The sequence below is a fragment of the Erpetoichthys calabaricus genome, chromosome 8 (assembly GCF_900747795.2).
Source record: "Erpetoichthys calabaricus chromosome 8, fErpCal1.3, whole genome shotgun sequence".
NCBI classification, from domain to species: Eukaryota; Metazoa; Chordata; class Cladistia; order Polypteriformes; family Polypteridae; genus Erpetoichthys; species Erpetoichthys calabaricus.
Genome location: NC_041401.2, coordinates 193,602,805 through 193,746,983, shown reverse-complemented (window position 1 = coordinate 193,746,983; position 144,179 = coordinate 193,602,805). Strand labels below are relative to the sequence as shown.

The window sequence follows — 144,179 nt, the reverse complement described above, 5'->3', positions numbered from 1 at the left end:
ACTGGTCCAGTGTGGTGCTGAGGTGTCACCCGCTGCGCTCGGGTACCAGTCTGGGTGGTTCGTCATGCGGGAGGGGTGCAGCAATGCGATGTATCAGCGCTTGCACCCACCCTCTAATGTGCTTGCTTTTCACCTTTACTCATTCACTCACTTCTACTCCCCACTCTTGACTTTACCTTTCCATCTGATCGTAACACATGAAACCCAACCAGCATTAAAATAACATCCTGAAATAAGATAAGATCCATCCATCCATCCATCATCCAACCCGCTGAATCCGAACAGAGGGTCACGGGGGTCTGCTGGAGCCAATCCCAGCCAACACAGGGCACAAGGCAGGAACCAATCCCGGGCAGGGTGCCAACCCACCGCAGGACACACACAAACACACCCACACACCAAGCACACACTAGGGCCAATTAAATGCTCTATTTATTATTGTCACCCTTCTTAGAGGTTCTCCCACCTCAGCAGATGACTTCTGAAGCCACGTTAAAGTGACCATTAAGTTCTTGGTCACCTCTCTGATCAAGGCACTTCTTGCCTGGTAACTCACTTTGGCCAGATGACCAACACTGGGAAGAGTCCTGTTGGTTCCAAACGTCAACCATTTCTTAATTCTTGGAGCCACTGTGCTTCCTGGAAACACTCAAAGCTTTACAAATGGTTTTATCTTCTTGCCCTGATCTATGCCTGACCACAATTTGATCATGGAGGTCCTACAGAGAGTTCCAAAGGCTTTATGGCTTGGCCTTTGATGTGACATGCTGTGTGAATTGTGGGACCTTCTATCCACAGGTCCATGTGTGCCTTTCTAGACGATGTTCATTCAGCTCAGTTTCCCACAGGTGGATCTCCATCAAGTTCTAGAAACATCTCAAGGAGAATTAAAGCAAACAGGATGAGCCTGAACATAATTTGGACTGCCACAGCAAGGGATCCGAATACAGCTGGGAATGAGAGATTTCAATTTTTGTTTTTTAATAAACTATGGGGGCTCTGGCCCCTGCTCACTTCGCTCACCAACCCCCATGTGGGCACTATACCCGCTAGTCATTTCCAATGTAGAATTACCAATCCACCTAACCTGCATGTCTTTGGACTGTAGGAGGAAACCGGAGCGCCCAGAGGAAACCCACGCAGACAACATGCAAACTCCACGCAGGGAGGACCCAGGAAGTGAACCCAGGTCTCCCAACTGCGAGGCAGCAGCGCTACCCACTGCGCCACCGTGCCGAATGAAGATGACTCTTCATAATTAGCACGTGCCACGGTCCCTAAACTTGCGGTGAGTCGCCGTGACTTGCAATGGCTTTCAAAATTTCACCCATCTTATTTAAAAGCAATCGCGCTTTTCGCAAAACACATACAGTGTGCATCACTCCCGCACTTTTGTGCTTACAAAACGCGTCGTACTCGGACACGGACTTTTTGCTGTAATCGAACATTCTGTATTTATGGAGACGGGCCCGTTCGGAGTCCTTTCAACCATAATTTCATCCTCATTGCTCCAGATCGTCGCTCTTTCCATCTTTGGATGTGCTGCTCCTGTTATGAGGTTCAACAGGCGGCGATGACCTTAGAGCTACTTGCGGTGGATTCTGGAAACATTCAGTATACTCCACTTTACGTTCTCAGACGTCCAGGGCCGTGTTAAGCCCTTCTGAGGTCCGAAGCACTTTAAAGATTTTGGTGTCCCCATGTATGTGAGCTGAACTCAGTATCAATGGACGACAGGACGGGACGGGACTGGACGGGACAGCCGAAGTGACCAAAACGAGAACGATCACGTGGGCTTCGGTGGACCGTGTGGCAGTTACCAGATTCTAATTTTGTTATATTCCCAAGATTAATTTGTATCATTAACCTCTATTATTATTATTATTATTATTATTACTTTATATTTATGTATGTATTTTTTAATTTAATGTTTAGTCTTTTTTTGTATAACCTGCTTCATCTGCTCCATTTGCAGTTTTGCACCATATGGTACATGGTAAATCCACTGCAATGGAAAATTTCTATGGTGCCCCCCTTCCCTTGATGCCCTAAACACGTGCATAGTTTGCTTAATGGTTAATCCAGCCTTGGATTCTTCCCATCCGCTTCGCACACTCTGTCAATGCGTTTACGTGCGCTTCAATAACCCGATTAGTCACAGAAACACGATTACTAAAATGCCTCCTAAACCCTTATTCTTATTAGAAAAATCGGGTTACTGGCCTCTGAGAAACCTGATTAACAGAGATTGATTTCCCCGCGAATAATTCGATTATGGGGCCGTGTAAAGCCTCAACCGGGTGACTGTTAAGGATTGTGTGGTCTGCGCATGTCCGTTGCATTCTTTGCTTTGCGCTCGCTTTCAGCTGCCATGGCTAGAAACGTCCACAAAATACAAATACTCGGGCGATCGCTTTATTCCTTCTCCTGGCTGAAATCCTCTAACGCGACATTTCAGAAATCATTACATTTACGCTGATGAGCTGAACGTACAGTAAAAAAAGAAATAAAACACACCCACGTTATTATTATTATTTCGGCAGCATCGAGCGTAAGGCAAGAAGCACATGAACCGGTAGCCGCCCTTTACAGGTCTGAAGCGCACAGCGAAGCAGAGAAGAGTTTGCTGCGTGCAAACCGGGGGTCCCCAAACCGGTAACAGAAACCTATAAATAAGTAAATCGTAAATCAGACTAAACACATTTACTAAACAGAAGAAAATGATCACACGCGTCATACTTATGTTCGAATTCACGGCGGTTGATGGTGGCGGTTAACTGTTTTTTGCGCATAGTTTAATGAGCGCTTTGTCAAAGTTAATCTAGAAGATTACTAAACGTGGACTATTATGAAACCAGGTTTCTGCTTTAACTGGGTTATTCACCTGAACCCGATTTTGTGTGCGAATGTAAAAGCTCACTGAATGACAACTTTGAAGTCCTCAGCTCAACCGCGTTCTTTCAGCAGCAGTTGAAGCGGGCTGACCCCGCGGGTCTGCGTCTGTGATGTCAGCGACCTGTCTCCGATTTAAAAATGCAGTTAGGTTGATAGTAACAAGCCAGAGGCCGTATCTTAATATTAGCATTATAGTAACATACATAATCGTAAAAAAAAGAAAGTTTTTCCAAAAAAAATAAGAAGGAGGGAGAGAAAACGCCTGTAAAAGGCAGCTGCACTCACCTGGAAGTAGAATACGCAAGTAGCAATGAGCCTTTATAATGCCAGGGTTGCTCCCTGGACTGCTTAGAAGTCTCAAGCACTAAAGAGTTCCAAAATACGGAGAAGTGCAGCATGCAATACCTATGCCACAAGTGAGGTAATGCCCACAACCTCACAATGCCTTTGACTCACATAACCTTCCCACAACCCTAGTCTTAACCATAGTGTAACGGGCCCTAATGTTAACCATAGTCTCATGCGATGGTGTTACGTGACTGATGTTCTGATGTTGGCGCATTATATGACTGACCTCATAGGTACTGTGGTCTGCAATTTCACTCTGTTGGAAAAATGCGTAGCCCCTGACACTTCCAATAGTGCCCACTAGAGGGGGATATCACCGTAAAACCCAGGCTGGTAATAAGGGCAAACACCACATCGTTTTAAAATAATAAGGTTTATTTAGAGATGGGTCCAACTGCAGACCTCTGCACAGGGCTGGATTAACAATTAAGCAAAATAAGCAAATGATTAGGACATCAAGGGAAGGGGGGCACCACAGAAATTTTCCATTGCTCGATTTACCATGGACCATACGGTGCAAAACTGCAAAATAAACATTATTTTCCATCTTACTGTAAGTTTGGTTTCATGTTGAAAAATACAAATTTATTTTGAGATTTATTATTGTTTATATTTTGAGTTAGATTTATATGGGGCACCAAAATCTTTTAAGTGTTTAGGGCCTCTAAAGGTTTTAATCTGGCCCCGCCTCCACAGCACTGTGATTCAGGGACTCTGTTGAACAGCCAATTGGATTGCAGGTTTTTGGCACATGAGTCAGATAACCCTCCCCCAACCCTAATCTTAACCGCAGGCGTTATCACTGACATGTAATTTAAAGTGACAGCCTCCTCAATGGAGTGGAGCTCTATAGAGTTTACTGTTTATTTCACAAGACGTTCTGTAAACACAGCCAGATCTGTAGAGCACACAAAACATAAAGGAGTTGCTAGCAAGGACCATCCACAGCAATCACGTCCCAACACAACAGACCAAAATGGCCAAAAAGCTCTGAGGTTAGGGATCTGCACTGGCAATTGGAAGGTTGCTAGTTTGAATCCTGTAAATGCCAATAGGGACTCTGCTCTGTTGGGCCCTTAACCTGCAATTGCTGAGCGCTTTGAGTAGTGAGAAAAGCACTATATAAATGCAAAGAATTATTATTATTATTAACTATACTAAGAAACACTCACCATATTCTGAGGACCTTTTTGTGCGTCTACAGGCTTTATAAATGAGGCCCCAGGTGCAAGATTTAAATGAGATCTCTGAGACGGCAGCACTAACCGCTGCGTCGCCATAAAGCACAAACAGCAAAGCAGAAACTCTTAATTAAGCTCCAAATTCAGTATTTGTTTTATAAGTTTTAGGTATATAAGTAGGTTGTGGAGGTCTTAATAACACAACGTATAACATGTACGCTGAATTGAATTCCCAATTTATGATTTGTTTTTGCACAGTGGTAGCGCTGCTGCCTCGCAGTTAGGAGACCCGGGTTCGCTTCCCGGGTCCTCCCTGCGTGGAGTTTGCATGTTCTCCCCGTGTCTGCGTGGGTTTCCTCCGGGTGCTTCGGTTTCCTCCCACAGTCCAAAGACATGCAGGTTAGGTGGATTGGCGTTTCTAAATTGGCCCTAGTGTGTGCTTGGTGTGTGGGTGTGTTTGTGTGTGTCCTGCGGTGGGTTGGCGCCCTGCCCAGGATTGGTTCCTGCCTTGTGCCCTGTGTTGGCTGGGATTGGCTCCAGCAGACCCCCGTGACCCTGTGTTCGGATTCAGCGGGTTGGAAAATGGATGGATGGATGATTTGTTTTAAACATTTCATAAAAGTATGAAGATTGCTGAGGCCATAATAACATGCAAGTGTGAAGGTATAAATATGCTGCAGTGCTGAAGGTTCAAAATAACAAAAGACCCCCCTGTTAGATTATTGCCAGGTATTCCTCAGCTATGTGTATTATGCAGTCCATCATATCACTTCTTAATTGCCCGTGTGCCAAGAAATCAAAGGAAAATGAGTAACTCATGCTGGAAACTTCAGGAAGCCTGTATATGCTGGGAAATATGTGTATTATGGTTGGGGGGGGGGGGGGGGGGTCTGCACCTGCTGCACAAAAGGGTAATCAATTATAATAAACGCAATACTAAAAATGACTGCTGAGGGTCCCGTTATAAAGATTGTGAGTAAAAAAGAGAGGCCGGTTAAATGAATGGCTGGAGAGATGAGTGTAGAAGTGTGAGCGTATTGTTCTGAAGGTATAAAATATAATAAGCCAAATATCTGTGTGAACCGTCTAACGTACCTAAGACATCTGCACGGCATTGGCCGTGATTGTTGTTAACACTCTTAAGTAACACACACAGTGGATTGAGAAAGTCTTCAGAGCCCCGACACTTTCTGCACACTTCATTGTGTTGGAGATTTCATTTGAAATGAATCCATTTACCATTCTTGTCTGTCAATTTACACATAACATCCCATAATGACAAAGTGACAACATGTGTTCAGAAAGGTTTTCAAATATATTAAAAATCAAAAACTGAAATCTCTGCTTTCTAGAATTATTCAGATCCTTCATCCAGCAGTTTATAGAAGCCCCTCTGGCAGCAATTCCAGCATTGAGTCTTCTTAAGTAAGTCTCTACAAGCTTTGCACACCTGGATTTGGGCACTTGATTTATATTCACTTATTTGGCTGATGCCTTTATCCAAAGTGACTTACAACATACAATTGGTTACATTTCTGTTCTTATTCCATTTAGAGCACTGGCAGGTGAAGTGACTTGTTCAGGGTCACACAGTGTCAATGGCCAGATTTGAACCTGCATCCTTAGGGTTTGAAGTCCAAATCCTAAACCACCACACTACTAAAATATCTATCTATCTATCTATTTGTCATTTAAGGCCGGTGGTACATTTGAGTAAAACTCTAATCTCTGTAAATGGCCCGCGGGTCACCCAGACTGCAGACACACACCGTGGACTCAGAAAGTCTTCAGACCCTTCACTTTCTGCACACTTTGCTGTGTTGCGGGTTGAATTTTAAACGGGTAATATTGACATTTTGTCCATCATTCTACACTCCGTATCCCATCAAGACAAAGTGTCTTCAGAAAGGTCTGTAAATGTATTAAAGATCCAAAGCTGAAATCTCTCATTCCTAGATGAGCCCATCTCAGCTGGAATAGGGCACAAGGCAGACAGGGTGCCAGTCTATTGCAGAGCAGACACACTCACACACACACAAGGTAGGGTCAATATTGCACCTAACCTACATGTCTTTGGCCTGTGGGAGGAAACCCATGCAGACATGGGGAGAACATGCAAACTCCATGCTGAGAGGATATTCATTATCATTCTAATTTAAATTGAATTTGTTTTCCTTTGCATGTGACATGTTGTGAAGCGCTTTGAGTTTCTTTCTTTTCATGAAGATGTGCTGCAGAGACATATTGTACAAATGTTGCTGTTGCCCTAGCCGTCTGCTTCAGGTCACCATTGCGCCCCAGTTTGAAGTGGTGTCCACTTTGGAGCAGGTATTCTTTAAGGACCTCTCTGTATTTGTCTGCTTTCATCTGCCCCTCAATTCTGACCCTGACCCTTATAGTTTGATATTGCCACCACCATAGAGATGGCATTAGGCAGGTGATGAGCAGTGCCTGGTCAACACCAGACATGGTGCTTGGAAGTTCTGCCTAAAGAGTTGATCTTCTTCCTTGTGCTCTCACAGTCTTTTAAATGCCGTTTACTCAAGGTGGCTCCCATCTAGCCACTCTACAACAAACACCTGATTGATGAAGGTGGCCATCCTTCCAACAGGTTCCACCATCTTACTTCTGCTTCAGTGACCACTTGGGTTCTCAGCCACCACCCCCCCCGACTAAGGCCCCTCTTGCCTGGTTGCTCCGCTTGGCTGGATGGCCAACTCCAGCAAGAGTCCTGGTGGTTCTCCAAACGTCTCCAACTGTTGAGGCCATTCTGTTCTTGAGGACTCTCAAAGCTCTACAGATGGCTTGATCCTCTTTCCTGATTTATATTTCCCCACCATTTGATCACAGAGGTCTGCTGAGACATTTGCTGGACTTTATCACTTGGTTGTTTGTTCTGATGTGAACTATGAATTGTGAGACCTTCTATACGCTGATCCACGTGTTCCTTTCTAAAGAGTGTCCGCTTCATTTCAATGGCCACAAGTGGACTCCAATGGCATTCTAGAAACTTCTCAAGAAGAATAAAAACAGGCAGGAGGCACCTGAGGACAATTTGGAGGGTCACAGCAAAGGGTCTGAAGACTTTCTGAGTCCACAGTGTGTGTCTGCAGTCTGGGTGACCCGCGGGCCATTTACAGAGATTAGAGTTTTACTCAAATGTACCACCGGCCTTAAATGACAAATAGATAGATAGATAGATGAAAGGCACTATGTAATAGACAGACACAGACAGACACACAGATAGATAGATAGATAGATAGATAGATAGATAGATAGATAGATAGATAGATAGATAGATAGATAGATAGATAGATAGATAGATAGATAGATAGATAGATGAAAGGCACTATATAATAGACAGATAGATAGATAGATGAAAGGCACTATATAATAGACAGATAGATAGATAGATAGATAGATAGATAGATAGATAGATAGATAGATAGATAGATAGATAGATAGATGAAAGGCACTATATAACAGACAGACAGATAGATAGATAGATAGATAGATAGATAGATAGATAGATAGATAGATAGATAGATAGATAGATAGATAGATAGATGAAAGGCACTATATAACAGACAGACAGATAGATAGATAGATAGATAGATAGATAGATAGATAGATAGATAGATAGATGAAAGGCACTATATAATAGACAGACAGACAGATAGATAGATAGATAGATAGATAGATAGATAGATAGATAGATAGATAGATAGATAGATAGATAGATAGATAGATAGATACTGTAGATAGATAGATAGATAGATAGATAGATAGATAGATAGATAGATAGATAGATAGATAGATAGATAGATAGATAGATAGATAGATGAAAGGCACTATATAATAGATAGATAGATAGATAGATAGATAGATAGATAGATAGATAGATAGATAGATAGATAGATAGATAGATAGATGAAAGGCACTATATAATAGACAGACAGACAGACAGACAGACAGACAGACAGACAGACAGACAGACAGATAGATAGATAGATAGATAGATAGATAGATAGATAGATAGATAGATAGATAGATAGATAGATGAAAAGCACTATATAATAGACAGACAGACAGATAGACAGACAGATAGATAGATAGATAGATAGATAGATAGATAGATAGATAGATAGATAGATAGATAGATAGATGAAAGGCACTATATAATAGACAGACAGACAGATAGACAGACAGATAGATAGATAGAGTTTTGAGTTATACTCAAATGTACCATTGGCCTTAAATGGCAGTGCAGTTTCGCACTGTTGAGCTGGTCTTTCAGTAAGGAGGTGTGCCAGGCATGGGCACTGACTGGTACTGGGCATGAACAGAGCTCAACAAGGACCTACATCTTAACTACTTAGTTACTCCTTGGCTCTGCAGCCCATCAAGGACACTGGCCTCCTGTTTTGCACTTTTGTACCAAGTGGTTTTAACAAAGTGGGGTTGTAAATGCCAGCCTGAGGGCAGCTCATTTGATTTCTCCTCCTGTGGAGGAGAGAAAACCAAAAACTTCAGTTAGCAGGGCAATTAGAACAGTCAAAGTCAGACATGGCCCAGTCCTGGACACCTTGACTACCTGGCCGCCCACCCCTTTTGCTGGGTTATCCACTCTGATGCCAGAATCTTTCCATCCATTGATCCCAGTGCACCCAATGTCTCAGACGTCATTTTCTTGGCAGAAGAACAGCTTGGACGTAGAGCTGTGGCACTGAGTGGTTGTGGCACAGCAGGATGTAGAGAAGAGAAACAGAACAGAGCAGGATTAGTAACACTTTATAATTATGGTTGCACTTATATTTTTGTACAAATAACTAACAAAGACACAGCAGTAACAGCTAACCAGTATTTCAGTCTTAAGAAGCGAGTCTTCAGCTTGATTTAAAACTTCAGAAATAGAGAGACATGAGAGACGTGAAAGGCACTATATAACAGAAAAACATATAGTTACGGCGGTATTTGCTAAGCTCCAGTAACACGCATTAAATTGAGTCTCGTTAAAGCGCACGCCGACTCTCGCCAGCAGGTGGCAGCACATGCCCGTCTATTACCCGCCTGGTTTCGCCGTCGGCTTGACGCGCTCCGTTCATTTTGAAAAATAAAATGAAAACGTAAACCCAATATTTGTACTCCTCCAGTGGTGAGGAAGATTGGGCAGAATGTGTCAGAATAATGGCGACGACTGAGAAAAGAGGAAAAGTTTGAATAATCATCTCCGCGTTTTCCGATTTGTGTATCCAACGACGGGCACCTTGGTTCCCAGTTTGTACTTTCTTCCGAGATTTTAGTTGATGTGCTTCTCGTTTTGTTGTATGAAGTGGCAAGTAATGTTCAGGACACGAATGGCCTGCCGTCTCCTCCGGCCTCCCCTCCCGATGAGTTCCATGTTGTCCCTGATGTGTGCTGTTCGCCCCCCAATCAGATAACAGAAAAAGGGGACTGAGAAAACAAACGGAGGGATGGATGTTTGTATAATCCAAAATCAGATGTGGGCTGTGAAACAACAATGCATTTTTAAAAACTACTGGATAATAAATGGATTTATTTTTAAACACGCGTTAAGGTTTCTCCATCAGCCCTGTCTTTTTCATGCCCAGAAGGCTGTCTTGTCGATACCTGCCATTAGCCTTCCAGGTTGAAGTTTTTTAATTCCGCAGGCGCTTTCCTTTGGAAGGCAGGGTGACAGCGACAGTGACAGGAGTGTCCTGCCCTCGGCCTCTTTTCTAATCCGCAGTTTTCTTTTCACAGTTCATGAGATGCCATTGTCATCTCTAATTACGGCGTTTCGCGGGGCTCGTGTTAAGCGCTGTGCTGCCACTACAATCAATTTTCTTAATGAATCCTACTGTTCGGAGTCTCAGGAATATGACTTTTATGGCGGTAATTATAATGAATTAGAAATAACAGACACGGCACAATTGCTTCGACAATCTGTACACAAGGTCTTCGGTCTTTTAATGATATTCCTCACAGGAGTCATAAGACCCAATTTACAAAAGATGCTCGCCGCTGCAGACCCTCCCGGTGACACAAAGAGCCCGCTAATTTATGGCTCCACTTACACTGTGATTTACTAACCAATTGCTGTGCCCAATTTAATTTGCCTTGGCACGAAATGTCTGCACCCCGCGCTATTGATCTAATCGGCTAAGGGGCTGGCTAAGATACAACAATATTCGTCGTTACCAAAATTCACTTGGGGTCTTTCGCGTTTATGGAGGCTCAAAACTGCTGCCTCACGGACCCTGCATCCTGGGTTCAAACTGGACTCTGGAGTCTGCACGTTCTCCCCCTGTCACGGGCGGGTCGAAAATGTACAAGAGAGGAGAAGTGGCAATGCTAAATCAGCCCGGGGGTGTGACTGGGCTAATGGCAGACTGCAGGCATTCCTGCCAGGGGTGAGCCCTGCTTTGTGCCAGTGCTGCTGGGTAAGGCTCTGCCACCCCAGGAGCCTCAACGGGATTAGCTGGGATTCAGAATATTGAGTTATGTTACGTTAATATTGGTCAATCTATCTGAAGGAAAAACACTAAAAATGTTGAAATTATCTGTTATATAGCATCTTTGTTATTCAACGATATATAAAAGAAAGGCCCAATAAATACATTGTATTCTATAGTGCCTTTCGTGTCCATCTATCTGTTATATAGTGTCTTCTTAATCTCACTTGCTCTGTATTTATTATATAGTACCTTTTTATCTATCTATCTATCTATCTATCTATCTATCTATCTATCTATCTATCTATCTATCGTATTATATAGTGCCTTTCATATCTATCTATCTATCTATCTATCTATCTATCTATCTATCTATCTATCTATCTATCGTGTTATATAGTGCTTTTCATTATCTATCTATCTATCTATCTATCTATCTATCTATCTATCTATCTATCTATCTATCTATCTATCTATTATATAGTGCCTTCCACATCTATCTATCTATCTATCTATCTATCTATCTATCTATCTATCTATCTATCTATCTATCTATCTATTATATAGTGCCTTCCACATCTATCTATCTATCTATCTATCTATCTATCTATCTATCTATCTATCTATCTATCTAATTTTTAGAATTACTATATAGTGTCTTTCACATCTGTTATATAGTGTCCTCTTTCTCACTTACTCAATATTTATTATAGAGCGCCTTTTTTATCTTTCTCTCTATGTTATAGTGCTTTTCATATACAGTATATTATATAGTGCCTTTCTTTTTTATCTAACTTCTGGTGCTTTCATATCTTTTACGTAGTACCTTTCATACAGTATATGTGTATTTGTCTATATTATAGTGCCTTTTACATTTATTTAGTCACCTAAATATTGCCTTTCACATCTTTCTATCTACTCTGTTATATGGTGTCTTCTCTCTCTCTTTCTCCCACTATTTATTATATAGCACCTTTCATATCTATCAGCCACATAATGCGTTTCATGTCTCCTGTGTTTGTCTTAGCTATCGTATAGTGCCTTTCATATCCAACGCTTCATTTTTCTGTCTTATAGAGACATTAATGCCTATGTAGATATCTGTCTTTTTCCTTGTCTTATACTGCCTTTAATCTCTATATACTGTATTTCTGCATTGATCTGTTCTATAGTGCCATTCATTATCTATCTCTGTATTTCTCTCTTATTGTGTTTTTCATGTCTGTCTGGAATCTTGTCGATTGCTTTGTCTTATAGTGCCTTATATTTATATCTATTGTATATATATTTGTCTGTTATATAGTGCTTTTCATATATGTCTCTATATGTATTTCTCTGTCTTATAGTGCTAGTTATGTCTATATAGCCACCTATTTCTTTGTCTTATAATGCATTTAATATATATATGATATAGTGCCTTTCATATATATCTGTATGTGTATTTTTTTGTATTATAGTGATTTTAATACCCCCTCTCTCCAGCTAGCTATCTCTTACATAGTGCCTTACAGATCTATTCTATAGTGCCTTTCAAGTCTGCTTCTGTAATTCCATCTCTTATAGTCCATCCATCCATTTTCCAACCCGCTGAATCCGAACACAGGGTCACGGGGGTCCGCTGGAGCCAATCCCAGCCAACACAGGGCACAAGGCAGGAACCAATCCTGGGCAGGGTGCCAACCCACCGCAGGGCACACAGACCCACACACCAAACACACAATAGGGACAATTTAGGATCGCCAATGCACCTAACCTGCATGTCTTTGGACTGTGGGAGGAAACCGGAGCGCCCGGAGGAAACCCAGGCAGACACGGGGAGAACATGCAAACTCCACGCAGGGAGGACCCGGGAAGCGAACCCAGATGAGTCTCCTAACTGCGAGGCAGCAGCGCTACCACTGCGCCACCGTGCTGCCCATCTCTTATAGTGCATTTCATATTTATCTCTGTATGTATTTCTCTGTCTTATAGTGCCTTTCATGTTCCTTACAGCTCTACTCTACAGTACCTTTCAAATCTATAGCTCTGCCTTTCTGTCTCTTATAGCGCCTTTCATTCCTATCAATTTATCATTTATATAGCACCCTTCATTTTTATTTTTCATTTCAGATTTGCTGTGTTTTCAAAGTACAGTCATAGGTGCCTTTTACTCTCAAGTAATATGCTGTGCTTTTCACAAAAAGCTAACTTTCTAACTTTCTACTCCTCGACACTTTTTATTTTATATTTCCTACATTACAAACACACACACATTTTCATTCCATGTCTTGTGAAAGTCATTTCTTGAGTAGTGGCGTAGCTGGGGTGTGTGGGGAGTGGGTTGGGGGTTAAGGGGGGACATCTGTCCCCGGGCGCAGCATCCAGGGGGCGCCGAATTGATGTTCCCCATTGCATTTTGGCAAACAGGTGGGGGCGCGAAATCTTAAGTTGTCCCCGGGCGCTACGCCTCTGTTCTTGAGGGTCTGAGTCTCAGGGTCCATGGCGTCACAGCTTGTCCTGCCTGCTAGTAGGAGGTCAGCAGGACGACAGCGTAGTCTTCTCCCTGTGCTTGGACCCCACTTATCTTTTCTTTTTCACGGAGCTGCCCCTCTTTTCGCTGTTGACCCTTTTTTTTTTATTTCTCCAGACACTGCCGTTTCCTCCCACATCCCACTGACGATCACATTACGTTTGTTTTTGTGGTTTGACTGAGTGTGAATCTCTGTGTGTGAGTGGACCCCACGACGGGTGGGCATCCTGTCCGGAGTTGGGTCTATCCTGATAAGCACTGCTGTCGGGATGAGCTCCAGCTCACCACGACTCTGCAATGAAGAGCCGTTCTGAAAGGAGATGGATGGATGAACGGACACGTCCTGCCTTGCGTCTCGTGCTGCCAGAATCGGCTTTGAGTCCGTAAAATCATTATCAGAAAAAAAAACCCAGCTGTGCCAAATCCATGATGGAATATATTCAAACTGTCGATGTGATGCACTTCGTACACATTCATAGCAAAATGGAGCAGAATGCTCTTCTGAGACACACGAAAATATCTCCGAGTGAATTTCCACATTTCTGTCCAGATTCCTCCAAGTCCCCAGAGGGACGTCTTCAGTCACCAGCGCGTAGACATTTCCATGACGACATTCTACCTTCTGTCCTAAAGAGCCTCAAATTCTACCCGGCCTTTATAAACTTTCTGCACACACGCAGACGCCATAAAAGATGTCCTCTTAAGATTCAGTGTGAGCAGGCCCGGCCTTAGGCATAGGCGAAGTAGGCGACCGCCTAGGGCCCCGGCGTCTGGGGGGCCCCGGATCGACTCCTTGGTCTAATTTTCACGCATTTCGCAGAGCTTCCAGGGGGGCCCTGGACCCCCCTTTCGCCTAGGGCCCCATAATACCTAAGACCGGGCCTGGTGTGAGCGGAGAAAAGAAGTGAAAGAAACACGCACGCGCGGACGTGGGCTCGCGCTGGGGAAAACAAGTCACGTAAAGACGGGCGCGGGCTCGTACACTGGCGTCTGCGAAGAAGAGCCGTTAACGCACGCGCAAGCGCGCGCACAGTACAGGCGCGTCCCCGCACACCTCCCGTTAATTAGCCTGTTTACTCGTCAGCCCTCCGAGTCTACCCGGACTCCGGTCCAAACCCCGGCAGCTTTGGCGCTCTCTAATTCCCAAAGTGCCTTATTAAAGCTCACGTTGTTCTGCTGGCACAGAGGCTCCAGGCACTTGATAGGTTATTTTTCTTTTTTGGTGGGGGGGTTTTCCTGCAGCTTCACACATTTTGCTTTGTGCTCCTAGATCTCCGTGCCCCCCTCCACCCCACCCATTGAGCTGAGCTCTCTTCTTCTTTTGTGTCGCTTACCTGTGAGTGACTGAGAGCAGCATGTGAAGTTGTGGCTTTGCACTTTTACTCCGACATCTGCTTTGCATTAAGATGCAGGCTAAAAAAAATCCAGGCGGCTAAATCCTCACATTTGCTATTAATGTGCATATTCATTATCGGATATTCTTTCAAACAGATTCTGTTATAAAAATATTAAATAGGAGTAATTATTGCATTCTGATTCAATAAACGATCGTCTTGAATTAATAAACAAATAAACAGCTGTTACTTTACCATCCATTGATTTTCACAGTAAAGTCGCCAGTTTAAATGAACTCAAAGTATCCTAATGAGCCTATAAAGTACATACAGTACTGTGTATGGGGAGAGACCACGTCTAAATACACTTAAGAGTGTTCATTTAACACACTTTGGGCGGCACGGTGGCATAGTGGTAGCGCTGCTGCCTCGCAGTTAGGTTCACTTCCCGGGTCCTCCCTGCATGGAGTTTGCATGTTCTCCCCGTGTCTGCGTGGGTTTCCTCCGGGTGCTCCGGAAGACATGCAGGTTAGGTGCATTGGTGGTCCTAAATTGTCGCTTGGTGTGTGTGTGTGTGTGCCCTACAGTGGGCTCGGGCACTGCCCGGGATTTATTCCTGCCTTGTGTCCTGTGTTGGCTGGGATTGGCTCCAGCAGACCCCCATGACACTGTGTTAGGATATAGCGGGTTGGATAATGGATGGATGGGTGATGGATGGATGGAGGGTTTCACTTTTTTTATATAATTAAACAGTCATATGATTGGCTCTGACTGTTTGCAAGCTTTAAACAGATAAAAAAACTTACTTAAATACATATACAAAGGGATCATCACGCTGGTCAACAACAATTTTGTCCCAAGGATCGTGATGGCCATTCTAAGCAAACTGTGTAGTTCAAAGTGGGCATTGCCCAATCTGCTGGGCTCTATAGTGGCACACCAGGCCTGGGTAGGCAAAAGATTTAATTCAATAACAGGTTTCAATAAAGGATCATGGGATTCTTATTCTCATTATCCGTCCATTTGTCTGAGCCCAAGGCACAATCATGAGGGGCATACAGTCAGGTCCATAAATATTTGAACAGAGACAACTTGTTTCTAATTTTGGTTCTGTACATTACCACAATGAATTTGAAATGAAACAACTCAGATGCAGTTGAAGTGCAGACTTTCAGCTTTAATTCAGTGGGGTGAACAAAACGATTGCATAAAAATGTGAGGCAACTAAAGCATTTTTATAACACAATCCCTTCTTCATTTCAGGGGCTCAAAAGTAATTGGACAATTGACTCTTTGGCTATTTCATGGGCAGGTGTGTTCAAGTCCGTCGTTATGTCCTTATCAATTAAGCAGATAAAAGGCCTGGAGTTGATTTGAGGTGTGGTGCTTGCATGTGGAAGATTTTGCTGTGAACAGACAACATGTGGTCAAAGGAGCTCTCCATGCAGGTGACAGAAGCCATCCTTAAGCTGCGAAAACAGACAAAACCCATCCAAGAAATTACTACAATATTACGAGTGGCAAAATCTACAGTTTGGTCCATCCTGAGAAAGAAATCAAGCACTGGTGAACTCAGCAACGCAAAAAGACCTGGACGTCCACGGAAGAGGATGATCGCAGAATCATTTCCATGGTGAAGAGAAACCCCTTCACAACAGCCAACCAAGTGAACAACACTCTCCAGGGGGTAGGCGGGCGTATCGATATCCAAGTCTACCAGAAAGAGAAGACTGCATGACAGTAAATCCAGAGGGTGCACTGCAAGGTGCAAGCCACTCATAAGCCTCAAGAGTAGAAAGGCTAGATTGGACTTTGCTAAAGAACATCTGAAAAAGCCAGCACAGTTCTGGAGAAACATTCTTTGGACAGATGAAACCAAGATCAACCTCTACCAGAATGATGGCAAGAAAAAAGTATGGAGAAGGCGTGGAACAGCTCATTATCCAAAGCATAGCACATCATCTGTAAAACATGGTGGAGGGAGGCAGTGTGATGGCTGCCAGTGGCACTGGGACACTAGTGTTTATTGATGATGTGACACAGGACAGAAGCAGCCGAATGAATTCTGAGGTGTTCAGAGACATACTGTCTGCTCAAATCCAGCTAATTCATGATACAGATGGACAATGACCCAAAACATACAGCCAAAGCAACCCAGGAGTTTATTAAAGCAAAGAAGTGGAAAATTCTTGAATGGCCAAGTCAGTCACCTGATCTTAACCCAACTGAGCAGGCATTTCACTTGTTGAAGACTAAACTTCAGACAGAAAGGCCCACAAACAAACAGCAACTGCAAGCCGCTGCAGTAAAGGCCTGGCAGAGCATTAAAAAGGAGGAAACCCAACATCTGGTGATGTCCAGGAGTTCAAGACTTCAGGCTGTCATTGCCAGCAAAGGGTTTTCAACCAACTATTAGAAATGAACATTTGATTTCCAGTTATTTCAATTGTCCAATTACTTTTGAGCCCCTGAAATGAAGAAGGGATTGTGTTCCCAAAATGCTTTAGTTGCCTCACATTTTTATGTAATCGTTTTGTTCACCCCACTGAATTAAAGCTGAAAGTCTGCACTTCAACTGCATCGGAGTTGTTTCATTTAAAATTCATTGTGATAATGTACTGAACCAAAATGAGAAAAAAGTTGTGTCTGTCCAAATATTTATGGACCTAACTGTAGCAGGCAGGAAACTACAGCGGTCAGGATGCCAGCCTATCACAAGGGCTAGTCATTCACTGCTGCCACAAAGGGCAGACTAACATCATCCATTTTTGCTATGGTTGTAGCACAAGTCCTTGGCCACTGCTTCATACCAGCTTCCTCTTGGGCATCTCTTCAGAATGGCACCACCACACCTCATCTGACACAATGACCAATCGCAAAGCAAGTGACATCCCAGAGATGACACCATGAAGCTCAAACAAAGAGCAACAGCTCAGCTCTTACGGTCAGTGATGCATTACATCTGCCATAAGGAAGTTAGATGACGAGCTGAGTGCGGATGATTCTCTCTTACTATAAATTATTCAACTACAATAAAGTGGACTGAGTGGTTTCCTCTCATTTGTAGCTTCCCTCCGACCTAATGGTGTTCTAATAAACTCAAACCGACAGCCTTCATTTTCATCTCGCACCTCCCCGTAGTGAGCATCGGGCCATTCCAGAGACTCTCTGGACAGGACAAGGGTGGGAAATGTAAAGACGTGTCGAGTGAGGGGCGCAGGGGGGCGATCACAACAAGGCGAATGGAGGCAGAGCAGTAAAGAAGACAGTAACCAGCAGAGAGGACACCAGGTTACCACTAAAGTGGATCAACATCTCCAAGAGGGTCTGATGTTAGGATTCTATCTTCTTTTTGTTTGGCAGGGGTTTTTCATTTTTTTGTGACTTTCATAATGCAGTGACATTCATGTGACTCTGGTGACTCTTCCTATGAAGTCAGTAGACGGATTGGGAGGGCATGGGGGGTCATGAGGTCGCTGGAAAGGGGTGTGTGGCGCTCCCGATATCTTTGCAAAAGGATGACGGTCCAAGTCTTTAGAGTTTTGTCATGTGACATGGACGCTTTCCAGTGACCTGAGATGAAGACTGGACTCCTTCAGTGCTGTGTCCCTTCAGAGAATCCTTGGGTCTCACTGGTTTGACTTTATGTTGCTCATGGAGTTCTGAATGAGGCACATTACTTGCATTGTGAGGGAGCGTCAGTTATGGCACTACGGCCATGTGGCGTGAGTCCCAGAGGATGATCCGGGACTTGTTGAGGACCCAAGTGGCTGGACCAGGCCAAGGGGGGGTCATTTCTGAAGGGTGGGACTGGACCGCATGTCTGCCTGTGGGGTTGCCAACCGGGATCCCGAACTATTTCAACATGTGGTGGGTGTTGCAACATGCTGTACCAGTGCAGGCTCCCCGACCTGACCTGACTTTCATAGTTCAACACAAGATCACCCAATCAACGGGCTGATTAACAAGGTAGGCCCAGTTATGGGACGCCTTCTGGACCCGCTGGAGGTAGTGGTGGAATGAAGGCAAAAACTGATGGCCATTATGAACAATTCTGCACATCCCCTCTCTGACACACCAACATGGAGGACTTTTAGACGACGTGTGATTGAGCAGAAATGCTTGAAGAAACTCCTGGGGCTCCTTTATACCAACGGCAATACCAATGTATAGTGCCACCCTGGGACTGGTCTTTACGTCTTTGGCCAAGTCAGATGAACGTCTTCTTTTTAATAATTCTGGTGTGCACTTGAGGGGGGAGTTGTTGTATGTTATAATATTTATTGATTGATGTATTTATCCATCCATCCATTGTCCAACCCGCTGAATCCGAACACAGGGTCACGGGGGTCTGCTGGAGCCAATCCCAGCTAACACAGGGCACAAGGCAGGAAACAATCCTGTGCAGGGTGCCAACCCACCGCAGATTGATGTATTTAGCCTCTGTAAAAAGCTATCTATCTATCTATCTATCTATCTATCTATCTATCTATCTATCTATCTATCTATCTATCTATCTATCTATCTATCTATCTATCTATCTATCTATCATATAGTGCCTTTCATTTACATTTATTTATTTTTCACAGTTAAAGGCAGGCAGTTATCAGATGACTGTTATCAGCCCGGTTGTCTTCTTGGTGATTCCCCCTCCATTGTTGGTGTCCTGTACTTGACGCATGTCTATAATGTATTAACGTGTGCCAAGTGAGCACTGATGTTGTTTTTTATTTATTTATTTATTGATTGATAAGTCTGGACTGTGGACCAAACAAGTGCGACTTTGATTTCCTTTCCTTTCTTTTCTTTTCTTTTTTGGATCCCATTCCAGGTTTGCTCTCCTTGGTCCTGAAGGAGCCGACGCTGAACAAGTGAGCCCCCCGTCCAGAGCCCCGCTGCCTGCCGTCAATAATGACTTTGGCTCAGCCTTATAACAACTGCTCTGATATACGGCGCTGTAGTAAAGCTGGGGACGGCCTTGTAAAGTGTAGTATATCACAATTTTCGACGGGTCACCACAGGACAGCTTGTTAACGCTGCCTGAGTGTGTGACAGACAGCCCTGTGCTTTTGGGGTAAATTATAGAGCACGGGTCATAATATTTTATTGTGGTACAATTCTAATCTATTAAAGTAAAATAATAATTTATTACTGTACCCTTCATGTGTCATACAGCATGCAACAGTGCATGTACTACTTTAATAATAGTCTTTAATATTACTGTTTGCCTTTTATGACAGGAATTTTAAAACGTCCCTTGTGGTGGTCTGAGCCAGGTAGCCACTGATTGTCCCGTCCTGCACATGTCATGTCTTTTTGTTTAAGTAGCAGTGTTGATATTTTTAAAATTCATGAAATAGTTGATAGACAATATATAATATTATAAATCAAAGTAATCAATGTAGACCTTGGCATATTCAACATTTAATGTTTGCACTGCGCCATCTATTGGAATGTATTGTAATGCAAGTAGTAATAACATGCATTGTGCTTTTCATTCCAACAGATGGTGCATCCAATGCGACAGTCATTGCAACCAGATGGACATGCAGATACACAGACACACAGACACACGCATACACACACTTGTCCTTTTTTCAAGCTGGACTAGCTGTGCTACCCATCTAAAACAGGTTGTGGTTGACATCTAATAAGTCCGTCTGCTGAACGTATTAACCCTTGCAGTGCATCATCTATTGGATGTATTTTTTTAATTCAAGTTGTAATAAATGCCCTGCATTTTTCGTTCCAACAGATGGTACCTCACAAACATTAGCATGGCTTTTTACGAATCCCATACCAAATGGTATATAATGGACACATTGGAATCAGATGGACACACGGTCAGTTGTTCTTTTTTTAAGGTGGACTACTGGTTGAAATCTAACATGTGGATTTCTGTCCATCTAGCAGTTAATCTCTGTGAATAATGTGAATTTCCCCTTGGGATTAATAAAGTATCTATCTATCTATCTATCTATCTATCTATCTATCTATCTATCTATCTATCTATCTATCTATCTATCTATCTATCTATCTATCTATCTATCTATCTATCTATCTATCTATCTATCTATCTATCTCTTTTGGAACGTATTCAGTGCTAATGTCTCCAGGGCATCATTTATTAGAATGTATTTTGCAACGAATGAAGTAATGAAATGCTTTGCAGTTTTCATTCCATCAGATGGCACATCACAAACATTGGCACTGTTTGTATGAATCCCATGCCAAATGGCATATAATGGAGACATAGCAACCAGACAGACACACAGACACTTTATTAAGGTGGACAATGACAGCTTTACTTTGTGTCACGCGCGCATGCCAAGGTGACAGTTTAAAGGTTCTGGTGATGCAGTTTCTCCATCGCTCCAGGGGATGGCGCTGTGTGATAATGCCTTCTCTTTTCTCCGAGTGATTATAAACTTTTTCCTCACATTATCCCCAGAATTACAGCAAAAGGGACTTTGGTGGCTGCCGCTCTGTGTGGTCAGTCATCTGTCTTTCAGGGTCAGTTTGTAGTCAGGTGCACACATAATGAACTGCAGCTAACGCCTGTGAATCGCGGGGGTTAGGGGTACAGAAACCTCATGATGGTGAAAATCCGTGAATATGTTTTGGGCCCATGATTCTTATATGTTCTAAGTTTATAGCACTGAATAAGAAGCAAGAAAATTGCGAGAAACGTGAGATGGAAGGATCGCTGCAAAGCGCCTATTTCAGCAGTTCTTCTTACAAAATTAAACTTATTGTAAAAAAATTTTTGTGTGTATTTATGGTAGTAGACAACAAAAATGATTAATCGTACAGAAATCTCAGAAATGACAAAGCACAAATAGATCATCAGTAAACGTTTGCACTCTCACAGCAACCGGCAAAGCTGCCCAATGACACGGCACTCCTGGGGGTTGCTGGGATTTGTAGTCCATTCAAGAAGCGGGGCTACAGTGCCATCTGCAGTTTTCTGCAATCAGTCTCAAAACTGACGAAATATAATAATATTTATTAGAGTGTCGGTGACAAACCTGGAACAGGCGGATTTGGGAATTGTAGACCTGTGAATCATAAGGGCCGCCCCGCACATACTGTAACGAGCTCAAGGTCCGGACCTCGGAGGGACACACTCCTCAGGTGGCAGCGGCGGGCGGTCAGAGGAGACGGGAGTACCTGGAGGAGCCGGCTTATAATACCGTATTTATGCGTGTACCATGCGCACATTTTTTCCCAAAAATTAGGATTAGAAAATCAGGTGCGCATCATACACGAGGAAATTTATTTCTGTAATGTTTACTTCTTCTGCTTGGGCTCTCTCGCTCGCTCGCTCGCTCTTGTTTTTGAATCAGTTTGGTGTCGATCATTCAGCATGGATAGTAACAAGCGTTTATGCTCCTTCACGGTGGGAGAGAAACTAAAAGTGATTTTGGAAGCAGAGAAGATAGGAAATTGGGCAGCAGGTCGCAAGTACGGTGTTCCAGAGGCATGTGTTCGAGATTGGCGACGGAAGAAAGAAAAACTTTCGTCATGCAACAAAAACAGAAGGGCATTTCACGGAAAACGTGCCCTAAACGCTTCCTATACAATCACAACGCGTGTCGTACACGGGGCAAAACGGTTTTTGCGATTTTCTCTGTAAAAATTAGGGTGCGCGTCTTACACGAGGGCGCGTGGTACACGAGTAAAACATGAGTAAAAACTGCATGATAACGTTCAGTGAACACACTTGACTTCTAGTTTTCAGACTCTTTCTGTGTACGTTTATCGTTTGTTTGCTCAGAGGTTGATGCGCTTGTTGTTTCCTGAGCAGATCCTCTTTTCTTCACCCTAGCGGCCCGCTTCTCCTCTTCTTCCGTCGGCATCTTTTCACGTTAAAGCTGGCTAAGTCCGTGTTTGTGTTGCAATTACTTAGTACGTTTTCCTTAATTTTTCACTTAAGCTGGCACTCAAGTCTTCAATCTGCCTCATGAATGATATGAAGAGGTAGAGTAAGTGACGGTGAGTTGCATGGCCGCTGCCGAGAGTTGATTCTACAATATAATAAAAATAAAAAGAGGAGTAACCTTGGAGCTCAATCATCACCTCGAAAGTGGATAGTAGACGTCACGTAGTATATGTGTACCAAGTTTCAGGTGAATAAGTAAAATGGTTTGAGAGCTACAGGTGATTTAAAATCCTGGACAGACAAATGAACAGCCACGGTAGCGTATTTTATATAATACCAGTAATGGCGCACTGCTATAACGATAACGTACAGTGAATCCACTTGACTTGATCGTTCCTAGTTTTCCTTCTCTTTCTCTGTACGTTTATCGTTTGTTTCCTCAGAGGTTGATGCGCTTGCTGTTTCCTGAGCAGCTCTTCATTTCTCCACCCTAGCGGCCAACTTCTTCTCTTCTTCTGCCGGCATCTTTTCACGTTAAAGCTGGCTAAGTCCGTGTTTGTATTGCAATTACTTAGTACGTTTTCCTTAATTTTTCACTTAAGCTGTCACCTAAGTCTTCAATCTGCCTCAAGAATGATATGAAGAGGTAGAGGAAGTGACAGCGAAAGTGGTAGGGAATGAGAACGGCGCCCGAAACATGCGCCGCCCTGCTGGCCGCTGCTGAGAGTTGATTCAATATAATAAAATAAAATAAAAAGAAGAATAACCTTGGAGGTCAATCATCACCCCGATAGTAGACGTCACGTAGTATTTGTGTACCAAATTTCAGCTCAATTGGCCAAACGGTTTGCGAGCGACAGGTGATTTAAAATCCTGGACAGACAAACGGACAGCCACGGTAGCATGTCATATATAAAGATATAGTGTATGACGTTAGGGGTCTCCGTCACCCCTTTAAACAGACAGACGCACAGGACACGGGCTAAAAGCTCCAAGAAGTATTTGAACCCTTTTCTTCTTTGAATTGTGCCTTCAAGCACCGCAGCCACAGTTAACAGGAAATTAAATCTCAAATTCTCTCCTCCACACCTCCCACTCCTCCCGACTCCGACTCGCTTGCTGGGTCTTCCGCAGTCCTTTCTATAATTCTTGACCCAGAAGTGCTTCTACTCTTCCGTCCATGTGACTTTCCAGCACTTCTGGGTCAGACGGAGAATTAAAGTTCTTTAATCAGCCCGGAAGTACTTCAGGGCTTCTGATGTCATAATCCATTAGTACTTCCGGGCTAGGTGAGAATTTGTTCTCCCACCGTCTTCCCACAGCGTCCCCTGGTGGCACCCATGGTACCCAGCAGTGCTGTGCTGCTGAACTCCAAGTCCCATAGTGGGGCACCGGCGCAGTCCAGGGAAGCTGCCATCTAGTGTCTTGGGGGAGGCAGTGTCCTAAAAAAGCTGCCGACCCCTATCCTTCCACCTCAGGGGCGTCCCGGCCATGTCCTACAATGGGTATATGGGGGGGCAGCACTTAGTAGAGCACTTCGATTGATCAGATGTGTCTAAAGCCCGTCGGCTCAGAGGTGTTGATTGGACCCTGCATTTGGGTCGGCTCACCTCTGACCCCGAGTGAGGCAATGCTGGGTGGCGTGCGTGAAGGGACAAAGTGACAAGCAGCTGAAGATGCCAACGGTCCTTTTTAAGGACCACTGGGCAGCACTTGGCGTTAAGAGGCCAATTCCACTTCTCTGTCTTTCTGGCCCCGCTGGGTCGTTACGATGTAATGACGCTCGTGGTCACTGGTCTGTGCCCTCCAGACACAACCCTAATGGAGTTGATGTTCAGGCAGGTTTTACTTAGGAAGGTGGGGTCCTTAGCGATTCGTCTTTTACTGTAGAGGCCACTGGAACTCGCCGGGATTCACGGCGGTTTAAAACGAGTCATAATGTGGACGTCAGAAGGAAAAAAAAGAGAGAAGCGGATGGCTGGTGAAAGATCAGAAGCCAGCAGAAGGAAACGCGGTGGACGCTGTGATGGATGACTGGGGACTTTGCCCTACCGGGAGGCCTGGAGAAGCAGGGCACTGGGAGAGGGGCAATTCCTTCCCCAGGATTAAAGAGGGCAGCCATCCAGGATTTGGTGGGAGCCACGGAACTGGAAGACTCAACCCTGTGGGGATCTGTGGCCACCGCCATGGGGGTGCCTGAAGGACTAAGGAGCCACACCAGGAAATGCTGCAGGAAGATAATCAGGGAGCAGATCCGGGTGAACTCTAAAAGGGGCCACCTCACTCCATTCAGGGAGCCGGAGTCGGGTGGAAGAGGACGGAGCTTGTAGGAGAGGAGTGGAATGGAGGCGGTGAGAGAGAAGGACTGTGAGCTGTTATTGTGGTGGCTTGTGCAGGAAACGAAACTAAACCGTGTGTGTTGTGGACATCTGGTGTCATGTCTGTCTGTGTCCAGACATCTTTCACAGCGCCGATAAAGCGGCTCCTATGCTGGGAAACTTGCATACGACTTCGATATCTGACGGCCAGTTTGTGGGTTACTCGAGGATACTGGGGGGTTGACGGAACGGAGGGAACCACTGAGGCATCAAAGCTTCCTGGAGATGATGTTGACTGATTAAGCTCCTCGTGGTCACCTCCATCCATGTTCTACCGCCCAGATGCCAAAGATGGCAAAGATACCCAGATGTTTTTTTTCCCCACCAATTCTTCCAGAAGGTTACCGCACTGTATGTCCTGGGGGTCTCCTCCCAGCTGGACATCTCCTAAACATCTCAGCAGGGAGACGTCAAGAAGAACATCCTGATCTGAAGCCCCAAACCACCTCAGGGGGCTCTGTCTTGCCTGCGCCCCTCACCGGATCTCCAAGGGAGAGACGCCCTCTGAAGGAAGCTTGATGGGCCACAGATGTCACCATCTCTCCATCTCATGTTGAATCGACGACACAAGAAAGTGTGCAGAAGGTGAGGTGGGCTCTGAAGGTTCTCCCAAAATCCCCTGAACTTGGCGCATCCACACAAATCTCAAGTCGCGGTTCGTGTGGGCAGAGCCATCACTTCTCAGGACGACGTTTTTTGGGTCAGTCTGCCCTCACTGGGTGTCTCTGATCACGTTGGCTCGGCGAACGTGTAAAATCCCAGAGGAGAGCAGCCTGACGCCTGTCGTCCATTCGCAGCTTTGCTCCGTTTTCTCCATCATATTTTTCACTTGAAGAAGCTCGGCTTTATCAGCTCGCCGACAGACGTTCCTTCGGTGCAACGCGGATGGCGTGTCGAGGCCCTTAATGAGCTTGTCGCACTCTTGTTCTCGCCATTGATTCTGTGCTCCAGCGGAATCAACAACAATAAAGTCGAGTTGAGAAAGTAGCAGACGGCCGCCTCACAATTTTCAATCCATACTTCAGCGCTCCCAAGCCGATAATGTGCTCGGCATTGTGGGTAATTAACAGGCTTGTAGAGAGCAGTGTGTGTGCGTGGGGGGGGGGGGGGCAGATGTGGATGGGCACAACGCCTTCCAGATGCAGAGCTTCAGTGAAGTGAAAAAAAAAACAACAAGAGACGACGGCGCCCCCCGCAGGTCAGCTGGCTTAAATGTACCTGAGCGACCTGTCAAGAACAAGATAAAGATTTGGGGCTGCCAAGACAAGCCAAGTAGGCAAATGGTGGTCTTTCCAGACCCCCATACTGATGGAAAGAGGGTGACTTATATGCCCGGATGACAGGAAGGGGCGGGTCCAGAGGAACCAGAACAGGAAGTGATGTCAGCTGGTATGCAGAAGGTCAAAAGAGGGAAAGCATTGGATGACAGTGAGGTCTGATGGGTAATGTCAGTTATTTGAGCCCTGAAGCTGATGTGTCACCGTACTCAAGGGGTATGTGCAGGTAACAGACAGACACCGAGGGGCTCATCGAAGTCTAATACTGACTACCTGCTATGGACACCGAGGGGCACCCCCCCACACACCCCACCATTGGTCCCCAAATGGACTTTGACCACAGGACACCTTCAGAGGTCAGGGTTAGCGTAGCAATGCACTGCTACACAAGTCTCAAAAATAATATTTAGTTTCACTTCCTTGTATCCCACCCCATTCTTATCTCTCGTTAGAAATATCTTACTAAAAAGTGTCTATCCTTGACTTTAATAAATATTTTTAAAAACTTAAAAAAGGTTTAAAAAACTCCTCTCTAAAACACATAAACAAATAGGGGTTCAAAAAGAATGCCCCCTAGTGCTGGTCATTATAACTGCAGAAAAAAAAACAACTTTTATATAAAAAAATCCATCCATCCATCCATTTTCCAGCCCACTGAATCCGAACACAGGGTCACGGGGGTCTGCTGGAGCCAATCCCAGCCAACACAGGGCACAAGGCAGGAAGCAATCCCGGGCAGGGTGCCAACCCACTGCAGGACACACACAAACACACCCAAACACCAAGCACACATTAGGGACAATTTTAGAATCGCCAATCCACCTAACCTGCATGTCTTTGGACTGTGGGAGAAAACCCACGCAGACACGGGGAGAACATGCAGACTCCACACAGGGAGGACCCGGGAAGCAAACCTTAGGTCTCCCAACTGCAAGGCAGCAGCGCTACCCATTGCGCCACTGTGCTGCCTATAAAAAAAAGGAATTACATAAATATTTGTTTGTAAAGTTTAAAATAAGAAACTAAAAATGGACATTCTAGGGTTAAAAGTTCTTATACAGGTAATATCATATACTGTAAAGATAAAAAACAGTAATAAACAAATCAATTATCCACTATAAATACTCTTTATTATTCATTAAAAATCATGTTAAAATTGTGTCAAAAGTTCTGTTTTTCTTCAATAAAAATTCAGGTGTACAGTCAGGGGTTCAAATAGACTGCCCCCTACTGACCCAATTTAAAATTGCCCTAAAAACAGATAAATATACAATCAAAAGTGACATTAAAATTAGACCTAAAAAATGGAATATTAATAATAAATTAGAGTCAAGAATTGAACATGATTTTTACTTAACACACTTTTGAATAAGAAGTTGAAAGAAGGTAAATATGAAGGTTAAGATTAGGGACCTGAAAGCTATTTTTTAACATCAGGACCCCATAAACAGTTTTGAAGATGAGGGCCGCGTTGCTGTGACTTTTGGCTTAGGCCTTAGCAGCTCTGAGACCGCCGTCTGCGCTGGCCACCTGCCCGCCTCACCTTTGTATGGACGCCTGGGCGCTTTTTCCTTCAGGCTGGCACCGCTGCTCATTGGTTCTCGCTTGTCCTTCCATTTCTTTGACTATTGGGTGATTATCTTGATTTTGGATTTAGTAAAGGTCTGTTTTGAGTTTCTTGGTTCTGTTTTGAAGTTTCATTAATGCCTGTTTGGGTTATTTTTAAGTTCTCATGATCTCCTTCCATTATATATTGTCCTTCCGTTATTTTATATTTTTGGATTTTTTTATTTTGGGGGGTTTCTTTTTGGAAACTTTTAAACTTTGTATGGTTCTCTATGTACCTGTCTAGGTTATTGTAGCTTCCCATTGAGCTCATCCATTATTCTTACTCCATCCATTATTTCCATTTGCAGATGTTAATCGTATTTTCTTTTGGTCACTTTTAGACTTATTTAGTGTCTAAAGGGGGCGGCACGGTGGTGCAGTGGTTAGCGCTGCTGCCTCGCAGTTAGGAGACCTGTCTGGGTTCGCTTCCCGGGTCCTCCCTGCGTGGAGTTTGCATGTTCTCCCCGTGTCTGCGTGGGTTTCCTCCGGGTGCTCCGGTTTCCTCCCACAGTCCAAAGACATGCTGGTTAGGTGTATTGGCGATCCTAAATTGTCCCTGGTGTGTGCTTGGTGTGTGTGTGCTGGCGCCCTGCCCAGAGTTTGTTTTCTGCCTTGCGCCCTGTGTTGCCTGGGATTGGCTCCAGCAGACCCCTGAGACCCTGTATTTAGGATATAGCGGGTTGGATGGATAGCTTTTGGTTATTTATAGTTTTTTTTAGTACTGTCCATCCATTATTGTTTATCGTTCCATTATTTACCTTAACTCTGATTTTTTTTTCTAATACCTGTTTATCTTATACTGTTACTGTCTGGCACTCACACCACGAGGAGGTAGAAAGCCTTTGTAGGTCTCCTAACCAAAATCTCTGTTGTTCTACTGTTGTCTAATTAGGTTTGGGTTTAGGGTCTGTTATTTATTAGGATTAGATTTTGGGATTAGGATTAGGATTAGGGTAGGGGATTAAAGCCTTACAGCTGCATGGGCACTGGTACACTGACCCTTCATTTAAATAATAAATATAATATGGTTATAAAAGATCATCTAGGACCAACACTCAAACATTATCTACTGTATCTCTCATTCAGACCATTTATGTTGTGGTATATGGACGGCCATTCATCCCGGCCAATACTCCCAGGCTGCCAGATGGAGCCCTCCCTGCAGCATGGAGGTGCCCCGAATGCCAGCAGGGAATCATGGACAATGGAGTCTTTATTCACAGCCCTGCTGGATACCATGGGGGCCGCCAGAGGACGCCACAGGGAGGCTCAAGGAATATTTTCCCTACAGCCCGGAAGTACGTCCCAGTCACGAGGACAGAAGAAATGACGTACTTCCTGGTTGGAGAAAAAAGGAGTTTTCATCTGACCCGGAAGTGTTGCAAAGTCACATGGACAGAGAAAGAGAAAACACTTCCGGGTCAAAGGACTATAAAAGGACTGTGGGAGATCCCAGCAGTGAGCCCAGTTGGGAGGAAAGGTGACTGAGCTGCTGGGAGGTGTGGAGGATTATTGTTATTGTGATTATTGGATTATTGATTTATTATTGGATAGTGGAGTGTAGGTGCTTTATGCACACTATTATTATGGGTTCTATTCAATAAGGGCGCGCACAAAAAGGCGACCTTCAAAAAGGTGACCTCAATTGAGCGCGGCAAATAAAGGCGTAAGTAGATAATTTAGTTGAAATGGCTCTGGAATATGTGAAGAGCAACAAAGGTGCAGATCTACTCGTAGTCGAAGGCTATACATTCAGAATTTTGAAAACAACGAAATATGTTCAGTCATTGCTGTCAAGATAAGTAATTGTTAAACACTTCCTTATATGAAAGTTGATGTTAACTTCTTGTAATTGAGGGATGATCCCTAACTCGCCCTTGAGACATGGTGGTTGTAAGAAAGATGGCTGACCTGTAAATGAAACACTAGAGTATTTCATTAGTAAAGACTTTATTTAAATAAATCTTTCTGTGTTACTTTCAACTGTATTAAAGTCAAATATAGAGAGCTTTAGAAATAGTTCGTTAGAAGTTCATGCATTAATTAATTGGATGTTTTTATATTCTTGCTTTCACCTTCTTATACGTTCAATCATTGCCTTTATCTAATAAATTTTCTGTAATAATTTTGTTGCGTTTGCCTTTATTCGCTGCGCCCAATTGACGTCACCCTTTTGAAGCGCTCCTTTATTTACGCGCGCCTTTATTCGGCGCTCAATTGACGTCACCGTTTTGAAGATCGCCTTTTTGTGCGCGCCCTTATTGACGGATACCATTATTATAATAGATAACAATTATTGTACTTTTATCTGGTGCCTGGCGTCTAATCTGAGGGTTCAAGGGGACAACAGCGCCCCCCATCTGTCACAACGTATTGAGTTCCTCTATTAATTCCTTTTCTTTCCTAAGTCGTGACGTCCCAATATTTCTCATGCGCTAAACCGAACACAACAGGTTTATGATTTTCTTGACTAAATATAGTGGGGGTCTCCATTAACCTCAAATGTTGTATAAACCGAGCCCGAAGAGAGTTCTTTGCTTCTCCAATATATAATAAGCCACATCCAGAACACTGGATGGCATAAATACAATTCCGTGATTGTGGAGTAAAAAGTCAGAAATACGGGCAGTCTCGTCTTGCACTTCTGGTTACAAATGATTTTCTTTCAATATTGTAAGTAAAGGGGCAACTCGGGCACATCTATCAGCCTTTTTCTTAAAGTACAAAGGCAAAAGATGGCACCCCAGTGAAGAACCGTTTTTGCCCGCTGCCAGCGGCTCCTCAGAGTTGGCATCGTGTCTGCCCGCTCCGCCAAGCCCAACGTCACAAATCAGACGACGTGAGCGCGTAGCCCCGCCCCCTGCTCGGTTTCCATTTGGTAAGAATGACAGCTGCCGGGGTTCGGGACTCCGTCGCTGTCTCACGAAGATCAGACAAAAGAAAAGAACGGAGACGTGACGGCAGGCAGCCTTGTCACTTTATATTATTCAATTTCTGTTAAAGGGAAGAAAAAAAAAAGAAAAGGTTGTTCACCGGGCACGGCTGCCAGTCAAGCGCGTTTGCCGCTGAGATCCTCACTTGGCGTCGACTCCTCTCGTCAGGTAGAAACTTGGAGTTGCCGTCTTTTTCCTCCCGTGCTGTCTGAGGTGCAGATGTTTCGGAAAAGCTGTGAAAAACACCCTGGCACTTCCTGGTGGGCAGATAATCGTCCTGCCACGTCTGATGAACGTCTTCGTCTGCTGCAGTGCCTATGCAGGTATGGCGGTGGCACTCGCTACCCGCCACAGACTTGCCGGTGACCTGCTCTCGCCTTCCGCCTCGGTGATAAACTGTAAGGAAATGCCCACTTGGGTCACATTCCACAGTGCCCAGAGGGTCAGGTGTGGGCAGTTGTATAGCGCCTTTCAACAGTGATCAAGATCTGAAGGTACTCCAGCTCTGATGTCATTGATGCACAGAAGGGGAGGGCGACTGGCACAGGTGGCACAGAGAGTCACAGGCAGGGTCTCACCTGGCATTCTCATGGCTGTATATATAGCGCCTTTCCATATTGAACGTTATCCCAAAATCATTTATAAGTTTTTAACTATTAGACTCCCGGCAGGTTCAGTGACTAATTTAGAGTTACACAAGAATGCCGTGATGGGAGTGAAACCCTCGTCGTTTTGGTTTTATATGGCGCCTTTCTATTCTGCACACCATTGTGTTCACATTCAGTGCTCTCGTTCAACAGTCGGGCCGAGTTTTTAACAATGGAAGGTTAAAGGCCTGCTTGGTGCCAGAATTTAGCGTGTCGGGATCAACGTGATTTACATGGGCAGACGTGGCATCTGCCCACGGGAGTCGAGTACTGCCCACATCTGGGCATCTAATATGGCATCTTTGGCAACAGGGAACAGAGACAGGGCTGTGATGGAGGATTGAGGCTAAGTGAATATCACCCTCAGTGGGCTGTGTGGCATCAGTGGTAACTGTGCAGGGGTACAGTGGGCTCTTCATTGGCACAGAGATGTTCTGTCGCTTGGCACCATTTTAATAGCCAGAAAGTCTGAAGGGGTCTGAACCGTTTCTGACATTTTGTTGTGTTGCTGCCTGGTGCCAAAATCATTTAAATTCTTTTTTTTCCCCTCATCAAGCACACAAAATCCAGGAATGACAAAACAAAATCAGGATTTGGGGGGATTTTGGTAAACTTCTTAAAAATAAACAACTGAAATATCCCACTGACACCATAAGGCAGACCCTTTACTCCGTTCTTCCTGCTTTGACGTGACACACCCTGATTTGGGGGGTTTCTGCCATTCCTCGCTGTGGATCCTCTCAGGTCCTGTCAGGTTAGATGGAGACCACCGGTGGACATGAGTGCTCTGGGCTCTCCAGAGATGTTTGATTAAACTCAAGTCCTGGCTCTGGTTGGGCCCCTCGAGGAGACATTCCTGGAGTCCTGCATTGATCTGAACGCCATCGAGCATCTATGGGAAAAAACATGAAGTCTGGAGAAGGTCCTCATCAGACCTGGACGCAGACACATTTGGTGGTCCATTACAGTGCTGAGATGCGAGGAAATGAAAAGCCATTGTCCTCTGTGTCCCTGCATGCCTTGGATGTGCCATCGAGTAAAGCAAAGCAAGTGTGGCAAGATATCAAGTGTGGCTTATTCTACCAAATGGCCTGGACACATCTGCTGAGACCCCTAGACCCCTACTCAGCCTCACTGCTTTCTTGAATTCATATCACACACGCGTCTTCAATTGTGCAATCAGTCATTCAGATGATTTGAAAGGAGAAAAGTCATCACTCTGCTATTTGGGGTCACTGTGTGTCCCACACTGAACGCGGACCATAGAAAGACAAGGAGAGAGCCGTCTGAGGAGATCAGAGAGAAAATGACAGACCAGCATGTGAAAGTTAAAGGCTAGAAGACCACTTGCAAGGAGCTTGATGTTCCTGTGACCACAATGGAAAACATTATGAAGAAGCTAAAGGACTGCAGGCCCTAAGAGGAAAATCGACCCCAGGATGGACAGAAGAAGAGTGAGAATGGCAGACAGAAAGCCAAAGACAACTTCTGAAGAGAGATGAGCTTAACTCCAAGATCAGGGCCCACCAGTGTCTGATCGCACCACCCAGTGGGCTTAATGGAAGAAGACCAGGAGGACTCCACATAAACAAAGCCGGACTGGGATTTGCTAAACACATCACAGTGCTACTGGGAGAATGTGCTTTGGACAGAGGAGACCAAACTGGGGCTTTCTGACAAGTCCCATCAGCTCGATGTCCGCAGACAAAGAAATGAAGCCTTCAGAGAAAAGACCACCAGACCTGCTGTGAAACATGGAGGAGGCTCAGTGACATTTTGAGGGCCGTTTTGCTGTGCTTGACACACGGGAGGGACAATGAAGTCTCAAGACTGTCAAGACATTCTGCCCAATGTCAGAAGGTTCAGGTCTCGGTCGCAGGTCGCGGACACTCCAACAGGATAAGGAGCCAAAACACACAGTGAAAAGCACCCAAGAATGGCGAAGAACAAAACCTTGGACTGTTCTGAAATGGCCTGATGATTTGAAACCCACCAAACGCCCATGGAAAGAAGTGAACCATGCAGATTGGAGAAGACCCCTTCAGACCTTGCTCATGGACAGGTGGGCCGAACAACCTGTGGATGGGTGCAGAAAGCCCATGGAGACCACCAGGATTCGCTTGTGTGCCGTGATTGCAGACTCTAAAGGTTGTGCAACCAAACGTGAGGTGAAGGGTCCCATCGTTGTGGTCCATGCCGTGTTATTATTTGCAATGTTCTGTTTTATCAAAACTCTGAAGCAAAGTCTGACTTGTGTTAAATATGCCATAAACAGCTCTGGGTGCTGATGACTTTGGTCAGTTTCGAGTTATTTCAGAGACCACTGTAGGGGGTCTTCTTTTTTCATGGAGGGGTATCAACAAATGTAGCCCCTTTAATGATTCATATCCTGCACAAACAAACGCACAAAGGGGGCCTTCTGCACGCCTTTCACTTTGTGTGCAGCTCAGCGCTTGTCCGATGTGGTGGGCCGATGTTTGCTGAGAGTGGCGGTGCCCGCCGTGACCTTTACGACCCTTTCAGTGCCGGGCGCTCTGCTCTGAGAAGAGGACTGAAGCCTCTTCTGGGATTGGTTCCTGCCTTGTGCCCTGTGTTGGCTGGGATTGGCTCCAGCAGACCCCCGTGACCGTGTGTTCGGTTTCAGCAGGTTGGAAAATGGATGGATGGATTATTATTATTATTATTAGGTTTGGGTTTGGTGTCACATCGCAGGGTCCACTGCTGCTTCTGACAGATGATGGTCTCTCATTATCCTCAAGTACCTCTCTGAGGGCACCAGGGGTATTATGGCGCCCACCTTTCCCTCTCCATTTGACCACACCACTCACTCACGGGACTCTCAGGGCTCCTCCACCAGAATCAATAAGCCGTGTTGTGATTTTTGGTTTTATTTGACCGCCCCCCCCACACCCCCCCATCAGGTGCAGAGATATTTTCGTAACGGATTTTCACACTCAGTTCCCAGATGGCTGATATTTACTCAACCTTTGTTTCCTAAAGTGTTGCTGCTAAGTTGCAGGACTCGCTTCCTGCTATTCTTGGAGTGCTGAGGAAAAGGAAATCCAAGTTGGGGGGGTAGGGGGGCAAAGGATCAGATCATCTAGCCGGACAGGAAGTGGGGGGAAGGGGAGTGGCGCTGATTAAAAGAACACACTTCCTGTCGTTTCCTGCTTTCGCACTGCAGATCAGTGAGGAAGAGCCGTCATCCGGTCTTGAGTCACGCATGGCACGTTACCAACTCCAAAGGGCTCCCTCTGGAATGGACAGGCGCCCGCCTCCGTAGTGAGGATTTTTCCCGTGAACTCTCTGCGTTACTCCACGACTTCAGCATTTGTGTTGCAGTCGATGTATGGTGGGGGGGTTGGCGAGATGACCAACACAATAAACCTGGAAAGCTTCAGCCACCGCCATAACTCGAGGTTTGAGGTCTGTACGGGTATCACGTCGAGTCACGTCATGCCATCCAGGTGCTCTGTGGCAGCATAGGGTGGCACGAAATAAGAACAGCAGGGTAACATATATACCAAAAAACCCACCGGCCACTTTATTAGGTTCACCTCTTCAACTGCTCGTGAATGCAAATATCGAATCAGCCAATCACGTGACAGCATTTCAGCCTGTAGACCTCGTCAAGACCACCTGCTGAAGTTCAAACCAAGCATCAGAATGGGAAAGAAGAAAGGGGACTGAAGTGACTCTGAACGTGGCATGGCTGCTGGTGCCAGACGGGCTGCTCTGAGCATTTCAGAATCTGCTGATCTACTGGGGTTTTCACGCACAGACATCTCTAGGGTTTACAGAGAAGGGTCCAAAAAAAGTGAAAACATCTAGTGAGCGGCGGTCCTCCGGGCGAAAAAAGGCCTTGTTGATGTTAGAGGTCTGAGGAGAATGGCCAGACTGGTGTGAGCTGAAAGAAAGGCAACAGGAACTCAAATAAGCACTCGTTACCACCGAGGTGGGCAGAAGAGCAGCTCTGAACTTACAACACGTCAAACCCTGAAGCAGGTGGGCTACAGCAGCAGGAGACCCCACCAGGTGACACTCCTGTCAGCTAAGAACAGGCGACTGAGGCTACAATTCACATGTGCTCATCAAACGTGGACAACAGAAGACTGGAAAAAAACGTCACCTAGTGTGACAAGTCTCGAGTTCTGCTGTGACATTCGGATGGTGGGGTCAGAGTTTGGCATCAAACACATGAAAGCAGAGATCCATCTTGCCTTGGATCAACAGTTCAGGCTGCTGCTGGTGGTGGTGTGATAGTGTGGTGGGTATTTTCTTGGCACACTTTGGGCCCTTTAACACCAACTGAGCATCGTTTAAATGCCAGTTTACCTGAGTACTGTTGCTGACCATGTCCATCCCTTTATGACCGCAGTGTCCCCATCTTCTGATGGCTCCTTCCAGCAGGGTAACGCGTCATGTCACAAAGCTCGGATCATCTCAGACTGGTTTCTTGAACACGACAAGGAGGTCACTGGACTCAAATGGCCTCCACAGTCAGCAGATCTCAATCCAACAGAGCACCTTTGGGATGTGGTGGGACGGGAGATTGGCATCATGGATGAGCGGCAGCAACGGTGTGTGCAGAAACGGCGTGACGCTGTCATGTGAATATGACCACAATCCTGGAGGAATGTTTCCAGCACCTTGTTGAATAGATAGATAGATAGAATGAAAGGCGCTATATACTAGATAGATAGATAGATAGAATGAAAGGCCCTATATACTAGATAGATAGATAATGAAAGGCACTATATACTAGATAGATAGATAGATAGATAGATAGATAGATAGATAGATAGATAGATAGATAGATAGATAGATATGAAAGGCACTATATACTAGATAGATAGATAGATAGATAGATAGAGTGAAAGGCACTATAAACTAGATAGATAGATAGATAGATAGATAGATAGATAGATAGATAGATAGATGTGTGAAAGGCACTATATACTAGATAGATAGATAGATATGTGAAAGGCACTATATACTAGATAGATAGATAGATAGAGTGAAAGGCACTATAAACTAGATAGATAGATAGATAGATAGATAGATAGATAGATAGATGTGTGAAAGGCACTATATACTAGATAGATAGATAGATGTGTGAAAGGCACTATATACTAGATAGATAGATAGATAGAGTGAAAGGCACTATATACTAGATAGATAGATAGATAGATAGATAGGTAGATAGATAGATAGATAGATAGATAGATAGATAGATAGATAGATAGATGTGTGAAAGGCACTATATACTAGATAGATAGATAGATAGATAGATAGATAGATAGATAGATAGATAGATAGATAGATGTGTGAAAGGCACTATATACTAGATAGATAGATAGATAGATAGATAGATAGATAGATAGATACTTTATTAATCCCAATGGGAAATTCAAATACTCCAACAGCAGCATACTGATAAAAACAATATTAATTATAATTAAATATTAATTTAGCACTGCTGAGCAAGAAATTTAAATAAATAGGAGAGCTGCCATCTGTCATAAATTAATGTTGTTCTTTGCGCTGGATGACAGCTCTTATCATGGAGAATCCATCTTGTGGGATTATAAACTATTTTCAGAATATTTGGACAAAGTTTAAATGTTATTTTGATTGTTATCATCTTTTCTTTATGTGACATGCAGTTACAGTCATATGGAAAAGTTTTGGACCCCCCCCTGAGCCTGCATAATAACTGACTCTCCTTTCAACAATAAAGATACCAGTGGTATGTCTTTCATTTCCTAGGAACATCTGAGTACTGCGGTGTTTTCCGAACAAAGATTTTTAGTGACGCAGTATTTAGTTGTATGAAATTAAATCAAATGTGAAAAACTGGCTGTGCACAAATGTGGGTCCCCTTGTCATTGTGCTGATTTGAATGCCTGTCACTGCTCAATGCTAATTGGTTGATGAGCTCGTTACGCCTTGAACTTCATAGACAGGTGTGTCCACTCATGAGATATAAAGGTATTTAAGGTGGTCAATTACAAGTTGTGCTTCCTTCCCTTTGACTCTCCTCTGAAGAGTGACAGCATGGGATCCTCAAAGCAACTCTCCAAAGATCTGAAAACAAAGATTGTTGAGTCTCCTGGTTTAGGGGAAGGCTACAAAAAGCCATCTCAGAGGTTTAAACTGTCAGTTTCTGTAACTGTAAGGAATGGAATCAGGAAATGGAAGGCCACAGGCACAGTTGCTGTTAAACCCAGCAGGTCTGGCAGGCCAAGACAAATACAGGAGAGGCATATGAACAGGATTGTGAGAATGGTGACAGACAACACACAGATCACCTCAAGACCTGCAAGAACATCTGGCTGCAGATGGTGTATCTGTACATCGTTCTACAATTCAGCACATCTGTATGGCAGGGTGATGAGAGAGAAGCCCTTTCTGCACTCACGCCACAAACACAGTCGCTTGTTGTATGCCAATGCTCATTTAGACAAGTCAGATTAATTTTGGAACAAAGTGCATTGGACTGATGAGACAAAAATGGAGTTATTTGGTCAGAACAAAAAGCGCTTTGCATGGCGGAAGAAGAACCAAGAAAAACACCTGCTACCTCCTGTCACATTTGGTGGAGGTCCCATTATGCTGTGGGGCTGTGTGGCCAGTTCAGGGACTGGGGCCCTTGTTAAAGTCGAGGGTCGGATGAATTCAACCCAATAGCAACAAATTCTTCAGGATAATGTTCAAGCATCAGTCAGAAAGGTGAAGTTACGCAGGGGTTGGATATTCCAACAAGACAATGACCCAAAACACAGTTGGAAATCTACAAAGGCATTCATGCAGAGGGAGAAGTACAATGTTCTGGAATGGCCGTCACAGTCCCCTGACTTGAATATCACTGAAAATCTATGGGATGACTTGAAGCAGGCTGTCCATCAAATTGAACTGAACTGGAGAGATTTTGTATGAAGAATGGTGAACAAGACCTCCATCCAGAATCAGACACTCATCAAAGACTATAGGAGGACAGCGTCTAGAGGACAACAGGAGGCTCAACTAAGTATTGATGTCATATCTCTGTTGCGGTGCTCACATTTATACACCTGTCTAATTTTGTTATGATGCATATTTCATATTTTCTGTTAATCCAATAATCTTAATGTCTCTGCTGAAATCCTATTGTCTCCATAAGGAATGTTAGATATTAAAAGGAAGTTGCTACTTTGAAAGCTCAGAATTAAGAGGGGTTCCCAAACTTTTTCATATAACTGTATACAGTTACTATACAGAGAAATATGTCGAGAGTAATAAAAGTTCTTCTTCTTCTTCTTTCAGATGCTCCCATTAGGGGTCGCCACAGCGGATCATCTTCTTCCATATCTTCCTGTCCTCGTCATCTTGCTCTGTCACCTCTGTCACCTGCATGTCCTCCCTCACCACATCCATAAACCTCCTCTTCTTTGTCCTTCCTCTTCTCCTCTTCCTTGGCAGCTCTATCCCTATCACCCTTCTCCCATTATACCCCTCATCTCTCCCCTGCACATCTCCAGACCAACACAATCTCGCCTCTCTGACTTTGTCTCCAAACCGTCCAACCTGAGCTAGAGAGTAATAAATTAAAACTGTGACAGTAATAACTAATTTAGAGATGACAACAACTAACAATAAAGGCCACTGAAGTACCAGATGTCTTGTACATGAATAAGCTACTATGAGCAGATCTGGAGATTAGGGGGCAGCACAGAGTTTGGAGTCTCGACCACCAAGCAGTAGTAGGTGTTGCAGACCCTGGCAGAGTGGTACTGTACCTTCTGCCAGATGGAGGTGGGAGAAGGAGACTGTAGGAGAGGTCCATCACAATGCTGTAAGCTTAATAAAGATGTCCTGGGTGGTGAGTAGAGGGGGTCCTGATGACCCTATCTGTCCCAGGACCTTGTGGTATAAAGAGAAGCTGCCATTCCCAAACCAGATGGTGATGCAGCTGGTCATAGCACTCCCCATGGTGCCATCTGCTGTAGAATATGGCGAGAACATCGCCAAAATAAGTGGAGATGTTGCTGTACATTTTTTGGCTATGGAGGTGGTGTTAATTTTCCAAGTGAGGTCAGCTGTCGGGTGCACACCAAGGAATTCAATGCTCTCGAACAATTCCATCGTGAAGCCCTCGATGTACAGTGGGGTGTGGGCAGTATGCGTCTTTGTGAAGTCAACAATCATCCCGTTCATCTTGTCCATGTTAAGAGACAGATTGTTGCACTCGCATCAGCCCACCAGTTGTCGTAACTCCATTCTGTAAGATGGTGAGATCCTCCACTGTTGTGTCATCAGTAAACTTAATGATGGTGATAGAGCCGTACACAACCATACTGTCGTGGGTCAGCAGAGTGTACAGAAGTGGGCCAAGTACACAGCCCTGGGGGGCCACCAGTGCTCAGCGTGATGGTTCTGGAGATGGTGTTACCAATGTGGACTGTCTAGGGTCCAAGTCCAGGATCCAATTGCATACGCAAGTGTTTTATAGCAGAGTCTGCTTCCCTATGAGCTCCAGAGGGATTTTCAGTACTGATCTGAAGTTTATGAAGAGCATTCTAGAATAAATGTCTCTTTTGTCCAGATGAGACAGGGACAGATGAATAGAAGAGGCTATAGTGTGGCATCTTCAGTGGAATGGATCAGACGATAGCCAAACTGGGAAGGGTCATGTGATGTGGGAAGCCTGGAGTTTGAGGTGGCCCAAGACGAGGCTCTTGAAGAACTTCATAATGACTGGTGTTGAGTGCTGTAAGGCGAGAGTCAGTGAGACAAGAGACAGGAGACTTCATTTGGCACAGGCGTAATGGTGCTGGTGGTTTTGAAACACTTGGGGATCACCGCATTGCCACAGGGAAATGTTGAAGATGTCTGTGAAGATCAACTGGTTCACACATTTCCTGAGTCCTGAGCAAGGTATGTGGTCTGGCCCAGCAGCTTTGTGTGGTTTTACATTCACATCTGGTGTGGACAAACCAACCAAGTAGTTGCTCCACCTGAGAAGGAGTGGACTTCCTCACAGGTATGTCGTTTGGGGCATCAAAATCATTTAGAACATCTGGAAGGGGCGCATCACCACTGTAGATAGGTGTTACAGTCTGTGGTGGCCTGGATTATCACCATGGAGCAGAAGGAAAAGAGAGCAACTGTACGTTAGATCTCCAGGAAACATGAAAAGTGCCAAAGGAAGACACAGAAGAAGGTTGGCAGATGCCAGCTGTAAAGTTAAAAGACCTGAAGGATGAAGGTGCAAACGCAATGAGCAGAGGTGAGTGCAAGTATCTCGAAGGCCTCAAGAAGAGCTGAAGGCCTGAATGGGGAATGATGGCAGATCAAAGTCCTCTAAGCGTGGCCTAAGCGTCATGTTAACCCTAACTTGAAATCTTTTTATTTGTATATCTATCTATCATGACTTCAGGTCTGCCTATCTTATATAGTGCCTTTCATTTCTTTTTTAAGTAGTCCATTTTACATCAGTCTTATGTAGTGGTTTAATCTATCTATCTATCTATCTATCTATCTATCTATCTATCTATCTATCTATCTATCTATCTATCTATCTATCTATCTATCTATCTATCTATCTATCTGTTATCCTGCTGACTACACTAAAATATCTATCTATCCTGCCGACTACACTAAAATATCTATCTATCTATCTATCTATCTATCTATCTATCTATCTATCTATCTATCTATCTATCTATCTATCTATCTATCTATCTATCTATCATGCCTTCAGGTCTGTCATCTTATATAGTGCCTTTCATTTCTTTTTTAAGTAGTCCATTTTACATCAGTCTTATGTAGTGGTTTAATCTATCTATCTATCTATCTATCTATCTATCTATCTATCTATCTATCTATCTATCTATCTATCTATCTATCTATCTATCTATTATCCTGCCGACTACACTAAAATATCTATCTATCTGTTATCCTGCCGACTACACTAAAATATCTATCTATCTATCTATCTGTTATCCTGCCGACTACACTAAAATATCTATCTATCTATACTGCCGACTACACTAAAATATCTATCTATCTATCTATCTATCTATCTATCTATCTATCTATCTATCTATCTATCTATCTATCTATCTATCTATCTATCTATCTGTTATCCTGCCGACTACACTAAAATATCTATCTATCTATCTATCTATCTATCTATCTATCTATCTATCTATCTATCTATCTATCTATCTATCTATCTATCTATCTATCTGTTATCCTGCCGACTACACTAAAATATCTATCTATCTATCTATCTGTTATCCTGCCGACTACACTAAAATATCTATCTATCTATACTGCCGACTACACTAAAATATCTATCTATCTATCTATCTATCTATCTATCTATCTATCTATCTATCTATCTATCTATCTATCTATCTGTTATCCTGCCGACTACACTAAAATATCTATCTATCTATCTATCTATCTATCTATCTATCTATCTATCTATCTATCTATCTATCTATCTATCTATCTGTTATCCTGCCGACTACACTAAAATATCTATCTATCTATCTATCTATCTATCTATCTATCTATCTATCTATCTATCTATCTATCTATCTATCTATCTATCTATCTATCTGTTATCCTGCCGACTACACTAAAATATTTATCTATCTATCTATCTATCTATCTATCTATCTATCTATCTATCTATCTATCTATCTATCTATCTATCTATCTGTCATGCCTTCAGGTCTGTCATCTTATATAGTGCCTTTCATTTCTACCTTCTGCAGTACATTTTATCTTTTTATTTGTATATTTATGTACATTACCTTCAGATCTATCTTATATAGTGCCTTTCACTTGTTATTTTTAATGACTTTTGTGTCTTTCTTATACTTTTCTATCTCAGAGTTATATTAACTCCAACCTCAACCCCAACTTTAAATCAGTCTTTTAATTTGTATATTTTTCTATCATGCCTTCACATGTATCTCATATAGTGCCTTTCACGTCTGTTGTGTCTCTCTTGTACTTTTCTATCACATGGCACCTTTTCAAATTATCCAAGCGTCACATTAAGCCTAACCTTATTTATCTATCTGTCATGCCTTCAGGTCTGTCTATCTCATATAGTGCCCTTCATGTCTGTTGTGTCTCTCTTGTACTTTTCTATCATATAGCGCCTTTTCTAACTATCCAGGCATCACATCACTGAGTGTTCATAGTGTCTCCCCTCACAGATGCAATTCAAAAATACGAAAGTCCCGAAAGTGAACAGATTCTACCATTTATTACACATATTACATTCTTAAATAAAAATGCTCCACGGAACAGTTCTTGCATAGATATCTTACAATACCAATTTAAAAAAGAATTATGAAACAGACCAGTAACAAAAATAAATTTTCTTCTTCCTTAATAAAGAACATTACCGTACTAACATCATATAATACAAATAATAATATTTTAAACACTTTGTACAGCAAAAAAAAATGCACCAAAATAAAATAAAGTAAAAAAATGTGTACAAAAGGAACAAAAGGAAATAAAAAAAAAACAAAGCAAAAAAAACAAACCAAACCAACGAAGCCCAGGAGAAGCTGAAGTGCCAGTAAGACTCAGTCAGCGACTGAGGAGTTCCATGTTCGAATAACAAGGTGCAATCATCGTCGAGAATTAAAACGGCTCTACTTCTCCTCTACTTCTCCTCACAACACAACAATTTGTTTACCTGGGATACTGCAAGGAGATTCAAAAGAAGAAAGACGTATGGAGTCAAGAAGTGTAAAAAGGCTTGGAAAAGCACCAAGGTTGGAACCCAAGGTAAAATCCTGAAGAGTTCTCTTTGTTTTTCTTTCTTTATCTTAAAGGGTTTCCCATGGGGTCAGCCGAATTGTATCTGCCATTTTGTTTTTTATTTTTTAGCGTTACAAACGCAGGTCTACTTCAAAAGATTGAAACACACAACTCATTTACGGTCGTCTGCTCCATTAAGTTCTTATCAAAAAAGTGCAGCGATTTGAAGCTAAACTCTCGAGTCCCTCCTTTGAAGAAGGAGACCGGAACCAAAAACGCGGCACCTGGCATCAGCTCGGGTATCTTTCAGGGTTTAATTACTTACAAAATAATCCAACGCACCCTTAAAGAATGGGAAGTCCTCGTGGAGACTGAAAGCTCTCGTCTCACAGTGAAGACGGGGTCCCTCTCACCGGTACGCTGTGTTTGAAGGGTTCTCATTACCATGTCTGTTATAAGAGATCAGAAAGTGCACAAACAAAAGTGATTTTTGGTGAGGACGTCAAGGTGTGACAAGTCCAGAAGAGCTAAGAATGCTTGCCGGGTTCTGATAAAATCGCTTTTGAATTGACAGGTCCCAGGGAAACAGCATTTTCGCGCGTAGATCCCCGCAAGAACTCTGCAGCATTTCTGTCCCTACGGTTCACCTTGGGCATTTTATATTACAATTTTTTTTCCCCCCAATTTCCCAGAATGATTGGGAACCTTATAGCCACATAGTGGCTGGTCCTTAGACCATAAGAGGTATGTGAAACAAGGCAACCGAAAATAAAAGAAAAGAAAAGACAATAAGTGGATTCGTGCGGTGAAAATTGACATTGATGTTTGAAACATGCGGGCAGTAGTCCGACGATCTCTGCCCGGAACCAAACATAATAAGCAAGAAGTTTTGTCAAGAACTGCTTTCTTTAAAATGACTAAAGAAAAGTGTAGAAAGGAAAGAAAAAAAGGCCTGTTAAGATGTACAATGTCATTCAATTTTAAAGCACTCCCATGATTCAAAGCTTGCATTTCGCTCACCCCGGTGGGACACTGAAGATAATACAGCAGGCATCATACTACAGTGCGATTTTGGATAAACCCACTTATCTGAAGTGTGAGTGCGTCCGGTTCGAAGAAGAACCAACGGTGAAAGTGAGGCAAGGTGGAATGGAGAACTCCGCAGTTAATACACTTGCACATGTAATATGTGTAAATACAGCATATATTCCTTTACAAAGTGCAGACCAATTGGAATCAAGCAGCATGCCACCCTCCTGCACTTCTAAAAATGATCTGAGTTGCTTTCAACGGTCTCTTTAAAACGAGTGCTCTAGGCTTCAAGAAGGTTCTTTATCCTGCCTACTACGCCAAATGCAGGGCACTGATCTCGCTCACTTGCAAAGGCTGCAATGATCACCCTCGAACGTGACCCGAATTCCTTCCAACAGTCCATTAAAAATGCTTCCAACAGTACATTAAAAATGATCATTCTAGGCTTTAAGAACAATCCGTATCCTGCCTACTACGCCAAATGCAGGGCACTGATCTCGCTCACTTGCAAAGGCTGCAATGATCACCCTAGAACGTGACCCGAATTCCTTCCAACAGTCCATTAAAAATGACCATTCTAGGCGTCAAGAAGGTTCTTTATCCTGCCTACTACGCCAAATGCAGGGCACTGATCTCGCTCACTTGCAAAGGCTGCAGTCACAGAAGGGCTGATGGCTTTGGATTACCAGGACTGCAATGTTTTCTGGCTTATCTTAAATCCTTCCGGAAATTTCTAGGAAAATCAATGGCTCTGACATGGCAGAGATTTCATTTAAGGGGGGGACATGTCAGATGGAAAGACCATTGAGAGTGCAAGCATGGGTGTCTTTGTTAAGACACTTCAATAGGTTGGTGGAATGTAATTCTTAAGTAGCACCTAGGAATCTTCCCTTTATTTTTATTCACTGGGCTCCTAGAGGAAAAACTAAGAGTCCTCCTGGTTGGTTGTGGGCGCCATCTGTTGGAATGAAAAATGCAATGCACTGTATTAGTACTTAGCCTTAGAAAGGGCGAGCCGAGGAGTGAGCTTGTCATGGATGACGTCTGAATGGTGGACTGCAGTTCTAGTTGATCTTAGCTGATGTTTCCATGCCCTGATCGTAATGCTAAGACTGGACTGGGTTAGTCTGCACATATAAATATATGCGAGTACACGTAAATATGTGGAGTATATGCAGATGAAAATAAGGCAGAGTGAAAATCCAAGCCATGCTAAATCTTTTGCGGGCACCTGCTCAAAAATGGAGGGTCCATTTCATTTTGAGGGGCGGTGTAGCCTGACGGCGAGCGCCTATCTACTTTCCTCTTCCAACAGCCAATGCCAACAATGCCCTGCCAGGCTGCAAGAAAAAAAAAACAAATGAAGCAGATGGGATTTAGGGCAAGACAGAAAGCCAGTATGGCTGGTACCCTGGCGGGCCACCGGGGCTCTTGCTGCTGCTCGTTTCCAAAAGGTTGGACATTCCTTTACAGTCAGAACATGTTATGTGGACACCTGACACAGACGGATCTAAGCATAACTACTAATCTAGCGGCACATGGAGAGCATACTAAGTATGGACTGAAACTGTTATACAAGTGTGATTAAAACGGGATTGTCCCTTCATCACAGGAAGTGTGGATCGGAGGAGACACAGCACCCTGCCGCATTACTGTGACGTAAGGTTTGGGGCAAACAGCCACTCTTTAGAACTACAGCTACTACATGTTATTTTGTACATGAGATTGTGTTCACTAGTCAAAGGTAAACGATGCGCCTCTGTCACCACGTATGCCAACGGGTAACCACAAAGAGTGAATCGTGCAACCAAGTCTGCATGTCGAGACCGTCGCCTGTGAGCGATCAGAGCGCCCCACTCCTCTCGTCTCGAAACTACAAACGGCTCAGTTTATCTGTAAATAATCGAGTCCGCATATTACACTTAGAAACTTTAGTTTGACAATTCGAGTTATAGAAGTAAAGGGAAACGAAAGGTCACAAAAATATATCAATCATTATGAATACGTGAAGTCGTGTGCCTTCGAGCATCAAATCCCTCCTTTGTAGATAGATAGATAGATAGATAGATAGATAGATAGATAGATAGATAGATAGATAGATAGATAGATAGATAGATAGCACTATATGATAGATAGATAGATAGATAGATAGATAGATAGATAGATAGATAGATAGATAGATAGATAGATAGCACTATATAATAGATAGATAGACAGATAGCACTATATAATAGATAGATAGATAGATAGATAGATAGATAGATAGATAGATAGATAGATAGATAGATAGAGTGAAAGGCGCTATATAATAGATAGATAGATAGATAGATAGCACTATATAATAGATAGATAGACAGATAGCACTATATAATAGATAGATAGATAGATAGATAGATAGATAGATAGAGTGAAAGGTGCTATATAATAGATAGATAGATAGCACTATATAATAGATAGATAGATAGATAGATAGAGTGAAAGGCGCTATATAATAGATAGATAGATAGATAGATAGATAGCACTATATAATAGATAGATAGAGTGAAAGGCGCTATATATTAGATAGATAGATAGATAGCACTATATAATAGATAGATAGATAGATAGATAGATAGATAGCACTATATAATAGATAGATAGATAGATAGAGTGAAAGGCGCTATATAATAGATAGATAGATAGATAGCACTATATAATAGATAGATAGATAGATAGATAGATAGAGTGAAAGGCGCTATATAATAGATAGATAGATAGATAGATAGATAGATAGATAGATAGATAGATAGATAGCACTATATAATAGATAGAGTGAAAGGCGCTATATAATAGATAGATAGATAGATAGCACTATATAATAGATAGATAGATAGATAGATAGATAGATAGATAGCACTATATAATAGATAGATAGATAGATAGATAGATAGAGTGAAAGGCGCTATATAATAGAGTGAAAGGCGCTATATAATAGATAGATAGATAGATAGATAGCACTATATAATAGATAGATAGATGGATAGAGTGAAAGGCGCTATATAATAGATAGATAGATAGATAGATAGATAGATAGATAGATAGATAGATAGATAGATAGATAGATAGATAGATAGATAGATAGATAGATAGATTGATGTCGGAGGCTAACTTTAAAGCCGATTGGTTCAACAGCTTTGATGAACGACTGAAACCCGATGACGTCTGACCAATAAGCGACTCTGCTGATGGGTGAACACGGACTGCGGAATATTTAATGAACATGTCGGGTGGTTTCTACTTTAGCAGAATAATCGATAACGCATGTTGTTACATCATTTTGTGAGCCAGTTAACCAGAGGCAGACACTCGACATGATTTGCAGTCGTAAGCCTTCACCTCAAGTCTTGGCGAGTCGAGGACAGTTATGGCGCAGGCCCGTGACCCACAAGTTGTGTAGTGCAACTTCCCCAGCTACGATTCGACCTGCCGTGACAAAATCAAACAGGATGTCGTCAATTGTGAGCGGCGCCCAGCGTGTGTGAGAGTTAGCAGCCAACAGCACAACGCGTAAGAAATTTTTGTCACAGCACCGCCAAACTATAAAAGACAAGCCGAGACTGCAGCTGAACTCCTTTGTTAATTCAAAATGCGTTGAACTCTTGATACTTTGTAAATTTGAAACTTTGCCGAGAAGTCGCAAGGAAGTTGCGTAATTTTTGCCTTGAAGGCAACGAGATCTGGCAACTACAGTCGTGAAGTGTGACGCGCTCCCCGAGTCAGTGTTGTGTAGCGTGACACCAGCCTAACCAGTTAATGACTTGAATTCTGAATCTATAAAACTTAGCAGATAATTAACCAAAAACACATTTTTTATTATTGTCCGTGACTAAAGTCGATGACACACAGGAGACTACCCATTTTCAAGTAATCGTGTTTTGAATTCTAAATCGTGTCAAATCAAGAACACTTTTATGTATCGCTCACGTGTTTTAGTAAATGTGGTAACTAGTCCGTGGCGGAGCTCCAATCTCATCTGAAGTCGGTCAGTTTAAATGTCGCTGCTACCGGAAGGGGCTTCGCAGGACCCGGATGTGACCTTTAGTGGTTTTCTCCATGTTGGGTCCCGTGTGATTCCTTCCATGTATTTGTCCAAATCAAACCAGTTAAATGCTCCTGAGACCCACGTTGTCTGACACCGTGAAACAGGAATCTAGAAAGACTCCTTCGACGACAGTTATTTTAGGGATTTGGTGCTCGCATTTTCCGGCACTTTCCTGGTTTAATTTGTCGGCGATTCATTTATTTCCGGACTCCTAGTTGATGTTTTGTTAATTCCTTCTTTGTGTTATCGCGGTGACCTTTTTCTCGTCTCGTAAATATTCCAAGATATTTTTTTTTTTTTCCGGAATCGACTGAATTATTTGCACAACGAGAGGTTGGGCGCTGGGTGACGTGACGCTCTCAGTCAAACGGCGACTCTTGTTTGGGGAGGTCGAGAGATGGTTGCACGATCCCATTTTTTTAACACGTGTTTCCCTAAGAAGAAAACTTTTGTACTGAATGACATTTTGTCACATTTTTCTGTATTTCCATAAAAAAAAAAAAAAAATAAAAATAAATAAAAATAATAATAAAAACCTCAGAGAATGATCTTTTTTCTTTTTTTTAGGGAATCCATTACAGCGGATTTGTCACTCAGTAATCCAAAGGGTACATTCCCTCGTTTCTTTTCCTTCTTTCCTTTCACGAAATAAAAGCGTCACTGAGCACTTGTCCCGTTTTTTTTTTTTTTAATCCTTCTTTTTGTCTTTTTAAGAAAAGAAAAGCAAGTCCACCATTGAAAAAGTCAGTGCCGATGAGCGGTACGAAACAAGGTGAGCACTTCCCGGAAACAAAGCCGTCTGGTCCTCTCGCGAGTGCTTGCTCTGGCGATTTGGCCGCGTTTATTTTTTTTTTTTTGAAACATTCCATCATCTTTTTGTTTTTTTTGTTTTTTTCCCGAAAGTCCAGGCATTAACGGCAGAACATCGAAAGGCTGAGTAATGAAGAGCAGAACGCGTTCCAGCATGGCAGCTGACAGTGGGAAGGTTGAGGGAGGGGAAGGAACGCGTTTTTCGAACGAAAGAGAAGGTCGGTCCCAAAAGTTCGAAACAAGCATTTCAAGTTTTCGAGAAATGAGGCCTAATCGAGAAGGTCAAGCCGTTAAGAGGTACGCACGGTTATATGTTTTTTTACACTGTTTTAGGAAACGTGGCTTCCCTTCCCTTTTAAGCCGTCATAAAGCCTTTTCGTTGTTTTCGGTTTCTTTACAGTCTTTGCTAGCAGCTACCGTATTTGCTAGTGTATAAACACGCACATACGTACACAGACACGCACAAATGAAGCCAATGTTTTCCAAAAAAAAGGTGTCGCTGTGTACAGTATGGCGTCTCGAAGGTGACTGGTGTCACCGTGAAGCGTGGTGCCTTTAAGGTCCCCCATCTTGGACTGACACCTCCAGTACTAAAGGTGACACAGGGTGCCACTGCCGTCCCTCCACTCTGTCTGATGCAATGTGGACGCTGATATTTGGCCACCACTTTTTCAATTTTTACAGTTTTGGCTTGCTAGAGTTTTTTTTTTTGTCTTTGTGGTCTTTGCCTTACAGCATAAAGAAGCTCAAATCAGTCCAAAGGTGAATGCAAACGACGGGGCGAGTCCGGGTCCTTCAGCAAGCGGAGCTACAAAAAAAATCCTTCTCATGGAGGTCTGGTTTTGACAGCTGAGAAGTCGGGTGACAGCGGGGGGTCACCTCCGCGCTGGGTTGGCAGTGTCGGGTTCGCATCCCCCCCCACTCCGTCCCCGCCCCACCCACCCACAAGAGTTCGGTACAGTAAGGCATCACCACCCGTCTGGTGTTTTAGCTAGGAGACGATGGATTGCGTAAAGGATTGTGCGCTTGCTTTGCTCGCTCTTCTCTCTTCTTCTCGTTTGTTTTGTAAATTAATTTTTGTAGATATTTATACAGATTTTGTCGGTTTCCCCCTTTCTCTCCTTGCCATCTGCACTGTCAAGGCAGGACATTCTGATTGTATTCTGTGCTCTTCAATGGGCTTTCCTGGAATTCCACCCAGGTCCACGCAGAGCTGTCCGCCACACCCTCTCTCCACCCGGGACCCCTTCTTCAGATGTGTCTCTTCATGTGAAGGGCGAGGTGGTCCGACCGCGAGAAACACCTGCAGGAAGACAGAGAGAGACAGAGAGAGAACGATCAAAACGAGTTCCAGACAGCACCACCACGTGGTGACATTTAGGGACAGGCGTTAGGGTTCCATTCTTTCAAACTACCTGTGATGCCCAGGTTGCCCACAGCTGGCACACTCCCCTTGAACCAATATGTAAACCAAGATGGACCAGGCAATGAGGACACACACAGACACACACAGGTGGCGCAGTGGTAGTGCTGCTGCTTTGCAGTAAGGAGACTGTGGAAGATTGTGGGTTCGCTTCCCGGTTCCTCCCTGTGTGGATAGCGCTTTGAGTACTGAGAAAAGCGCTATATAAATGTAATGAATTATTATTAATTACACACAGAGAGCAAGGGATGGTGCACATGTGTGCACTGTTCATAAATACGTCAATCAGTAATCCATAATGAACCCATAAAATGGAAACAAATCAAGAAATAAAGCAAAAATGAAATTCTAAAACACAGTCGGGATCTCCCCAGAAAACCATCCTGAGCCATAGGGCAGCCATTCACCTAAGGATGGTGGCAGGGACTCGAGGCAGACTGAAAGGAGTCGGTGCTTGCTGGCGGATGTCTCACCTTGCTGAGGAAGACCTTAAAGGTGAGCAGTTGAGACGTCTACTGACGAGCGGTGCCATCCTTCACTCCATCATCATACCTAGGCATTCAACAGGGAACACCATGAGCCCTACTCCCTTCTCCCACCGCCATCCTCTGGCATACAGTGGGCGTCGCTCGGAGCAGGTTGGTCACTCCTGCTCCACTCAGTGTTTCACTGGGAGCAACACTACCCTGTGGGTGCCATCTGCTTGTTCCACCCTGGGCCACCTCCTGATCACTTGATTCCACGCCACGGCCCTGGCTCTCCATGGTCCAGCCTTTTCTTTCCTTTATCATTTGAACCACTGGCTCTTTCTTTCTCATCTTCTTTTTCTCGTTCTCTCTAGTTTTTCATTTCTCGTTCAATTCTTTTTTTGTTTTCTCAGTCTTCCTACTCTGGCTCCTCTTTATACTCCCATGGGTGTGGCGTGTTATTTAGTTATTGACAAACCACAGAGTGCCGAAGTGGAACAGATGACCTAATGAAGTAATCTGCTCGCCTGCACACCGAACACGGCACAGCCACCCCCACGGAATCTGCCACCGCCACACGTCCTCACACGGCCCTTTGACATTCATTCGACTTACCACTATGACCCAGAAAGAATTTTTTGGCTGGAGAGCGTCCCCTTTTAGAAAGATTGCAGCCATGTAGAGTTCAGCAGGTCCCACATTACATAATCCTATTATGGTTAGCCCACCTGGGCTGAAGGGCCTTCCTGACCAGTGGCGTAGTTAGGGGTGGGTGGAGGGGGGCAGTCTGACCCGGGTGGGACATTTTTGGGGGCGGCATTATTGGCTAAAAGGCTCAGTACAATTCGGGTTTGGAAAAATGTCACTCATGAATGAATAAAGTCAAATTCTCTGATTTTAATCCACAAAGGCTTCAAAAATAATTTTCTGTGATGGCATCAGACACTGCAGATGAAATTTATGAGGAAATAACAAAAATAAACACAAACATTACATCGATAATAATTTCTAGGAAGATAAACAACTCATTTACAATTTATAATTTTGTTTTGTTATCAATCGATAGATAGATAGATAGATAGATAGATAGATAGATAGATAGATAGATAGATAGATAGATAGATAGATAGATAGATAGATAGATAGATATGAAAGGCACTATATGATAGATAGATAGATAGATAGATAGATAGATAGATGTGAAAGGCACTATATAACAGATAGATAGATAGATAGATAGATAGATAGATAGATAGATAGATAGATAGATAGATAGATAGATAGATAGATAGATAGATAGATAGATAGATAGATAGATAGATAGAAGTGAAAGGCACATTTATAATTTCGTGATCAATCCCAATGCGTTCTTGCTCTGCACACCTATCACTTGTACACTACACTGGTGTTCATTTTTGCGGTGTAATTATATTAAACTAATAATTCCAACACGGCTTATCAGTGCGTCTATACTATATTCTTGTTTAGTTGATGCTTATAAATAATTATATGTTAAAAATGATTGCTGTTTCTCTATATATGAATAAATCTATGCAAAATTGATGTGAATTTTTCTCTATACGTCATTTTAATCTTCTATTTAAATAGGTTAACACATTCAGATATATCGGAGGGCCGCCCGCCCCGAGCGCCACCAACTCGAGCTACGCCGCTGTTCCTAACGTGAGTGAATGCCTGAAGCCGATAAAGATGGCTGGCTTAACTCTTTTGAGACGGGTGTCGACTTCTAACGACATACAGGAGTGTCTACACGCAGCTGCTGGCCGCCACACGAACGCATTCTGCACTGCGATCAGCTGATACTCGTATGTCACACTTTTGTTTTCGATCTCCAGATCACCTGAATCAAAGTCAGAGTCTGTTTCAGCTATAATGCTCAAAATGTTGTCTATGGAGTATCTTGTTTCACACGTTTGCTTTGCTGTCTCGCCAGATTTGCCTTTAGTTCTGCTGGCAGGCGCCTGCGTGAAGTCGGCTCTGGTGGATGGCAGCTGCTCTGCTGTGCATTTCTGTCAGCCACTGAAAAAATATTCAGCTTTCAAAGAGTGAATTAGCTGAGAGGATGGCCTTCAGTGAAGACACCAGTGCAGCTCAAGGACCACCAACCAGAGAAAACAGTTTTAGCAAGAAGGCTCTTCATCCTGCCTTGTGCTCATTGCTGCCAGGTTTGGCATCCATTCCGTGCCACCCTGAACTAGAGGAGTGTGTTAGAAGATGGTGCCTGTGGGCTTTGATTAGGGAACAATAAAACAAAAAAACAAACACCTAAGTGTGAATCCAAAGCCTGTAGCGGTGGAGGGTCCAAAAAGAGACAGAGAAGTGTGGCTCCCCACCCGTCTAGCAGTCTGGACTGTCATGGCAGTCTCTCCAGTCGCACTTCATTAAGGAAGACAAGAGACTGACAGGTGGAGCGATGGCGCAGATGGCGACACCAGTTAGTGCCAGGGGCCTTGACACCAGCTGGCACTTGAAAATGCAATCAGACAGCCGGTTGGACACATGAGACTCACTCAGCCATCATTAGGCGCCGGGCCCGTCCCCCTTAAGTCCCTTACTTGGTAACGTGCAGAGTGTCAGCACTTGATTAGGCACGATTAATGGTGGGTGGGCGGTTCAGCTATGTCTGCTGTATTAACAGCCTCGGGCTCTACTGTAACGCACCGCAGGACCCCCTCTGTACTGTACGCGCCGCACCAACAGCTGCCTCGGCTGTCTTTGCAATTTTAATGCACTTCAGCTCGGCAGCTTTTAAGACAACATTTGGGGGATACGCATCACAACACAGTGGCCTTCATTATGCAAAGCCTTCAAATCAAAACGTGGACGGTACGTCAATAATAAAAAAAAACAAACACGAGGAAGGGTGTCTTCATAATGGCCATCTAGCAAGGAAACAGGTGGCGCCTGCGGCTTCGGCAAATTCAAAGATGAAGCCTGGCACTGAGCCAGATGAAGGGAATGGGCCCGACCACGTACCCCGTTCGGAAAATGAAAGTGTCCAATGATGTCGGCAAGCGAATCCTCTTGGACCCTCCATTTGTGTCCTTCTTGGGCTCCAGCCTTTGGGGCCGCACCCGAGACACATTTGACCTTGCAAGCTTTCTTCTCTTATCACTTACAAATATGGCTGTCGTTATCAATTTATGCAGCTTCTTAATCTATTTGCTCCACTTTTAGGGCTTACCCCAGCAGCATTAGGGGCACGGCTGGAGCCCACCCTGGATGGGATGCTGCTAGCCCATTAAACATGTCCACCCAAGGCTTACAGTACATTGACAAAGTCTTACTTGCATGTATCCCCCCCATATATCAGCCTTCTTACTTCTGTGCAGAGTTACAGGGGCTGAAGCGCATCCTGGCAGCGTCAGGTACAAGGCAGGAATGAGCAACGGAAAGGATGCCAGTCCACCAAATTTGTAGAAACAATCGCCGAGCCCACTTAGTCCTGTTCAGAGTTACAGGGGCTGCACCAATCTATCTATCTATCTATCTATCTATCTATCTATCTATCTATCTATCTATCTATCTATCTATCTATCTATCTATCATATAGTGCCTTTCACATCTATCTATCTATCTATCTATCTATCTATCTATCTATCTATCTATCTATCTATCGATAGATAGATAGATGTGAAAGGCACTATATGATATAGATGTGAAAGGCACTATATGATTGATAGATAGATAGATAGATAGATAGATAGATAGATAGATAGATAGATAGATAGATAGTAGGAAATGCATTATTAGATAGATAGATAGATAGATAGATAGATAGATAGATAGATAGATAGATAGATGTGAAAGGCACTATATGATAGATAGATAGATAGATAGATAGATAGATAGATAGATAGATAGATAGATAGATAGATAGATAGAAATGCATTATCTATCTATTTATCTATCTGTCTATTCAGATGAGATGTAAAGAGTAGCGGGCAGCCCGATGTCCAGGCTAAATTGCCAACCACAGCCTGGTCATACTGGCCCTGTAATCATCCCCTATCTTTAATTGTCTTTCTTTCTCACCGCTCCATCACCCAGCAGCTCATGTGTGGTGAGCAGACTGGTACAAAAATGGCTGCCGTCCCATCATGCAGGTGGGTGCTACACATTAGTGATGGCTGAAGTGGCTCCCCACTCACTTATTTGACTGATGCCTTTATCCAAAGTGACCTACAACATCTGAGATACCATTGCTGACATTTCTTTAGTTTTTCCAGTTGGAGCACAGACAGGTAACGTGATTTGGGTCACTTGGTGTCAGTAGTGGGATTTGTACCCGCAATGTTAAGGTTTAAGTCCAAAGCCTTACCATGACACCACTATCATCAGGCTTTGGTGTACTGCATAGAGAACAGCACTGAGTAATTCCAAAGTACTTCTGCTTGACCAAATTACCCGGAGGCCCACTGTCTCCTTTCTGTTCCACCTCCACTCTCCTCCAAGCAAAAGCGGCTGCTTTTCAATATGAAGCCTGATGTACTTCCGCTACTACTCCACCGGGAAGCCCTTCTGGGTCTGATGAAAGCTCTCCACCGCTCCCACCAGCTTCCCCATAGCGGTGCCCGAGAACTGCAGCAGGGCTGCCTAGCAAGACTACAACTCCCATGCAGAGGGCACTGCCACCTGGTGCACTGGGGGGAACACAAAGCCTTGGAAGGCAGTTGCCTTCTGTCCTTCCCTCATACTGGCCTCCTGCCCGGGAAAGTTACCACTAAACAACCCTGGTGGGATGCCCATCCATCCATCCATCCATGTCCTTCCTTTATCATGGCTTCCTGGCCAGTTAAGGAACCATCCACCGCAGCCGGGGTGCCAGTCAACCAGTGTCTATGATAGCCGACTAACACAGCTAGTACTGGACATATTTACTGAACTGCTTTCTGAAGGTCTCGCTCCCCTTTCAGATGAGCCACACCTGCACCAGAGACCACAATGTGCTCCTGATCTTTGGGATGGCAGTTTAACAGAAAGTGAGCTGACCGCTTGTTGCCATTCTCGTGCCCGTCAGGTTCAATGGCGCCAGAGAGCTGCTGTGCCCGGCCTGTGGGGGCCTCCCTCCTTCCTCGGTTTTCTTCTCCTTGCTTGACTTTGACAAACGTCATCCCAATGTAGGTCAGCTCTATTGATTCTACACGTATCTTTTTTGATTTTTTCTTTTCTCTCCCATTTTTAATTTTTTTTTGCCATTTCTTCTTTCTTTGTCGGTGCAGCTGACGGGTCTGCTCTTTCAATGATCGGCCAGTCGCCCGCGTTATTTACCATTTAGGAATGAAATTTTTATCAGAGGCAGAAATGAAAACTGAGAAAAGTAAAAAAAGGTGGAAAAGAAACGTCAAAGAGACTGAAGGAGTGAAGAGCAGCGGAGGCTCAACGGCTCGGTGGGGGCACACAGCTTTGGGCTCCTGGAAATTTTAGAAAGCGGGAGAAAGAAACGAAAAGAAAGAACTGAGAAAAACAAAAAGGAGAAAGAAAATCTAATTAAAAAAAAAAAAAGATATTACAACTGAGGAAAAAAAAAGGAACAAATAAACAGAGCATTTTAACAAAATAAAAATGTTAAATAGAAAGAAACCAAACAATAAAATTGATAAAAACACCTAACAAAAAAATTAAGAAAATAGAAAAAAATAAATAGATACTTATGAGTACGTACGGTATGTGCAGTTCTAACCACTTGTGGCAAGGGGCCAAGGGTGGCACCCAGCTGGGATGCCCAGAAGGACCAGAGGAGGGATTACGCCTCCTCCAGACCACAAGGGGGCGACCGCCCTGGTGGCTTTGGGGACCACAGGAACTGAGCTTAGAAGCTCAACCCCTATAGGGGCCCGTGGTCACCGCCAGGGGGTGCCCCAATGCCTGAGGAGCCCTGGACCTCAGCACTTCTACCACACCCGGAAGTGCTGGGGGGAAGAAGACCAGGGACACCCGGAGTGCTTCCAGGTGCGCAGCTGGTACTTACACCACACTGGGGAGTGTCGGCGGAAGCTAAACGGGAGGCACCTGGAGCACATCCGGGTGATTATAAAAGGGGCCGCCTCCCTCCATTCGAGGGCTGGAGTCGGGTGGAAGAGGACGGAGCTCGTAGGAGAGGAGTGGAGGTGGACCTGAAAAGAGAGAAGAGGCATTACTGTGAAGGCCTGGACATTGGGGTGATTGGTGCTGCGGCATTGGGTTGTGTGTGTGTTTCATTTGTAAATATTGTGTAAATAAACGTGTTGTGGTTCTTAAACGATGTCTACCTGTCTGTGTCCCACACTTTACACTTAGTAAACACTCACACTTTGATAACTGGTGGCAGAATTGGCACTCCAGCCCCAATAATAGATAGATAGATAGATAGATAGATAGATAGATAGATAGATAGATAGATAGATAGATAGATAGATAGATAGATAGATAGATAGATAGATAGATATTTTATTAATCCCAAGGGGAAATTCTTTGAACCTCACCCACCCTATGTCATGCCATCTGAACTACTGTGGTGGGGCACAGAGGTGTCACCCGTCCCAGGGCTGCACTGGGGTCCTAATCTGGGGTCCTGAGGTGGTTTGTCAAGTGGTGGGTGCGGCGATGCGCAGTGTCAGCGTGGGCTCCTAACCCCTCTCTCCTCTCTTTGTTAGTCTTCTTATACATCGTTCTTATTACAGGTCTGTCTGCACCTTCTCAGCAGACGTACAATTAGTAGAATTCATGTCACGTGGATATTTGTGCCTTTTGCTGTAACCCTGCAATTACCTTTGGGGTTATTGAAGTTTTTCCTCTTTCTCTCTAAAAACCCACTAAATGCACACACACACACACACACACACACACACACACACACACAAAAAGCTGAAGAAATGAAAGACAAACAATAAAAAGGGAAAAACTGGAAAAGTGTTTAGAACATGGGGGGGAAAAAAAGAGAACTGAGAGAACACGACAAAGGCCATCAGGCTAGTGGGGAAAAATGAAACTGAGAATAAAAAACTGAAAGCAGGAGCTCAAAGACAATAAAACTGAGAAATAAATAACCACATAAACTGAAAATCCATCCATCCATGTTCCAACCTGCTGAATCCGAATACAGGGTCACGGGGGTCTGCTGGAGCCAATGCCAGCCAACACAGGGCACAAGGCAGGAACCAATCCTGGGCAGGGTGCCAACCCACCGCAGGACACACACAAACACACCCACACACCAAGCTAACAGAAAAAAAGTAGGAAAACAGGAAAGAAAAAACAAAACAGGGACAGATTATTTAAAAATGCATTAAAAAATAAGGCCCTAAAAACCCAATAAAAAACAAAAAACGATGAAAAAACAAACAATTAAAAAGGGGAAATTGGAAAGGAAAAGTAATTAAAATTAACAGATAAAATAAATACCCAGTAACAGAAGGGCGTCCCACCCAGGCACGTCGCTCCTGAGGACGTTGGGATCGGCTGAGGCTCCCTGTAGAACTGAGCTGAGAGGCTCAACGGATGAAGAAAAAGTAAAATTACGGAAGCCGAGAGAGGACGTGCAATATCGTTATTATTTTAAATTGTCTCCTCGAGATAACAGACTAATTTTATCAAGATCTTGATAAAATGAACTTTGTTTTCTCGAGATAACGGAATAATTTTTATCGCCATCTCAAGAAAACGAAACGTAACCTTTGCTCCTGGCATCAGACTCGCTTAGACTGTGACGCCTACACAGCTGAGGCCTCGCTAACCGCCTTCTTAAATGACTGACACTATCCATCCATCCATTTTCCAACCCACTGAATCCGAACACAGGGTCACAGGGGTCTGCTGGAGCCAATCCCAGCCAACACAGGGCACAAGGCAGGAACCAATTCCGGGCAGGGTGCCAACCCACTGCAGGACACACACACACACACCCACACACCAAGCACACACTGGAGCCAATTTAGAATCACCAATCCACCTAACCTGCATATCTTTGGACTGTGGGAGGAAACCGGAGCGCCCGGAGGAAACCCACGCATGACGGACACTAACGTTATTATTTTCTAAACTAAGGTATAAAGATATTTCAGGCTGCGTCAGCCCTCGATTGAACTAAAATGTGACGCGCTGATCAATGCAGTTCTGCTCTTCTGCCCTTTCAAACACGACGTGGCTTCAATAAGGCTAAACATTAAACGTTAGATACAATTATTTCATCATTTCAAGAAAACAAGATCTTTTGGTTTATCGAGATCTCGATAAAATTAGTCCGTTATCTCTAAAAAAATTTTAAAAAATAACGATATTGCACGTCCTCCCTCGGCTTTTCGTAGAATAATAAAAGAACTTCCAAAATTTCATCCATCCATCCAGGGTCACAGGGAGGCTGGAGTCAATCCCAGCATGCACCAAACTCAGGCACACTCGGGCCAGTCCACCTAACCAGCATGTCTTTGGACTGTGGGAGGAAAGCCACGCAGACACGGGGAGACCATGCAGACTCCACACAGGGAGGACCCGGGATGTGCGAGGCAGCAGTGCTACCACTGTGCCACCATGCTGTCTAAATAAGAAATATACAAAATCAAAGTACATCAAAATATTCAACACCTAAAGAAAAGAATGAGAGCATAAAACATCCCGAACACTGCAAGAGGTTCAAACTGATGGTGGGAAGCCCAGCGGCATCCAGTTAAGTGCAGGGGTGGAGTAAAGTGCGAATCTGCATGTCGTGATCAATGTTCCCTCTAAGCTGAGTGCGTGAGCGATCGCTCACACGAATTCAGAGCGTCGCTCATACTTCCCGCACGATCGCTCATTCCGACGGCGTCGCTCGTACTTATCACATGATCGCTCACTCCGACCGTCGGAGTTGGTGCTCATAAATTTTTGGCTTAAACAAAATGTCGCTCATAAACAATGTTTTTTGCTCACTATATGCTACTCCTTAGAGGGAACATTGGTCGTGATTGGCCAGACCTACTCAATCGACTTAATGTTGCTGTGTTCAAGGGGTGTGTCCTACCTACAGCCAATGAGCTTTGAAGTTACTGTCTAACATCACATAAGGAGGGGCTTAAGGCTCAAAGCTGCACAACTTCACAAATTTAATAAAAACTGATCACAGAAGGAAATTCAAATGACAAGAGAATTCTTTTTTTTTGTTCACAATCAGCGGATTTTGCAGATGTCTTTTATGTGAACAAGAAAGGAAGGGTCTCTGTTTCTCCAGACTATGGAATTTGCATTCTCTTCCTGTCTGATACAATCAGACGTTTTCAGAGACACGTAGAGTTAGTGAACATGTCGTGTGATGGACACGACGACTTTAGGGTCCTTCAAAACTATTAAGAATTAAGAGGACAGGACTGGCGAGCTTTGTTGGGCTGGGTGGCCTGTTCTCATCTCGAGGGCTCTAATGTTGTAATGTCAGCATAAAGTCTGAAGGATGGCCGACAAAGTCAGGTGGTTCAATGTCCTTTACTGAAGAGCTTGCTCATCACGTCCTAAATGTCTTCACTTGCATATCATCTGGGAGTCCATCCATCCATTATCCAACCTGCTATATCCTAACTACAGGGTCACAGGGGACTGCTGGAGCCAATCCCAGCCAACATAGGGCGCAAGGCAGGAAGCAAACCCCGGGCAGGGCACCAGCCCACCACAGGGCACACACACACACACACACATCTGGGGAGTACATGAGTTAAAAACACGCAATACAGGAAGATGGAAGGCCCCTGAGCCGGCAAACCTACCTGTCGCAGTGGTTACATTTGAAAGGCTTCGCTCCGGTGTGTTTCCGGTAGTGCCGCGTCAACTCGTCGCTCCGTGCAAAGCGCCAGTCGCAGCCTTCCCATGAGCATTTGTAAGGCTTCTCACCTGAGGGAGGACAAGGGGACACGTCACAAAGGCCCAGCTTGGGACACGTCACAGTGTCAACGCTTTGTTTTCATTATAATTCAACATTTGGAACCAAAAAGCAACGCCAGAGAAATACACAATCGCACTGCAACTGACAAAACATACACAGTAAAATCGGGGATATTGAAAAACATGGCATGAACAATTTAACATAATGTTTATTAACATTATATACAGTAAAGTTATTGTCTGTTTTTTCCTGCATTTTTATTACTCTTTAATTCAATATTATTTTTTGTATCAGTATGCTGCTGCTGGAGTATGTGAATTTCCCTTTGGGATTAATAAAGTATCTATCTATCTATCTATCTATCTATCTATCTATCTATCTATCTATCTATCTATCTATCTATCTATCTATCTATCTATCTATCTATCTATCTATCTATCTGTCATTATATAGTGCCTTTCATCTATCTATCTATCTATCTATCTATCTATCTATCTATCTATCTATCTATCTATCTATCTATCTATCTATCTGTCATTATATAGTGCCTTTCATCTATCTATCTATCTATCTATCTATCTATCTATCTATCTATCTATCTATCTATCTATCTATCTATCTATCTAATGTAACACGTCAATGATTCTGTTTGTTGTCTCATTTTTAAAACTAACATAAAAATACATTTTCAAACAGGTTAATATTTAGAGTTTATTGATTTGGTCTGCTTCTTTCTCTTCATCTCTTCTCACTTCTAAATGGATACGGTCGCATCCCATAATTAATAGACAGATAGGGTTGAAAGACACTATAAGACATGGCGACCTGTAGGGGGAGCACTTGCACCCCAAACACACAGACTCAACCAAAGCATGCAGTCACCGGTTCAAAGAAACGTTTCAATGCCAACAAAATAAATTCAACAGGTTTTATCACAATGTCGTTTCTTTCCTTTCTGCTCCTTTTCTTTTCCACCTCCACTCTCCTCCGAGCAAAACTCGCTGCTTTTCAACACGAACCCTGGAGTACGTCCACTACGACATTACTGCCACAGGGAAGCACTTCTGGGTCTGCTGAAAGCTCTCCGCTGCTCCCACCAGCTCCCTCTAGTGGTGCCCGAGAACCCCACCTGGGCTGCCAAGCAAGACTACAACTCCCATGCAGCCCTGCAGGTGTCCAAACAGAGGGGGGGGCATACTAGAGGGACACCGCCACCTGGTGCACTGGGGGGAACACAAAACCTCAGAAGGCAGTCGCCCTCCTGTCTGACCCAAGGAACCTGACCAATCGTACCAATCATTTAAATAGCTTGGCTGTGGCCGTGAACCGTTCAGGGTCATGTGACACGTAACACGAAGAAAACGAAACTAAAACTCACAAAAAAAAAAAAAACAAAAAATGTCATGAGAGCCGACACACTAGAAAAGTCACTGACGCTGAGAATGTTCAATGGGACCAGGAGAAGAGGAAGAACGGCAAAGAACTCCATGGCTCAAAATTGTCCACCGTGACACTGATTTGTGCACGAAACAGCTGAAGGAAGCTGCTGGGGACCAGAATGCATGGACCCAACTTGTCCATAAAGTCAACGAGAGTCTGTATAATCAAAACTGTAAAGACCCCATAAGCCTATTCAATTCAATAACGGGAGGGCTGCAGCGGCTTCCAGGGGCCACCAGAGGGCATTAGTAGTTTGTATGGGGACTTCATGACTCTGTGACCATTCAGGTGATTCTGAGGATGGAACTGAAAGTAAAACAACGCTAATGAGCGGGCAGTTAACCGATAATGTCTGTAAGCCTCAAGTGTGCCCACGGGGTAAGCCGCCATATAACGCATCTCCTGCCTCAGTCGGGAGTGGACCATTGATCCCAGAAAGATGAAAATCATGGCAGCATCCCCTTTGGTCATTAAGGCCTACTTACAACTGGCACTTTATTTTCTTCAAAATGTCTTTACATTCATTCATCTTTCCATATTTCTGAATCCCAAACCCCCCCACAACATCAACCGCCATAAGCCTGCTAAGAGGCCTGAGCTCACCTTGGCTACATCTCAAGCCAGTCCTGAAAGGGGCACCATTTACAAATGACTCATCCATCTCTTAACGTGGGTCCATTACAGGTTATGGGGAGCAGGAGCCCACTCTAACGGTACTATATGCAAAGTGGGGTTGTGGAGGGCTACAGTCCTATGTAAATGGGATGCCAGTTCATTACAGGGCATGCCCACTCATTCATATTTGACCAGTTTAGGGATGCCAGATGACTTGACATGCACTATGGGTGAATCCCAGACAAAGCGACATGCAAACTTGGCAGAGATGACGGCCAAGCAAGCAGTTGAACCGCAGGTCCTTGAGGCCGTAGAGTGGCATCTCTAACTGGTGTGCTGCCAGTCTAGCAAAGATTTCACTTTAAAAGCCAGTCCATGTTTACTGTATGAACACTTTGAAACCACCATGGTTCTCCTGAGTCACCCATACGAGAAAACCGTCACAAATGACGTACCGCTAGTTATTCAAGACGTCAAGTTTGGGTGCCCCCCTCTCCACCCTTTTGACCCTCTATACCCAAAAAAACTTTTCGGCCATTCATGGACCATATTTTGTGTAGGAAATGACACACTTATGATAAAGAATAAAGTGATAGATGTCTTTAGCAAAACCTACCAGAAGGACCTGAATTTGTGCAGACCCCATACAGCTGACCCCCGGGGTGCACCCCCTGAAGGAGTCAAAGTGACTCCATTAAACAAAACTTTGAAAAAATGGGGACCAATAGCAAGAGCATGTGGAGCTTTACGCTATTTTGAGGTTGCCGATCACAAACCTCATTGTATTTTTGAAACTTGACTCTTTACTGGTGGTTCTATGCCCCCCTAAGAGCCAATCCCAGAAACTGAAAAATGACACATTTCAAACATAAGCATGTGGGGTATCATTTTAGACTATTTCAGGGTCACTGATTTTGAATATGAGGTTATTTTCGATTTTTAACCCATTCCTAGACCTCTATGGACCTCAATCAGAGGGGTGACCAATGACACATTTCTGTTACCATGAAGAATCTTAAGAGTTTAGCATACATTTTAATATTTCAAATATATAACATGAACTATTCCCATTTATTATACACTTCTACCTTACAAAGTAAATTGTTACATTTCTAATGAAGACCCCAAGTGAGGAAGACTTACGTTATTCTGACTTTATTCATGCGGGTCATACTGACCTGGTACTGCTGTTGAATGAAATAAACTTGATACAGACTATGGCCGGCCGTATCTCTAGGCAGCATATGTAAGATGGCCAAATGACAATAAAACAATAAAGCGCCATCTTCATTTTCATTCTCCTCCAGGAAATGTAAGGTCGTGGTCCCTTGGTAATAATTACCGAGTCAGGCTGGCGCCAAGCCACTGCCACACACTCTGACTAAGCGTAATGAGCAAGTCAGGCCATTAATTAGCTAATGGGGCCTTCAAATGCCCCTAGTGGCAAGAAACAGAAATGCACCTCATCGGCCACCCAACTGGCATGTTTCATCATATTCAAAGAAAGCACGCAGTGCCAAGCCATGAAATGTTACATCAGCGCTTGCAGCACTGGGTTAAGTAAGTAATCGTATTTAGAGGCTTAGCATTATCCTGTCATCCATCGGAGCCGTTAGACTGCTGCACTATTGAAACCCTAAGAATATTACATGTAATCTGAGAGGCTCAAGCCGGTGAGCAGAATCTGGTTGGCATTGTCTGGAGAAAGCCGAGACTGGTGTTTGTTAAAGAAACATACATTACAATATACACTGATGTCGCCTAATAGGGGGCGCTATGATATAAGCCATTATACTCATAGATCAAGACATATACAAACCTGCCAAATAAATACTAGGATGGCATAAACAAAGAGAGAGAGAACACAAGGTGCCCACCTTAAAGAGTTCTGGACCTTGCCTAACAGGTGGGCTGGCTTGCCCAATTTCCCATCCATAATTACCTCAGACACTCCCAAATCACTTCCTGTTTCTTTCTTTCTTCCTCCAGTCAGCTGAGATGTCGATTCCAAATCGTCTTCCAACTCCAAGCTCTGTAAATTTACGAGGTGGCTTTACACCCCTTATGGTGTCCTCTGTCTCTTGATCTGTCTTGGGGGTCCTTGGGGGGTACTTGGGGGTCCACATCAATGGCAGGTTGGACTGGTCTTGGAACACAGAGGAACTACGTACGAAAGGGCAGAGCAGACTCTTTATCTTTAGGTGACTACATTCCTTTAATGTGGGAAGGGACATCCTTCACATCTTCTATAACTCCATGTTGGCCAGTATAGTGTGCTGGGCATGTCACACCACTTCAAGAGAGGCCCACCGAATCAACACGCTCATTAAAAGGGCAGACTTAGTAATGGTATGCCCTCTGGACCTGCTGGAGGTAGCGGTGGACCAGAGAATGACGAGAAAACTGACTGAGTGTCACTATGAACAAAGCAGCAAATCCTCTCTGTGACACACCAACACTGAGGACTTTCAGCCAACGAATCACTCAGCAGAAGTGTGTCAAGAAATGTAACTGGAGGACCTTTATAGGGCCTGTATAGCGCCTCACTGGGACTGGGACAGGAACTGGGACTGCCAAGTCAGAAGGTTTTCCTTCTTTTTGGTCATTCTGGTGTGTGTTTAGACCAAACTGTGTGTGTGTGTCTGACTATCTATCATATAGTGCCTTTCACATCTATCTATCTATCTATCTATCTATCTATCTATCTATCTATCTATCTATCTATCTATCTATCTATCTATCTATCTATCTATCTATCTATCTATCTATCTATCTATCTATCATACCGTGTCTTTTATGTCTATTTGTCTATCATATAGTGCCTTTCATATTTATCTATCTATCTATCATACAGCACTTCTCACTCTATCTACCTATCTATCATATAGTGCCTTTCACATCTATCTGCCATATAGTGCCTTTCATATCCATCTATCCATCATAGTGCACTTCTAACTTTAACAATCATATGGTGCTTTCATGTCTGTATATCTATCTATAATATAGTGCCTTTCATATCTATCTATCTATCTATCTGTTATATAGTGCCTTTCATATCTATCTATCTATCTATTATATAGTGCCCTATCTATCTATCTATCTATCTATCTATCTATCTATCTATCTATCTATCTATCTATCTATCTATCTATCTATCTATCTATCTATCTATCATATAGTGCCTTTCATATCTATCTATCTATCGTATAGTGCCTTATCTATCTATCTATCTATCTATCTATCTATCTATCTATCTATCTATCTATCTATCTATCTATCTATCTATCTATCTATCTATCTATCTATCTATCTATCAGTACCCCAGTTTCTCAAACCAGAATGAGGGCTGACATGGCATTTTACAAACCAGGTTTCTGTGAACAGTCAGGTTATTAAAGTGCATGTAAACACACTGATATATTGTAATTGTGCCTTATAAAAGCCATTTAAAATCTAATAAAAGCACTCATCCCAGAAATTGCCATTTTTAAACAGTGAACACAAAGTGATCCAGACGTACCCAATACCACATACATAACCAATAGGCTATGAATATTACCACTCAGGTTGTGCCACCCATCCCATGATGTTTTCGAGCCTGTGACCATTTCACCCAGTGACCGACTGTGGACACGATTGACACTTTAGCCCTCGCTAGGTCACACAACACTAACAATTTGCCCCCGTCTACTCAAGTCGGAGCTCACAGACGTCCTTTTCTTTATTTGTATTTTGCCAAGGCCCGACTGGAATCATCTGAAGGCTGTCAGGGACGCAGGTGTGAGACACTTGGTAGAATTCGCACTCAGTTTCCATTAATTGGCGACATCTCCCCAGAGGTTGAACAGCAGCTCAGCAGGCTGGGACCTGCACCCACGGCAACCAGCAATCTAGCCAATTAGAGCTCACAGCCAAAGAGTCTGAGGCGGTCGCCTAGCAACCGAGGAAAAGAAACAGACAGCAGCGGAGCGGGCAACCCGGAAAAAGCCAGAGGACGAGCCAATTACTGCTTGAAACCATCAAGTGTGGTGCAGTCGCCTGGCAACTGAAATGGACAGAGATGGAGAGGCAGAGCGAGAAACCAGAGAGAGAGAGAGAGAGAGAGATGGGAAGAGACGGAGCGAGAAAATGAGAGTGAGCAGCAGCAGCAGCGAGGCTGGTACCCTGAACGGCGAGTAATCGGGCCAATTATCTCAGCTGTGCCTGGTGCTGAAGTGGTCTCCTAGCAACAGTCTACCCCCCCCCAAAGCCCCTCACAAAGGTGTCCCATAATTACATTTCACCATTACGTTATTATCTGAGTGTCCAGCCCAAGTCCATTAGCCTTGAGGATGAGTGGTGGCCCCCTGAGATTCTGCACACTCAGCAACACATGGCAGCCACATGCATGTAATTTTTTTTTTTTTTGACCGATGACAAAGGTCTTCCTCGACAGACCTGCCTTTCTAGCGCCCCACTTTCCTGGGTGCTCCTACCTGTATGCGTCCTCTGGTGTGCTTTCAGATGGGAGCTCTTTGTGTAAACCTTTCGACAGCCGTTGAACTGGCAACGGTGGACCCGCTTCTTGTTTTCGGCTGTCGTCTCTGCCGCCGCGCCGCTAAGACTCCCCTGCTCCCCGTCGCTGTGTGTCCCCTTTGTTGGAGATGGCGAGGGAGTGGCGGTGACCACTTTGGCCGAGCTCAGCCCCACTTTTTTAGCCACCAGCTTGAGGGTGACCGTTCCATCGGCGGTGGCAGTGAAAGTCTGTGACGGTTTGATAAGGTGCCTGCCCAGTTCGGGCGAAGAGGGTGGCGTCAGTGAAGTGACAGCGCTCAGCTGGGCCGGGTTCACCCCTACGCCCACACTCATGGTGGTGTAGGCCTCTTTGGTGGTGGTGGTGGTGGTGGTGGTCGAATCTGCAGTCTGGATGCCCAGAGGGGCGTCTGACAGGAGCTTGTCCTGGGAGATGAGCAGTTCTCTGGGGCTCGGCCTTTCCAGGAGGCTGCCGTCCAGACTGGGCAACAGAGGGTCCTTGTGGTCATCGATTTCACCTTTAATGAAAGATGGCATCAGGAGGCAATCCAGATCTTCATCGAACGGGTCGGCAAACCTTTTGGGTTCCGTTTGTAGGTAGCGCTCCAACTCCAGACATGTCTGCAAAACAAAAGAAGAATGCTGGTGATTAACCCTTTCAGCCCTGGAATTTCTGTTTTTATGGGAAAAATTATTTTGTCAGATATTCTACCTTTGGGGTGTCTAGGAAGCTCAAAAATGAAAAAAATAGAAAAATGATCACTATTATTATACAACAGCTACCAAATACTTCAATGTTCTTGAGGAAATAAAATAGAAAGTGGTGCACACGGTCCGGAAGCGTCCATTTTCACTTCCGTGTTTCACGGACTGTATGCCAGACTCTCCAGTCTGCACTAATAGTAGCACACCGGGTTACAATGGCTGCATACTTACAGTGCATCCGGAAAGTATTCCCAGCGCATCACTTTTTCCACATTTTGTTACGTTACAGCCTTATTCCAAAATGGATTAAATTCATTTTTTTCCTCAGAATTCTACACACAACACCCCATAATGACAACGTGAAAAAAGTTTACTTGAGGTTTTTGCAAATTTATTACAAATAAAAAAACTGAGAAATCCCATGTCCATAAGTATTCACAGCCTTTGCTCAATACTTTGTCGATGCACCTTTGGCAGCAATTCCAGCCTCAAGTCTTTTTGAATATGATGCCACAAGCTTGGCACACCTATCCTTGGCCAGTTTGGCCCATTCCTCTTTGCAGCACCTCTCAAGCTCCATCAGGTTGGATGGGAAGCATCGGTGCACAGCCATTTTAAGATCTCTCCAGAGATGTTCAATCGGATTCAAGTCTGGGCTCTGGCTGGGCCACTCAAGGACATTCACAGAGTTGTCCTGAAGCCACTCCTTTGATATCTTGGCTGTGTGCTTAGGGTCGTTGTCCTGCTGAAAGATGAACTGTCGCCCCAGTCTGAGGTCAAGAGCGCTCTGGAGCAGGTTTTCATCCAGGATGTCTCTGTACATTGCTGCAGTCATCTTTCCGTTTATCCTGACTAGTCTCCCAGTTCCCCACAGCATGATGCTGCCACCACCTTGCTTCTCTGTAGGGATGGTATTGGCCTGGTGATGAGCGGTGCCTGGTTTCCTCCAAACGTGACGCCTGGCATTCACACCAAAGAGTTCAATCTTTGTCTCATCAGACCAGAGAATTTTCTTTCTCATGGTCTGAGAGTCCTTCAGGTGCCCTTTGGCAAACTCCAGGTGGGCTGCCATGTGCCTTTTACTAAGGGGTGGCTTCTGTCTGGCCACTCTACCATACAGGCCTGATTGGTGGATTGCTGCAGAGATGGTTGTCCTTCTGGAAGGTTCTCCTCTCTCCACAGAGGACCTCTGGAACTCTGACAGAGTGACCATCGGGTTCTTGGTCACCTCCCTGACTAAGGCCCTTCTCCCCTCGATCGCTCAGTTTAGATGGCCGGCCAGCTCTAGGAAGAGTCCTGGTGGTTTTGAACTTCTTCCACTTATGGATGATGGAGGCCATAGTGCTAATTGGGACCTTCAAAGCAGCAGAAATTTTTCTGTAACCTTCCCCAGATTTGTGCCTCAAGACAATCCTGTCTCAGAGGTCTCCAGACAATTCCTTTGACTTCATGCTTGGTTTGTGCTCTGACATAAACTGTCAACTGTGGGACCTTCTATAGACAGGTGTGTGCCTTTCCAAATCAGGTCCAGTCAACTGAATTTACCACAAGTGGACTCCAATGAAGCTGCAGAAACATCTCAAGGATGATCAGGGGACACAGGATGCACCTGAGCTCAATTTGGAGATTCACGGCAAAGGCTGTTAATACTTATGTACATGGGATTTCTCAATTTTTTTTTTTTTAAATAAATTTGCAAAAACCTCAAGTAAACTTTTTTCATGTTGTCATTATGGGGTGTTGTGTGTAGAATTCTGAGGAAAAAAATGAATTTAATCCATTTTGGAATAAGGCTGTAAGATAACAAAATGTGGAAAAAGTGATGTGCTGGGAATACTTTCCGGATGCACTGTATGTACTAGTAATAGGATGTCAGGGCCAAAAGGGTTAATTTGGGAACAGTCCATCAGTTCAGATAAGTCAGAGGTGACGAACCCTGGAAAGCCCCCAACCCGCCGATTTACAAAGGCACTCCTTTAGTCTTTCTGTCTCCAGTCAGCTCTTCAACAACTGAACTTCCACAACGTGTCACCCGTTCTTCCATTTTCTTTACCCTCTTATTCCATTAAAGTATTGCCGAGAGTGGGAGTTCATCTCATCAGGCTTAACAGTCTATCAAAAGTCGAACCCAAATCACAGGAGCAGTGAGGCACCCACTTGCATATCATTCTGTCATCTGCTTAACCCAGCCCTGGGTCACCAAAGGCCAGAAACTACTGTTGATGCCCAGGGCACAAGGACCCTGGGCTGTTTCTGCAAATTTGTGCCCAGCGCTGACCCTGAACTGGACAGGCAGGTTTGAGAATGAATGGATGAATGGATTCTAACAGTCCGTCAGTCATTTTCCAATCCGCTATATCCTAACTACAGGGTCACGGGGGTCTGCCAGCACAGGGCGCAAGGCAGGAACAAATCCCAGGTAGGGCGCCAGCCCACCACAGGGCACACACACTCACACACTAGGGACAATGCACCTAACCTGCATGTCTTTGGACACGGGGAGAACATGCAAACTCCACACAGGGAGGACCCAGGAAGCGAACCCAGGCCTCCTTACTGCGAGGCAGCAGCGCTACCAATGCACCACCATGCCACCCTTGGATTCTAACAATAATAATAAAACTGCTTATGCTTTTTAGCCAATGCAGACTTTCTTTTACATTTCCGCTGCTTCGCGGGGTGACGCCATTCTGCACAATGGCCAACAGCAAGTCCAATTTCAGCAGATTTAGAGTTTGAATGGCTCAAAGTGAGAAGGGCAGCTTGATTGGATTTTATAACTCTGGCAAAGCAAAATCGCTTTCTAGGCTTTGAGGAGCTAAATTGGCATGAATACCCTCTTAGAGAATAAAGCTAAGCAGGATTACAAAATATGTACAGTGGGCCACATCCATAAGGGCATGAAATCTGATTTGAAAACACCAGATATCAGATTTGAGTCGCTTCAGTCTGGTAATGTGAATGTAGTATGGGTGGTCTTGAACAGTCCAGCCAAAGCCCAGACTCAAACCCCACAGAACATGTGAGGAGAGAGCCGAGGGTGGCACCTTACACCATAACGCAACTTGAGAGGATCTGCCAGAAAGAAATGGATCAACGGCCCAAATCCAGAGATGCAATGCTTTTAGAATCTCAGCCACGCAGTACTGAATGAAGGGTCTGACTACTTCTAGGCAGGAAAGATTTCAGTTTTTGATTTTGAATAAATTTACAAACCTTCCAGAAGACACGTTCTCACTTTGTCATTATGGGATATTGAGAATTGATTGGTGGACACAAATGGCAAGTCAATGCATTTAAAATTAAATCTGCAACAGGATAAAGTGTGAAGAAAGTGAAAGGGGGGCTTAAGACTTTCTCAATCCACTGTGTGTGTGCAAATGGAGAATATCTCTGTATTATAAAAAAAAATCTTGGAAGGAGACACGACGTGATCTTCTCAGAGAGATACTTTCACTTCCCGCGAGAGGAGACTTTCTAACAAGAGATTTAACCAACGCCCGGGGCCGGAAATAAAAGACAAAGAGTAGATGACAAAGTAGAAGGTCGTAAAGAATTCAAAAACGTTGGCGTGGTACACATGCTGAGCAGGTTAGAGATAATGAGAGTACTAAAATTCGAAAGACTCAAAAAAATGATAGTAAAGATCGCATTAGTGCAAAAAACGGAAATTATTACTCACTGAAATAACAGAACAGCGAAAAGAGACCGAATATATTGTTTGGATTTAAGTAGGAGACTTGTAGATCGTCTAATTTGTGTTGCCAGTGAGAATTAAAAGATTCTAAAAACGTTGGCGCGGAATAAAGTCCCGTGAGACGTAGAATTTTAACATGAGATTCTTTTAAGTCACGTCATACTTACAAATACAGTAATCCCTCGCTATATCGCGCTTCGACTTTCGTGGCTTCACTCTATCGCAGATTTTATACTGTATATAGCATATCTAAATATATATCGCTGATTTTATATATAAGCATATCTAAATATATATCGCGGATTTTATATATAAGCATATCTAAATATATATCGCGGATTTTATATATAAGCATATCTAAATGTATATCACAGATTTTATATATAAGCATAACATATCGCAGATTTTATATATAAGCATATCTAAATATATATCGCGGATTTTATATATAAGCATATCTAAATGTATATCACAGATTTTATATATAAGCATATCATATCGCAGATTTTATATATAAGCATATCTAAATATATATCGCGGATTTTGTATATAAGCATATCTAAATATATATCGCGGATTTTATATATAAGCATATCTAAATATATATCGCGGATTTTATATATAAGCATATCTAAATGTATATCACAGATTTTATATATAAGCATATCATATCGCAGATTTTATATATAAGCATATCTAAATATATATCGCGGATTTTGTATATAAGCATATCTAAATATATATCGCGGATTTCGTATATAAGCATATCTAAATATATATCGCAGATTTTGTATATAAGCATATCTAAATATATATCGCTGATTTTATATATAAGCATATCTAAATATATATCACTGATTTTATATATAAGCATATCTAAATATATATCGCGGATTTCGTATATAAGCATATCTAAATATATATCGCGGATTTTGTATATAAGCATATCTAAATATATATCGCTGATTTTATATATAAGCATATCTAAATATATATCACTGATTTTATATATAAGCATATCTAAATATATATCACTGATTTTATATATAAGCATATCTAAATATATATCGTGGATTTTTTGCTGGTTCGCGGATTTCTGCGGACAATGGGTCTTTTTATTTCTGGTACATGCTTCCTCAGTTGGTTTGCCCAGTTGATTTCATACAAGGGACACTATTGGCAGATGGCTGTGAAGCTACCCAATCAGAGCATGCAGTTAAGTTCCTGGGTGCTGATTGGCTCAGCGACGGAGAGCAGCATTCGATTCCACTTTGCGTTAGCCAGCATCTCGTCTCGCTCATTCAGCATCAGCGTGTTTTGCTGTGTAAAGAGTTAACTTTTGTGCTCTTTTGTGTTTATCTTCGTTATGTCTCCAAAACGATCTGCTCCTGCTCCTGCTTCAGGGGCCGTGCCCAAACGCCAACGGAAGATGCTAACGATTGCCAAAAAGGTAAAAGTATTGGATATGTTGAAGGAAGCCTGAAGAGGCTGCTTTAGAAGAGCTGTAACGCTCTCCTTTGTTGTGCAGTAACATTTATCTCATCGTTATCAGACAAGTTGTCGTGTCACTGTTGCTGAGTACCCATTTTTATATTACCTAATCAATTAACTAAATTTTTCTTAATAATAATAATAATACCAGTAATAAATTATGTTCCAAATGAACTGTACCATTTTACAACTGGCAACAATTGGCGGTGTTACCAGCCGAAATCAGCTGAGAATGTAAACATTACCAGAATGCAAATGGTGCATGACTGCAGTGTTTGTATTTTAGAAATATGATACTACAGTAATATTAAAGGAATAATCATAATATATACAGCGTGTTTACATACATAATTTCAACGAATCTTACATAATATCTAAGAGAATATAAAGGGTTTATGCTGTATAACCTTGTGGGAAATGTTTATAAGAGTGTGGGAGAGTTTATAAGGGCTTAAAATATATAAAAAATAACCATATAAACATATGGTTTTTACTTCGGGGATTTTCACCTTTTGCGGGTGGTTCTGGAACGCAACCCCCGCGATCGAGGAGCGATCACTCAGGTCTCAAACGGTCATCTAAGCTCAGTGGTGTGAATGCTTTTGGCAGACACACTTCCTGCGCTCTCAGCTCTTATACATTTTATCAGGACAATAATTTTATGCGTTCAAGATGACGCGGCAACGACTAAGCGAAGAAGAAAGAGCAGGGACAAATATTCGTAAAAGTCGTTTTATTTATTAGAGAGAAAGAAACGATATTCACTCACAGGCAGTTATAAGTGGCGTTATCACGATGCAATTCCAAAACACGGAATCAAAATTCAATGCGAAAAAATTAATTTCAAATATTGTTTTTAATAAAGTTTTAAAGCAAAAGTGAAAATAATGCGAAGCGAGCAGGGGGCAGAGCCCCATAGTTTAAAAACAAAAGAGAGAGAGAGAGTGTGTGTGTGTTCTCGTGTTCACCCTGTGATGGACTGGCAGACTGTCCAATGGCTGTTCCTGCCCTGCGCGCTATGACTGTTGTTATTGGCTCCAGCTGCCCCGCAACCCCGCCCTGGATAAACGGATTTGGAAGATGGAAGAATACCCGCGTGTGCATCAAATGATGATGTAGAAAACATTAATTCTTGAAGGATTGTGTAAAACGGTTCCCATGAAAGACGCTATAAGAGATACCTGCCATCAATATGTTGTTGCAAAATCCACCAAAACAAACCTAAAAAAAGAAAAGATGCCTGCAATCCCGCCTGCCGACTTCAGCAGATCCGGTCGCCCGGCTTCACTTTCTCTCGTTGCCTTTAGCCAATCTCATTTTCATCACTGATGGCAAACCAAGAATTACCCCCATTACCTAAACCCCCAGCGTAATGAAATCATTTTTGCATGATCCAAATTAATTTTTCTACAAAGAGGTTTTAATTAAAGCGCTTTTTTCTTTTATCAGACGCCATTTGAAACTTCGCCTCGAGCTTCAGCATTCACGTCTCTTTTTACAGACGCCATGTGCTGATGAGCAATTAGCCATTCAAATGACAGGCTGATTATTTTGTTTTGCCGCTAATGCGCCGCCGCTCCTTAAACCCCGGCCCCCGTGAAAAGTGGGATTTGCTTGATCCGAGGCGGAGTGCCGGAGTGCGCGCTCAGACACGAGCTGTCAGGCCACCGAATCGCAGTGCGAGAGAGAACTTCTAATGGAAAACGACAAGGCCAACGAGGGGAAAAACGGAATAAATCGGCCATCAAAGGCGCCCCGTTTAAGTTTCACCACCCCTTTACAAGGGAGATAAAAAGGGAAATGAAGAGCGCCGGAAGGCTCATTAGCGGCATCACGGCAGGCATTTGATGTGCTGTTTGCCCTCGTGCGCCCACTTAGCCGGTGTTCTGACGATTTGTCCTACTTTGTCGAAGTATCCTACCGTAGTTTATTTATGGAAATGTTAACATTTCTCAATGTATTCTATATGCATGATTTAATGCCCGAAAGAGACACAGCCTGATGCAAAGATTTCACAAGACGGTCATTACTCGTGCATGGATACAATGGGCTGTACAAGATTAAAAGTCACACATGCAAAATATACAACTTATAAAATGTTGACAGTAAATACCTATGCAGTAAACTGTAATAAATGCATTAATGTAGTAAGGATAAGAAAAGCATACATATTACTGAAATACAGTAACACCTCAAACTTCAACACTAGGTAGAAAAGTTGCGTAATTTTGGTCTGCGCATGCGTAGTATCAGTGAGTAGATCATTTCGATTGGTAGGATGTTTCGTTAGAACACCGGCTCTCCGCTCTTGAACCCAAGCAGGCCGAGTGTAACCTGTGAGCAACATGGAGAACCGAAACGGGGTGGCCGAGAGGAGGGACGTACACGCGTGGGACAAGGAAACGGCTTGACATGTCGCTACAATTGATTGGCGCCATATTCTAGATATAAAAGAGGAAGGAGACCGCGACATGTGGAATGCGCAATATAGAATCATGGGATAACGGCACGGCAAGGTTCAGATTTGAGGGGAATTGACACGTTCTCACAATGCTTGTGTCCCTTTGCGGTTTTCATGGGAGATAAGGGGCTTTGTTCTCTGGTGGACCTCACCAGGGCTGCTGTCTCCCTTGTGTGCAATGTTGCTGATACGGGATCTGTCCCCAAACCCTAACGCTAAAGCCACCAAACTGGACTGGATTACGGGTGTTTGAGAATGTTGCACCAGAATAGATAGATGTAAATTGAATAAGCTGATACACAAATGTGAAGGGCACTATAAAAGAATAAACGAATACATAAATAAGAAAGGCACTGTAAAAGACTAACAACATTTACTTATATAGCACAAATCTGAAGGGCACCATATATGTGATGGATATACAATGCCCTCTGCGGTGGGTTGGCACCCTGCCCAGGATTGTTTCCTGCCTTGTGCCCTGTGTTGGCTGGGATTGGCTCCAGCAGACCCCCGTGACCTTGTGTTCGGATTCAGCGGGTTAGACAATGGATGGATGGATGGATACAATGCCCAATAAAAGAAGAAATTAGTACATAAATGCGAAAGAATCGATAGCTAGAGGTGAAATGTAGTATAAGATAATAGATGCAAAGGCACTATATAACCATACCATACTATTTTCTAAGCCCTCTTAATCCTGAACCAATGCCCCGGGGGGTGGTGGGGGGGCTCAAGCATATCCCAGCAGGCACAGGGTGTAAGGCAGCAGCACTACAACTGAATAACTACAGAAATGACACTATAAGAGACTGGATAGATGGGAAAGGCTGTATATCATAGACACAAAGATGTAAAAGGCGCTATATACCACATAGCTAACTGTGAAAGGCAGGATGTACAGTAACATTAATATGAAGTGCACCCTAACAGAATACTTAGGTTGTTATAAAAGACACTATATGAGATTGAACAGTTAAATTAATATGAAAGGCACAATAACTGGATAGAAAGATGTGAAAGACAGATGATAAATACAAAGATTGGAAATGCACTATATATTAGATGGACAGATGTGAAAGATGTAAAAGCCATGATATTCTACATAGATATTTGTGAAGTGCGGTATATAATACATACAAGGATGCAAAAGGCACTTTATATTAGATAAGCTGATGGATACATGATGTAAAAGGAACTATATAGTGTGTAATGAACACAGACGCAAAAGGCATTATATATTACATAAATGTGAAAGGCACTATATAACAGATTCATGTGAAAGGTACTATAAAAGAATAAACAGATATAAAGGGCACAATAACATATTTGGTTCTTTATTTCGCCTTATACAATTTCTCGTATTAGGAATTTGTTCATTTTTGCATACCCCTTGGGGTCAGAGCCATTGTACAGCACCCCTGGAGCAATTACAGGTTAAGGGTCTTGCTCAAGGGCCCAGCAGAGTAGGATCTCTTTGATATGAACCGGCAACCTTCTGGATACCAGCACAGATCCTTAGCCTCAGAGCCACCACTCCACCCCGAAATATACATATAATGTAACAATAGATAGGTAGGAAAGGCACTATATAACAAATAAATTTAAGTCATTAAATGATTGCATCAACAGACAGGCATGTTATATTCTAAAAGTAGATATTTAAGGTATAGATAGGAAAGGCACTATATGACAGATCAATGATATAAATAGCATAAAAAGATAACTCCATATGGCTAGCTGGTGGTCACACCGGTCAGCCCCCTGCTCTGTCCGTCTCTTTTATTTATTTATTTATTTGTTATTTTTCCTCACAGTCAAGATGAAAGTGGCTGAGGGTTCAAGCCAATAGATAAGCGCCATTCTGCATCGCATTGTAAAGAGCAAACGGCACGACAAGGCGCGTTATAGCACAGAGAGACCAGAACTCGCCATAGTAGGTCATGTCATTTCCTAGCATAACTCAGATAAAGACAACAGGCTGTGACATTGTGAAGTGCCTGGAAAAATACTAGAAATAGAATATACTGTACATATAGTATATATATATATTACATATATATATGCAGCACACCACTGTATGAGTGTGTGTGTGTGTTGTTGTCTATATTGCTGCAAGGCGCTATACACCATTTTGCCCCAAGTTTCAAGTCTTTTCTGTGCAGCTTCACTAATTAACAAGCAGGCCATAAAACTGCTGCTGGTGTCAGTTGATGCTCGAGGAGATGGCGCTTTGATCTGCTGGTATTCAGTCACAGGGTTTGGGGTCTGTGATGAAGCTGGCAGCTGTTGCGTGCCCTTATCTTAGGCCAGGGGCTCCCTTGGGCAGATTTCAAGGATATGGGATTACAGAATGTGGGTCATAAATAGCTCCTGTTTATTTTCCTTAAGTAAATGTATTGTAGACTTGTAATCCGAGGCGCTGTATTAGCATGCCGCTCTGATCACCTCAGGGTTAGAGAAATTCATCAAAAGATGGCAGAGGAAAGCCTGGGTGCAGCAAAATAATCAGAGCTGCTTCAGTGAAGCTCGGTCACAGCTTCAGCAGCAGTGACAACTAAGAAAAACCGAACCTGACGCACCACCTCAAATCTGTTTAATCTGGTTCAGCTTCACGAACGGCTGCAGACTATCTCAGAGGCAGTGGGCACAAGGCAGGAGCCAACTGTGGATGGGATGCCAGTCCAGCACAGGGGCCATGTTACTTAACACCCTTGTTGTTACAGAATAGCAGGGTCTGAATTATCAGTGACAGCCAAGAAAAATCTGAGGTGTTGTCACATTTGTGTCAGACTGTCTGTTGATTGTATCATCATCTGCTATCTACATGTCAATCATTACCTTTCATGTCTACTTACAATATAGTGCCTTTAATTGTGACCTCTCTGTCTTCCATAAAAGGCGTTTTTATTATGTGCAGCATACACAAAGCCCACAGCATTATGAAGGACCACGCTAACCTTCCCAGTGTCTCTTTGTCCCACTTCCATCTGGCAGAAGGTCTGGCGCATCCAAACAAGTTCTGGAAGGTTCTGCAACAACTTCTACCCCTTGGTGGTACAGACCCTGAACTCAGTGGTGCCCCCTACCCTCAGACCTGCTGCTAGTACTTGATTTACATGTACTGTAGTACAATTGTTACACCTGCCACTACTGTTGTTTATTGTATTAGCTGTTGTTATTAATTATTACTCTTTCAGTTTATTACTACCTATTCATTACCAGTTATTTATCTATTATCTATTATAGTTCAGTTCTTTACTTGTCTTTTCCTAGGTTTATGCGTTTGTTTCTCTGAGGTCCTGGAAAAAGTTATTTTGTACCACAGAATATGGTGTATGGATGGTATGACAATAAAGCCACATGCTCTGAATTATACAGCGCCTTTCATTTCTATCTATAAAATGGTGCCTTTGATATCAATCCATCTATCCTGCCTACTATACTAAATTTAATATCTATCTATCTATCTATCTATCTATCTATCTATCTATCTATCTATCTATCTATCTATCTATCTATCTATCTATCTATCTATCCTGCCTACTATACTACATTTAATATCTATCTATCTATCCTGCCTACTATACTAAATTTAATATCTATCTATCTATCTATCTATCTATCTATCTATCTATCTATCTATCTATCTATCTATCTATCTATCTATCTATCTATCTATCTATCCTGTCTACTATACTAAATTTAATATCTATCTATCTATCTATCTATCTATCTATCTATCTATCTATCTATCTATCTATCTATCTATCTATCTATCATATAGTGCCTTTATATTTATCTATGTATCTGTTTATCCATTATACTGTATAGTGCCTTTTATTTCTATCTATAAAATGGTGCCTTTTATATCAATCCATCTATCCTGCCTACTATACTAAATTTAATATCTATCTATCTATCTATCTATCTATCTATCTATCTATCTATCTATCTATCTATCTATCTATCTATTATATAGTGCCTTTCAGATCTTTTTTTCTTTCATTTTCTTAAGGTATTATACATTAACTAATCAAACAGACAAAAGAAATGTGACTGTGTTTTTATGTTGTATTGATAACAACTACTACTTGTTAAATGCGAGTAGGCCGTGCGGGTTTCTATTAATGTTAATTGAATTGTAAATACGCGTTTGCTTTAAAATGGTTCTGCCTACCCCTTTGAAAGTCGTGGCCTTGGGTGCCCCTTAAAAACGCACTTTACACTCGGCCTCCATCACCCAGCGAGGCCCTGAGCTGTGCCATTTATTGACAACTTTGCTCACGTGTTCCCCTTTCTTTCATGTGTTCGACATGGTGAATGAAGCAGTCGAGTGCACATTAAATTTTCATAAAGACCCCGAGATCAGGGAGCGCTTGGCGTAGCCCTTCATGCTGAGATGCTCGTCTGTGTAATTACCAGTCAATTTCTGCCATCAGTACATCTGTGCCACACTCGAATGCCAGCTGAGGGGTGTTGTTGGGGGGGGCTAGGGGGTGTTTGGAGGGTCTCCAGAAGTCTGGCATTTCTTTCTCTCCTTTGGCAAACTCTTGCCCCTCCCCCGCCCCGACTCCATTCAATCCGCTCTCGGATGCTCCGGGGGGATTGGTCTTTTCCTCCTCCATGCCTCGTTTCTCTGACTACCGAGCAATTAGCACTAAAAAACCATAATCTCCTGACAGCTACCCGACCAGGCTAATAAAAACGGGTTATAAAAATAAATGAATAGAGCATATAGACTAAGAGAGAAAAATGGAAACAGCTGCTTACACAGACAAGGCAGATTCGCCCTTTAATTTTCAGCCAATTTAATTCTGTTTTGCTTGGCTAATTGCCATGTGCTGGCAAATCTGGGAGACGCAGCGGCGCACGAGCCGAGTATTCTGTCCACGCATTGGGTGCCCTTTTTGTTTTGGTCTGACTGGGCCTCTGCCTACAGCACAAATGGGAAACACGAACTACCCCCCCCACACCTCGATGGACTCCCTTCAGAAGTGGTAGCCCCCAGACAGGCAATTTGGACAAAGCACAACATCTCCGTCTCAGATCCGCTTCGTCTAATTCAGGGATGTAGGGTCCCGTTCCCGCAGCACTGGGCACAAGGCAGGAAACGGCCCTGACAAAGCCAGAGAAAGAAAATGTCCGCTCCTTCTGCAGAATTTCCACATGGCTGTCTGTTCACTAAGCTGGTAACTCGGGAACCTCCAAGCTTCTGGATGTTCTTCAAACACCTTTGCAGGTTTGTTATTGGAAAAATGAATTTGAAATCGAAATTTCCTTTCGAAATTAAGATTTTTGGTTTACGTGTTGGGCTCTTATGATCACATACAGTGGTACCTCGGTATACGTCCGCTTTGCAGTAAGTCCAACTTGGTATACGTCCTGTTTAGACGCGAAAAATTTTGCTTGGTATGGAATGCGACTCACGTGCTAGAAGACGGCGCGCTACCCTAGTTTACTTCTCTCAAGACAAAGCCACGACTGCCCACAAGCGTCCGTACGCCAGTTGCTAGCGTTCAGTGAACAACCCGCGCTATAACTCTATGTGAATTGTCACGTGATTTTGGGTTTTTTCGCGTAAATTTGAACTGATTGTTGAAAAGTATGAAGGTGGCATGCGTATCCGGGACATGGCTGCTGCATACCGTATGCTGAGAATGACGGTATCTACGATTGTGAAAAACAAAGACGTTATTAAAAAAGTAAAGTGAGGTTAAATTTTCATTTATTTCATCTAATTGCTTTTGTATTTATGTATTTTAGTATTAAGTAGTGTTTAAATGATTTTATACAACCTCATCAATGTATAATATGCCAATAACAATAGGATTTTTTTTCATGACATCGGATTAATCATTTTCCCTTTATTTCTTATTTCTATCTATCTATCTATCTATCTATCTATCTATCTATCTATCTATCTATCTATCTATCTATCTATCTATCTATCTATCTATCTATCTATCTATCTATCTATCTATCGTATTATATAGTGTCTTATCTATCTATCTATCTATCTATCTATCTATCTATCTATCTATCTATCTATCTATCTATCTATCTATCTATCTATCTACACCCCCCTAGTAAAGGACTGGAAATCAAAAATAACCTCATATTCATAATCACCGACCCTAAAATAGTCTAACACAACACCCCACATGCTTAGGTTTGAAATTTGTCATTTGTACACCTTCTTATGGAGATCTATAGAGAGATGGACCCCCCTAATAAAGAACCACAAAACAAAAATATCCTCCTATTCATAACCACTGACCCTAAAATAGTTTAAAACCACACCCCACATACGTAGGTTTAAAACGTCATTTTTAACCTTCTAGTGGTGGCTGTTAGAGGGCCAGGGACCGCCGGTAAAGAATCAAATATCACAAATATGATCACATCCACATCAGTGATCAAATAACATAAAAGGACACTCGTCACGCCAAGATTACCAATCCTCATTTTTTCAAAGTTTTGTGAAATGGGGTCACTTTGACCCCTCGTATTCTTTTAGTGGGCAAACCCCAACTCCAAGTCCTCCTGAACATTTTTGCTGAGAACGCATATCATTTTACTGTTTATCATAAAGGAGTCATTTCTTACACAAAATCCGGTCCCAAAATGGCCTCACAATTAGTGTTTTGGAGGGGGAGGGGGGGTCTAGAGTATCAGAAATAGAGGGGAACCCCAAAAAGCTTGACGCCTTGGATAACTGGACTTGAAGACGAGTTGAACGGTGTATCACATGTGGTGGTTTTCTCGTGCCGGAGAGTCAGCGATTTCAAAGCATTCAGAAGGAATTCTTGGGAACACCAAAACAATTCGGCTGCGGTTTTTCCAGGGTTTCATCGCTAGGTTTAAGTTGCTTTTAAATTTCTTTATTTTGTTGTCTCTTCGTACTTTTTGTGGTTTTTGCCAATATCTGTCTCACCGTATTCTGTTTTTATTCTGTACCTTCTTGTTTATTAATCACTGTATACTTCAGTTGGGTTTCATTTTCTGTTCCTTGTATATTTAGCCAGAGGGGGCAGGTCCTCCTGACACTGCAGCAGACCAGGCTGCTTATGTGGCCAATTTAAAAGCTGGAGATGCCGCAGACTTCTGGTTTTTGGAAACCTGCTGTTGTTAATTGACCCCCCCTCCCCCTTTAGATTCTCTTTAAGAATTTGTGCAGATTACTTTTGACCTTTTTGTTTTGATCTCTTTTGTTTTTAAATGTGGATTTTAATTTAGTTTTTGGTTGCCTGGAAAATTAGTTCTTGTCATGGATTATTTTTTAAAACTTTTTGTTGTTTAATAAATTTTATTATGAAAAAAGAAATACTGTTTATGTTGTTTGGGGCAGGGTTTTTAAACGATTTCCCTCTCAGGATCCCTGTTCTCCACATGCCTGTGGCCACCATCTTTTATAGTAGTGCCATGCTGGTGTCACGTCACCACTGGCTTATGTGGTTAGCAGTGGGTGCTGCTGCTGTTAACGACAAAGTGGTGAACTGCCAAAAAAAAGGATTCAACAGGATAACCGTGAGATGCACGTAAGCCGGGAAAAGGTCAAAACTGAGGAATCAAAAAATGCAGAGTGAAGTGCCGAAACGTGACGCAAAATCGAAGTCGAAAACTAGCAAACGTCAGTAACAAAAGGACAAACAAGAAAACTTTGGCAAAGGTTTCGAATCCGCAGTCCGGAGAGAGAACGGACCCGTCAGCTGATCCTTAAACCCGCCATGTCGATTACCAAGTTCACGACCTCTGAAGACACGTCCCCTAACGATACGGGGCACTCGCCCTAACGACGTATTCATAAATTAGTGACTGTTATAATTAACTAAAACACCTCAACAAAATTATGCAACTCACCAGGGAATCGAATAATTAAAAAAATAAACATCAGATATGAATTATTTAACCGAGTGCTGGACCAACCCTAACGATGAAAATAAAAACACGTGAACTAAAACAGAAAACCTAACAGGCGGCACCCATGAAAGCAACTCAAACAAATGCCGGTGCCTGTCTGGAAATGCTCTACAATAGAGCAGCACAAAGATGTCAGTCGAAAATAAAGAAACAGCAAAAATAACAGTAGTGAGAAATCGATAAGCGAAATTAAATAAATCACGACCAGCGCTAATGAGTTCCGACACATTAACAATCAAGACTTCAGGCTGCTTTAGATTTCCTGGAAAATCTGATGCTGTTACGCGCTGCCATTTGTACTTTATTTTATAAATCAAAATGATTTAGCCAACTATTAAAAGCTGAAGTTTAGAAATGATGATTTTTTGTCACTTCACGTACGGGTCAAGTGTAAGTAAACCTCAGAGAAGTGAATCATTGGTCTAAAGGAGGCTCGCAACAGGATTTTTAATCGACGTCAGACTGGCCGTAGTGGAGGGGACGGAAACGCAGACATGAAGCTGATTGGAGAGAAGGACCTCCACGGCGTGGGCTCCGTGCCACTCGGGCGCTGCGTCGGAGCCACTAAACCCACACACGATAAAGCCGAAATGACAATGGACATCATTATTTGGCTTCACGTTTTCTGTTTTGCACGCACCGATGGTTTTGCGGTAATGCAGCGTGAAACAAGTGTGGTTTGGCTTGATTGCCAGCTATTTAATGCCTTGTCAAGATGCTCAATGGATTACACCACTCGGCAGGCTTCCTTAATCAGCTGGAGATCAGTGGAGGACTAACACTTACTGGGGCTTCTTAATCCCAGTTTTCGTTTTTGTTCAAATTTTTGGCAACATTCTCTCTTTTTTTGATAGTCTACTCCCTTTTTTTAGCATTGACAATGCTCTTTAATTCCTTCTTTTGCTTCTTTTAGAGTACAAACCCAACAACAGAACTGCACGGATGATGAACATCAACAAGAACAAGAAAATCTGCAATAATGTCTTGTTACAGATTGTTTAACGCATCAACTACAGAACAGCGGCAGCCCTGGGTGTATGCAGACGTCATACACTGTAAGCCGTGTCATACCATCCATACATCATACTGCAGCGCACAGTGGCACAAAATAACAGGACCGCGGTGTCCTTCTATGCATCAACACAGGACAAGTGCAAGACAGCTAAAGAACTATACTACACTATAAACAGAGAAATAAATAATAGGGAAGTGAATAGATAGTAATAATTTGAAATTGACGGTAACAAATAAACAAATAAATAACAAGTCAGTCAGTCAGTCATTCTGCTATATCCTAACACAGGGTCACGGGGGTCTGCTGGAGCCAATCCCAGCCAACACAGGGCGCAAGGCAGGAACAAATCCCAGGCAGGATGGGAGTAGATTCATACCTGGTGGCATGGATCGTGGACTATCTTACAAACAGACCTCAGTATGTGCGTCTGCAGGTCTGACATTGTGGTCAGCAGCACAGGAGTGCCGCAGGGGACTGTACTTTCTCCGGTCCTGTTCAGCCTATATACATCGGACTTCCAATACAACTCAGAGTCCTGCCACGTGCAAAAGTTCACTGACGACACTGTTATGGTGGGCTGCATCAAGAGTGGGCAGGAGGAGGAGTATCGGGACCTAATCAAGGACTTTGTTAAATGGTGTGACTCAAACCACCTACACCTGAACACCAGCAAAACCAAGGAGCTGGTGGTGGATTTTAGGAGACCCAGACCCCTCATGGACCCCGTGATCATCAGAGGTGACTGTGGGCAGATGGTGCAGACCTATAAATACCTGGGAGTGCAGCTGGATGATAAACTGGACTGGACTGCCAATACTGATGCTCTGTGCAAGAAAGGACAGAGCCGACTATACTTCACTAGAAGGCTGGCGTCCTTCAACATCTGCAATAAGATGCTGCAGATGTTCTATCAGACGGTTGTGGCGAGCGCCCTCTTCTATGCAGTGGTGTGCTGGGGAGGCAGCATAAAGAAGAAGGACGCCTCACGCCTGGACAAACTGGTAAGGAAGTCAGGCTCTGTTGTAGGCATGGAGCTGGGCAGTGTGACATCTGTGGCAGAGCGACGGGCACTGAGCAGACTCCTGTCAATCATGGAGAATCCACTGAACATGATCATCTCCAGACAGAGGAGCAGCTTCAGCGACAGACTGCTGTCACCGTCCTGCTCCACTGACAGACTGAGGAGATCGTTCCTCCTCCACACTATGTGACTCTTCAATTCCACCCGGGGGAGTAAACGTTAACATTATACAAAGTTATTGTCTGTTATACCTGCATTGTTATCAGTCTTTAATTAAATATTGTCTATATCAGCATGCTGCTGCTGGAGTATGGGAATTTCCCCTTGGGATTAATAAAGTATCTATCTATCTATCTATCTATCTATCTATCTATCTATCTATCTATCTATCTATCTATCTATCTATCTATCTATCTATCTATCTATCTATCTATCTATCTATCTATCTATCTATCTATCTATCTATCTATCTATCTATCTATCTATCTATCTATCTATCTATCTATCTATCTATCTATCTATCTATCTATCTATCTATCTATGAAACCAGGGGATATATCCAAAAAGTGCATAACTGCTTTTATTAAAACAACACACAGTGTCCTAACAAAATTGCATTGCCTCAGTTTCTTCAATAAATAAATTCATCCAAACAAGTGTCCAGGGGGATAAAATCAAATAAATAAATCCTTTAAAATACGAGGTTAAAATGCAGTCTCTCTCTCTCTCTCTCTTTACTCTCCAGCCCACCTCCGTCTCTCTTTCTGCCCGGCTCACCCATTGCTCACGTAGCCGGTGGAGACCCAACAGCCACGAGCTCCTTTCGACCGACCTCCGTCTTGGGCTCCTTACAGACATCACTGCTAGACAGTCTGAGGTCGGCTCTCCTCCCTTCATCTTTCGCGCTCCTGCAGTCGCTCCTCAGATCCCTTGGGAGGACACCTGCCCTGCTCACCCCTCTCCTCGAACTTTCGGTGGGGTGAACTAGCCCCCAGAGCGCCACAACCTAACACTCCTTAGCGGGGCCCCAGCTCGTTCGGCTTCCTCTTTTCAGGTGGCCAGATCCTCCCGCTAAGACTGCTCTTTACTGACCATTAACCTCCTTTTTCTTCACCATTCCCCCCCCCCCATATATATACACCCCCCGCGCACCTCCGTGGGTGCAGCACCTTAATCACACACCGCAGGAAGCCAATGAGGCAATCGAGAACGACCGCACCCACACGTGCAGGTGCGACTCGCTCCCACCACCCCATTAACTCCCCGCGTTTGTGCAATCGCGCCCACGGAGAACGGTACGGCTATACGGATTTAAAACCCGGCCTTTTTTATTGGAAGACATGGACCCACAATGTCTACTCAATTAGGTTGACTTTTTTTGTAAGTAAATACATGTAAATAAATACAACATGATACGTATTGACTTAAGGGGAGCACAGAGCCCCTGGTTCAGATATTGGGCCAGTCAACGCCAATGTGGACTTTGCTTTTCCTCCTGGCACTGCTACGGGTTTTCTTCTGTTTCTTCAGCATCACCCTATCTATCCCAGTGCAAGGGAGTGGCGGCTCTGAGGCTAAGGATCTGCACTGGCATTCAGAAGGTTGCCAGTTTGAATCCTGTAAAATGCCAATAGGGACTCTGCTCTGAGGGGCCCTTGAACAAGGCCCTTAACCTGCAACTGCTGAGCGCTTTGAGTAGTGAGAAAAGCGCTATATAAATGCAAAGAATTATTATTGTCCTGGGACCTCATGCTGCCAGAACAGGCTCCGTCTCCCTGCCACCCTCAATTCTCCAGGCCTGCAGCACTGCATTTGCACTTTCTCCTGGCAGAGAAGGCATGACGGCAGCTATGCGATTACACCAACCTTTATATCCCACTGTCTGCTGGCTTACAGGATTTAATCATGCGAAACATCCGGATGGTGCCCTTTAGTCAGGGCATTCAGTGTGTCAGTTGAACCAGAACAGTCGTGTTTGATTTAAGCCATAAGCAAATTATCACAATGGAAACCACTGCAGCAAAAGAGATTAGGTGGCACATTACTAGGCAGCACGGGAGGAGAAAGCCCAGATATTTGGGGATTACCGAGCGTGGGGTCTGGGGGGCCTCTCTTATATGCCTGCTGAAGATGGGCCTCCAGAACGCCAACCCTCCACTAACTCATTTGCTCTTCATGGCCGACTTTCTGAAGCAGAGAGAAAAAGAGAAGCAAAATGGAGCTGCTGTGTCCGTCTAGCCACCCACCCACCTTAATAAAAGGACGAGTGTCTGTGTGTCCGTCCAGACGCTGTGTCTCTGTTATTTGCCTCTTGGAATGGGCCTAATGTTTGTGATGTGCCATCTGTTGGAAAGAAAAATGTTAGGCATTTTATCACTACATACATTACAAGACACATTCCAATTAGATGGTGCACAGCTATGATGTGAATTTCCCCTTGGGATTAATAAAGTATCTATCTATCTATCTATCTATCTATCTATCTATCTATCTATCTATCTATCTATCTATCTATCTATCTATCTATCTATCTATCTATCTATCTATCTATCTATCTATCTATCTATCTATCTAATCCTGCCAACTACGCTATCTATCTATCTATCTATCTATCTATCTATCTATCTATCTATCTATCTATCTAATCCTGCCAACTACGCTATCTATCTATCTATCTATCTATCTATCTATCTATCTATCTATCTATCTATCTATCTATCTATCTATCTATCTATCTATCTATCTATCTATTATATGGTGCCTATCATCTATCTATCTACCTATCTATCATATAGTGCCTTTCACACATCTATCTATCTATCTATCTATCTATCTATCTATCTATCTATCTATCTATCTATCTATCTATCTATCTAATCCTGCCAACTACGCTATCTATCTATCTATCTATCTATCTATCTATCTATCTATCTATCTATCTATCTATCTATCTATTATATGGTGCCTATCATCTATCTATCTACCTATCTATCATATAGTGCCTTTCACACATCTATCTATCTATCTATCTATCTATCTATCTATCTATCTATCTATCTATCTATCTATCTATCTATCTATCTATCTATCTATCTATCTATCTATCTATCTAATCCTGCCAACTACGCTATCTATCTATCTATCTATCTATCTATCTATCTATCTATCTATCTATCTATCTATCTATCTATCTATCTATCTATCTATCTAATATTAATACTGAATACACCTGACAGATGCTGACTGCTGGACAGACTGAAATCAGCTTATTATATTTCAACTTGACTTCGGGACTCCACCTTAATAAACAATCAAGTGCTTGTGTATTGTCGTGGCACAAGTGTTGCTGCTTCAGTGTTTTTAGATCTTTTTCTCAGGTGTTTCTATGGTGTACTAAAGTAGAATTACAGTACAAGCAGTTCAGAAGTTTCAAAAGCTTTTATTGACAATTTGAATGAAGTTTATGCACAGACTCCATATTTGCAGTGTTGGCCCTTCTTTCTTTCTAAAGGCCTCTGCAATTCACCCGGACAGGCTGTCTGTCAATCAACTTCTGGGCCCAATCCTGAGCGATGGCCGCCGCCCATTCTAGCATAATCAGAATTGGTGGGTTTTAGTCTGTCCACCCGCCTCTTGAGGATTGAGCACAAGTTCTCAATGGGATTGGTGAGCCCACGTCAATGTGTGGATGTGCTCGGCTGCCAGTTTCCTCGTTGGCACTCGGGGAGGTTCCATGATGCGCCCAAACCGAGAATAAGGTAAACTGCACAGGAAACATGGGGTGAAAATCAGACATGAGAGTGATGAAGAAATGGAGAGGAAAAGATCGGAGGTTAAAATGAAAGTGAAGAAAGGGCAGGAGTGGAGTAAGTGTTGGCAGAGCCGGCGCTGATGAGGAATGGAGGCAGGCAGCCGGGAAAGTGGCATGAGGAGAGCATGGAGCTGGCACACCAAAGGGTGGATCGCAAGTTATGCGGCAGCGGGGACGATCTTGAGGCCTCCCATGGATGGCATAATGAAGACAGAATTGGGCTCGGTGTGGCACCCCTCTGAATGCCCAGGCTGGTGGCGGGGACACAAACCAGTTTTTAAAACTGCCCGTTCAGTTCAGCAGCAAAGGTGTAGTTTTTAGAGGGGTGCCCCAAGTTTTCTGCTTAGTGATTTTAACTTCATTTCATGGATCCATTTATTGACTTTTAACCTCCACGTTTATCACCTGTTTCTATGGATTATTTACTGATGTATTTCTTTATTTAATGGAGGGAGCACTGCACTGTCTACACCTTTTTGTGGACAATAAAAAGCACAAAGCACATTGCATCACCCCTTGTCGGTTTCTGTGGCCCTCATCGTCTGGCTTATCTCAGTAAATGTCTATCGACGGTCCCAGCCTGCCCCAAAGAACAGAAAAAAGTTTGAATGCCAGGAACTCAAAGAGTACAGCCATCAAAATGAAAATCTGAGGCAAGAATCGGAGTGAAAAGGTTCAAAATCAAAAATGTCGGAGCAGAGACAAAAAAAAAGTTCTCAAGGATTTAGGTTAGTTAAGGATTTAGGAATCCGTAACCTCGGACAGGTTAGTGAGCAAAAAGCAACCTTTCATCCCGTTGTGTCGTAAGCAAGGTGTCATAACCTCTGAGGACGTGCCCCTAACAAGGTGGGTAGCAGTCCTAATGACAGGGGAATGAATTGGCGCTGCCCGGAAATGAACAAATGTGGTGGCAAAAATGGACCAAATTAATTACGAAATCAAAAAGTATACAACTAAAAAAAAAACTGATATGAAAAACGAACAACCGTGGGCCAAGAATCCCTCAAAACGAATGCCATTATGTGGCAAAAAGAACTTCAGAAGATACAAAACAATGTAAAAAGACCAACATTCCCAACAAAAACATACCATTCGGCTCTTAGCATTTCCTATGGATAGGCAGACAGATAAGCAGGTCAGAAAAGAGACAGATGGATGAAGAGCTCTGATTATCGACTCAAACACGAGTCCAACAATCCAAAAAAAAGGCCAGCTGAGCTCCCTGTAACATTCTCCATTATCTGGGCCGTGCCTTTGGAGACCTGAGGCATTACAGCCGGCAAATGGACTGCGCTGTGTCCGTCATAACTGGATTTTTCCACGTGCCTGCATGAGTGCTGCTCCTAGACAGGCGTAATGGAGGCTGTTGGGCCGGCCGGTTGGGCCTGCTAATCTAATCAGGATGCTGTGATCTTCATTAAGTCGTTCTGTCAGGATTACTCACGTCCAAATCGGATTGAAAGGGGACAGGTTTAAATGGGGTTAACGGCTTGTTAGAGGCTTTGATGTCTGCAAGAGGGATATGCAGTCAAATTAGTGCAAGGGCACCGCGCATCTTCATGAGATGAGCTCACGACGTTTTAGGAGAGAGAAGTCATTCAGGAGGCCAAAGGAGAACAAGAGGTGGACGACCAGGAAGAACCACAAAGGGACAAGCAGGGGATGAGCTGAGCTGGAGAAAAATGGGGGGAGATGAGAGGAAGAAAAATATGAGTGGACAGATGTAAAGACAGATATGAAAGGCGCTATATAACAAAGATTGATAGAAAGGCACTGTTAGACTGACAAATGGATGGAAATGAAAAAGATAGAGAGCTAGATAGACAGATAGGAAAGGTACTATAGGCTAGAAAGATGGACGGAAAGATGCTATAAAAATAAATACAAAAGGGCACTATAGGGCTGGCAGATGTAGCACTATATACTGGATAGAAAGACAGATATGAAAGGCGCTATATAACTAACAGGTGGATAGAAAGGCACTATATAATACATAGCAGGATACAGAGACAGACAAACAAATAGGAAAGGCACAATATGATGAACAGAAGGACAGAAAGATATGAAAGGTCCTATATAATAGGTCGATAAATAGAGAGGAAAGTCAAAATATAATACTTAAGGAGGGCACCATAGAGCAGAAAATAGAAGTGAAGGGCACTATGTTGAATGAATAGACAGGAATTAAAGTGAAGGTGACAGTATTGAAAAGAAAGACTGATAGATATGAAAGGCACTATATAATGATAGATAGATAGATAGATAGATAGATAGATAGATAGATAGATAGATAGATAGATAGATAGATGTGAAAGGCACTATATAATGATAGATAGATAGATAGTGTAGAAGAAGAATGTTCTCCTCAGCACCATGTATTTTGTGTGTTTAGTAAATTAGAATCTTTATAATAACTATTTTGTAACTTGCCAGTGAGAGACGCTTTGGCTTATGAACTAACAAAAATATGTTATTCCAGGGTTCAGGAGAAATAGTGTCCACATGAATAAAATGTAAGCTGTTTCTTGTTTTTCCCTTTCTCAGAGTGAATGTTTCAGGGACAAGGTCACCCGGCTGCAGAAAGTACATGAAGTTTATGCAAAGGCGTCTCTCCTGTGCTTAGCTTCCAAAACACAGATAATGCTTAGCTCAACAGACATATTGTTTAACTTTACTGTTTTGATAAGGATGTTCTTTCTGTCTTATTAATCATGAGATGCTGAAGTATAAAAAACCCCTCCTGGCTTTTGATCAGGGTTCAATTGAGCTTTGCGGCAATAAGTTATACTCTTTTGAATCTCTACTTACTGCGACTCCGAATGAATAAATAAAGTGAATTGAGAAAATATTATCTGTCTGCTTTCCAGTGTGCCTTTTTCGTCCACAGTTTTTGGCGCCCGAACGTGGGGCAGGAGACGGGCAGACGACTCCCTGGGCGGGTTCGTCCAAGTGGACCGATTTCCGCGGATCGAGGACCAGCTCCGGTAAAAGTTAGGACTGGCCAACCTCGGGCGTTTTCCTGCGTGGGGAGTCGCTGACCTCCTCCTGACCGAAACGAAAAGCAACTGGATGGGATTTTTCCAGGCAGGCAGAAGGAGTCGCGGTGAGTAGATTCGGGGGATTCCCGTTGGTTTGACTGGTGTGCTGGAAGAAATAGAAGTATACGGGGAAAAGAAAAAAGAAAATAATAATAAAAGAGAATAAAAAATAAAAGCATGCTGAAAGAATAGAGAATCATACCGTATCGACCTAGAAGGGTTTTAGGGATTCATAGAGAGTGACGGCACAGTGTGAATGCTAGTAAGTCATCCCTTAAGAATTCGAGTAGAAAGGACCGAGTGGCACGTTCCTATATTAAGAGGAATAGGGGTGAAAGGGGCAGTTAGAGTACGTGTGAAATTTGGAAGAGGGGAGGTTGATTTCCACTTGTCGACTGGTTGATTCCGGGGACGACAAGTGGGACGAGAAATAATCGGGGATTGAGTTGCTCTCTGTTGAAGGCCTGCCGCTTACTATGGGAAATTATAATGGCACGCCAGTCAAACAGGTCCCCCAGGGTCCTCAAAACCTAATGTTAGAAGGATTATTTTCAGAGAATCACCAGGCTCCTAGTACACCGTCGGGATTGAAAGCGGGTCCCCTAAACAGTTAATAGAGAAGCAGACTGGGTTGGATTTAAAAAGGCATGTAAGAAGTGGAATAAGCAGAGGCGTAACAACCTGCTGGCTGCTGAAGTCAAAACACAAAAAAGACAAGGAAGAATTATTGCTAGCGTTGCAGAAAGTGAAGATAGAGACAGCGCCCAAGCCTGAAAGTAAAAGAAAGCAGACCGAAAAGAAAGACCCCCTATACCCCGTAATCTGTCCACCCCCTCCTTACCAAAACTCCCCCGCTTCCACCTCCTGCACCCTCTTCTCCAACAACACCCCTGTTAACAGACGAACCGTCTGGAGCAGGTTTTTACGATGAACAATATCATTATGACCCGTCCTCACATATTGACCCTGAGGAAGATAATTCAGATCATTCACAAGTTGCTACTGGATTGTAATGGTAGAAATCAAAAGAGTCATCTGTCTCCCAGCGCACGAGCAGTCGGTGGACTGCAATTTGTGGAGCTGTTACAGCAGCTGGATAACATGTATAAGACAAATGCTGCAGAGTGGACACAGGTGCTCCGTCGACAGCTGAGCACCGCATGGGCAACTGTAAATCACGGTGATCATAATGGTGTCCCTTGGTGTTGGAATGAAGGTCCTTTCCTCGCCCAGTGAGAGCCTTTGAAAGGAGCCCTGGCAGAAAAAAATATAAAAAGGGCACAAACTGGTCACTAATTTCAGCCGGCTCACCGATTGCAAGATCTGATGGCTAATCACTCTGGGCTAGACAATACAAACGATAGAACTCGTGCTGCAGTGCCTCCTTTCATCTCGGGACTGAGAAGTGACATTCAAAGCAAAGTCTGCACGTCCTGCAAAAGGCTGGAAGACCGCAACGTTCGAGGAAGACAAGCGTCATGCAGAGCATGCTGACAGTCAGACTAAATTAAAAGAGTCAGACACACAGACCAAACTTTTGGCTGCACAAATAAATTACTATACTGGAAGAACTGATCTGGCTAGGGGGAGAGGACGCGGAAAATTCTTTGGAGGTCGAGGGCGAGGGCACAGAAAAGGACGCGGGTTCCATTTATCAAACCCTAATAATCCTTTTGCTCAGATGCCTAACCCTTCGGAGCAGATGCCAGCGTCATATGCCTGTTACGGCTGCGGTGAACTTGGACATTTCAGACGCAACTGCCCACACAAGCGCCTCCGTCACCCCCTCTCCCTGAGCCTAATGACATTCCTTGGTCCTAAGAAATATCAGGGACCCCAGCCACTTTTTCCAGTTTCCTTTGCTTACTCGTCATGCTGAAACTGATCTTTTATTGACTTTAATGGCAAAGAAACTGCCTTTGAAATGGACACAGGAGCCACGCACTGAAGGAGGTTCCTGTGCAATTACAGCTCAGCATTAACAGTTTCATTATTGACTCGTTGCTTTCTGTTAAATCATTTGTGTCCTGTGAAACTGCTGGGATGGGATCTTATGACTTAAATTGTCAGTCTCAATTTTCTTTAACTGAACAAGGATTTTTGCTGCTCCATTCCTAAGCTCCTGTGCCACACTTCACACCCCAAGCCCTCTTTTACAGCCTGGACCCTGAACATCTCCCCGCACACCTTCCTTTTGAAAGCCCTTCATTCTTTCCCCTCATGCCTATTTTCCTCACTTTCAAGTCCCGGACACCCTGCCTTGTACTGCCCAGTATTTCCCTACTCAAGTGGACACACCTTGGTTAGCATCTTTTCTTTCCTCCAGCACATGCCCTGAAACTTTGCACATTCCATGTATTTTTGTTGTCTACTAAAAGCAGTTGCTTCAGTGCACCTCACATATTCACAAAGCGTTTTCTATTTAGGAGATTCGGTTCCCCATGTTTCCTTAGCACTGTGGTCCCAAGGGAAAAATTGATTATGGAAGGATAGCACACTGAGCCACTGGTGATTTTCTCAAAATCTTCCTTCCGCCCGTACCATGTCCAGGATCCTCTGTCTCCAGAGGCAGAGGCTGGCATCGCCGCCGTACATTCTGATCTCGTGAGGCGAGGAGCGATTATTCCAATTACATACTTTTCAGTCAACTCCCCCATTTTTTCCTGTAAAAAAAGGCTGACGGGTCCTATGACAAGTTAACTCTGCGGTTTTTTTCCTAGAACACCTATTGTTCCTAATCCTTCCACTATTCTTTCCACGATGCCCCCGTCCGACCGGTACTTCTCTGTTATTGACCTTGCTAACGCTTTCTTTTCCATTCCCGTGCACCCTGATTCTCAATCCTGGTTTGCTTTTACCTTTCAAAACCGCCGATGGACCTGGACCGTCATGCCTCAGGGATATACTGAAGCCCCTTGTGTTTATGGTTTTGGCCAGAAAAAGATAATAAATTGATACAGTATATAGATAAGAAAAAAGAAAGAAAAATAAATAAACAACAAGTGCACATGATACTCAGAAAATTGCTATTCTTTTTAGGTGAAAATGGCCATAAAAAAGTGTTGAAGAAAAAAAAAAAAAAAACTACAGTTACTTCAAGCTATCGTTAAATATTTAGGTCATGACATTTCTTGCGATACAAGAGCTCTCTCTAGCGGCCGTTTAACCATCATTCAAAACCTTCCAAGACCGGTCACAAAACAACAGGTTAAGTCAGCATATTTCTCTGTGGCTGCATAGCTTTTGGTGGGAATGTTTTCTTGTTGTGGAGTTGTGCTGTGTGTTTCCAGAGATGGATTATCTTTGTTTACAGTTGGCATTTGGGTCGCCACGGAAATTAGTGTTTCCTTGTTGTCGCTGACCCGGTTCCCGCCTCAGACTTTTCCATGATCTGGAGGCTAGCATGTATGGCACCATGGTAGGATGAATTCCTTATTTAAAAGTAGTACCAGCTTGCGGCCTGAGAAGTTGTTTGATTGTAAGTTTTTCAGGAGGAGCACAGCCTTTACAAAATCTAGCTAACACTGCGATCTGGCTGCATGCAGTGATATAGCAGGCTGACAAGGCTCTATGTGATTAAAAAAAATAAATAAATCAATAAATAAATAATAATAAAAATGCATTACTCTCACTGACCATATTCTCGTCCATTCACTGTGTTCGTGGACGAAAAAGGGGGGATTAATGAATGCAGTTTTAACGCAACCACATACAGACAAACAAAGTGCTCATGAGCCCCCTAACAGTAAAGGTACCTCACACCGTTCGTTCTATTTTAGTAGAGGATTTAAGACCAGCGCTGGCAAACCGATCCAACATCAAAAACTGATTGAATCCCTCTTAATAGCTATAACTAAACCATCAAAGTTAGCGATCGTTAAATGTCAAGCTCACATAGGAAAACAAGATCCTGTCAGCAAAGGAAACGAATTAGCTGATCACTTTGCTAAACAGGCTGCATATAATAACACACGAATCTCTTTATTCCAACAGAGAAATAACCAGGACCCTGATAATCAACTTGTTTCTTTACAGAGTGCAGCCATGGACAGAGAAAAAAGAAAATAGTCCAAAGAATGGTCCCTCTCTTATGGAGTCTGGACCCATAGGCAAACTAACAAACCTTTCCTCCCAAAGGCTTCTCTGCAGAGCAGTTCTGCAGATGCTGTGCATTATGTCAAAAGTCTAATGTAGGAAAGGGCACCCAGGTAAGTCCAGGTAAGTCCCGCCGTTACACCTAATCCAATGGGTCCGTTTGAACACCTCCAAATGGATTTCATTGAACTAACTCCGTCTAAAGCTTACCGTTATTGTCTAGTAATTGTTGATGTGTTCTCCCAATGGGTAGAATTTTTTTTTTCCTTCTAAACACGCTGATGCTAAAACTGTAGCCAAAGCTTTAATCAAAGAAATTATTCCTAGGTGGGGCATACCACAGAAACTGCAAATTGATAATGGCACCCTAAAATCTAAATTAGCAAAAATCTGTGAGCAGACAAATTTATCCTGGCCAGACACTTTGCCTCTGGCCTTAATGAGATTGAGGGCAAGAACACACCGGCAATTAGGACTGTCGCCGTTTGAAATTCTGACCGGACACCCATGCCTGTGGGCATGGTTATGCGAAATGTTAACCTGCATACTGTGGACAATGATCTTCTCTCTTGTCTTACAGGTCTCCGAGCTTCTCTGAAAGAAGTCCACGAGCAGGTTAACCAGGCCTGGAGGACTAGTCTTCCATCTAAAGACACGCCGATTCCCTTAGGCACTTGGATCCTCGTCCATGACACTCGGAGGAAACATTGGCATCAGCTGAGGTGGAGAGGACCGTTCCAAGTTCTTCTGTCCACACCACATGCAGTGAAAATGGAAGAATTGCCCACCTGGATTCACGCCTCACATTGCAAGAGATGGCACCCTTGATTGCTGTGCTACTATGCTTTCTTTTCCTTTGTCTACTGCCCTGGTCACCTTGACTTTCCTGTTAGGAATCACCACATCAGTGCAGGTTGATTTCTGCTCTATTATCAACTGTGGGACTGGTCGACAAGCCCAGTGAACCTGGTCTGACAAATACGTGTGTATGACTGTTTCAAGGTATTATTGGGGAAGTAACTGCGACACCTGGCAATGGGTTTTTGCTAACACTGGAACTGAGGACTGGGGTTCTCAACCTTTTGAGGCCCAAAAATACGGTTTGAAAAATCGATTTTCTATCATAAAAGGACATGCTTCTCATAAATGTGTTGACAACCATTGTAACCCCTTGATCATCATTTTGAAGAACTCCTCTTTACATGACTCAGGAACCTATATATTAGGGGCATATGTATCTGGAACAGACCCTTTAGGGAGATTTCTAATTAAGATTGACAATCCTGTTACTAACACCTCTCATTCTCCTGCACACACACCTGTCACCCCAACTTCTGGTCCAGACTTTTCTTCTGTTAAGATTATGAATATTTCCACCCTCTCATCCACTTTTTCAATTGAAACTGGCTATGGCGATCAGAACCGTTGGTTACAGTGGGTATTATATTCGGCTAAGCAAGTAAATCAATCTGATTGCTACGCCTGTGCTACGGCCAGGCCACATTTGGCTACCGTTCCTTTCCCTCTTTCTAATATTTACCCTGTTGGTCTTCCTTGTCTCCTTGCCCTTTTTACCTCTCCGTCCACACCAAAAGACTCTAACTGCATTACACTTTCTCTCCTCTTTTCCCCCCCACTCCTCATATGACTCCCCCGATGTTCCAGTCTCATGAAGGCAATTATACCTGCTTCTCTAGTAATTATAGTTCCCCCTTCCGAGGTACTGATGTTGGTCATATCCCTTCTTCCTTCTGTTCCCAGACTTTCCAGGTTAACTCCACCTCATTTAATTCTACATTATCACTTTTCCTGTTGACACAGTCCACTCCGCGTGCTGATATTTGGTGGATGTGCAGTACATTAAAATTACTTGATATTCTTCCCCCTGTTTGGACTGGCACATGCGCATTAACCCAACTTGATATGCCTTTCCGCCTCCTCCCTTTGAATTCTCCTCGCATGTCGTCCAGCTCTGGTCGACGTCGTCGACCCCGCTCTGCTGACCCCTCCACATTCTCTCTTCACGGCCCTGGCATTTACTTTGATTCTATTGGTGTCCCTTGTGGAGTCCCTGATAAATTTCAAGCGCGAGATCAAGTTGCTGCCGGATTTGAGTCTATTTTCCCCCAAATTACAATAAATAAAAATGTAGATTGGCTTAATTACTTATATTACAACCAACAGCGTTTCCTGAATTTTACTAAAGAGGCTGTTGAAGGGATACATGAACAGCTTGATAGAACATCCCTTATGACTTGGCAAAATCGATTAGCATTAGATATGCTCCTTGCTGAAAAGGGGGGTGTATGTGCTATGTTTGGTGATGTATGCTGCACTTGCATCCCTAATAATACGGCTGCCGATGGATCAATCACTGTGCTTTGCCAGGTTTAACTGCCCTTTCAAATAAATTAGCTACCACTTCTGGCATTTCTAGCCCCTGGGGCTGATGGCTAAGGTCAGTTTTTATTTCACTGGCCGTTGCTTTTATCATTCTGTTGCTTGTGGCCTGCTGTATAGTCCCCCTAATTAGATATATTGTGTCCCAGTATTTCACTGCCTCCGTGGCCAAGGCTTATATGTTACACGAAGAATGCATGCTTCCCATTTCTTCCTCCTTTCCTTCCACTCCTTCCCCTTCTCCTACTCTCTCCCTTGTTACTCCTGTGTAACCCATATTTTTGTTGGTTCAAAAAGGGGGGAATGTAGAAGAAGAATGTTCTCCTCAGCACCATGTATTTTGTGTGTTTAGTAAATTAGAATCTTTATAATAACTATTTTGTAACTTGCCAGTGAGAGACGCTTTGGCTTATGAACTAACAAAAATATGTTATTCCAGGGTTCAGGAGAAATAGTGTCCACATGAATAAAATGTAAGCTGTTTCTTGTTTTTCCCTTTCTCAGAGTGAATGTTTCAGGGACAAGGTCACCCGGCTGCAGAAAGTACATGAAGTTTATGCAAAGGCGTCTCTCCTGTGCTTAGCTTCCAAAACACAGATAATGCTTAGCTCAACAGACATATTGTTTAACTTTACTGTTTTGATAAGGATGTTCTTTCTGTCTTATTAATCATGAGATGCTGAAGTATAAAAAACCCCTCCTGGCTTTTGATCAGGGTTCAATTGAGCTTTGCGGCAATAAGTTATACTCTTTTGAATCTCTACTTACTGCGACTCCGAATGAATAAATAAAGTGAATTGAGAAAATATTATCTGTCTGCTTTCCAGTGTGCCTTTTTCGTCCACAATAGATAGATGTGAAAGGTACTATATAATGATAGAAAGATAGATGTGGAAGGCACTATATAATGATAGATAGATAGATAGATAGATAGATAGATAGATAGATAGACAGATGTGAAAGGCACTATATAATGATAGATAGATAGATAGACAGATAGATAGATAGATAGATGTGAAAGGTACTATATAATGATAGATAGATAGATAGATAGATAGATATGAAAGGCACTATATAATGATAGATAGATAGATAGATAGATAGATAGATAGATAGATAGATAGATAGATAGATAGATAGATAGATAGATAGATAGGGAAATTCAGGTGTCCAGTAGGTCAAACACAACAGTACAAATTGTTACAAATTATCATAAAAGCAAGGCGGACAAACGTAAATAAACAGTTAAAAAAGTACAAAAGGGTCAGCTATTACAGTTTGAGAGATGCGCACATCTGAGATATTCTGAGCTGCCCTGTTTAGCCCTAAAGGTTCAGTCCAGCAGTGGTGTTCTGCTCAGTGGGCCAGCAGAGTGCCATGCCAACACATCCAGATGCACTGCTGGGTAGGAGGTGCTGCCATATTGGTGAGGTCCTCTACTGAGGTCCTGGTCCTGGTCCTCCCTTGGCCTTGGCAGACGAGAGCAGAGACACAGCCTGAGATTCTCAGGCCCTCCTAATCTACAGCCGCCATCTCACTCATTTCTCACTACGGTTTCCAGCTACATTGGAAACTCAGAAGATGAACGAGGCTAAGGTGGGGGTCCACAGCGGCTCCTATTTTCCTCCCCCATATCTCCAATGATGCCTGCCACACGACTGTAACACGAGAATGAAGACGAGCCGCTCTGTCCCCTCTGCAGTCTCCATCTCCCTGCTAATCAATAGTGCCGTTTTCTTGCCCATTATCTTGTCATATTTTCTTGTCCACTTCGCCCTTTTTTGTTCTCGTCATACTTATGTATTTTTTTCCTGCAGTAATTCTATACGTGTCAACAGCAGACGTGCCACTGCCTTATGTAATGGCTGTTTTGCCTGCCCCGAGGGTTTACATTTTACCCATGTTGACTGCTGCCATAATTTATTGAAATACCAGCCATTCTGCATTTTCTCTCACTAGAGTAACGGTTTACATGGCATTTTAGAAACCACACATCTGTGAATAAGCGGGTTATTAAAGTGCAGGTAAACACACCAAATGTAAAGTGCTTTTAAAACGTGTGTATTTAATGAAGTCGACTAACACGTGTGACTCCATTCTGTTATTAATACGACTCAATGTTACACAAATACTCAGTAAACAAAAGTGGGATAACTGACTCTTGGATGACGCAGCAAAAAAATCGTGTAACGCTCCAACTTTCACATCGTTAAACTCAGTCACTGAACGCACCTGAATGTTACGCCATCCATACTTTTTCAAACTTGTTTCATTTAAAAATGTAATCAGCGCGTTTTGTTTCCAAATGTCTTTATAGTTTGGAAGGCCTCATGCATTCCTTTGATAGTTCTCAGTACGATGGCCATTGCTTGCCGCGCTTCACGGTAATTCAAAGTAAACGTGTACCTCGGTAAATCTGCGTTGTATGGTTTTTAACATTCCTGTTTGGTTTGGGTTTTTGGGTTAAATCTTGCGAGGTTGACTGGACATTGGAAGAGTTTGGAGTCGGTGACACTACAGGGCATTTGAGAAACGTGTCCATCGTCACATACATGCGAAAGAGAAACAAGCTACTATTCTACTCCTAGCCAGGGGGTGGCGCTGTCACCTAACACCCCTCCTTGTTTTCCTATTGCAGAAAGAATGACCGACGGGTGCAATCCCATGACGTCACATCTGGTCAGGTCTGCTGAGCCCGCCTTTTCCTATCTGCCACCCTGAAAACTACTGCATCTCCCATTTTCAAGCAGTCACATTTTTGACTTCTTGTGTTTATTTTAATTTTTGCCAATTTCAGCATAAGAGGATTGAAACTGAGCCCCCCAACTCTGTTTCATCTTTTTTGTCTTTAATTAAAAACATTAGAACAATCTAGATGACAACAGGCCATCCAGCCCAACAAAGTTCGTCAGTCCTATCCATTTACTTCTTCCAAAATAACATCAAGTTGAGTTTTAAGGTCCCTAAATTCTTATTGTCTACCACATGGTAACTTATCCCATGTGTCCATGGCTCTCTGTTTGAAGAAAAACTTCCTAATGTTTGTACAAAATTTACCCTTAAGTTTCCAACTGTGTCCCCGTGTTCTTGTTGTATTTGTTGGCTTTCTTAATGAAGCGTGTGGAGCATAATGGGTGTCATCTGGTCATAACTGGACTGGCATCTGTCGTTTCACTTCAGGTGCCAAATGTCTCATTGGCTGGGTGCAGAGCTGAAATCTGCCATTAGGTACCCCTTAAAATGTTAAAGCAATTGCTGATTTTACTTAACTTAACTTAACCTGACAACCCATCTATGGCATCCAACGCCCCACATTTGGGTCACAGCCCATGAGATGAGAAACACCACTACAGAAGGAGCAGGTACCTCCATTAAGATGGGGCATGGGGGGGAGTGATGAAAAGCTGGTGATGTTGGTGTCCGTGTCATAAAACTGAGCGCTGGACCCCTGATGTTATTTTGCTGACATGAGTCACACTGGGAGGTATTTTAATCCAGCCATTCTACTTGGAGGTATCTGGAATGTGAAACTATCTGGGTGGAGTGCATTCTAAAATTCATATCTGGGGCACAGGCGTTGGGAGGATTGGAAGAAACATTACAAGGACACATTCCATGTTAAAATTAAGAATTCAAAACACAAGTTTCATGCATGCGGAGTGAGGATACGGGTTACAGACGGACACCTGATGTGAAAGTTTTCAACTGAAGAAACAAGCTGAGGGTAAGCTGGGGCCTCAAACTCAAAAAGCAGGCGTTGTGGCCTGCACACCCAAAAGAAGATGAAACCCATACATCTTAAAAGGGAGATGGGAACTGTGAAACAAACAATGGATTCTTATAACAAATCTACTGTGCATCTAAGCCAAACCACTAAACCAAAGTCAGAAAATAATCATAACATTCGTTGATAACGGTGCGTTCTTAGATTTTGAATCGCCAAAGATCATTTCCTGATTTATTCAATTCAACTCTGTATGCAACCTTGGGGTAGTGATTGAAGACCATCTGTCCTTTACTAGCCGTGTTATTATGGTCTCCCAGTGTTTCAGATTGTCTCTCTACAAAATCGGTAAGATTGGACCACATCTGATGGGGTGCGCAGCACAACTCCTGGTGCAGCCTTTGACCAAATCACATCTGGACTGCTGCAACTCTCTGCCGGTAGTGGTACCAGAAACCACTGCAGATGATTCAAAACACAGAAGGACATCTGGTGATCCACCAGCCCAGGTGGGCACATGTCACTCCTCTTTTCAGATCACTCTACCGACACACGGCAGCAGCACATACTAAGTTCAAATCCTCAATGCCAGTCAAAGGGTCAGCTCCTGCACATATGGAGATATCTGTGAGGTCCTACGGTCCTTCTCAACCACTTGGGTCTGCTAGTGATTGACGTCTGGTGATGTCACCTCTGCATGGCATCAAATCTCAATCCATCCTCTTTTTCCTGTGTAGCTTTGTAGCTGGTGGAATGAGCTGCCTACCTTCATTCAAAACTTCTGACTCCCTCAGTGTGTTCAAGGAGCGTTTGAAGACCCTCTTGTGTGGACAGTTTCTGTCTAACTGCTATTAATTGTTAGGTTTTGTTAACAAGGAACTCACTTGTGTGTTGTTCTAAGCTATGTACTTATGGTGGTCAATTTTGTACCCTTAACCTGTCACACTTGTTGACCTCTTTTGTAAGTCACTTTGGATAAAAGCATCTGCAAAGCAAATAAATGTAAATAAAAATGTAAATGAAATAAGTATTAAGAAAGTGAATTGTTAGTTAATGTTTTGTTTTCTTTAATCACGTGAGAATTCTGTTACCAGATATGACACATGAATAGGACCACATACTCAATTTCCTTCACTCCTCGGTGGATAAAACAACTTTTTAATTTCTCTTAGCAGTAGTTTCTTTTCTCAAGTAGGCCTCAGGAGTAGGTTTGTTATTGTGGCTTTGACTTTGCTCTGACTGGGACTCTCGAGTAACGTCGTGTCCCTTGATTCCCAGTGGTCACCTGTTTGAGTTTGATCTCACAGTTTTGACCCTTGCCGTCCTCAGAACGTCTCGTTTTTGTGTTCATCATTTCCTGGTATTTCAGTTCTCATATTCATTGACTGTAACAGAACCAGAGCTCGATCTGCATAAACCACATTAAAGGGTTTCAGTTATATCAACACTCATAGATGAAACTTCGCTAGCTAAATAGTGTCACGATAGATAGATAGATAGATAGATAGATAGATAGATAGATAGATAGATAGTGTAGTTGGCAGGATTAGATAAATAGCATAGTTGACAGGATTAGATAGATAGATAGATAGATAGATAGATAGATAGATAGATAGATAGATAGATAGATAGATAGATGTGAAAGGCACTATATAATAGATAGATAGAAAAACAGAGCAAAAGGCACTATATAATGATAGATAGATAGATAGATAGATAGATAGATAGCATAGTTGGCAGGATTAGATAGATAGATACATGTGAAAGGCACTATATAATAGATAGATAGATAGATAGATGTAAAAGGCACTATATAATAGACAAGATAGATGTGAAAGGTACTATATAATAGATAGATAGAAAGACAGAGCAAAAGGCACTATATTATGATAGATAGATAGATAGATGTGAAAGGCACTATATAATAGATAAGATAGATGTGAAAGGTACTATAAAATAGATAGAAAGACAGAGCAAAAGGCACTATATTATGATAGATAGATAGATAGATAGATAGATAGATTTGAAAGGCACTATATAATGCAAAGATACTACCATGGGTAGTGCCCTGCTGTCCTATGCAGAGTTGGTTCTTCTGTCACAGAAAGAGCAGATCAGAAAACGGAGGAGCACGTGGGCGTAATGCTGGGGTTGGCACATTGTGCACATCCATCCCAAACTTTCACCTTCCACTGCACCAAAAGTAGAGGAAACTATCTGAATTTTTCAAACGCCACGCATTGCTCTGTAAGTTAATTTGTGCCATTTGGGCACCACGCCACATTTCACTGTTTTCATATCAGCTTTGGTAAACAAGGGTCGGGTTTCCTGAGGAAAGCCCTTGTGTTTAGGACCCCCATCACAGGGCAGGAAGTTGGGTTTGTAGTATTATGAGTTTTGCATGGGAAAAACCTTCAGTGTGCTCTGAAGTGGTGGTGGTGGTGGTGGTGGGGGGGGGGGGTGTTGTTGGTGTCAGCTGAGCCCCTTACTGTTGTCTCTCTCAGTGTCCTGCAGCAGCAACTCGCCAACAGCAATACAATGGAGGGGAAATGAGGCAGTGGACTGGCCAGTGGCATCTCGTGACACTGCAGCAGTGGCCTCCAGGAGGACAAACAGTGGGCACCCACACACACCAATGGTGGGCACACAGATGCTAAAAGTGTTGTACACCATAACACCTACAAGATCAATCAATCAATCAGTTTTTATATTATACAGCAGGGGGTCTCTAGTCCAGTCCTGTGGGCCCCCTGTGGCTGCAGGTTTTTGTTCCAGCCAGGTTTTTAATTGGGCAGCCAATTTTACCGTTGATGGATCTCGTTGTTTCATTTGCGTCCATTTTTCCTTCTCTTAAGTTTCATTCAGAAAAATGCAGTAGTGTGAGGTTTAACATTTATTAAACCTTTGTATTTTTACTGCCTTTGGCACTGTGATGGACTGGCACCCTTGTCCAGGGTTGGTCTCTGCCTTGCACCCTATGCCAATGCCAATGCATGACTCTGGTCTGGATTAAGTAGGTCTGACAATGACATGACATGACAGTACCTTTCAATGCCTAAGTCTGTTTGTCCATTTCTTTTTTTAGTTCATCTTCTTCTGTTGCGTTTGCTCTCTTAATTCTATTCAACTGATAACAAATAATGAAGAGCAGTGCTGATCGAACCCCAGTGAATCGTTTAAGCGTTTGGGAATTTTGGCAAATTCTGCGAAATGCAGGAAGCGTAGGTGTCCCCCAGGACACAAATGAACAAATTCACTTACCACACACATCAGTCTTTATTAGACATGGCGCCATTAACGGGACACAACATCACCAGGCACATTCCAGGTACAGAAGGCCATCACTGACCAGATCATGGAGATGTGTCGCCCCCCCATCTATTAGCCACTCGTTATTTTATAGAGCGTCATCACTGTTCTAACACGGACTTAGAGTGCACATTTAGACTCTGAAGAACAATCAGCCAGTCTTTGTGTATCGTCACAAAGTGCCATTCAAAACAGACCTGCACATAATAAAAGCGGGCCGAGCGGGCTCAAGAATGGTACAGTATGTATTGTGGCGGGCGGGCGGCCAGCCGGGACGCCCCTATGTTGGAAGGACTGGGGGAGAGGACATATCCAGGGTAACACAAAAGGGCAACCGTCCTGGATTACATCGGGGCTTAGAAGCTCTACCCTGCTGGGGCCCGTGGCCACCTCCAGGGGCACTTGGACAGTTCCACAACCAGAAGAGGATCTGAGAGCACCTGGAGCACTTCTGGGAGCACAATAAAAGAGGCTGCCTCACTCCGGGCGGGGAGCCAGAGTCGGGAGGAGGTGGACGAAGCTTGCTGAGAAAGGAGTGAAGGCGGCAGAAGAAGAAAGAAAGAAGATAAAAAGACGAGTGTTGTTTAGTACTTGGGACTGTGCTAGACTTGTGGGAAACGGGGAAGACGTTTCCCACAAGGGAAAAGAAATAAAATAAGAGTGTGTTGGTGTTGCACTGGGCGGCACGGTGGCGCAGTGGGTAGCGCTGCTGCCTCGCAGTTGGGAGACCTGGGGACCTGGGTTCGCTTCCCGGGTCCTCCCTGTGTGGAGTTTGCATGTTCTCCCCGTGTCTGCATGGGTTTTCTCTGGGCGCTCCGGTTTCCTCCCACAGTCCAAAGACATGCTGGTTAGGTGGATTGGCGATTCTAAATTGGCCCTAGTGTGTGCTTGGTGTGTGGGTGTGTTTGTGTGTGCCCTGTGGTGGGTTGGCACCCTGCCCGGGATTGTTTCCTGCCTTGTGCCCTGTGTTGGCTGGGATTGGCTCCAGCAGACCCCCGTGACCCTGTGTTTGGATTCAGCGGGTTGGGAAATGGATGGATGGATGGTGTTGCACTTGTGTGTGTCACTGTGTCTGTCTGTGTCTGGGTTTGGGGAGCTGTACATCCCTGTGGCTTTCACAGTACACAAGACTTTATGTCATTTAGTAGTGGCATCATGGGGCGTTTTACAGAGCAGACCGGCACACACACACACACACATCCAAGCTTACGCCAATAAACAACTGTACACACTGACTGGTGCGACTTTCCCATGGCTGACATACAAGTACATGTGCATAACACACAGACACTACACTTGAGGAGACCACTTGTTGGCATTTGTTGGTTTCATTCTGGAATTCCTAAGTTTATCCCAACAAAATCAGAAAAGTAAAAACAGATCCAAGATTTTCTAAATGTTACGAAGTTTGTATCGTTTGTTCCCCTATGACGGGGAGGAAAACTGCTGCGGTTTCTTATTCATTCCACTGGAAAACGTATTGAGTTTTGTGTCAATCACCATTTAAATGCTCTGAAGGAGGGGAGTAGCTCAATTCTTCTTCTTCTTCATCTTCTTTCGGCTGCTCCCGTTAGGGGTCACCAGAGCGGATCATCTTCTTCCATAACTTCCTGTCCTTGTCATCTTGCTCTGTCACACCCATCATCGGCATGTTCTCTCTCACCACATCCATAAACCTTCTCTTAGGCCTTCCTCTTCTCCTCTTACCTGGCAGCTCTATCCTTAGTACCCTTCTCTCATTATACCCCTCATCTCTTCTCTGTACATGTCCAAACCGACGCAATCTCGCCTCTCTGACTTTGTCTCCCAACCTGAGCTGACCCTCTAATGTCCTCATTTCTAATCCTGTCCATCCTCGTCACACCCAATGCAAATCTTAGCATCTTTAACTCTGCCACCTCCAGCTCTGTCTCCTGTGCCACCGTCTCCAACCCTTATAACACAGCTAGTCTCACTACCGTCCTGTAGCTCTTCCCTTTGGTTGTAATTTAGTTACTTATTTTTTTAATAAAAGACCAGACCATGGCAACTTTTGTAAATTCTGGGGTATTTAATGGTGGAAACAACTTCATCAACAGCTCTGTTGAAGGACTGCACAAAGGCACGTGTGATTTACATCTCAGTTCTCGTATGATCCAGCAGGGCCATTATCAGTACACTGTAGGTGTTACTTCCCAGTTAAATGGTTACACTGCTTGTTGCACATGAGATGTAACTTAATACAAACACACAGCACAAGTTCTCTTCTTCTTCTTCTTCTTTCGGCTGCTCCCGTTGCCACAGCAGATCATCTTCTTCCATCTCTTCCTGTCTTCTCCATCTTGCTCTGCCACACCCATCACCTGCATGTCCTCTCTCAGCACATCCATAAACCTTCTCTTAGGCCTTCCTCTCCTCCTCTTTACCTGTCAGCTCTATCCTTAGCACCCTTCTCCCAATATACCCAGCATCTCTCCAAACCAATGCAATCTCGCCTCTCTGACTTTGCACATCTTAGCATCTTTAACTCTGCCACCTCCAGCTCTGTCTCCTGTGCCACCGTCTCCAACCCATATAACACAGCTGGTCTCACTAACGTCCTGTAGATCTTCCCTTTGGTTTTCAACTGACAACGACTGGTTCTTTGCTAAAGTCGTGAATCTGACACTCAGCCATTCCGTCAGTTCTTGTATGCTGGAGTGTGTTGTTCATGGCAGCTTTCAACCAACCAAGAAATGAATTAACATTCTCTCACTCTATGCTGTACGTTTGATTCCCTCCATATTTTTGCACTCTGCTGCTCCCTCAGGTCGTCATTTCTACTCAATTGGATCTTTTCAAAGAGTCAGTTAGAATTCATGTGCCACCAATCTGCAAACTGAATCGGTTAGTAAACCACCTAATGAGTGCATCTGGGAAGGCAAAAGGCATCCTTTGAGGATAAACCAAGGGTGACACTCGAAGGCGGAGTGACAACAGGAAAGAATTAAGAATGGGAAGACAACTGGACCAGATGGAACACCAACCAAAGTAGGGAAGAGTCTGGGGGAGGACGGAAGGAAGGAATGGATTAGCTGGTGTCAAGAATCTACTGTGAGAAGATCAGTGGAGAAACAGTGTGATGGTTGTGTCTGTAAATAAGGAGATGGGAGACGTCCAGGATTGGGAAAATCACAGGAGTATAAAGCTGATGTCACGTGCAACGGAGAAAAGGCCGAGAAGAGAAAGAACAATCAGGGAACAACAGCCTGGTTTTGTGCCAAGTTAAGTTTCTGCACCAAACCGCCAGGAGGGCCGAGTCACACTTTCTTCAAGGTGCAGAAATTCGGCAATCATGTCCACAGGCTACTCAACCGGGACATGGCGGGCAGTCCAAGCCAAGGACCCCAAGTGACCTTCACAATGTGGGCAGTTGCTTCATTGTTAGATTTCAGGAGAGAATAGGCCTTCCAGAACATTCTTTTTGTTGACAGTTCTGACAGGGTGCGTGTAGTCAACAGAAGAACAAAATGGGTACAACAGATACAATTTGCACCATCAGACAGATTATGAAAAATAAGGAGAGAAACAGAAAGGCCTGTAGATGTTATTTATAGATTTAGAGCAAGCATGATGATCGAGAAGTGTGGAGATGCCTGAAAGAGAAGAGAGTACCGGGGGACAGTTAAGGACATGTATAGTGGGGTCTGTACACGAGTGAAAAGCAGTGTAGGAATAAGGTTTGGTCACTTCAAGGATCTTCTTTAAGCCACTCTAGTTATGGATGAGGCAGATCAGGGTCCATGGTGCAGGCCATTTGTAGACGACAGTGTGCATTGTGTCACCACTAAGAATACTGTGGAAAGGAAACTGGAGAAGTAGAGAAGAGCTATGGAGGATAGATGACGAGCACGAACAGAGGGCACACTGCCTCAGATTTAAGGGACAGGAACAAGATGGGAGAAGTTTACCTCCAGGCTTAGAAGGGTGGAAAAGTTCAGGTGTCAAGGATCAGCAATAACAGACGACGGAGAGCTGTTTCTAATAATAAACCGTAGAGCGCAATCAGGAAAAAGATATCAGGAGTGTAATGTGACCGAAGAGTCAGTGCAGGGGTGAGGGGTATCAGACAGTGGTCAGACCACCATTGTTATATGGATCAGAAACCGGGGCAGTTACAATGGGGGCATGGGAGGAAATGGGATCTGCAGAAGTGGAGACGTCGGGACGGATGTGTGGCGTGGCAAATCTTGACAACACCAGGAATGAGAGATTCAGGGGTGCAGTTAAAGTCGGCAAAATCTCCAAGAAGGAAGGAATACAGGAAGGAAGGTTTAAAGTGGCGCGGGCAGGTCATGAGAAGTAAGACATAAACGATGTGGGGCGAAGAATCATGGAGATGGAAGAGAAGAGAAAGCGCATGGACTGTGGAAAGGGAGACCTAAGGGAGAAAGGGACATCAAGGGAGATGAGAGTGGAGAAGGTTGGTCCAATATCGACCCACATGAAAGGGGGCAAACACTTTAGAAGAAGAAGAAGAAGAAATTTATCAGACTATTAATTGGCTGGTGCTATTTTCTGTCAGTCAGTTAACCAGTTAAAATAAATGTATATATACTAGTTTATCTCCCCATCTAAGGGGGGTTAAATTCTACGTAATCAAAGTAGACCTCACTGTATTTAGCAGTGCACCATCTATCGGAATGTATGTTGTAATGCATGTGGCAATAATATGCATTGCATTTTTGATTCCAACAGATGGTACATCACAAACATTTATAGTAATAAAATGCATTGCATTTTTCATTCCAGCAGATGGTGCATCACAAACATTTATAGTAATAAAATGCATTGCATTTTTCATTCCAACAGATGGTTCATCACAAATGTTTGTAGGAATAAAATGCATTGCATTTTTCATTCCAACAGATGGTTCATCACGAATGTTTGTAGGAATAAAATGCACTTTGTTTTTCATTCCAACAGATGGTGCATCACAAACATTTAATGTAATAAAATTAATTGCATTTTTCATTACAACTGATGGTGCATCACAAACATTAGCACAGCTTTTACAAATCCCATACCAAATAGCATATGGACGGACACACGCATACACACACTGACACTTGTCCTTTTACAACGGTGGATAAAGCATTTCATTCATCACCCAATGGAATAAAAGGTACTTTCCATAGTAAGACCTGAAATCAATACGCATGTATATTAATCAGTCCTTCCTTTGCACTGCTTGGTGTTCTGCATTAAGCAGCTTTACATTCATCAAGTGAGTTCTTAGCATGTGGTGCCTTTCAATCAATAAATCCGTTTATTAAGGATATTAGAATATTGTGTCTCTCAATCTATCATGAAAAGTGTTCCAAAGACTTCCAACAATACCCGATAGAGAGATAGATAGATAGACAGATAGATAGATAGATAGATAGATAGATAGATAGATAGATAGATAGATAGATAGATAGATACTTTATTAATCCCAAGAGGAAATTCACAAAGAAAAAGGTAGAAAGATAGTCGTACACGGAGCTGCTGCCACTCACGGCGGCGCCTGAGTCGGGGATCTCTAGATATTTAGAGGGGGATCTCAGTGTTAAACCCCAGTAACAAGGCCAAGCACAGAATCCTCACGTAAAAAAAGAAAAGTATTCCAATCACAATGAAGCTCCGTGGAGCATAAAGAAAGGCAAAATGGAATTGCCTTCAGCAAAACTCGAACAAAATCCCAAAACAGAATCCAAATGGAATGACTGAAAAAAAAACAGCAAAGAGGGTTGAAATCCCAAAATGTACAAAAGACACAAGCACAGCCAAACACCAATGAGTCGACGACTCCATAGTGCATTCACAATGATCTGCTGGATTTATAGGGCAGAGGGCGGTTCCTGGCAGTGATTGGCAGATGGCCTCGCCCCTTGGGGGACCACCCACTAAGCACATGGAACATAGCAAAGGCAGCCGATATACAAGGACAAAACCAAAAATAACGAAGGATTCACATAATCAACATAAAGAAAAGAATAAAAAATGAACAAAAAGGACACATAAATTTGAACCTCAGCCTGGGTAGGACCCCTGACTGAGACATGGCCCAATCCTCCCGTTGAATGCTCTTTGTCTTGATTTGTTTCAAAGCCAATTAGTACTCAGGACACCCAGGAGGCAGAAAGAATCAGCCATTCTGTAGGTTAAACATGTTTTATGGATGCAAAAAAGGAAAGAAAATCCATAGCAGTGGCTGAATTCAGATAACATGGCACATTGGGATGGTTGAAGGCAATTCTGAAACCACCGGACCTGGTGGCAGCCTTTTCAGTCACTAAGCTGCAATACAAAGTCGGCCCACTTTCCACTAAACAGAGGGAGCCGAGTTCAACAGCAGTCCAGTGTGCTAACAAAGCTCCATCCCTTCATGAGCGGGTTTAGGCAGTGAAGCACATGACCACAATATAGCAAAATGGAGGGGGGGTGGGGTGTCTTACAAGTGCCCCTCTTCTTAATCCCCTTGATGGATTTGCACCCTACCTGTGGATTTTTGCCGGAGTCACTTAACACGACTTCTTATCCTGGTCAAGGAGACGTTTGGACCAAATGTGCCAGGGTAACAGAGGAGACCCGGAATTGTTTAAGGTAACCATGGAAACAGCGCAGGCTGTGGATTATTTGTCGTTCGTTTTTGTTCCCCATGTGAGGATCACATGCTGTTCAACAACACTGCCTTCATTTTGGTCCTAATGGTTACATACAGTAACTCTGCTTCTACTGACCGCTAGTAACTGGGGTTTATCTGAAGGAGCACTGAAATTGTCCATTCTACTAAAATGAAGAAAGGGCAGCTTTCACTCAATGTCATGCAAGTAGACTGAATTCCTTAGCCCCTAGGCATAGCCGGGTAGCGGGGGTTTGGGGGGGGGTTCAAGTTTGAGCCCCCCTACCTCCACAACCCCAATATATTTTATGACAGTTCCAACTGATTGATCACTTTGTTGTGTTGTAGATTCAATTCAAAACGGGTATGTTTGCCATTTTTGCCCATCAATTGATGCCCAATAACCCAGAATGACAAAGTGCCAACATGTTTTCAGAAAGGTTTAGCAAATGTATTAAAAATCAAAAAACTGAAATCTCTCATTCATAGCTGCATTCATCCCCCTTTGTCCAGTACTTTGCAGAAGCCCCCCTGGAAGCAATTCCAGCTTCAGGCCTGCTTAGGTAAGTCTCTACAAGCTTTGCACATCTGGATTTGAGCAGCAGATGCCATTCTTCATTGGCAGAACCATTACATTGGATGTTATATGGGGTTTAAGTCTGGGCCACTCAGGGCCAACACTGTCCTGGCAGTATGAAACGTCACCCCAGTCTGAGGTGCTGTGCAGTCCAGAGCAGGTTTTCTTCAAGGTCCTCTCTGCGGTTGGCTGCATTCATCCTTCCCTTAATTCTGACCAGTCTCCCTATCCCTGTACCCCAATGGCATGATGCTGCCACCACCATGCTTGACCACAGGGATGGTATTAGGCAGGTGATGAGCAGTAGCTGGTCATACTAGACACAGCCATAGTGCTTGAGGTTCTGTCCAAAGAGCTTAATTTCTGTCCCATTACACCACAGAATCATTTTCCTTACACTTTCCTGGCATTTGGTAAGAGTGACTCTGGTTTGGCCTGATCAGTGGAGTGCTTCTGAGATGGACCTCCTTCTGACAGGTTCTCCCAGCTCAGCAGAGCACTTCATTGAGTTCTTGGTCACCTTTCTGACTAAGGCCCTTCTTGTCCAGCTGCTAAGCCTGGCTGGCTGGATGGCCAACTCTAGGAAGAGTCCTTGTGGTTCCAAACCTCTCCCATTTCAAATCTTTACAAACGCTCTGATCCCCTTGCCCTGATCTGGTCTACAGACAGTAACTTGGAGTTCATGGTTTGGTTTTTGTCTCGACATGCAATGTGACTTGTGGGGCCCTCTATGCTCAGGTCCACGTGTGCCTTACTAAATGATGTCCAATCCATTCAGTTTGTCACAGGTGGACTCCAATCAAGTTCTAGAAACATCTCATTAAAGCAAACAGGGGGCACCTGAGCACAATTTGGAGTGACACAGCAAAGGCTCTGAAGGCTTCTGGGAAGGAGAGATCTCGGGTTTTTGTTTTGCATGAACTTCTAAAAACGTTGTCATGATGGGCTGTTGAGGCCAATTGATGGGGAAAAAAACATCCAATTTCTCCATCTCCATAAATATAAAATCCAACGTCTGTCTGTCTGTCTGTCCGCTTTTCACGAGAGAACTACTTAACCGATTTAGATTGGGTTTTTTTTCTAGAATTTGCTGGAACTTTCCGGTTGATTTTGCAACTTCTCTCATCGCGCTAAGTATCAGAGTTCGCTTGCGGCACCGATTTATTCGTGCGAATCCGAGAGACAGGCAGTGGGGGCGGGGGGGGGGGCCCGCCGCCTCACTCACACGCCAGCCTCGGTGCGTATCTTACTTCTGCTTAGCGAGCGAACGAGAGAACGACTTAACGGATTTAGATCTTTTTTTTTTCTAGAATTTGCTGGAACTTTCCGGTTGATTTTGCGACTTTTCTCATCGCACTACGAATCAGAGTTCGCTTGCAGGAGTGATATAGTCGTGCTAATCTGAGACAGAGGCTGCAGACCGACGGGAGGGGGAGGCGTGATGTCAGGAGTGGGGGGGGCCGGGCAGGACCCTCCTCACTGTCCTGTTTCACTTCAAAGTGGGCGAAGCCGCGGGGGGCCGGCTAATTTGAAATAAAACCTCCAACACAATAAAGTGTGCAGAAGTCTGAAGACTTTTCTCAATCCACTGTTTGTATTACCTGTACGTTTTTTTCATATTAAATTTTAATTAACTAAATATTCAAATACAAGTTACAGTAAATCAAATAAATAAAACTATGAAAACTTCAATCCAAGATAAAAGAAAAAACACGAATCCCATGGCGTCCACCCCACCCAACAGCCCCAAAGAGCACCAGGTAATCAAGGAGAAGAGAAGCCACGGTGGACATTCATTACGTTAAAGCCCCCATCCAGGTGAGTGCAACGACGATTCATACATTGAAATATTTGCACCAGTCGCCCCATTAACACCAGCAGCACACAGCTGAAGACGCCTTAAGGTTCTACACAGAGGATTTCCCGAAGAAGTCCCAGGATTCAGAGTCACAGTGGTGTTGGATCGGTGCTAGTAATTTGACTTTGGTGTCACTAGTCGATTATTTGGACCTCAGGACTGAAACCAAAACAATTCAGAAGCAAAAAAACCGGATAACTGCAAAGCCCCCGTCCTACTTCAACCCTCCCAGATCTACTGCACAACGGCTCACCTCCCTGGTGTTTCTCGACATCACGCCGTAATTCCCACTGCTTACTTCTTGAAGCCGAGAATTCCTGATTGTGTTGATACAATGGGCGGGGGGGCGATGGGAGTCCCAATATGAAGTCCCAATCACATCGAAGAAATAAGAGTGGGGGTGATGTGGCTCCTCTGTGAAGTGAACCAAACCCCAGTAGAGTCGAGGGGAATTTGCAGACAATAACCAGGGCTGGAATTTGAAGCCACACTGTTAGACCAACAAGGCAAAAGATGGAACTGCTGCGTCACAATAACCCTCATCATTATACCATAACAAGAAGCCAAGGACCCAATATGCTGTAGGCAGGCCGAGCGCCACCCCTTAACATCCTAAACTGTAAGGCGGCTAACATAAGGATAGGCCAATATCACCCCCCGAAACACCCTGCTGTACACCCCTCATTCAATGTAATAAGCTTTAAACAGTCAAAGCTTTGAAAGGATATATATATATATATATAAGCTTTGAAAGGATATATATATATATATATATATATATATATATATACTGTATATATACACTCTCTCTCTCCCTCTATATATATATATATATATTTTAATATTAGTAATGTATGGGCATCTGTGGATATCTACAGGGGTTCTGTTAAGGTGTGTAATGACTCACCGGACCAGGAGGGTGCGCTGTCACTAATACTATCATCTCCTTTTCTCCCCATGGCACTTGACTCCACCCCTTCTGCTCCCTGGGGATTAAAGCCACCAGATTCCCAGAAGGAGGCATCACTTATTAAAGGAAGCTTCTGCTAGACAGAATTCCGACTGTGACTAAGTGTTCTTCTTTTGTTGCAAGCCCAAAGCCAGGGCCAATTTACCCACCACAATGGGCATTACTATTCTATACTTTGCTCCACAATTAAACACAACAACCTGGTTGGCACCCCAAATTATTACATGTTCAACTCTTATTCCTTCACCCAGCCACTATATATATATATATATATATATATATATATATATATATATATATATACAGTGCATCTGGAAAGTATTCACAGCGCATCACTTTTTCCACATTTTGTTATGTTACAGCCTTATTCCAAAATTGATTCAATTCATTTTTTTCCTCAGAATTCTACACACAACACCCCATAATGACAACATGAAAAAAGTTTACTTGAGATTTTCGCAAATTTATTAAAAATAAAAAAACTGAGAAATCCCATGTCCATAAGTATTCACAGCCTTTGCTCAATACTTTGTCGATGCCCCTTTGGCAGCAATTCCAGCCTCAAGTCTTGTTGAATATGATGCCACAAGCTTGGCACACCTATCCTTGGCCAGTTTCGCCCATTCCTCTTTGCAGCACCTCTCAAGCTCCATCAGGTTGGATGGGAAGCGTTGGTGCACAGCCATTTTAGGGTCACTCTGTCAGGTTACAGACTGTGGAGGATTGTGGGTTCGCTTCCCGGTTCCTCCCTGTGTGGATAGCACTTTGAGTACTGAGAAAAGCGCTATATAAATGTAATGAATTATTATTATTATTATTATTAAAGTTCACACGATAGTCTGAACACTCTTTATTTTACTGGCTGGATGAATTGTCAAAACCGGCCACTGACAGAATCCGAATTTTTGAAATGTAGAATGTTTCCCCAGTCAACACTGCGCCATAACAAAAAAAAAAAACGGTCAAGGAGCTCACCCGGGACCACTAGGGGGCGATACAGGCACTCCTGCTCTTGGAGATGACCGCTGATCTTCTCCTCTCCAGACAGGCCTCTGCGACTGACCAATGCGTTTGCAAGTCTTTCACCTCACCAGTTGCACTTCTCCCTCTCTGTTTCGAAAATGGCGCATTTTATGTAAATGACTGATTCTGGAAACCAGACCAGTTGCCTTCAGAGGTGCCACTGCCCGTCACCAGTGTGCTTCAACCTGGCATGTGGACGCCATCTTCTTAACCCGCACCAGAAGGCTAGAAAGACAAACACGTAGCATTTCTGTGTGGCAGGGCAACAACACTCCCAAACCTGTGACCAGTTCAGAGATGCGGGTATCATGTTCCACCCCGGGTATTTTCCGGGGCTAATGTCTGTATTTCTTTTTCAGCATCTTCTTTGTTTGTGCCAAAGTTTTATTTTTGAGATTTTTATGCATTATGTAATTTGCATTTATTGCGTTTCTATATATTCTGTGGGTGGAACCCCAAAGAGGTGGGGCCACTCTGATGTCACTGCTGAAGGCCCCCCCCCTCCCCAGCCTTTATAAGTGTGAAGCTGACAGAAGGTCCTTCAGTGGTTCATTGAAGTCTGTGGAGTGCAGAGCTGAGTATTTGCTCTCAACTTCACGTAAATGGCTGCATTTGGAAGACGTTTAATCAGAACAATGTTGCAGTGTCAGATTCTTAATTCCCCACATTGCATTTATTCAAACTCCCTTAACCCACTTTGGGCTGACGGGCAAGGAGCACTGGGTGCAATGCAGGCATCTACTCTAGATGGTGTGCCCGACCACCACAAATAACTCAACTCATGTTTGGAAAACAATTTCTTTCCGGTAGGAATGGCATCAAATAAGATCGTGGCATATCACCATTTTCTAACAGCGTCTAGCACCCACAATGAAACAGCTTGAATCAATTAATTATTTCCTTCATTTACACAGAATGTGAATTCAGGAGAAAAGGCAAGCTGCCGGAATTCAAAGCATTTTTATTTTCACAGGCTGCCATCTGTGCAACGTTTGGAGTGCAAATTTCCCATTGCTGCAAGAACCAGGTAAAAAAAGAGCAACCATATGTTTGTCGGGAAGGTCTAAAAAAAAATCACGTACAATGTATTGGGGGGGGGACGTTTGGCAGGAAGCGAACAATTAAACAATAACCAAAGTCAGCCGCTGGCCAGTACTGCTGCCTCCTGGAGTTATGAGTTTAAAAGCAACTGTGAAATTGTAGGGTCCAGCTGCAGACCCAAAGAGTCCAGGAGCAGACCAAAGAGTCCAGCTGCAGACCCAAAGAGTCCAGGAGCAGACCAAAGAGTCCAGCTGCAGAACCAAAGAGTCCAGCTGCAGACCCAAAGAGTCCAGGAGCAGACCAAAGAGTCCAGCTGCAGACCCAAAGAGTCCAGCTGCAGACCCAAAAAGTCCAGCTGCAGACCAAAGAGTCCAGCTGCAGACCAAAGAGATCCAGCTGCAGACCCAAAAAGTCCAGGAGCAGACCAAAGAGTCCAGCTGCAGACCAAAGAGATCCAGCTGCAGACCAAAGAGTCCAGTTGCAGACCCAAAGAGTCCAGGAGCAGACCAGAGTCCAGCTGTAGACCCAAAGAGTCCAGGAGCAGACCAAAGAGATCCAGCTGCAGACACAAAAAGTCCAGGAGCAGACCAAAGAGTCCAGCTGCAGAACAAAAGAGTCCAGCTGCAGACCAAAGAGTCCAGCTGCAGACCCAAAGAGTCCAGCTGCAGACCAAAGAGTCCAGCTGCAGACCAAAGAGTTCAGCTGCATACCCAAAGAGTCCAGCTGCAGACCCAAAATGTCCAGGAGCAGACCAAAGAGTCCAGCTGCAGACCAAAGAGTTCAGCTGCAGACCCAAAGAGTCCAGCTGCAGACCCAAAATGTCCAGGAGCAGACCAAAGAGTCCAGCTGCAGACCAAAGAGTTCAGCTGCAGACCGAAAGAGTCCAGCTGCAGACCTCCACAGACTGGCAAGCCAATCACACTGCACAGCTCCAGTAATGTTTAGCTGTCTTTGTATTACAGTTACACATAGAAAAGTACTCTTCTGTTTTTATGCACTAAAAGCATTTTACACGGCTTTGAAAAGTCACATACCATATATACTTCTGGATAAGTTCACCCACGGATAAGTAGGGACTTGATTTTACCATATAATTTCTGGTATTTTATAATATCGGTCTGCAGTGAGCTGGCGCCCTGCCCGGGGTTTGTTCCTGCCTTGCGCCCTGTGTTGGCTGGGATTGGCAGGGACCCCCGTGACCCTGTAGTTAGGATACAGCGGGTTGGATAATGGATGGATGGGTAATGTCGGTCGTATAAGTTGAATGCAGAAAACTCACGCTATTGGTCCAAAAGATTACAACATGCTAACGCTCACCTGAGAGAGTAACCACGGAGCACATGGCCTTTTCTATGTAATGTGCCCACGTGACCACACGGTGATACCTGAACTATTCCAGAGCGACGTTTGCACTGTTTTGTGTTTTTTATATCTCACACCCTCATACACCTTTATTGTAAGAGCATCCATTATCTACGATGGAGCATTCGATCAGAAGAAAATATGAAGCTGGTTTTAAATGAAAAGTCATTGAAGTGGCGAAAGAAATTGGTAACTGCGCTGCTGCAACAAAATTTGATGTGTCTGAGAAACTGGTGTGAGATTGGAGAAGGCAAGAAGATGTAAAAAAAAATTAAGTGTCGTATTTTTGAACGGATGTATAAGTCAGGGACTGATTTTATGATCAATTTTTCGGGTTTCAAGACCCGACTTATACACGAGTATATACGGTATCTCTCGAGTTTTACTTCTGTCCTCTCATGAGCTCCAACTCAATCCAAATCGCTAAACATAATCAGGTACCTCCACACCTCCATCTCCATCCACTGTTGAAATTGGTGACCCAGACACGCAATCCAAGTGGCTGCTCAAAGGAGCTCCTGAATTGCAGAGCTCCGCAGGTCTGCAGCTGGACTCTGTGGGAGTCCAGAGGGGGAAGTCGTCAAAACCCTGGCCCAAATAAACAAAATATGAATGATTTTTATTTATTAACATTACCATATAATGACATGTCCAAAATGAACCCAGAGGTGCACAGTAATTATACAAATCACTTTTACAAAGCCGAGTATCCATTAAAATAAATTCAAGAGGGCATTGCCAGCTGTTACCATTTGTAATGATGCTACTGGCATAATCTCCCTGTGACCCTAAAAGTGGACTAACATGTGGTCGGCGTGAATGTGGATGCCCTGTGATAAATGGGTGCCCCATCTTCCTACCTTCTTCTGCAGCTTTCTTGGGATTGGCTCCTCTAATTAGAATATTAGGGTACAGCAAATGGAAGGAAGGAGTGTGTGGGGGACAATGTGTGTTCAATGACTGATGGTGCCCTCTAGTGGGCTGCTTCCTGTCTTGTGGCTGGTATTGGTTTGATAGTTTGACAGACACTAAAATTTGATTATTAGCTCTCAGTTATTAGAAAGATGGAGTGTGGTTATGTGCCTATGATGGATGGCACCTCCTAGTGGGTTGGTTCCTGCACTGGTTTGATAATCTCCCCAGGACAGCAAAATTAAATTATTAGGCTCAGTTAATAGATTATGAACGGTGCCCCCTAGTGGGTTGGTTCGTGCCATGTACTTAAATGTTTTCAGAATAATCTGTGGCCCTAAAATTAGATTCATTGATGGATGGTGTGAACGTGGGAGCCCTGTGATGACCCTGTGACCCCTCATGGATTGGTTTCTGCCTTCTTCTTGGACACCTCCGATTAGAAAATTAAGAGTCAGTAACTGAAGAGATGGAGTAAAGTGTGGGGATGTGCATTATGATGGATGGCCCCCCCGAAGTGGTTTGGTTTCTGTCATGTATCTAATGTTGCTGGGCACTAAAATTGGATTATTCGGGTTCATTAAACAGAAGGACTGAATGAGTGTGAGTGTGTGCCCTCTCATGGTCTGGTGCCCCCTAGTGGGTTGGTTCCTATTGGAATAGTCTCCCTGTGACCCTAGAATTAGATTAATCGTTGGATGGAGTGAACGTGAGTGTCCTGTGGAGAACGTTTGACCCATCTGGGATTGGTTCCTGTTTTTAGCTTGGGTTTGCTGACAATGGATTCTCTAGTTAGAATATTTAGATCCAGTAAATGGAGAGAAGGAGTTGGTGCAGGTATGTGACCTGTGATGGATGGTGCCCCCTTAGTGTGTTGGTTCCTGCCATGTACCTGATGTTTCCAGAATAATCTTTCTCCCTGTGACCCTAAAGTTAGATTAATCGTTGGATGGAGTGAACGTGGGTGTCCTGTGATGAACTTGTGACCCCCTCTTCGGTTTGTTCCTGCCTTCTTCTTAAAGTTGCTTGTATTGACACATCTAATTAGAATATTAAGATTCAGTGAATGGAGAAATGGAGGAGAGTATGGGTATGGACGCTATGATGGATGGCACCCCCTAGTGGCATGGTTCTTGAATTGTGCCTAATATTGCTGGGATAGACCCTGACCCCCTGGATTGTTAGGACTTACCGTATATACTCGCGTATAAGTCGGGTCTTGAAAATCGATCATAAAATCAGACCCCGATTCAAAACTCAGACGCCCGTTCAAAAATACGACACTTAAATTTTATTTTTCATTTAAAACTTCCTACCTACTCCAATTTCTCACCAGTTTCTCAGACACATCGAATTTTCTTGCAGCAGCTCATTTACCAATTTCTTTCGCCACTTCAACGACTTTTCATTTCAAACCAGCTTCATATTTTCTTCTGATCAAACGCTCCATTGCAGATAAGGGATGCTCTTACGATAAAGGTGTATGAGGGTGTGAGATACAAAAAACACAGATCAGTGCAAACGTCACTTCGGAATAGTTTGGGTATCACCGTGTGGTCACGTGGGCACATTACATAGAAAAGGTTGTGTGCTCCGTGGTTACTCTCTCAGGTGAGCGCTAGCATGTCGTAATCTTTTGGACCAATAGCGTGAGTTTTCTGCATTCAACTTATACGACCGACATTACCCATCCATTCATTATCCAACCCACTATATCCTAACTACAGGGTCATGGGGGTCAGCTGGAGCCAATCCCAGCCAACACAGGGCAGAAGGCAGGAAACAAACCCCGGGCAGGGCGCCAGCCCACCGCAGCCTGTTCAAAAATACGACACTTACGTTTTTATTTTACATCTTCTTGCCTCCTCCAGTCTCTCACCAGTTTATCAGACACATCAAATTTTGTTGCAGCAACGCAGTTACCAATTTCTTTTGTGACGTGTGGTCACGTAGGCACAACACAGAGAGAATAAAGAGGCCGTGTGATCGGTGGGTACTCTCTCAGGGTTGGCGTTAGAATATCGTAATCTCTTGGACCAATAGCGTGAGTTTTCCGCATTTGACTTATGCGACTGATAATATAAAAAAACAGAAATTATACGGTAAAATCAAGTCCCAACGTATCCGCGGGAGAGCTTAAATGCGAGTATATACGGTAATAAACAGAAGGATGGAATGAGTGCTCGAGTTTGCCCTCTGATGGTCTGGCGGCCCCTAGTGGGTTGGTTCCTATTTAAATTGTCTCCCTGTGGCACTTAAATTAGACTGATAGAGGGAAGGCGTGAACGTGGGTGTCCTGTCATGAACGTGGGTTGGTTCCTGTCGTCTACTTGAAGTTGCTTAGATTGACACCTGTAATTAGAATATTAAGATTCACTAAATGGAGAGATGGAGTGAGTGTGCCCTAAATGATGGATGGTGCCCCCAGGATGGAGGGGATTTTTCAGTTTTGCCACCATCCTCTTTTGTGCAACAGCGTCCAGTGTGTCCAGCGTTCACGACGTAATGGAGCAGGCTTTCCCGATAAGCTTATTCAGGCACTGTGCTCCTCTTGAGCTCAAGTTGCTTCCCCAGGGTACCACAGCGCAGAACACCACACAGGCTACTATGGCCTGATGAGTGTCTGTATGTAGCAAATCCAGCCTGTGGTGGCCCTTCTTTGTCCCTGATTTTACCAGGGCAGGCTCTGGCACCCTTTAATAAATGACTGGATAGACAAATGCATAGCGCCCCCTTCTGGCTTGACCCCATCATCTTGTAACAAAACACATGGATTGAGGGTTCAATAAAATTTGCCGGCTATATGGGTTCAAGTCACATTAGCAGGTGACATTTTTTCCTACAAGAATTAATTACACATTCGCTTCCCATTAGGCTTGCTTTAAATTACTTGGCTTTTCTGTGTTATGTCAAAGCAGAACTATGATTATTATTATCATCATTTTTTTTGGCTTGGACAGAACGTATAATTTCAGAAGAAGTGATGTACCACCGAGCGGCTGCCATTGCAAACTGAGCACTGAATCAATCACAGCGACTCCACCATCAAACCTCGCTTTATTGGGATAAATAGCAACAATCAGAGTGAAAAGGAAGAAGATCAAAACGAGAAAGAAGTCAAATAAAAAATAAAACGAAACAAAAGTCAACCTGAGCATCTCCGCCGCCGAGGCTTGTATCCGTGGCAACACTTGTTGCTAGGCAGCAAGGTCATCATAGGGACCGTTTTTTTTTTTTTTTTTGGAGACAGTGAAATGCTGAGATTGGGTTTTCTTGGGGGGGGGGTTTGGGGGGTGGGGGGGGGAACCAGGCTGCTCAAGAGCGCCCACTGGGGGGGGAATGTTGGTAGAACGTTTGGGGAAAGTGCAGAAAAAGGACATTTGTAATAGATGAAGGAAACATCCCACTACAGCATTGCTGTCTGGCTTTATTATTATTAACATCATTTATTTAGCAGATGTCTTTATCCTTATAAAACAAGAATTATTAAAAGCAACAGAGGGAACGATAAAAATCTGAGCAAGAGGGAGTCGTTAAACTACAATATAATTAAAACTAAGACACACGTCAGCATCCTGAACTCTTTGTCAGTCCAACAGCAGCCATCCAGTGGCAGAGAAGCTCAGCAAATAGTCCAAAATAGCCCATGAAAAGGTACGATTTCAAAACAGGAGGAAACTGGGTGCTCTTCGAATAGCCAAAGGGAGATCATTCCACAGCCTTGGAGCAAGAATGGAGAAACGCTGAGCAGGCTTGGTGCGTCTGGCAACAAGAGCGACGGTCGGTAGACAGACGGAAGGCAGAATGGAGAGACTTCTTGAAGGGACATATGGAGAGACCAAAGAATGGAAATACTGAGGAGCAGAATCATTCAGAGAACCGTAGATCAGGAGTAGTGGAAACCAGTGGTGAGACCACAGTAGAGGACTTCTTCTTTCGGCTGCTCTCGTTAGGGGTTGCCACAGTGGATCATCTTTTTCCATTTCTTCCTGTCCTCGTCATTTTGCTCAGCATGTCCCCTCTTCCTGCCTTCATCTGGAGCTTTCTTGGATTGGCTCCTCTAATTACAATATTCTGATACCGCAATTGGAAGGAAGGAGTGTGTGAAGGACAATGGCGCCCTCTAGTGGGCTGCTTCCTGTCTTGTGCCCATCTTGTGCCACATTCACAAACCTTTTCTTAGGCCTTCCTCTTCTCCTCTTACCTGACAGCTCTATCCTTAGCACCCTTAGCTCTCAATATACCCAGCATCTCTCCTCTACACATGTCCAAACCAATGCAATCTCACCTCTCTGACTTTGTCTCCCAATCATCCAACCTGAGCTGACCCTCTAATGTCCTCATTTCTAATCCTGCCCATACCTCGTCACACCCAATGCAAATCTTAACATCTTTAACTCTACCACCTCCAGCTCTGTCTCCTGCTTTCTGGTCAGTGGCACCATCTCCAACCCATATAACATAGCTGGTCTCTAGCAGGAGTAAACGAGGAATGGAGAACACCAGTCGAGCAGCTGCATTCTGGAGGAGCTGAAGATAGAAGTCGATGGAAGCTCCATCTGGAGAGAGTTGCAAAAGTCCAGCCGAGAGGGGACCTGTGCCTGAACAAGGAGACGTGTGGCGTAATTAGTGAGGAAGAGTCAGATCCTTTGAATATTATGAAGAAAGAATTGACAGGATTAATCCGCTGAATGAAAGTGAAGAGTCCAGAGTCACACCGAGATTCCTGACCGTGACTGATAGTGAAAGAGTGATGTCTTCAAGAACAATGCATAGAGACAAATCTGATAGAAGGAGAATCACAAGGTCAGTATGGGATACCTGACTTGGAAAGGTCGACGAGAAGGCTGAGAGAGAGAGATGAAGATCTGGGCTGAAACCTGTGGCTTGTTAAGAGAGAATTGAGTGGAAGATTTGTGCATCATCAGCAGAGAGAGAGAGATGGCAGGAGAAGCCATGAGAAGAAATGACATGTCCTAATGAGCCAATGCAGAGAGAAAAGAGAAGTGGGCCCAACACTGAGCCTTGAAGTACAGCCATGAAAGAGGCAGACCAGGAGATGCAAAAGGATCGGTGCGAAGCAGAACCAGGATTTCCAAGTTTATCGTGGTAGGAGATGAGCAAGGAGTAGTCAACAGTAAGGAAAGCTGATGGAAGGTCAAGAAGGATGAGGACAGGGGAGAGAGAAGCAGCTCCAGAAGATCTAAGAGCTTTAGACACGTGGGACTCAACGTATCCTCTGGGGGGTCCCCCATTACCTACTAGACCATGATCTCACTAGGAAGTGTTGGGTACGTTAGTTGAAGTTTGCCAATAACTCGAGATTGGAGACTGTAAGGTTGTGTGGTATATCAGCACTGAAAAGGTTAAGTGGTACGGCACCAGCATTTCGGTATTTTCAGTACCGGAAACAAATGGAAGTCTTCAAGGACCTGGTGGCCAACTATTACATGCAGCTCAGTCCATCTCCTTCCTAACCCTACTTCAATCTTTGCAACTCTGGAGACTCCAAAAGAGCAGTGCTCCTTGTATTGACATGGAGGACCTGGCAGGTGTTATACGTTAATGGCTCTGGTATCGTTTTTGGTACTGAGGTACGAAAGCTGATATCGATAGTGAAGTCAAAATTTTAGCACCAATCCAACACTAGGCGATGGGCAAATGAACAGAAAATCTGAAACCCAAGTGACCCCCGAAGGGCACTGCCAGTTGACAAATACCCATGCGCTATAAGCAGCACCGCCTGATGGGACACTTCAACTACTGCGCATCCTGGTTGTACGTTTTCAATTATCAACACATCAGGCAGAGGGCGCCGCACCAACACTGGTCTAGAGGCCTGTGGATGACCTCTGAACTTGAGGCCTGTGGATGATCTCTGAATTTGAGGCCTGCAGATGATCTCTGAACTTGAGGCCTGTGGATGACCTCTGAACTTGAGGCCTGCAGATGATCTCTGAACTTGAGGCCTGCAGATGACCTCTGAACTTGAGGCCTGCTGGTTGGTTTGCTTGATCACATTTTTTTTCATCCTATTTGCCCTTCATTCAGTTTTGAGAAGGCGTCAGGCTTTTATAGCGTCTTGCACTGGAGGTGGATGTTACAGGCGAGAGTGAGTGACTGACGGATTCATTGGTACAACTGGCTTGATGACTGACCGCAGGCATGTGAGTCCGGTGAACTTCACGCCAAGTTCAGTTAAACTCAAAACTGACCTGAGCACAACTGCGCTGGACTGATAGGCCGACTTACTAAATGGTGGAATGAGAGACGCAGGGAGCGGCTAATTGATCAACTGGCCTGCGTTTGATTGGATTGAATCGACTGTCCGCCTTCGTAATTGATAATCCTTTATCTACACCCATCCTGCCCAACCGGTTCTCCATTGGTGTTCATATCGTGGCCACCATTCCTCAAAATGGCCTGATCCTTGCTTGAATGTGAATGCACACTGGGCACATTGATGGACCCCACTCATCAAGCTCCTTCCGTGGATACAAGCAAGGGCTCCAGTGACCTTTATGCCATCAAGAGAAATGTGCCCAATGACCAGTCCACTGCACAAATGTGACGGATGGATGGAGGGCTCAAGTGATTGATTGATTAGTGGATGGATATATCAATTGATTGATTAATTTCCCCTGCCAAATGTCCTTCAGAACTACTCCGTGATCCCTGGAATGACCAACAATTTACTTCCTGAATGTGTTGGATGGCTGGATGGATGGACAAATTAATTGATTGACTAATTAATTTCCCCCACCAGGCTTTCCTATGCACATCCAAATTCAGGTGTCCTTCAGAACCTACCTAGAGATCCCTTGGAGTATTGAATGGACTGATGGATGGATTAACTAACTGACTGATTTCTTCCACCTGGTCCTTCTTCTGCGCCCAAATTCAGGTGTCCTTCACAACTACTCCATGATCCCTGGAATGACCAACACCTTACTTCCTGAAAGTGTTGGATGGACAGATGGCTTAAGTGACTGATTAGCTTCTCCTGCCAAACCCTTCTTTGTCCAACCAAATTTCATTGTCCTTTGTAAGCTGCTCTGACACTGACTGATGATGGCTCTCCTTCTCTTGGCTTTCCCACCCAACTCACACACAGTGACATACTCATCCTGGCACATTCTGTCAGAGGGGACACCCCTCACTGGGCACCTCAAACGGCAAACAGCAGGAGGGTCTCCATCTTCCTCTACAGGTTCTTACACATAAGGCTTAGATCCAAATGTGAGGCTCATGGAGGACTAACATGTAACCACACAAAGCCTCTGGCCACACACTCGGAAGCCCAATCAATTTTTTTTGGGGGGACATGGAGAGAGAGGCCCGGCAATGGAGATGACTCCTATTCATCTTTCTTCTTTTTATAATTTCAAAGATCAGACTGTGGTGACAAGTGAGGTGGTGACTGATCAGATCATCTGGACATTTGGGGGTGTGAAAAACCAGCAGGGATCCGGAGAACAGGCCTGCAAGGCAAAATGGGCATGGAATCATTTGGGGGTGTGTGAGAAACTCAGCCGATGGGACCACTGATAGTGTGAGAGAGACAGAGAGAGTGCAGAAAACAAAGGAAATCGGAAGAGAAAAACAAAATCGACTGAAAACACAAAAATCAAACAACGGCTACAGACCACCGGGGTCCACGAGCCACTTCAGGAGTACAAAGGGAGACGAGCAGAGAGTGCGAGAGAAGATAAGATCAAGGACGAAAAATATCACCTAAACCACAAGCATAATCAATCAACCCGTCTGTTATATAGCACCTTTCACCTACACATCAAAGCAGTATAGAAATAAAATGGATTTAATCTGTGCATCACCTGGTGCCTTCCATCCATGCATTATATAGTGCCTTTCATCTATAGATCTAAGCACTGAGCAAAGGAAAGGCGATATATAGAAATAAAATGTATTATCGTTTAATCTCTATATTATCTAGTGCTTTCATCTGTCCTCCCATTATATAGTGCCTTCCATCTTTCTATGTTTTGAGCATGGAAAAGTGCCACATAAATGAAAAGAATAATTATTCTTTAATCTATAATTGATATAATGTCTTTTATCTATATATAATATAGTGCCTTTCATATCCATCACTAATATAGTGCCTTTCATATCTGCCATCTATCTATTTATGCTTTAAGCATTAGAAGGTGCTATAGAAATAAAATCTGTATATTATACAGTGCCTTCTGTCTGGCATATACTGCCTTTCACATCTATCATTCTATTATATAGTGCCTCTCATCTGTATATCTATACTTTGGTCAGGTGCTATAGAAATAAAAATGATTATTTTAATCTTTGTATAATTTAGAACCTTCTATCATGTGTATAGTGCCTTTCTTATCTATCTACTGATCTGCTATATAGCACCTTTCATATCTGTCTATCTATTGGGTTAGGGTTACATTCTTAATTAGGTTGAGAAAAAAGGATCACATCTCCCCCATTTTAGCCTCTCTGTCCACTGGCTACCAGTGAGGTGTCCCATTGATTTTAAAATCTTGTTGTTTGTTTTTAAAGCCTCACAGGATCTCACTTCAAAATACATCTGTGACCTCCATCACCCCTATGTGGCACCGAGACCATTGATGTCATCTGGACGACGACTCCTTGTAGCTCCAAGATCTCGGCTGAAGTCGAGGGGAGACCGAGCTTTCTCAGTTGGAATGACCTGCCTTTCCACATCAGGTCTTCATCCTCTAATCGAGGTTTTTAAAAATCAGACCTGCTTGTTTTCTCCTGCCTTTCACTTTGTATAATGGGAGTGTGGTGGACGCTATAATCGGTTGTTTTATTAATCTGATTGTTTGCATTGTGTTTATTTTAATGCTTCTTTGTACAGCACTTTGGTGCAACCTCTGTTGTTTAAAATATGCGCTTATAAATAAATAATCTAATTTAATCTATTGATTTATTAAACCACACGTTTTATATCAAGCTATCAGATAGTGTCTTTTAATCTACCATGTAGTGCCTTTCATATTTACTATCTAACAATTTTCATATCTATTGATCTAGTATGTGGTGCCTTTCATATCTATAATCAAGACATCATATAGTGCCTTACATATCTATATCTGTTGAAGATCAGATTATCCAGTGATCTATTATATAGTGCCCTTTATATTTATAGTGATTCTCATATCTACCTATTGACCTTTTATATAGTGCCTTTCATATCTATAATCAAGCCATCATATAGTGCCTTTCATGTCTGTATCTACTGAAGATCAGTTTTTCTATTAATATATTATATAGTGCCTTTTGTATTTATAGTGATTTTCACATGTATCTAGTGATCTATTATATAGTGCCTTTCATATCTATAATCAGGCCATCATATAGTGCCTTTCATATCTGTATCTACTGAAGATCAGTTTTTCTAGCAATATATTATATAGCGCCTTTTGTATTTATAGTGATTTTCACATCTATCTAGTGATCTATTATATAGTGCCTTTCATATCTATAATCAAGCCATCATATAGTGCCTTACATATCTATATCTGCTGAAAATCAGATTGTCCAGTGATCTATTATATAGGGCCCTTTGTATTTATAGTGATTTTCACATCTATCTAGTGATCTATTATATAGTGCCTTTCATATCTATAATCAAGCCATCATATAGTGCCTTTCATATCTGTATCTACTGAAGATCAGTTTTTCTATTAATATATTATATAGTGCCTTTTTATTTATAGTGATTTTCACATCTACCTATTGACCTTTTATATAGGGCCTTCCATATTTATAAAGCCATCATATAGTGCCTTTCATATCTGTATCTACTGAAGATCAGTTTACCTAGTGATCTATTATATAGGACCTTCCATATTTATCAGGCCATCACATAGTGCCTTTCACATCTGTCCGTCTGCCAAGCTGTCATGTGGTACCTCTCACACTTCTATAACGGCTCTGCCCCATTGTGCTTTTCCCATCTATCTGTCACTCGGCCATATAGTGCCTTCGATCCATGCGTCTATTCTAAGTTTGCCGTCGTTTCTCTTGTACAGCGTTGTCCTCCACTACTGAGGCCCGTCTTCCTCGTTCCTAGTTAGCCGACTTCTCCTCCTCTTTTGTGTCGACGGCATCCAGCGGCCACAAAGCGACTCCATTGTTACAAATCAGCCGTGCGCTCCTCCGCCAAGGATGGCACGCAATTAAAAAGAGCCGAGTCCAGCCTGCCTGCCGGTCCGAGTCCGAGGGGAGCAGCGTGCAGACAGCCGAGCCACTCTGAGCCTCCTGTCTGTCATTAAAATGGCTTCTTCAATTCCATTTATTGTGTGCCCTATAAATAAGTGATGAGGCACCCCCAGCTGTGTGACCGGGCGCCCAGATATGGCTGAGGAGACACTGCCAGGAGCGGTTACTTGGTGCGGCAGCTCAGGACGGCTTTGAAATGAAACAATGAGAAGGGAGACGAGGAGAAACTGCGAAGCTTGAGTGGGAGTCACAGACGCGGTGTGCTGACAAAATCTCAGCAGGCATCTCAGCGGGTTCAATCAGACCTCTTGAACACGCGTCCCAGTAGGAACGGCGCTGTAGTGCTGAGCTCACTCCATTTCCAAAAAGCTAAAATATTCCCATCAGGCACGCGGAGGAAATTAAAGGGAGCCAGCAGACAATATGAGAGCAATCACCCCAGAGGAGCGTGAGCAGAAACTGGGGAACGGGCTTTTCAAAAATGACACTCCAGCCCGCCCAGTCTCTCATCTCTCCTAAGCTAACACCATTCCTGCAGCACACCACTGTCCCCAGGGGTCAACCCGCGGCAAAGCCCCCGTGCTGGAGCTGGAGAAGATAATGAGGTCACGGAGCTCGTCTTCTTTCCGTTTACTTTGATGCTCTTTCATTTCCTCCACTGGAATCACTTCATCTGCTCCTCGGTTTTTTCCTTTTCCTGTTTTCTTCCTCCTAATCCACTCCGATGCCCTTTCCTCAAATTCAAAGCTTGGCCCACAAGCAAGGAAATTGGGAACTGTGACCACCGTGCTCACCACCCAAGAGGTCACCTGGCTTGAGTCTCTTTGGCTCTGCCAATGTGACACGAGCACTCGAGTAAACGACAAAGGTGGGCATGTGGGCTAATGGAGGTAACCTGGTAGGCCTGGAAGGGTGCGCTGACCTGAACCTGTCAGAGCCGCTCGTAGAAAGTCAGGGCCCACTCACGACGGCCCCTCGAAATCAGCACTTTGAAGAATGGAAGTCTGGCAAGACTGACGGCTTTAAAGAGAAATTACTGAGCGCAGCCTGCGTCTGCACTTCAAACGCCATCGATCGGCAATGAAGGCGGCCATTTGTGCAAGTCATGGAGGGCAGGCAGATGAGCCTTTCTAATTTGATACGGGCAAGAGCAGCACATCATAATAGTAATAAAACAGGATTCTCATCGATCGAGCAATAACACCGTTTATAAAGTGATCTAGTAATAAAAATAATATCTTCACTGTTCTTCTTCTCATCGGATTGAGTGATGACACCATTTTGAATGTGAGGCGTCATCAAACGAACTTCTAATGAAAATAATACTCAATATCGCCATTTGTATTATTATTAGACTGTGCAACAACAGCATTTATAAAGTGAGGCCCAGTCAAATCATCAAGCAATCATCACCATCATCATCTTTATTATTATTACCCATCGAGCAATGACACCATTTACAGTGTGAGGCATAAAGGCATAATAAAAATAATAATCGATATCTTCAATGTGATTACTATTATCAGGTTGAGCATTGGCACCATTTATAAAGTGAGGCCCGGTCAAATCATCATCATCATCATCATCATCATCAATGACCACATTTACAAAGTGAGGCCTCGTCAGATAATCTAATAATAAAAATAATAATCAATGTCACCACTGCCATTGTTATTGGCTTGAGCGATGGAACGTTTTATAAAGTGACGCAGGAGGACATTATCATAAAAATAATCATCAGTATCTGCCCTGTGATTATTATTATCAGGATTATCAGATTGATCAATAACACCAGGAAGAAAAGTGGGGCCTCGTCAAATGATCTAATCATAAAAATAATCATTAATATCATCATCGCTTAAGTGATGGCGCCATTTATAAAGTGACGCAGGAGGAAATTATCTAATCATAAAAATAATAATCAGTATCACCACCGGTATTAGAATAAGCAACAACACCATTTATAAAATGAAGCCCAGTCAAATCATCTAACAATCGTCATCATTATTACTATTGTTATTAAACTGAGCGATGACACCATTTATAAGTGAAGAATGAGCAAATGACGTAGTAATTAAAGCAATAATCAATGTCATCACTATAAGCATTATTGAATTAAGCAATGGCACCATTTAGGAAGCTAGCAATCATCCTGGTCTTCGCCAGCCTCATCATCATCATCATCATTATTATTATTGAATTGAGCAATTTATAAAGTGAAGAGTGAAAAAATTATCCAATCAAAATTAATAATCTAATCAATATCACGATTATTACGATTATTATTATTGGATGAAGCAATGATGCCATTTAGAAAGTAAAGCAGAGTCCAGTCATCTGACAGTTATCACTGTCATCATCAGCATCTTCATTATTATTATTATTATTTTTATTATTGGACTGAGCAATAACACCATTTATAAAATAAAGCATGATTAAATCGTCTATCATCATGATCACTATGATTATTATTATTATTAGTGGACTGATCAGTTACACCATTTATAAAGTAAAGCATGAGCAAAGATCAAATAATAAAAATAATATCATTACTAATATTATTATTGTTGTTGGATTGAGTGATAACACCCTTTTTAAAGTAAAGCATGATTAAATCATCTATCATCAGTATCATTATTATTACTATTGCTATTATTATATTTGAATTGACGAATAACACCATTCATAAAGTGAAGCTGAAATAATAAAAATGATAATCAATAGCATCATTATTATCATTGGACTGAGCACTGACACCATTTATAAACTAAATAATCACCCTTGTCATCATCACTATTATTATTATTAGATTAATAAATAACACAATGTATAAAGTGATGCATGGGTAAGTTATCTAATAATGAAAAGAATAAGCATCTCTCTTAGCATTAATATTACTGGACTGAGCAATAACACCATTTATAAAACAAAGCGTGAACGGATCATTTAACAATTCTCAGCATCATCATTTTATTATTAGATTGATCAATGACACCATTTAAAAAGTGAAATACAATCAAACTAATAATAATAATAATGCTATTGTTATTAGATTAATCAGTAACCTCTTATTTATAAATTGAGCAACAATCAAATTAATAAAAAATGCTATGAGTTCAAGCACTTTTATTGGATTGATCAAAGACACCATTTATGCAATCTAATAATAATAATAAATATTGTGCATTATTTGTCTGTTGGGTTGATTAGTGACACCATTTCCAAAGGGAACTCCAGTTTATTGTTATTACTGATAATAATAATAATAATAATAATAATAATAATAAATCCAGTGAATATCTTTCCGATTGGGTGGATCAATGACCCGGTTTATAACCTTCCCACTGAATTCTCTTCGCATTTCTCTCCTTCTATAAACTGAAGCCCAATCTCATTATCTTTGGATATGAACGCGAATTCCCTCAATGATAAAGAATTGCATCGCTAACTTAAAGGAGGGCAGGCGCCCCCCCCCCCCCCCTCCCCGTACGGCAGAATAAGACTAATTGCTTCACTTTGTCAATGGGGGGCTATGCAAACCGATTCTTCTTACTCAAATCCCCCCCGTTCCAAGGGGCGAACGGTCCATTTAAAAGGATGCAGGCTCTTTACACGAGCGCCTTGTAAATAAGGTTAGATGTCTACTGGACAATTTCTTAAAAGTCTTCAAAGCAGCTCGACAAAACAACCGGAAATCTGTCTCACCCTTATAAATATGAATGTCCTTGTAAATGTTGGGCTATTGATAGCCGAAGGTGCCAAACACAAACAATCGATCATTCTTTAAAATCTTGAATAATCAATGCATCGGCAGAGCGCACTACAATTGAAAACGGGCACGCGTGCGTAAAGAGAAAGGCTAACTGACTTCCATCCCGAGTCCGATATTTTCATAATAGCAGCTCGAAAACTGACTTTACGTTTTGTCGCTCAGACATTAAAAAGAAGCAAAAAAGAGAGGGTGGAGGTCGCGCCCGTGTTATTAAATGACCACTGAATGTCAGGCGTACTCTTTAAACGTGGAGGCTGCAACTCCTGCAGAAGAAAAGAGCAGGGAGGCTGTCATTCATGTGCGGTCGCGTCTGTCATCTCCATATAGCGCCCTTCTCTAATGAATGGGCTGCCTCGGTGGGACTTCGCGGCACTTACTCACTCGCTCGGGGCCAGCGCCGTCCTCCTCACGAGGTGAAGTCTTTGATGCCACCGAACTTTGTGATGTTTCTGCCTCACACGCACGCTTGTGGACACTCCGAGCCGCAGAGCTGCCTCCGTGTAAAGCGGCGTTTTTAGGAGGTCCGCCTTACTGTCACTTGGCAGGCAATCCCGGACGCGAGCGCCGATACGGAGATACGAGTGCAGGACCGCAGCCTCCGCGTTTATTACACGGGACCTGCACGGCTCACGACGAAGATGCCCCGAAGAGACGAAGAGCATTCGTGCGGGATGATGTTAAAGTGTCTCACCCACCGGGCACCGAAGTAGACTGTTAGTCAGCCACCCGCTCGCACTGAGCTGCCTGACACCTTTACGCGCATCTGCTTTTTGTGTTTCGCTACGGCTGTCTCTGACAATATGTGCAAAAATAAATACATGCTACATGGTAACCACTTTAAAAAGTACAATGGCTATTCTATTGGAAGTTACAGTAAAGTTAAATCAAGTCACCTGCTGCCAGTTCTCTTCTAGGGAAGGCAAGGCAGAGAAGTAGCCAGTGTCGTGCACAAGTTGCAGTTCTTGAAAAATACTGTAATTTGCCAAAACGTCCATTATGATGCTTGACAGAAATAAGACAAAATCCACAAAACAACTTCACAAAAAAAATCCTTCAGATCCAGAACGCTGTCCTCGACGCGTCTTCCAGCCAACTAATGCCCAAATTCCTATTTTCATAAAAGTACGAGGGAAACAAAAGCCAAATAAGATGAAAAAAGAAGATTGTGCCACTTAGATGCAATCCCTGTCACAGGTCTGACCGCTGCCAATTTTCGGCCTGGGAATGGGAAGCAAGCTTAGTGGCATGTAACGTCCATCTATTTCCGCATTGCCGAATGCACCCGATTGCAATCTTTGCTCTTTAACATTCCTGCTTGCATTTTTTCGGCCGCTCCGCTTCATCAGGCAAAGTGCAGTTTAGTGTTCGGAGCAAGCCCAGGGAACCCACGAGCTGTCACTCAAGTCGGTGCGTGACCATAAAAGGAAAAAAGGGTTGCTGATAGTGCCGGCGACCAATTAGGGCGGTGCATGCTGCGCTGATGGGCGTGGAAGAAGACCAGCGCTGTACTCCTACTGGCGGTTGTGAAGTGTCAATCTACCCATACATGGTACTGAAAGGTGAGCTATTTTTAGAGAGCTATAAAAGAGTGGAGGCCGCTCTCTCTCTCGCAGTAGCTCCGTGAGGATAGGAGTTTGTAAGAAACGGGAAGGCGAAAAGGAGCTAAAAACATGGAGACAGCGGCTTTGTACAAAAAAGATACATTCTCAATCAAACAAAGTGAAGAGGCGCACGAGATGAGCACAGTAGGGGACGATAAGAGTCGACAAGACCGGGGAGAGCAAGCGGCTTGAGGGGAATCACTCAGTGGAGCCCCGCGATGGCGGAGACGTAAACAGCTTGGGCGATCGAAAGTAAAGCAGCGAGGTTACCATGCGAACGGACAGGGCAGATGTAAACACGAGAGACTCGGAGCGAAACCGCACAGAAACAGCACGTGACGGTCCTGAAGTGTTATGAGCAAGAGAGCGAGAGGAAGGCGCTCCGACAGCGAAGGAGAAGAAACAGTAACGTCATAAATTAAACAAACAAAAAAAAGTTTACGAAGTGTCAATACATCAACACTACGTGTCAGAAAATGTCCTATTATATAGCGTCTTTCATATCTATAATACCATAGCGTATTTCACATATCTTTGTTATCTTATCATATCGATCCTTTCACTTCTGTCTCTAATTTAATATTGTCTTATCTGCCTGCCATCTTTTTATTATATAGTGCCGTTCATATATATCCATAGTTTCATATAGTGTCTTTCACTTATCAGTTATATAGTGCCTTTACTATCTGTCTATTATAAGTCTTTCATATCTATCCATATCATGGAGTGTCTTTCATCACATATCTATTATATAGTGCTTTTGTTGCCTATCTTTAATTTCATATCTTTCATTTAGTGCCTTTCATACCCATCCATTATTTCATATAGTGCCTTTTCCATCTATCTTTGTGACATTTCATATAGTGCCGTTCACATCTAAATTTCCATCATTTCATAAAATGATTAAATGAAAATGTCTTTCACATATCTCTATTGTGTAACACATTTCACATCTATCTATCTGTCATCTCAGTATCTTTCATGTACTTTCCTCTCCTTTCATAGTTTTTCACATATAGATAGATATATATATATATATAGAGAGAGAGAGAGAGTGTATAGATGATGGGGGCACTCATCTTGAAACAGTATGACAGATACATGTGAAAGGCACTATATGATAGATAGATAGATATTTATTAAGTTTAGGTACATAGAGAGATAGATATGAAAGGCACTATATGATAGATATTTATTAAGTTTAGGTACATAGAGAGGTAGATATGAAAGGCACTATATGATAGATATTTATTAAGTTTAGGTATATAGATAGATAGATAGATATGATTAGGTATATAGATAGATAGATAGATAGATATTAAGTTTAGATAGATAGATATGAAAGGCACTATATGATAGATAGATATTTATTGTTTAGGTACATAGATAGATATGAAAGGCAGTATATGAGATAGATAGATATGAAAGGCACTATATGATAGATAGATATTTATTGTTTAGGTACATAGAGAGATAGATAGATATGAAAGGCAGTATATGATAGATAGATAGATATGAAAGGCACTATATGATAGATAGATCTTTATTGTCATTGTCACTTTTACAAAGGAACAACGAAATTGAAGGTGCAGTCGACAAGAAGAGAGAAAATAATAACAAACCGAATAGTAATAAAAGTACTTTACAAATATACAAATTGCACTGGCTGACTTAAGGTCTATATTACACATTTAGAGAGCAGTTTTATTCTGAGTTCAGGCCATGATTGCTTTTGGGTTAAAGCTGTTCTTAAGGCGGTCTGTCCTGGTTTTCATTGCTTTGTATTTCTTGCCTGATGGCAAAAGCTGGAAGAGGCAATGACCGGGATGTGATGAATCCTGTGAAATGTCTATTGCTTTTTTGCGGCATCGGGAGGTGTAGATTTGTTCCAGAGTGGGGAGGGCACAGCCAATTGTTCTCTCCGCTGTCCTGACGACTCTGAGGAAGTGCAGCTACCGTACCACACACACAGTCCGTACGTGAGTGCACTCTCGATGGAACAGTGACTAAAGGCAAGGAGCAGATTTTTGGGGAGATGGTTCTTTCTGAGGATTCTCAGAGAATACAGTCTCTGCTGCACCTTCTTCAGAAGCTCCTTGGTGTTGGCGCTCCAGGTCAGGTTGTCCTCCAGCTCAATGCCCAGAAACCTGGACACCAGGACCCTCTCCACACAGGCCCTGCCAATGATGAGTGGCTGGATGTCAGTTTTGTTTTTTCTAAAGTCAATAACAAGCTCCCTGCGGTGGGCTGGCGCCCTGCCCGGGGTTTGTTTCCTGCCTTGTGCCCTGTGTTGGCTGGGATTGGCTCCAGCAGACCCCCGTGACCCTGTAGTTAGGATATAGCAGATTGGATAATGGATGGATGGAATAACAAGCTCCTTCGTTTTTGTGGTGTTGAGGAGCAGGTTATTGACTCTGCACAACTCTGACAGCCGCGCCACCTCATCCCTGTATGCCAGCTCACCCTTCTTGCCCGAGATGAGTCGGACCACCATCGTGTCATCTGCAAACTTTATGATCTTGTTGCTATGGTGAGTGGGGACACAGTCATATGGGTAGAGGGTGTAGAGGAGCGGGCTGAGCACACAACCCTGTGGCGTCCCAGTGTTGAGGCCGAGAGCAGTGGAGGTGTGGGGACCCAACCTGACCCTCTGGGAGCGACCAGCCAGGAAGTCCAGTATCCAACTGCAGGTGAGTGATGGAAGTCCCAGATCGGCCAGTTTGGACACCAGTCGTTGTGGGAGGATGGGTGTTAAAACGCCGAGCTGAAGTCCACAAAGAGAAGTCTGGTGTAACTCCCCTGTTGCTCCAGGTGGGTCAGGGCAGCATGAAGGGTTGTGGCCACAGCGTCCTCCGTGGATCTCTTTGCTTTGTAAGCAAATTGTTATTTGTTATATAGTGCCTTTCATATTCATCTATTGTTTCATTTAGGGCTTTTTACATGTATCTATCATTTCATATAGTGTCTTTCACATGCTTCTGTATTATACAGTGCCTTTCACATCTACTTATCGATCTGTTTCATATAGTGCCTTTCACTTTCTCCCCCACGCCTGACTGTGTACTTTCTGTCAGTTCTGTGTGTTTTCTTTTGTAACCCCAGATGCTTCACACACACACACACACACACACAGCTCATGGTGGTGATTTAACCCTTTCACTTAGTCATCACAATGAACAGCACCCATTGCAGATATAAATCAGTCTGTTGCATGTTCTGAAGGTTTATACTGGGAGAGGGTGGCATGGTGACGCAGTGCTTAGCTCTGCCACCTCACAGCTCCAGGATCATCAGCCCCTGTCTGTGTGTTGTGTGCCTTTTGTTCACCTCATCTCTGTGTAGATTTTCTTCTGGTTGTCCCCACACATCTCAATGTGCTTTGGGCTGATCAGCGAGTCTAAACTGACCCCGGACGAGTGAGGCGGTGTGGTGTGAGTGTACGCTGCATTAGACTGGCATCCAATCCAGGGTTGCCACTGCTATGTGCTCAATTGTGCCAGGTTAGGCTCTGAATAGAAAATGAATGCTTTTGGACAGACAGGGCTGCTGAGATGTTTGAGTTATTTGTTTATGAAGAGTCATATACCTTCCAACCATAAGGTGGTCTTCACTGCTGACTCCTGCCCACTTGCCTTGGGATGGTGCTGCCTGTGCATGGCGCTATGTAATGTAAGTACACCCGTCACTCTCAGTGTACAGCACAATGTGACTGTTCTGATACCAGCACTGAGCTCTTGTGTGATTCTGCCCACTTCACTTAGCCCCCCTGGGTTGGACACTTGTGATGTGTGGGGTCACCGTCGATAGAAGTCTCAGTTCAGTACATTTCAATGTTCAATCCACAGTGGCGCCTGTACAAGCCCTGAGCTGGCAGTGTGGCGCTCGCCCTGCTCAATGTCACTGTCCATGGTCCCCTCTGGGCACAAGTCCCTCTTGTAACGCAGTTTCCCACGTCAGATGCCTGACCGGTGCTCTTGGTTCCTGTCAGGACTCGGCTTCCAGAAGTGATTCAATTAAGAAACAGGACTGAATGTCTAAGCTGAAGAATTGCCTCCTGTTTTAATTAAATATACAACAACAGGCCCCGGCCACAGATTTAAAGCAGGCCGCTGTGCCGAGCCATGTTGATGCGTCCTTCTGGGCAGCTGAATTTGGGTGTTTGACTCACGCTCAGGCGGCGTTCTGACGGTTCTAATGCACACCAAGGCTATTTGGTGGAGTGCATCGTAAATTATGAAGGAGCAAATAAGTAAATATCAAATTTACGACGGCTTCTCCGGTTGATGTTTCAAATATTTTTCCTGTTAATTTATTGTACCACTGTGGGCTCTTTTTCAACTTCAGTCATTCGATTGAGGGGTTTTCATTGAAGGGCCGTCCACTGGAGATCTGCTTCGGTGGGGCATTTTGCAGCAATCTGAACGGCTCTTTAAAACACAGACATTGCCATTCATAGTTTGAGAGCACATTGCTGCACCCACCACACGACGAACCACCTGGATTGGGACCCGAGTGCAGTGGGTGTCACCTCAGCACCACCATTCATAGCGGGGAGAGAAACCAGCAACCTACCTTAAGCAGACTTTGCCATCCATTTGTGTGGTCAGCCTGTTCATCCTGATCAGGAACACGAGGACCCCGAGGTGAGCGCAGGGACAGTGGCCAGAGAGAGCAGGGGCTGCGGGGAGCAAGTCATTGTGGGCTCACTGAAACAAAGGCAAAGAGACCAGAGTCACCGAGGACAGTCAGGTTACAGAGGGACAGGGACACTAGCAGAACATGCCAGCCTGGAACTGTGCCAGCCAGCAGGACTCCGAGGAGGCCATGCCACCTGTGGCACTGCCATGCGGCCCCATGAAGTAGCCATCCATCCACTCTGTCAGCGTTAAGAGGGTCGTTACAGCGCACTCCATGCCCACCTGCTTTGTGCTGCTCTGGCCTTCCAGAACAGCCTGGGGGGTCTTGACTCTCTTGTTTATTTCCTTTTTCTTCTTTTTGTTTTCCTTTTTTAATTTTTCTTCTTATTCTTCATTACTCTTCTGTTTTCTGCTTTATTCAGCTTCTCCTTTATTCTTCTTTTTCATTTTTGTCTTTTTTCTTTTTATTCTTCATCTTTTCTGCTTTTTCATTTTTCTTTATTCTTTACCTTTTCCTCTTTTATTTTTTCTTCTTTTTGTTCTTATTTCCCTCTTTTTCTTCTTCTTTTTAATTTTTCTTCATCTTTTCCTTGTCTTTTTAATGCTTTTCTTTTTCTTTCTATTCTTTATCTTTCTTCTTGTTTCCCTTTTTCCATCTTCTTCACTCTTTGTCTTTCATGCTCTTTGCTTTCCTTCTTTATCTTTTTCTCTTAATCTTTCCCTCTTTTTCTTCTTTGTCATCTTCATTCTTATTTTTCTTTCCTTTGTCTTATTTTTCTTCTTTTTCTTCATATTCATCTTATCTTTTATTTTTGGTATTGCTGTTCTTCTTCTTCTTTTCTTCTGAGAAAACATGACAGAGCAAACATATGGGAGATAGATAGATAGATAGATATTAAGTTTAGTATAGTAGGCAGGATAGATAGATATCTATCTATCTATCTATCTATCTATCTATCTATCTATCTATCTATCTATCTATCTATCTGTCCTGCCTACTATACTAAACTTAATATCTATCTATCTATCTATCTATCTATCTATCTATCTATCTATCTATCTATCTATCTATCTATCTATCTATCTATCTATCTATCTGTCCTGCCTACTATACTAAACTTAATATCTATCTATCTATCTATCTATCTATCTATCTATCTATCTATCTATCTATCTATCTATCTATCTATCTATCTATCTATCCTGCCTACTATACTAAACTTAATATCTATCTATCTATCTATCTATCTATCTATCTATCTATCTATCTATCTATCTATCTATCTATCTATCTATCTATCTATCTATCTATCCTGCCTACTATACTAAACTTAATATCTATCTATCTATCTATCTATCTATCTATCTATCTATCTATCTATCTATCTATCTATCTATCTATCTATCTATCTATCTATCTATCTATCTAGCTATCTATCCTGCCTACTATACTAAATTTAATATCTATCTATCTATCTATCTATCTATCTATCTATCTATCTATCTATCTATCTATCTATCTATCTATCTATCTCATTATTATATAGTGCCTTTCACATCTATCTATCTATCTATCTATCTATCTATCTATCTATCTATCTATCTATCTATCTATCTATCTATCTATCTATCTATCTATCTATCTATCATATAGTGTTTCAAGATGAGTGCCCCCATCATCTATACACTCTCTCTCTCTGTATATATATATATATATATATATATATATATATATATATATATATATATATATATTATATTTATACACACATACATACAAAGGGGTGGGCAAAAGTAAGTTTACACTTGTTTTAATGGAAAAAGACATGCAGCTTATGATTATAACAATAGCTTTATTAACTCAATAGCTTTAAGTAGACAAATAATACAAATAAATAAATAATAAATAAATAAATAAATAAATAATACATACAACAATAAGATCTGTGTTTTGTGTACTCCTAACTGTAAACCTACTTTTGCACACCCTACATAAATATACGTATTAATATATAAAATATCACAGGAGTGACACATTGGCTCATTACCTTTGGGAACTAGGCACAGTTCACTGTCAATCAATGTTCACAGGATGCCAGGCTATCACAGGGCACACACACACACCTTGACCAATTGCCTTGTGAGAGGTGGCCCCCTTCACAGCTGGCACTGCCACAAGGTCTTTACAAAGCCACACATGTCAGAGTACCAGGATGATGGGGGGCGCTGCCTGTGTGGGGTCAGTACACAACTTATCCAGGTATCAGCACGGGCTTCCTCTCACAAGACAGTATTCACTAGCTGCTCTAATCGGTCAAGGTGTGTGTGTGTGCCCAGTGATAGCCTGGTATCTTGTCCAGGTCAATGCCAGTAGGCCCCTCATTGGATAACAACAAGAGCAGAAGGTGAAGAGATGTCCATGTGATCCAGTGGCCTAGGAATGTGTGACAAAGCAGGCCGAAGCTCGATCTCCGCCAGCCGCAGCTGCTCATCTGTGAGGACACTCCGGCGGCCCCTCGCACAGCGCATACCCATACAGACGCACATCATTTAATTAGCTACTTTGTGCAAGCAGATGCTAAACAAATAGGGTTATGGGACGGCCTGATCACCGGGGATTTATTCCTCCACATTTTATCAGCTAAAAGGCAAAGGAACTGGTAAAATCGTTCGTTTATCCCTGCCAAGCAATTAACAAGCATTCTTTATGATGCCATTTACATTTCACAGGGCACGGCACGCCGGCAGGTGCTTGGCTCACTTTTCTTTCCCCTTGAGCTGAATGAGGCCTTACACAAAGGTGTTTGAATGCATAAGAGATTTTTCTTTTTTTTTTTTTCTAACTTCAGATTTTTTTTTTTTTTGCTTTGCTTTTTCTCCAAATTAAAAATCGGCAATTATCACCATGTCTGCCACCTTTCTGTTACAATGTAAGTCTTTTTCTTGAGGTTTATTGTCGGTGCATTTAATCAGATATTGAGAATGAAAATGTGTCAAGGTCTGTGGCATCACGGTTTTTTGGGGGCTACGATTACACAGCACTAAACCAGCAACCTTCATCTTATATAGCGCCTTTCACCATAAGTGCTATAATAAAGCATTTTTCAATTGAAAATGAGAATGCTGTTGTTATGTAACATTCAGAGCGCCCCCTAGTGGCTGTAGAGCACAAGTTTAAAGGAATTCAGTCAGTCAGTCATTTTCCAAGCCGCTATATTCTAACACAGGGTCACGGGGTGTGCTCGAGCCAATCCCAGCCGGCACAGGGCGCAAGGCAGGAACAAACCCCGGGCAGGGTGCCAGCCCACCACAGGGCACACACACACACACCAAGCATGCACTGCGGAGAAATTAGGATCACCAATGCACCTAACCTGCATGTCTTTGGACTGTGGGAAGAAACCCACGCAGACACGGGGAGAACATGCAAACTCCGCG

At 43.3% G+C, this 144,179-nt stretch overlaps 1 protein-coding gene across 1 annotated transcript; it reads right to left on the bottom strand.

Moving 5' to 3' along the window:
- Nucleotides 1-47,551: 47,551 nt before the first annotated feature.
- klf7b (Kruppel-like factor 7b) lies at nucleotides 47,552-135,894 on the bottom strand. Its single transcript, XM_028808032.2, has 4 exons — nucleotides 135,397-135,894; nucleotides 67,410-68,067; nucleotides 60,764-60,887; nucleotides 47,552-50,445 (listed from the first exon to the last, which is right to left on the bottom strand). Exons 1-4 carry the CDS (start codon nucleotides 135,496-135,498, stop codon nucleotides 50,394-50,396), a joined length of 936 nt encoding a protein of 311 aa, XP_028663865.2. The 5' UTR covers nucleotides 135,499-135,894; the 3' UTR covers nucleotides 47,552-50,393.
- Nucleotides 135,895-144,179: the final 8,285 nt, after the last annotated feature.

What these genes read in the sequence shown, in the direction of transcription:
- klf7b (XM_028808032.2), bottom strand. Translation starts at nt 135,498, where the DNA reads ATGGACGTTTTGGCAAATTACAGTATTTTTCAAGAACTGCAACTTGTG. An exon ending in TAGAAGAGAACTGGCAGCAG is followed by an intron (nt 68,068 to 135,396) that starts GTGACTTGATTT and finishes TTTGTTTTGCAG; the next exon opens with ACATGTCTGGAGTTGGAGCG. An exon ending in AAATGTAACCACTGCGACAG is followed by an intron (nt 50,446 to 60,763) that starts GTAGGTTTGCCG and finishes GTCTTCCTGCAG; the next exon opens with GTGTTTCTCGCGGTCGGACC.